Source organism: Schistocerca serialis, chromosome 2 (assembly GCF_023864345.2).
Source record: "Schistocerca serialis cubense isolate TAMUIC-IGC-003099 chromosome 2, iqSchSeri2.2, whole genome shotgun sequence".
Lineage (NCBI taxonomy): Eukaryota > Metazoa > Arthropoda > Insecta > Orthoptera > Acrididae > Schistocerca > Schistocerca serialis.
The window spans coordinates 691,672,303-691,816,481 of record NC_064639.1 but is presented as its reverse complement, the minus strand read 5'-3'; the positions used below and the strand labels follow the sequence as shown (position 1 = coordinate 691,816,481).

General features: G+C 40.1%; 1 protein-coding gene across 1 annotated transcript; it reads left to right on the top strand.

Moving 5' to 3' along the window:
* The first annotated feature begins 56,184 nt into the window (after positions 1-56,184).
* Positions 56,185-126,536, top strand: LOC126457823 (UDP-glucuronic acid decarboxylase 1). The gene is made up of 8 exons (XM_050094451.1): positions 56,185-56,315; positions 69,706-69,983; positions 78,874-79,159; positions 88,249-88,362; positions 88,780-88,967; positions 107,077-107,209; positions 124,496-124,629; positions 125,930-126,536. Exons 1-8 carry the CDS (start codon positions 56,255-56,257, stop codon positions 126,050-126,052), a joined length of 1,317 nt encoding a protein of 438 aa, XP_049950408.1. The 5' UTR covers positions 56,185-56,254; the 3' UTR covers positions 126,053-126,536.
* The last annotated feature ends 17,643 nt before the right edge of the window (positions 126,537-144,179 follow it).

Here is a 144,179-nt window from a genome sequence, read left to right as displayed (position 1 = left end):
TTGTCCCTCACACTGACAGAATAGCTGACGACTATGCGTTCTCTTTCGACTCATTCCTCACATTGCACTCATGTACGCAATCACTGTTTCGCTGCTAGCAACCCCCAGAAGTTGCTGTCCATCCACGAAAACTTTTTCCCCAACTCAAACAAGGCACATGACTCAATCATTATCTGCTAACCAATGCAGGGATGGGATGGAAAAGACACCATCCATGTACTCTAATAATAAACATGACACTCGATAGCATGATGAATTTTACTCTACGTTCATCGCCGGCTAATGATGTGACAGCATGTTTCCCCAATTTCAGAATCATAGCTAAACCATACCTTCTCTACTTTGCGAGTATCATTGCGAACATTGATAGATCACTCCTCAGTACACCCCTTCACTGTTAATTCCCTAACACATAAATCATCAAAGTATACCCGACAGCGCTCTACATATTTCTAAGACCTTGAGCATATACCGAGCGAGGTGGCGCAGTGGTTAGCACACTGGACTCGCATTCGGGAGGACGACGGTTCAATCCCGTCTCCGGCCATCCTGATTTAGGTTTTCCGTGGTTTCCCTAAATCGCTTCAGGCAAATGCCAGGATGGTTCCTTTGAAAGGGCACGGCCGATTTCCTTCCCCATCCTTCCCTCATTCCCTCACCCGAGCTTGCGCTCCGTCTCTCATGACCTCGTTGTCGACGGGACGTTAAACACTACTATCCTCCTCCTCCTTGAGCATAGTGCTTAATTTACGATCCGTCTCTCTGTGTATGGGAGTCACATAACATTCTCGATGTCTTAGGGTAAAATTAGAGAGTGAAAGACCCTCCTCACACTGTCATTGACCAACCTGCCATGCAGCACCGTTACCGAATTAATCTGCAACCGATCAGAAGAAGAAGGCCGCTACACTCCACGTCTCGTGAATGAATCGAGCTTTCCGAGTCCTAACCCATCCAAGTGCACCAGTTTTCTCGAGATGGGACCATGTCGAGGAGCTTAGCACTCCTTATCGATGTATATTAAAAGTGCCATAATAAAAGTGCCATCACATAATAATAGACAGTTAAGAAGAACAACAAAGTATTCATTTTTATACACGATGTAGTTCCAGATGGATGGAGTTCGACACATTTTTACCTAAATCATCCAAGCTGTCATCTCTAAAGTATTCTTCTAGAGTCTAGGATCGGTACCTGGAAGGTACTGGTAAGAGAGAGACCACAAACAAACACACTCATAAGGCTACAACGTTCTGCACTTAAAATGGGTCCATAATGTTAGATCGCCTACGTTTCCGGCCTATCAGTCATATAGAATTGTAGCGTTGTTAATATTCCAATGTGAGAAATATATTTCAAGCGCATGACGTACACCCTTCCTCCCGATTTCTCTACCGTAAATTATCTTATCGAACTGTAAAACCAAAAACGAACTACTTCCGTAAAACACTTGCTCTGCGTGATACGGGCACAATATAGATTCCCTGATATGTATAGTGTCCACTGTTCAGATCCGATCACGGTTCAGAAATTATGCTACGGCTGCATCAGGACTATTTAAAATGATTCTTAGTAGCGAGGTATACATCCTACAAGGAAACAGATAAACTCACAGCAGCAGCGTCCGGCATGTGAAAGTTACAAGTCATTCAGTCACTAACTAAGTAAACCGCACGTGTGTCGGGCAATTGTGTACACAGGGATTGCAGCGCCTCACAAGCTCCACTTAGTTATGACACTGAAGTCTCAATTTTACACCCAGGATAAGACAGAGAGGATCGCATATACACTCCTGGAAATGGAAAAAAGAACACATTGACACCGGTGTGTCAGACCCACCATACTTGCTCCGGACACTGCGAGAGGGCTGTACAAGCAATGATCACACGCACGGCACAGCGGACACACCAGGAACCGCGGTGTTGGCCGTCGAATGGCGCTAGCTGCGCAGCATTTGTGCACCGCCGCCGTCAGTGTCAGCCAGTTTGCCGTGGCATACGGAGCTCCATCGCAGTCTTTAACACTGGCAGCATGCCGCGACAGCGTGGACGTGAACCGTATGTGCAGTTGACGGACTTTGAGCGAGGGCGTATAGTGGGCATGCGGGAGGCCGGGTGGACGTACCGCCGAATTGCTCAACACGTGGGGCGTGAGGTCTCCACAGTACATCGATGTTGTCGCCAGTGGTCGGCGGAAGGTGCACGTGCCCGTCGACCTGGGACCGGACCGCAGCAACGCACGGATGCACGCCAAGACCGTAGGATCCTACGCAGTGCCGTAGGGGACCGCACCGCCACTTCCCAGCAAATTAGGGACACTGTTGCTCCTGGGGTATCGGCGAGGACCATTCGCAACCGTCTCCATGAAGCTGGGCTACGGTCCCGCACACCGTTAGGCCGTCTTCCGCTCACGCCCCAACATCGTGCAGCCCGCCTCCAGTGGTGTCGCGACAGGCGTGAATGGAGGGACGAATGGAGACGTGTCGTCTTCAGCGATGAGAGTCGCTTCTGCCTTGGTGCCAATGATGGTGGTATGCGTGTTTGGCGCCGTGCAGGTGAGCGCCACAATCAGGACTGCATACGACCGAGGCACACAGGGCCAACACCCGGCATCATGATGTGGGGAGCGATCTCCTACACTGGCCGTACACCACTGGTGATCGTCGAGGGGACACTGAATAGTGCACGGTACATCCAAACCGTCATCGAACCCATCGTTCTACCATTCCTAGACCGGCAAGGGAACTTGCTGTTCCAACAGGACAATGCACGTCCGCATGTATCCCGTGCCACCCAACGTGCTCTAGAAGGTGTAAGTCAACTACCCTGGCCAGCAAGATCTCCGGATCTGTCCCCCATTGAGCATGTTTGGGACTGGATGAAGCGTCGTCTCACGCGGTCTGCACGTCCAGCACGAACGCTGGTCCAACTGAGGCGCCAGGTGGAAATGGCATGGCAAGCCGTTCCACAGGACTACATCTAGCATCTCTACGATCGTCTCCATGGGAGAATAGCAGCCTGCATTGCTGCAAAAGGTGGATATACACTGTACTAGTGCCGACATTGTGCATGCTCTGTTGCCTGTGTCTATGTGCCTGTGGTTCTGTCAGTGTGATCATGTGATGTATCTGACCCCAGGAATGTGTCAATAAAGTTTCCCCTTCCTGGGACAATGAATTCACGGTGTTCTTATTTCAATTTCCAGGAGTGTATAAAAGTTCGTTTAGAGGAATGTGTCAAGTTAATCACACATGAGACGGAAGTCCTCAGATGACCGACCGGATTACCTTTAACGATCGCAAGTAGACAATGCTTTAAGCCACATACAGAACACGTGGCTGTATACGAGTAGAACGAAGGCTATGTCACACGACTGATGCATTCGGACAGAACACTGGAAAAAATTGACCTGCATCAACTTCTCCTTCTCTAGAATGAATCAGTCAACCATTAAATCATATCTCGTTACAGCTCTATCTCTGTCGATCACCCCGTCCATTCTCAGTTATCCTTCAAAGCAGATGCAAGTAATTTTAGACGTGAATCGTTCTCTGTCGTCATGAAAAGCATCAAATGCAGTAGTCAACTCGCGTGTATCACTGGTACTTCAATAGGCATACAGTATAATACTCCCTCGACTGAAAAATATTGGGCCGCGCGGGATTAGCCGAGCGGTCTAGGCGCTGCAGTCATGGACTGTGCGGCTGGTCCCGGCGGAGGTTCGGGTCCTCCCTCGGGCAAGGGTGTGTGTGTTTGTCCTTAGGATACTTTCGGTAAAGTAGTGTGTAAGCTTAGGGACTGATGACCTTAGCAGTTAAGTCCCATAAGATTTCACACACATTTGAACTTTTTTTTTTTTTAAATATTGACTACCTCCCTGATTCCATTGGTTTCGACGTCGACGTTTTCCCGGATTCCTCATGTTGCCGCATATTTGCTCCCATGTACAAACTATTATTCTGTCAATTTATATCTACTCCGTCGTCATTTTTCGCAATTATATCGAGTTCAGGTCAGATCTATCCATGCGATCACGACATAATAACCTCGTTCTGTGTTCTAAATTTGCCTCTAAATGTAGCACAGCCGCCAACACCTAGCCCAAATGCACTGATCGGGAGGTATAATATAGCACTGTACTTGACTGTATCCAGTCACCTCCACATTTGGAGAGCGTTTTACCCTTACTTTAGAAGCTCAGAAGTGATGTGGGATTTTGAGGTAATCAGTTCCTTGGTTCGTGAGCAGATGTCTAAAGCAGTGAAATAGCGATTAGTGTCAAGCTGAGTTTTTTTAGGTCTCTGTGGTTGGAGAGAATAACTCAGATGTGAGGGTTAAGAAGTAGACAGGGTGAGGATAGGGGAAATGAGGCTCTGGGTTGGGTTACTGATCTGTTTTTTATTGCTTCTTCACGTGTTTGCAATGAATATGCAGAAGAAAGCAGACATTAATTTATAAAAACATCGATGAGGCTTACTAGAATCTCCAATCAATTACCAGAACAAATGGCCACCCTAGTGTATAACTTTGTTAAGATTCATGTGTATGCAGTAACGTATGATACTACAGACCACATTCTATTGCTTTAATTGAACCCTTAGTTTCAAGTAATCGTCACTGTGTAAGTGAAATACAGTCATAGACACATGTAGACAAATGTACAATGGAAAACAATAACCCAAACGCAGAGGTACGTACAGGCAAGCTTTTTCAAGTCCTTCTTAGTGCACAAAGTTAACTGAGTGTGACGGCTCACTAACTTAGCATCTGGTGTAGGCTCACTCATCCGAGTCGGCTGTCGCTGGATCTATTCTGTTCGCTGAAACTGTCGAACTCTGCGGAACTCTCCCTTGCTTGGCGTTTGAGGGCTTTTAAATAAAGGGTTGAGGCTGTTTACTTATGGATGATGCTGACTACAACGCTCTTTAGCTCCAATTCATAATCAGTGAATGTGAACTAAATAGTTTCTCAATGCATATAATCTCTTAATGGACAGACAAAAGGGGCTTACACTGCGTGCCTCTACCTAAGTTACAAAGATTACAGCTAATATTCATCTTTACCTGGATAACTCTTGCTTTTTTTGGTAACCTTTCATTATTCAGTAATTACAAATGCCAACTGCAGCAGAACTAGTCCATTCCAGTAGATGTTGAAGTGCTGGCAGAACAAGCACAACTTTTCTTAAGTAATAACCTCTACATTAAAAAAGTTTTTATTGCAAAAGCACAATGTTCTTTTGACTAATGGTCTTACTGACTTCCACATACTATGTGCCACAGTGTGGATAAACAAGTGCGACTTCAAAAGTGAATAGGCAACACTTTTAACTGCACAACATAAACGTAAATTCCCCAAGAAGCTGTGTCCAATGCTCAAGTGTTATTTCAAATGAAGTAAAATAGAAATCTCCTCACCTGTAGAGAGATTTTTTTATCGACATGTTTTATTAGCAGATCATATTGGAGATATTGAGCCCTTGCATTGCCCGATCGGTTGTAGAGATACCTACAGTTTAATGTGAGATTCGAACCGTGGAGCAATTTGACAGTTTTTGCTTTTGAAAGTCACTGCCATGCACTTCAAGGTGGTTTGCAGAGTATAGATGTAGAAGTGATGTAGGTCTAAAGTCTTTGACCCCCTTAGTAAACATCAGCTGCTGCAAAATTATACAAATTTGGTACCTATTGTATGGCTGGCTGCATAGTTTTCTGATCGGTAACAAATGGTAGAAATATCTAAATGAAATAAAAGTTGCTATTTAGGATATAGGAACGTAAGTTATGCAGTCCTTTAAGCCTCTATGTTAAGTCCTCTGATACTGCTGATTTTTATGAGACTGTTATCACACCACTTATAAGTAGCAGAACAGTCATTATTCATATATAATACTAGTTTTTGTTTATTAAAGTACTAAATGAAACAGATTTACAACAGAAGGACTTTGTATAACCACTGATTTAGAGAATCAAAGAACAGTTAATGCTGATCAAAAATTTTGTTTGAAAGTTGTCCTTCCTATTTGCATTCTCCATGTTGTATATGGTACCTCTTTAGAAGTGACTTGAATTAATATTATGACTATTGTATTAGTTTATTACATGTCAGGTTTCAGTTGGCAGTAGGTACCATTTATTTGATTTTAATCAGTTGTAGTAGACATAAAAATTCCATAAATAATATTTAAGTTTTATTTGAACTAGTATGTGAACTGATGTAATTATGCTATAGTTTACACTTCTATACTAACAGCAACTGATAAAGAATAAATGAAGAAGCAGCACTTCCATGAAAGAAATCATTAATTATATTTTCATCAGTTGAAGCTCTTGAGTAGGTAATATTTTTAGCAGTTCTTTGTGAAATGAAATCTTTGTGACATTTCATAAAAGATTCGGCCCAATGTCTGCCAGTAAAATTATTTTCAAAAGCAGGTACTTTTCGCCCTGTCCTATCCAGATAGATTTTAGCAATGAAGCAAAGATCAAAACAGGTAATTGGAAATCCATATGTAGCCATGGAAACCGCATATACTGTTGTGACAGTTATTTTTAACTGTAATTAGGTCATACTTTAGTATTTAGTTTCTGTTTGTATGTTGTTATATAACCAAAGAGTATAGTTACACATGGTAGTACATATACCTGAAACTGAATCGTTTTTATCTGGTTTATATGAAAAATAATGAAAAAAGTATCCTAAAGTCACCCCCCTTATGGTACTGAGAACACGTTGGAGATGGTGACAATAATCCATCTACTTTTTTCCACCGCCTAAGGACCAAGAAGTGTACAGTAAATAATATAGAGCAAACTGTCCAAATTTTATTACATGTAACATGAAAGGACAACTAATGAACACCATAGAAGCGACGGAAATATATATATATATATATATATATATATATATATATATATATATATATACAAATACCCTTAAAAAATACTAAATAAGCAAATTGACTTTAAACACAAGTAATACAAACAGAACTTCTTTGAAATTATAGACTAGGCCAATGGACAGATGCATAAAAACAACCAGAGATTACATTATAACTTAGTGCCAAAGAGTAGAAATATCTCTGAAATAAGCATTGTATTATGTCCATGTTGTCAACATTTACCTGGGATTGTCGCATGATCTAAGGATGCAGCCATTTGTTTTTGCTTTCGTCAGAGCTCAAAACTTATAATATTACACATATTTCATGCGTTTTCAACACCTGTTTATTCGTAATTGCAATGTCAATATTGTTGTTTCTACAGGTGTGAAGAGAAAAACATGAAAAGAGGAAAACTTGAATACTTCCACTTACTGTTTTGTTCTGGTTGCATTTTAATATTTGTTTTAAATCTGTTGTATGTACAAACTGTGTGTCATTTCTTGTTAGTGATACACTAACAAGTGAATCTCAGAAAAGAAGTAGAAGTTACGCTTTTTCTGATAGCTCAAATCTTCTTAATTTGTCTCCAGTTTGTTTGTTCTAAACTAAAATATACCTCCTATGTGGTACTATCTAACATGAAGATACAGTTTTATGTTTTATTCAAAAGCAAAATGACCATGCAATGTTCCAACCTTACTCATATAGGGTGTTTTGCAAAATAGCTAAGAGAAACTGAATTTTTGTGTGTGTGTGTGTGTCTGTGTGTGTGTGTGTCTGTGTGTGTGTGTGTGTGTGTGTATGTTTGAATGAGAGAAGAGAGAGAGAGAGAGAGAGAGAGAGAAAGAGAGAGAGAGAGAGAAAGAGAGAGCATAAACTCTTTAGACTACAGAAAATTGAAAGCAAATAGGTACCGGTAGTTAAATATATGCTAAAATGAATGTCAAATAAAGATATATTAAGTATACGAAAGTTGGAAAATGTGGCATTTTGCACTTAGTGAAATTTAAGTATTTATCTTAAATATATTTTCTGATCAAGCCTGTTACAGAACAATTGCTTTGTTTATTTTTATCACACAACTGGCATCCTCACACCTAGGATATATATTCTGCTTTGTAGTAAGTCAGTTAGATATTAAGACACTAAATGTGAATCATAACAATGGGAAACAAAAATCAGGAAAAAAGCACACACACACACACACACACTCACACACACACAGTGTAACCAAAGTACAAAACCAGCTGCTTTTTTGAATTTTACTTTCAATTTACTGTCTTTACCCCTCCATTAACGAGCATAAAATACTGTTACACAAAGTGCCACCCTTGTATGTCATCCACTCCCTTGATGCTGTTAAATGGTTCAACACTGAAAAGCTGAAATAAATGTTACAGGAGCAACAGTATTATAAGTTCATGCAGTATGCTGTTGGTTAAGGGTATGGGGTGGGGGAAGGGGGGAGGGAGAGTAGTAGCGAGGGGACAACGCAGCATGTCACATGTATTGGTAATATATGGGATACATCTGACTTTGAATTCATTTAATCAGCGATCGGATTTTTAATTTACTTTTTACTTAGTCTGTAATGCAGTGGGAGCAAATGGGCTAAATATGTACGTCGAAATGTTACCAGTAAGGAAAACTGTGATCTAGCCTACAAGAACGAGGAAAGTAGCTCTACAAAAACTGGAGAAAAAAAAAAACGATGAAGAAGTGGTATAATCGTTAGTATGTAACAAATTTAATGTTTTTCGGACACATTCAAAAGCTCTGGCTTACCATCAAGTCGTTTTGCAATACTATCACGGCAAAAATAACGATTAAGTGTCGTATAATATTTAAAAATTGCCGTGGCTGACCCAGATGCCAAAAAATTGGTGCATCTCAGCTGCGACACTTGGTCAAAGAGGCTCTTCAGAGTTTCGGCTTCGGTTTCCTCCATTTCTCTCAAACCAGTTTGCTTCAGGCAGCAAAAAAAAAAAAAAAGTTTGTGACCTTTACGAAACATCTCTGCCAAATTCCCGGCACCTACGAAGACAATCTGTCTATGCTAGTGATGTAATGGCATTCTGAATGTACAGGGCGCTTTGTTGACAAACCTTCGGCGCCTGAGATCACATGATAAGGCTGGCAATGTATGTTGACAACAGAAAATCTGTTCTGCGCGTCCAAATGCTCACTACAGAGACATTTCTACTCTATGCTTAGTTCACAAGACTATACTGTAACCACCCAGCATCGCTGAAAAACCTGTCAACAACCAGACAGAAAGACATACGTCGAAAATTCAAAAGAACGTAAATAATAAGAAAAAAAATGTTCACTCCCATTTACAACTGAATACAAACGAATTCGTACAACAAAACACAACCTATGCCGAAATCCGTCTACGAAAATGGATTACAGTAACAGCAACCAGCAATATCATATGGACATGCAAAGATCAATACCTACATAACAGCAATGATAAACAGTGGTAGCCACACACCCCCAAGTCCCTCTCTCTCTACCCACCCCTCCTGACACCACCTCTATCACAAGCAGTCCACCTGCCAAAATAAAGCACTGACACAGTTAGTTTAGCCGGCACCATATAGAAGTATAGGTTTGTGTGGATTTGTGTACTTTACCTTGTCAAAGGATAACGCCAAAAGCTAGCAAATTTTCCTTCCTTTGTATGGTCTATCGACAACTCAATGCTTGTGCCTTTCGGTAAGTTGACTCCCTTAATCCTAAAATATTTATATTCTACAAGAACTCTCCTACAACATTCAAACCTCGTTTCATAGCACATTTCAGTTACACACAGACAAAACGCTACACAGCCTCTACTGAGTACTGATAGGTCTTGAGCAATTCCACAAGTAATGGAATGACAGTCAGTGAATTATTTTTGCAGTTTAAGGATAAAAAAGACCAAGGACCATTATAAAGGACAAACATTTAACTGTATTCTCTGCATATGCAAAGAATACAATTTTCTTAGAGTAAAATTTATGTATTCACATAATGAGGTTTGTGTAAAAACACAATGTAATGACATAATTCAGACATGCACATTGTTATCATTTATAATAGCCTACAACAATAATTCAGCTCATCCGTTTCCTATAAAAATTCACAGCATATCTTTTATGGATGAGAATAGATAGGGAGCGACATGGTATGGAATACCTAATGAAATAGCTAATGAAATTTAGTGATATCTCCAGTAACGGAATCACACTTTCACTTGAAAAATACCAGTACCATTCTGCATTGCTACTGTGTGGGAAAAATGATAGTTATTCTTATGATTTACTCTTTGCAGAGAAGAGAGATAAAAAAATTATATTGTGACATCTTTCACTCGTAATTTCTGCAGAATCGCCAGCACCAGATTGTATGTGTTTCCTGGCTTTGCAGATATTCCAGACTGCATACTTTGGAGTTCCAGTAATCATGCCCATGACAGTCTTGTTGGGTGATGTCTCAGAGAAGTGCCATGAATTCCAGAGCATTTTCTGAAAAATATTGTTATGTTGGCAAAGAGGAAACACTGCTTAAATTGACTGGCTGCACCATCACTATAGTAAACTTCTAACAACACAATATATAAAAATGCCTTTATCAGTTAGGCCTTATTCACTGTGACTTTCGAAGATAGCCAACATTCTGCTGTAGTAAATAGGAAGTCAGTAAAGGGTATATTGAGTTTATTTGTAATTTGGCATTTGAATTGTTTCCTACAAAAGTATTGAATTATGTTGTGAAAGAAGAAAGACTGTTCTTCAAAATAAATGACGACATTCTAAATGTAGTATGCATCCATTTACTCATTTCGTTGTAAATTTTGTAGTAAAGAGTATTGTTAGTTCACCTGTCAATAGTCACTCTTCAGACAGATTATGCATGTTTCTTCCCCCTGGAAATTATGTCCTTGGTTTATGGCACCTCCCTTCTTCTGTTACTAATTCCCTTGACAGCATAGACAGCATACAACTCTCTAATATTGTATGTAGCGCCTTCTGTCATCGTCCAGCGCCGTGACATGCGCGGGTGTTTGCAAATACAGTGCCGCGAAACCTTCCCGCTGGACGCCAGAACCGCAATACACAAGCGACATTGTTCTATGATTTACTCTTTGATTGTTGATTTCTGATACACGTCCTACTCCTTGACGAAAAGCGTGAATCCAAATGTTAGATACGGGATAATTTACCGTACTGAACTTTTCCCACGCTTTCGCAAGAGTTATTGATTGCAGTGTATTAGTGTCTGTTTCGCCCGCAGGGTTTCGTTAATAAATTGTTGCATCAAGCTGAGTCAAGTCTATTCTCCTTATTCAGACTACAAGCGCATGCAGATGTTAAACCGTCTATCGCGGTAATTCAAACCGGTACCGACAAGGTGGTGACCCCGACGTGATCTCCTGCGTGCACGCTGAATTTAGGAGAAGTCCTTGCAAGAAATTGAGATGGCGAATCCACCAGAGCCGACAAATACTTGTGTGGTGCGTCTAGCGCTGCGACTACCACCCTTCTGGCCGCACGATCCAGCCCTGTGGTTTGCGCAAGTTGAAGCAAATTTTTTCTATGCGGGTATCACGGTCGACGCCACGAAATTCGTGCTAGTGGTCAGCCAACTAGATCACCAGTACGCCACTGAGGTTCAAGACGTCTTTGTCCGCTTCGCAAGAAGAACGAATCCGGCAGGTGCTTAACCAAGAGGACATAGGCGACAAAAACCGCCACAGTATCTACGTCACCTGCGGAGTAAAGTAAACGCAGGTACAGTCCCGGACAGCTTACTGCGCTCGATCTGGAGCAGCCGGTTACCACCACCAGTGAAGGCAATCGTCGTGTCTTAGACTGACGCGTCTTTAGATGCAGTGGCCGAATTAGCCGATAAGATCCAAGAGGCAATGACACCATCAATAGTTAGCTCCGCCACGGCGGCGCGCGCCTGCACGGCGACAACTGTTTCACGCGCGGATTATGATGTTCTCACCAACAAAATGGACTTATTATCACGGCAAATCTGCGAGCTGTTACACTGGCGCGACACGGACAACAGGAGCCGTCATCGATTCCGTCGTCGCTCACGCACCCGATCATCGGCAGCCTCGCCTACAGGGACAGAACAAGCAGTCTGTTGGTACCATCGCAAGTTTGGCGAGCGCCTACCCAAACGGCAGCGGCGATCGGAACTGAGCGGCTCCTCCCGTGGCTGTCCGACCTCCACGCGCCTGTTTGTGAGTGACTGACATTCCACCTGGAAGTACTTAGTAGACACTGGTTCCGATTTGTCAATCTTTCCTCGAACCATGCTACCTCAGGAGCGACGGTCTACGCCCACTTGCTTCACAGCTGTTAATAACTCCCGGATTACGACTTAAGGCACGATGCGCTTGGAACTCGACCTCGGGTTGCAGCGCGCTTTCGCGTAGGACTTTACAGTCGCGGACGTCGCCGAACCTATAATCGGAACCGACTTCCTCGCCCACTACAACCTGCTGCCTGACATGAGGAACTCTCGCCTGGTCGACAACACCACCGGCGTAACAACTTCCGGATTCCATCGAGACGCCGCTGTCCATACTGAGAAGGTAATCCAGGTAGTGGATCTCGAGGAGCTGCTGTGAGGATTTCCAGCCCTGACGCGACCCTCCAGGGCACCTAAGGAGGTAAGACATGACACCGTCCATTATATTGAGACTACTGATGGACCCCATACCTCTTGTAGGCCGCGACGTTTAGCCTCAGATCGCCTCAAAATAGCAAAGGCAGAATTTGTATGTTGCGCGAAGGTGTAATCCGGTCTTCCAACAGCCCTTGGTCTTCACCATTACATCTGGTGCCAAAGAAGGAGGGTGCATGGAGACCGTGCGACGATTATAGAGCTCTGCACGCCCGGACAATACCCGATCGTTATCCCGTATCCTTGTTGCGCCATTACAATTACGCATTGAGTGGTTCAGTAGTGTTTACTGTGTTAGACTGTGCAAAGACCTAGACACAGGTACCTGTAGCCGAACGTGACATTCCAAAGACAGCCATCATCACTCCTTTTGGTTTATTCGAGAGCATGTTCACTACTTTTTGACTGAGGAATGCCGCACAGACATGCCAGCACTTCATAGATTCTGTGCTACAGCCGGCCATTGTGGCCGAGCGGTTCTAGGCGCTACAGTCTGGAACCGCGCGACCGCTACGGTCGCAGGTTCGAATCCTGCCTCGGGCATGGATGTGTGTGATGTCCTTAGGTTAGTTAGGTTTAAGTAGATCTAAGTTCTAGAGGACTGATGACCTCAGAAGTTAAGTCCCATAGTGCTCAGAGCCATTTGAACCATTTGAACCGTGCTACAGGGTTTACCTTTTGCGTTTGCGTACCTGGACCCCATTTTAATTTTTCGTCGTCGCCTGAGGAACATCGCCACTATCTAACCGAAGTATTCAAGCGATTGGAACTCTACAGAATCGTGCTCAGTACCTCAAAATGTGTCTTTGGCCAGCCTCAAGTAGACTTTCTCGGACATAGAATTTCTGCAGCAGGCTCGCTACCACTACCTGAGAAGGTGGAAGCCATTTCACGCATTTCGAGGCCCGCTACAGCCAAGGAACTAAGGTATTTCCTCGGGATGTTAAATTTTTTCCGCCCCCATTTGCTACACTCTGCTGAGCTACAGGAACCTGTAGTCGCAGCGTTAACTCGTCCGAAAGCCAAGGGTAACGCGCCCCTAACTTGGACTCACGAAATGACTGTCGCATTTTAAATTGGCCAAGAAAAGCATCGTCAACGCAGCCCTGCTGGAACATCCAGATCCTACCGTCACGTTAGCACTGGTAGTCGACGCGAGCCAGATCGCAATCGGCGCTGTATTGCGACAACAATGTAGTGACAGGTGGCAGCCACTCGCATTTTTTTCACGCAAGTTGACAACCTCACAAAGACTTTGGAGCCACTAACATATGCATTCCGTCAGAACAGCATGAACTGTTCCCCCAGACAACACAACCAGCTCTTGTTTATTTCTCAGTTTACCATTGATATACCTCATGTGTCTGGGATCGTTTGTCCAGAGTCAGCAGCCTCGCCAATACCATCGATTACGCCAACCTCGCTGCAGCACAGCAAGCTGTTGCGGAATTACAAGCGATTCTGTCAAATGGTGAATCAGCGCTGGACCTTCAGCTGCTATACATTCCTGGAAGCGACGGAAAGCTGTATCGTTACATGTCCACATCGAAGCCGAGACCCTTCCTACCTCTGGAATTTCGGAAGGACGTTTTCCATTCACTGCACAATTCATGTCGCCCAGGCATACGAGCTACGACACGCTTAGTAACAACGCGTTATGTGTGGACTGGAATGCAAACGGACTGCCGCGAATGGGCGAGATGCTGCTTGAAATGCCAGCGTAGCAAGATAAATCGTCACGTCCACTCACTGGTAAGAAGCTTTTCAATCATGACAGCACGAGTCACACATGTCCACCTTGACATTGTTGGCCCACTGTGATCATCCGATGGTCTCCGTTACGTACTTATGATGATTGATCGGTACACTCGATGGCCGGAAGCTGCACCAGTGGACAATGGTACGGCAGAAACTATCGCTTTCACCTTCATCACACACTGGGTATCATGTTTTGGTTGCCAACTACACATTACGACAGACAGGGGACGACAGTTCCAGTCCGATTTGTTTCGAGTATTCACAAAGTTTTGTGGTACACTTCACCACTGGACGGCGAGTTATCACCCTTCTAGCAATGGTTTAATAGAGCGATGGCACCATACTCCAAAAGCTGCCCTAATGTGTCATGGCACCGGATGGACCAAAACACTTCCTGTAGTATTACTTGGACTCCAAAGCACATTCAAGCGAGACCTGGGTGCTTCTTCAGCCGAATTTGTTTACGGTCAAGCATTACGCCTGCCAGGAGAATTCGTGGCTACCGACGCTCTGTCGATTCCTACGGGTGACCAGCCGGAATTTCTCCGAAAATTGCGACAACATGTGGCTCGCCTCCGTCCGCAGCAACATCACCGACACGGAACTTCTGTCACGTTTGTCCATCTTGACCTATCCTCTTGCACACACGTTATGTTACCAACGGAAGATATTAAAACCTCGCTCCAATCACCATATTCCGGCCTACACTGTATCGTAACCAGAGGAAGCAAGACCGTGGACATCTTGATCATTGGGAAATTGACTACAGTCTCCACTGACCGCGTGAAACCGGCGTACGTCCTTCTGGAAGCAACGACGCCTGACGTACCACAACTTCCGCCTCACTCAGCAATCACTCCGTCAACGTCGTCGCCGACACAGGACACAGACGCAGCCGGGGACCGCAGTTGACCCACCACCACGCACCTCAAGATACGGGCGACATGTAAGTTTTCCAGCACGCCCATGGGGGCTGATGTGGCGTCTTCTGTCATCGTTCAGCGCCGAGACATGAGCGGGTGTTTGCAAGTACAGTGCCGAAACTTTCTCGCTGGACGCCAGAGACGCTATACGCAAGCGACATTTGTTCTGTGATTTACTCTTTGATTGTTGATGTCTGTTCCACGTCCTACTCCTTAACGTAAAGCGTGAATCGAAGTGTTAGATACAGGATAATTTACCGCACTGAACTTTTCTTACGCCTTTACACGAGTTATTGATTGCAGCGTATTATTGTCTGTTCCGCCTGCAGGGTTACGTTAATAAGATGTTACATCAAGCTGAGTCAAGCCTACACTCCTTATTCAGCCTACAAGCACACGCAGATATTAAACCGTCGATCGCGGTAATTCAAACCAGTACCGACATTGTTTATAGCTAACATATAACTATAGTTGATGTACAACTTTGTAAGAGTCAGGGAATGATAGTCATTCAATTATAAAATTGTCATTTCGTTAGTCCTTTATGTCATTACATTACTGTGTGTGTGTCGTTCTGTTACAATTGTAAAATATAGTTAAAATGAATACTTTTTCCCTGCCATGAGCCTTCTACTTCATAAATCTGTATTTGCACGACTATTTTCAGCCTTCCAAATAATCGCACTGGAAACCTACTGAAAAACAAATGACAGAGGATAGCAATAAAAAGCAAATGACCCCAGCCCCCTTATTAATTAAATAAATTCAATGAAAGCTATTAAAATGGACTCTCTCAAGATTTTTGTATAGTTTTCCAGAGGTATTTTATTAATATATGCCTTTACAATTCTTTGTTGCATTACTTTAAGAAATTGAGTTTCAAAGAGTAATTAGAAGGAGCAATTTTAGGCAAGTTATAGAGCCATTCGTTCCAAGTCTTCTAAACATTAACTGGAACCTCAAATTAAAAACTTAGACAAGTTATAGAACCATTTGTTCCAACTCTTCTAAGCATAAACTGTAACTTCAAATTAAAAACTTTAATATTTCAGTTAATACAAATGGTAATCAGATATGTAATAATAAGACTTGTTCTTATTTTTAAGATACATGCCCATGTTGTCTTGGAATAGCCCTCTTCTAATTACACTGTTCGACAAGGGTTCTATTTCTGATGTTAAAATGTGTGCTTCTAAACCAGTTCACCATGGGAAATTCAAATATTTAAACAAAATATCGTTGTCAGGGATACTTTTTATGTAACATGTATATATATATATATATATATATATATATATATATATATATGTATATATATATATATATGTATATCCACAATTCATGGCAAACAGAGGGACGTTATAGAGAAATGCGGCCATATTGCCGCATCCAGTAGAGATGGAACGTGACAATTTCTTGTTCAATAGCAGGTGGGTAGAATCAAACATCATTGGGTTATCCCCCACCACACTTGTGTCATTAAGACCACCTGCAATAGCTCATTAAATCGAATGGCGACAGCCGGTCGCTGCCTCGGCAGTAAACCTTCACGCTTCCCAGATGCTGGTGCGTCAAGTTTACAACAGTTGTGTTAGCTGTAATTTGTGTCAATCCTAACGAGTAGGTGTTTTGGCTGACAAGTAACTGTCTCTGTCATATTTCCGAGCACAGTTGAACTTATAAGTTCCTGTCTGTAAACTGATTTAGCCTGTTTATGAAAGTAAATTAACTGCTCGTTTTTACTTATCAGCGTTTCTCTAGTTCTCTAGTATTCATGTGGTACAGGTGTATTACTGAAGAGGAATTTTTAAATTTTCAGAAATGTCATGTCTTCGTGGATGTCGATTTGAGCCAGAAAACTTCTGCTATATCTGGGGGAAGTTCACCTTTGTCAGAAATATGAAGAAAATATCAATAGTCATAAAGAAAGCATATAAACATTACTTTGGAGTAGAGGTAGGAGACCAAGATAAAGAATGGGCACCACATTTCTGTTGTGCTACATGTTACTGCAAACTAATTCGGTGGCGGAAAGGTAAAGAGAACATGGCGTTGTTCGTTTTGCCCTTGGTGTGGAGAGAGCCCAAGGACCATGTCACTGATTGTTATTTCTGTCTAACAAAAATTCAGGGTTTTACAAACAAAAATTCGAATAAGCACATTGTTTACCCAGATCGGCCTACAGGCCTTCAGCGAGAGCGCCAGTGCAGCATTCTGACAGCCTTTCAGTACCTTCAAGAGCTCCAGGTCAAATTCGGAGTGACAGTGAAGTAAGGGTGTTTTGCCCCATAACAGAAATAAAATACCCTCTGTTTCAGTAACTTACGCCAACTTGACCAAAGAGAATGACGAATTCTTACAAAGGATGCTCAGTTCATTGCAATACAATGAATACAAATGGAAAATATGAGCAGATTTCAAAGTAATTGCTATGGTACTGGGAATGCAACAAGGCTAACGAAGTATGCCTGTTTTCTTTGCGAGTGGGATAGTCGCGACAGAAATACTCACTACGTGGAAAAGAAATGGCCTAGGCGCGGATGGAAAGTGGACAAAAAGAATGCACAACGTGAAAGTCTGGTGGCTCCTAAAGATATACTATTTCCACTACTTCACATCAAACTTGGCCTAATGAAACGATTTGTAAAGGTCATGGATCTAACAGGCAGTGGGTTTTCATATCTAGCTAACAGATTCCCCCATCTTTCAGCTACAAAAACAAAGGAAGGTGTATTTGTGGACCCACAGATCAAGGAGCTGCAGAAAGATGCAAATTTTGAAGCACGTTTAAGTGACAAAGAAAAGACAGCATATGACTGTTTCAAGATGGAGTCAGAAAACTTCCTCGGGAGAAGAAGAGCTACTACCTACAAAGCAATGATGAATGACATGATCAAAGCATATCAAGTTTTGGGGTGCAATATGTCTTCGAACATACATATGATGGACTCTCATCTGGACTACTTCACAGAGAGTTGTAGTGACATATCAGATGAACATGGCGAAAGATTCCATAAATACATTTCTAGCAGAGAAAGGCGTTATGGAGGGAAATGAGTGCTTTCTATGTTAACAGATAATTGCTGGAATATCACTCGATTGAAGAAAGATTCACAATACAAGAGAAAAAATTGATGTGCATTACAATACAGTGGCTCATTTTTTTGTCAATTTTCTGTAATTTCTCATATCAAATAAATTATGCTAAGCGTATACACAAAGATTACTGTGTAATATGTTAGATCTCACCCACCATTAATGTGATGAACTTACAAGATCATAAAAACGTGAATTTGTTTACTTAATTTCACCTCATGTTTGCTGCACAATATCAGAAACAGAAATGAGAAATAAAATTGCGAATACTCATAAACTATCCCTGACAGAAAAAAAACTAAAAACAGTTTTGAATTCAGCACTCGAAATACAACTAGGCTCACAATGTATTTTATCAGAAAAAAAGTTTTTTTTATAGAACAGTGTTATTTGGCCAACAGACAAAGATGTCTAAAGAACACTTTTATGACATGACCATAGTAGTTCTATGACTGAAAAAACAACAAACATACACACATACACGCACAACCGCACACACACACATACACACACACACAAACACACACACACACACACACACACACACACAGCTATTCAAGGGTACATGACAAAATTTAAAATGAATGAATATGTTGTAAAAGCTGTATCACCCATTAATACACAGGAATTTTTTTTGTTCACAAGATTCTTCAGACTTCATACATAAATACTCTTCATAAAGGAGAAAAGGAAGTGAATGACTGAAACGAATATGACATTCACATAATTATTTAGTGAAAATTACATTAAAATATTCACTGGTCCTGTGACTGTTGTCATTTTTTGTATGAACCAGAATTATTCAATTATTAATTGCAGCTGTGAACATGGCACGTGAAAAAAACCTCTAACATATTAAACAAGTTTTCAACCTTAAAATTTTTGCTTCATGCGTCTTCTTTGGACACTAATGACTCAACATATCTAATTAGACTATCAAACTATGTTTGGATTTTACTTACATGTTCGTTAGGTACTTTATGCTAGGGAGTTATATATTTTCTCAACACAAAAAGGACACTCAGATCTGTCTTAACAATTAAAACCAATAATGTTTGCTTTTACATTGTCACATGTATGAATTAAACACAGCTCTAACTTTCGTTCACTCTCAGTATAGCAGCACTGTTTCTTGTTTATATGGGTAACACTTGAATAATATTTGAGTATGTCTCCAAAATTGTCGATAGCATTCTACTTTTCACACTGCCTTACAAGCTTCTTATCACTGCTTTTTCGAAACTGTCAGTTTCTGCATCACATAACCTTGTGCATGAAGGTCCATCTGTTATTAAATATCGTCGCAAGTTAAGGAAAATCGATGGCACTGCGTCTAATGTTGCCTTACATAACTTCTTACAGACGTCCATATTTCTCCATCAACTACAAATTATTCTTCTTTATGCATATTACAGGATCTTTCACTTTGAGAAGCCACTGAGAATTTTTCTAATCTACTTTTCCTTCTCTTCTTCATCACTGGGTAAAGAAAATGTGCTGATTGTTTCATTTTGTTATTTGTGATTACTTTTACATCCAGTCACACTGCAGTGTCTCGAAACTTTTAGTGTCTGAAAAAGAATGTTCAATAATGTACTTAAATTTTCTATAACTTATGGTATAACCTTGAAGCATAATCTGAGAGATTCTTAAAAATACTAATTGGTCATTAATAAAATTAAATAACTATTTTTACTAAATGTTAATAGATACATGCCATAAATAGAATTGCAACTTTATAGTCTTCACATTAGTAGTTGGAAACAACAACAACAAATAACACACTGGCCAGACTCAAGTGGAACAAGTTCACTTGCAGGATGAAGGCCACAAATGAGTGACATCGCTTGTGTCAGTTGACAAGTTACAGACTAATATCGCCAAATATTAATTTACCGTTTCCTAGTGAAATGAACACCGAATCGGACAGTCGCCAAATATTAATTTACCGTTTCCTAGCATTGTAATAGCCTGATACTGGTTATGATAGACAAAAAATATAATTATTCGTATTTGTTGGTAATGTAGCTTATAGAGACTTTAATTTATTGTTGTATCATTGAAACACTTTCTAGACAAACTGGAGAGATACGAGGAATGCTATATTGTCTCAATACGATGAAAGAGAAAATACAAATAGAAAATTCTACTGGTATGGAGCAGGCAATGAATAAATGTGGCTTTTCACATGCAACAAAAGTGACACCACTTGGCCACCACTTGAGTGGCATTACCACAGTTGCATGTCGCAACACCTAAATTTCTGTGCACCATTCGAATAAGGACAATTTTAGCAATGCCACAGATTTTAAAGTTGCAAAGCTTTGTGTTGCCACTTTCTTCCCTGCATCACCAATAACATCTTTTGACTGTCATCACGTGTCTGAAATACGAAGCACCATTGCAATATCTTGTTTTCTGTGTCAACAATTTTGATGTATGTGTTTTGTAGTGTTTAAAATATCTAAAACGTCTTTGGAAAAGGCAGTTGTACATTTCATAGAGGTGTATAAAGAGCAACCTTGTCCATGGAAACACAAAGATGAGTGCTACAAATACAGTATTTTGAGCATTGTTTGAAACTGTGAATCATATATGGGAACACATCTGTACTTGTGATTTATTTATTGCAAAAGCTGAAATAAGCATATATATGGGAACACATCTGTACTTGTGATTTATTTATTGCAAAAGCTGAAATAAGCATTCACAATGCCTATAACAGTGAATATGCCAAAGTGCTAAAACCTTATAAGAGTGGTGCACCTGCAGTTCCATGTGTCACCCAAAAAGATTGGTTTTTGGAAATTATGTAGCAAATATGCAATCATAAACAAAATGAATTATACTAAAAATACGTCAACTTCCTTTACGTCTTTAAAAAAATTCTTCTGCTTCATGTAATATACAAGTGAGATACTTCGTGAAAGTTAGTTGAAAATAATTTTATTAATGTACTTCATGAGGTAAGCACACAGCTAATGACAAAAAAATGATATGACGCAATATTTCATACTATATGTTGAGTACCAACAATATGATGTGTCTGTTTTTATCCGAAATGATATGTGTCTATATCAATGATGTGTAAATTAACAGGAATATAATACCTTTTTTCTACATAGAAGATTGATGGTAGCTAAGGTTTTGCCTTTGCAATTACCAGTACAAAATGATTCATATATGAGGTGAAAGTACATGATACTTTTATTATCTGATGCATGGATGTTATTTGTGTATGAATGAGGAGCTGCTATTGAGAACTCAATGAAAGATTTAGTTTCATATAGCTCACTTAATTCTACAAATGATGAAAATTAATGCAATGTTGTCAATATATTCAGAGTCTCCTACTGACAACATAATTGTATTTCAATGCCTGTTCAGCGAATCTGAGACAGGAAGTAACAAAGTTTCTGTTGGCAGTGTAACTGCTACTTAAATGTAGCTTTCAATAAAGGAACATGAAAGTCCAGTCACCAATTATATTACAATGCCTTTTAGTGCCCTTCCATAATTGTATATAAAATAGCTTTAATATTTCGTCTTATTTAGCATTACATAGTGCAGGAGTGAATATATATGCTTTCAAATTAACCTTTGGGGGTCAGTATCCAACACATCACACAATAATGTTGAAAATCTACTTTTGGGAACATGCTATGTATTGGAAAGATGACAGGCTTTATTGCCAGATGTCAAATTTCGAAGTGCCACTTGCAGTTTCATTTGATCTTGTACTGTATCTTAAATGTGAGTACTGAACCTTTTGACACAGTGCAATATCCAGTTCAACAAGTTCTCAGAATTTACTTTTGTTATTCGAAAGTGGCTGTTAAATGGCTTTTCATTTATGTCTGCTACTTCATTTATAAATTCGTTTGATGTCCTACATTATTCTGGTGCAAAACATACTTCTAAATCCAACACTGATGCTATGACTTCTTCTTACTGAATCTTGGCTTAATTATAATGCCATAACTGGATGATGATACCAATATCTGTCAGATAATCTCAGTTGCCCCAGTACTCAAATTGCGCAACTGTAATTTTGACAGGAGCATATGGAAATGGCAATGCACAGCACCACTGCCATATCAGCTTTCAGGTGATTTGCTGTGGCATCATTTTATTTGCATGTGAAAACCTGCCTTAATGCAGTTAATGCTGGTACAGAGCTCAAATCTACGAAGTGACAAATGTTTCTTCCTTAGAAGAAGATATCTTTTAGAAACAGTGATGTTTGTACCTAAGATAAAGAACTCCAGATGTGAAACAGTCCTCTATTTCTATCTTTGAATGGTGATTACTTTGAATGGAGTCATTAAGAAGGATAAAAGTGATCTTTTTCATCTTATTGTGGAGACATAAAATGTAAGGACAATGTGAGAAGTCGGTAAGTTACAGAATATAAAGATGTAGATGAAAAAGTGTAATTGAATTGAAGCATATTGGAAAAGGAGCTGGGAAATACCATCATAAAGTATAAAATGCTTTCCTCAGGTGAAAACGCTGAAATTTAGCTTACATTAGCTAAACATAAGACTGTTGAAAATATTGTTCAGGTCGGTATCTAGTGTTGATTGATGTTTATTAAGTTCATAATAACTAAACATTGTGATTGTTCAAGTATGTATGCCAATAACTGTCTATGAAAACCATGAAGTGAATCTAACTTAGAAAAAGAAATGGATAGCATGTAGACCCATGAACCAAAAGGGACAGTCAGTACCATAATGACAAGAACTGTCAGTAGTTTACTAGGAGAAAGAATGTTAAACAAAACTCTAGGACCACTGGACTCACGTAGCAGAAATCAAATAAAAATGATCTGATAGTGATGGATACTTGCCTCACAAAGTAATAACTATACATCTAGAAAACAATTTAACACTTTGGCCAATACAAGATTTGTTACATGGTAACCAAACAGGGATTCACAAATAGTATACATCAACTGAAAACAGCAGTACAGACAGGACTAAAATCTTTCGGTGGAATGTAGAGAAAGAAACAAAAACAGAATTTGCAGAAATCGAGAAATAATGAAAAGAAATTAAAGAAACTGTATTAAGTGTATTTAAGGAAATATACGTTATGGAGGCTCTAGAGAAACATTTGTGGAAGACTTGAAGAGGTTCTCTTGGATATGTACAACAAGTAGGTCAGCAAGATTAAAATGATACCAAGCAAATCATGAATAACCAAAATGAGTAAATTTAAGGAAGGATAAAGTAAATATTCAGTACTGATAAAGAACTTAGAAGTTTAAACAATTATGAAACAGAAGGGATATAATGATTTACTGGAAAGAAACCTTCGCCCTGCTATGGAGTGTGCACTGTTCTGAATCTTCCTAGAAGTGTAGAACTGTGTGCTGCACCAGGGATTAAGCTTTGAACCTTGCCTATTGCGGACAATGCTCTTACAAGCAGAGCTGCCTTGGTATGAAACCATACCCATCCTCACGACTTCAATGTTGTCAAACGTTTTCCGCCTTTCCAAATAGTATAAAAATGCTAAAAACATTGCTTGTGAATGGCGCAGTTCCAGTTTCGAGTCCCAGCCCAGCATACAATTTCAGTCTGCCATGAAGTATATAGATGAGGTTTTTGAGCAATAATGGACTTCAAAGACAAGGAATGTATGACTTGATGAACTATAAAACACAGGAATGAAGCAGTATTCTAGGAAGAAGTGTGTTCATTGGTGGTATAATAAATGAATAAGGCTAGCTAATCAGTAATGATTCACAGACTTTAAAACTCAGGGAGGAACCCGCACGTTTTTCACAAGAGGAATATACCTACTGAAAGTTATCAAAAATGGAAGAGAGAATAGACAAGGGCAAGAAAGGACCTAAAGTTTTAAACAGAAAAATGACTCAAATAATTGAAAAAAATGTGGTAGGCAAAAGTTTCAGGTGATGACAGTTCATTTGGTGAAGAAATTTTGAGACAATGTAGTAAACAGTATGACTTAATTTGGTATTAAATTAAGAAATGGAATTTGCCAAAATAATTCTTAGGTATAAAAGAGACTGAAGACAAATCAATTAAGTGTTTACAGTACTGTGTGTCTTATTTTATACACAGGAAAATTAATGCATGTTCAGCTCCCAGACACTTGGAAGAATGGAAGATAAGATGGAAAATGTTATGGAAGAAGATCATCAGAAACTAAAACGAGAAGGAGACAAGAAACACTACTGAATTGCTGTGAATTGTACTAGAAAGCTTATTGGTGACAGTGAATGGTTATGTTTTTGTTTATTTTCTGGCGATTGCATATAATTTGTGGAATTAGGAAAGCAAACTAGAGGAAACATAAAGATTGAAGACCACTTTACAACCCATACATGAATCCAAAAAAAGAAAAATGGAGCCACAAAAAGAATTAAAATTGAGAGAGATGTGGAAAAACATGATGCATGTCTCCTAAATTGTGCCCTGTGTGGAAAGAGTGCCTGGTGAAAGATAATTAGCAAAATTTTGAGATATGAAGATGGTAGGCCCATTTATTAACAAGACAAAATGTATAGATGTCATGGTAGTTAGAGAGTCACTGGAAATATTTTAGCAGTACCTGGTAGAGAATGTACTATGGTTGGGAAAGATTACAACATGGAAATTATTTTTGATAAGACAAAGATAATAAAGAAATCTCACAATAAAATGAACTTACAGACAAAAATAGGCTCCACTGATGAGGAGCAGGTTCAGATATCTTGGAAATTCTCATGCCAAAAAACTGTGATGATATTCATTGTCAAATTTTAATATACAAAAATGCAGTCACAAAAGATCTCTGCCTATTTGCAAGATTAATGCAGGACTGATGGAAATTTTTTAATATAAGTCTAGGATGTAGACTAGCAATTTGAAACCTAAGGAAAATTGGTACAAAATACAGGTGGATTTCCTTGGTAAGAGACATATATGTTTAGAGTGGGAAAACAAAAAAACGAGTAGCTGCTGAAATGAGATGGAGAAATGAAATCTGTTTCTCAGGAAATCTTCTAGGACTCATAAGGAAACATTCCCAAATGTCAATAAACGATCTTGATGAAACTTGGTGGGCATGTGGAAGGTGCAAAATAACACAACACATATTTCTTGTCTCCAGTTTCGCATTTAAGTGGTAAAACAAACCCCAAAAGCTGATTTGGCATTTTTGATCTGGAGGGAATAACTTCGAAACGATGATACATAAAAAATGTTTCTCAAGTAAAAGTTGATACATAACTAACATTCTTGAATACTGTATAGTCGAGTTTTATAATAAACTGACATGTTACAGAGTACCTAGCTACCATTAATTAATTTTGAAAAATAAAAACATAGATTAAAGGAGTGTTCAAGCTACAAACATCCATGTGTAATAAAGCTAGTTTCTGAAACACCATTTCTGGAAAATAAACTGCACACAATGTGCTGTCAGAGTATTTTCAACATACCTAATTAAAATATCGAGACATTTATTATTAGTCTAGTTATTAATTTCATTATTATTGTTTTATGTTTTAAATTGCTATTTTAGATTTTTTAGTTTACTGTTTCACATATGTATATTTTGTTTATTAAAAATAATATCTTATTATATTGGTACAAATCATTATTATAATGATAATGTGTAAATAAAAGCTAAAAACATAAAGTTTTTGTACACCTAGCCCATAAAATGAAAGATATTTCTACACATAATATACTCGACAAAGCACTTAGTATGAAACAAAATTCAGCAGGATTTCAAATTGTCGCAGATCACCTTCTAAATATCCTGATTTTTATCAGGCATATTTCAGTAAATTGGTAAGCCTTGGTGAAGAGACCGAGCAAGGTGGCGCAGTGGCTAGTATACTGGACTCACATTCGGGAGGACGATGGTTCAATCCCGCGTCCGGCCATCCTGATTTAAGTTTTCCGTGATTTCCCTAAATCACCTCAGGCAAATGCCGGGATGGTTCCTTTGAAAGGGCACGGCCGACTTCCTTCCCTGTCCTTCCCTAATCTGATGAGACCGATGAGCTAGCTGTCTGGTCTCCTCCCCCAAACAACCCAACCCCTTTGGCGAAGAGAATTGATCATATACTAGTGACTGCTTCTCAAGTGGAGATTGACACCATAATCACCCAACAGAACTATATCTGAAAATCTTCTCACAAAATTTTCCCAACATCGAAAGCCATATACATCTCATAACTATATAGGATTGGGGAGAAGAGAAGAAACGTTTGTGGCACAACTTGACTAGAAGAAGGGATCGGTTGGTAGGACATGTGTTAAGGCATCAAGGGATCACCAATTTAGTATTGGGGGCAGTGTGGAGGGTAAAAATCATAGAGGGAGACCAAGAGATGAATACACTAAGCAGATTCAGAAGGATGTAGGTTGCAGTACGTACTGGGAGATGAAGAAGCTTGCACAGGATAGATAGCATGGTGAGCTGCATCAAACCAGTCTCAGGACTGAAGACCACAACAACAACAACTGTAACTGTGCCATTGAACCCTTGGGGATCACTGGATGCACTAGTTCCTTGTCCTTGGGTCTGATGGTCAAAAGGGTTTTTGCACACTGACCACTGACCTTTCCATACTTTTGAAAGAAACTAATGGTGAGTTTGGACTGAGAATGCCTTTCTGAAGCCACAACTGCCCTTGTGACAGCATCAAAATCTGTTAAACAAACGTCTGAGCTGGTCAAAAGATATTGGAAAACTGTTTTGTTTCCCAGCGAGGGAGAAAAATTTGTATTATTGCTAGATTCATGGAGCTGTCATAACCACGTAGAGCATTATATCTGAGGACAAGGAGCTTGCTCACCTTGTGATCTCAAAGGGCTCAACAGCTCAGGTACAATCTTGAGATGTATGCAGCTTTTAATGTTGGAAAACTTCGTGAGAAAATTTTCAGATCTAGTTCTGTTGAATGATTATGATGTCAATCTCCACTTGAGAAACAACAGAATATAGCTATGGTCACTAGCACATAACCAACTCTCTTAGTCAATGCTTGCCAATGTACTGAAATATTCCTGAGATAAATCAGAATATTTAGAGAATCGCTTGTAACAAGTTGAAATACTGCTGCATTTTTAATTGATATTCTAAGTCATGTATTTTGTGTGAAGAAATTTCGTTCATTTTATGTGTACAATGTAAGAAAACATTATGTTTTAAAGATTTATTTACAGATTATTATTACTGTAATGATTTTGTTTCATACTAATGAGTTACTTGTTATTTGCAAATTAACAAACAAACAATTAACAAAACATTTTCAGTTAACAAAACATAAAATTTGGAACAGTGACCTAAAAAACAAAAAAGTGAAGCTAAAATGTAAAACAACTGTTTAAAACATAAAACAAATATAAGTATAATAAATAACTAGACTGATAATTAGGTATGTTGAAAACCCTCTGGAAGCACATTGTATACAGCTTATTTTCCAAAATTGGTATTTCAGAAACCAGCTTTATTAGAAATGGATGCATTTAGTTTAACAACTTCTTGATTGCATGTAGTAACAAAAATTCTCGTTTTTGAAAGCTCATTAATGATGGTGGGATATTTTGCAAAATTTCAAATTATTGCAAAACGCAATTATATAATTTTAAATAATGTTAATTAATGTCAACTTTCATATGAGAAACATTTTTTTATACGTCATCATTTGTAAGACATTCTAACCAATACAGTCATGCCAAATTACGTTTTGGGTGTGTTTTACTTCTTAAAAGTGAAAATGGGTAAAAAAAATTATGTATTGCATTATTTTGCTCCCTCCATGCACCCACAAAATTTCATCAAGATACTTTATTGGAAACTGGGAATGTTGCCCTGTCAGTTGTCTTCTAGATGAGGCGATTAAAGGTCAGATAGGAGGAAAAGAAACAATGGGAAGAACATGATCACAGCTGACTGAAAACTTGAAGGCCAACAAACTGTAAAATGAAGAAGCAGAAGATAGGAGAAAATAACAAATGAAAAACGATACCATAGTCGAAACCTGAGGAAGAATGAATGAATCCTCCTGACCATTGGCACACCAGCCACCATGTAGATCGCTGTTGATGACTGATAAGTACTGACACATTCCACAGCAAACATATTCTGAGTGCCAGAGAATGTGATGCATGTGTGAGTTAAGTACTCTGGCAGTTAACTAGATAAATAATGGATTAATTAATGAGAAAAAAGAGCAGAGTTAATCTACATTTAGACTCTACAACCCACTGAGAAGTGTATGGCAGAGGGTATTTCCTACTCTATCACTTATTAGGACTTCTTCACATTCAATTTGCTTAAGGAATGCAGGAGGAACGATTGTTTAAATGACACTCTGGGCAATGTAATAGTCAAATCTTGCTTTCACAATCCTCATGGGAGCAATGCATAGGGGACTCAAGTATGTTCATATATTCCTCACTTAAAACTGATTCTCGAAACTTGGTAAGTAGGCTGTCATGGGATAGGTTGCATCTGTCTTGAAATGTCTACAAGTTCAGGTTTTTCACTCTCTCCATGACACTCTTCCATGGGTCAAACAAGCCTTTAACCATATCTGTTTATTAATGACATTTGTATTTTAGCGTTATTAGAGCTAAAGTAAAAATAATTGCCATTACATGTAGTACTAATTTCTGAGATGTGTGTCCTTTCATAGCTAAAGTTAAGATTTCGACTATTTATGTCTATTTCTGATATCCGGTTGCACATATAGTGAGGTATTTAGCTATCCTTGCAAGTTGCTTTTACTTTGCCATTGGAAATCTTAATATGGTTTTTGCATTAACTGTAAACAACGTTGTAGCCACAAGGTTAAGTTAAACTGGGTTCACATACACTACTAAAATGATGCCACAGATAGTAGCTTAGTGCAGTGAAACCATAGATAACCGTTTGCACAGGGTGCCAAAAATTCTACACAGTGGCACTGTTACCAATATGGCATTAAACGAAATCATAAAGGCAGATATTAATGTTATAATTCGGGTTATGACATTAGAGCTATAACAACAGTTAAATAAAAGGAAAGTGAAACACAAGTTTTAGATCTGAAAATTGATTTCGTCCAGGGTAGCAAATACATTTATAAAATAAATAACACTCAGAGACAAAAATTCTATCTTTCATGGCAAACCAGCCAACAGTTGGCATGTAAATGTCATCTACAGATGCAGTGCACTTTCAAGATTTTCGAATTTTATTGTATTCGTTAGTGCAGGCATTACAAATACCCCTAATTTTTAGTTTTGGAGCTGCAACATAGCACTCTGTGACTGTTTCCTGCATACAAACCACTATAGTGTGTGGTCCCTCAAACCAAGATGTTGATACAACCCACTGTGACAGTATGAACAAGGTTCCATAATCAGCTTATTTATTAATTAGTCCAGAAATCTTACAAGGTTATGGGCTGCATCATTTATTTGTAAATATTGTGTCCACACAAATGGACGTACAAATGCGCCAATGCGCACGCGCCCCTCCCTGCATTTTGTTAACTTCAGTGTATGAAAATTTTTTGCCTCTCTGTGCCTTGTTGCCATCTAACATTGAGTTGTGTGCCATTATTTAAATAAACTCTGTACAAACAGACTTATTATCGAGCTTTGATTACTGTCCCTCGTTACAGGTTATGGGCCCAGGTATATAAGTCTGTTTTGAGGTAATAGCAGAGTTTTTCGATGAGAACAGCAAATTTTATGTTACCGACAGGGTGTTGGTGTGATGCATTGGAACAGTCCTCACATCAGAGCTTGAAATTGTCTGCAGGGGACAACTGGGCAGTGTGGAAATTCCAGAAGGAAGTGATATTCAGAGGAAAAGGCTTATTATGCATTGTCAATCACATAGATATTAAGAATCCAAAAAACAAAGGAATCCAGATTCGAGTTCCAGTCTGGCACAAATTTTCATTGTCATCATTCTGTACTATAGCTAATGGTTATCCATATTCGCAATTGCGAATACATTTGATGTATTAGTGCATTGAAAGACTCTGTGGTGAGAGTTCATGTACCTCAGCAAAAGTTTTTCTGCCTCCAGTTTGGTGATGACTCAGTGGTTACAGTTATGTTGAAAATAGAAGAAACTGACAGAAAATTGAAGCAAGTAGGTAAACCACTTTCAGAGAAAATGATAATAACCAAGGTGTTGATGTGATTGCAAGAGAGATATAAACATTCCTGTTCAGCATGGGAAGCCATCCCCTTTGAGAGCAAACACTTAACAAGTTAACTCCAAGATTGCTCATCGAGGAACAGAGAGGATGCAGTGCTATCAGTAAGAGATAGCTTTGGCCCTTGTAAGAAGCCAGCAAAAAACTACCTGTTATGCTTGGAGTAAAGAGGGTCTTTTGCAAAAGACTGTACAAATAAAGCGAAGACGGAAATGAGGAGCTGCAATTACTATAAGAAAAGAGGTTGTTTCAAGTCAGACTATGGATTTTTGAAGTCCAGGAAAGGCAAAAAGGCTCAAGAAGTCATTTCCTTTATCGTTTATGAGTCAAGAAGATGACCTAGAAGATTACTGGTTCGTTGACAATGGTGCTTGTGAGCAAATATGCAATAAGAGAGAATTTTCAAGAAACTGCACAGTGTGCAAATCTTAGTAAAACTACTCTGAGTGATGGTAAACTTTATGATGTGATTGGTCGTGGTACTGCGGAACTGAAGTGTGGAATGGGATTAAGTTTATCGGAACAGTGCTTATTAGTTTGCTTTTTGGGCCTGAACTGCAATTCAGTATGTTTTCGATAGGAACTGAGTTGGAGAAAGATATGTGTTCAGTGTCAGACAAGGAGCAATGTTAATTTCTGAACAGTAAAGGAGAAGTTCGTATGGTATCCAACGTGTCAGTAAAATGTTTCGTATGTTATTTTCTTTAAATACAACACAATCAGAACTATTGATGATTACTATGATGTGTGTAGTTAGTTAACAGTAATGACACTAGAGACTTTAATTGGTCAAGATCGATAGTGTGCTAGTTAATGAATTTTGGTCTGGTAAATTTGTCCAAAAGTGTTGGAAACTTGAGAGTTCGGCATAAAAAAACTGTGCCCTCTGAGCATTACAGATGTGAGAGTGTCATTGTCACCTAAAGAAGTGGTCTTCATTGACATCGTTGTCACTTGTGAAGAGTGTTGGGCGGATGAGGATCACTTGCCTTTCCCCATTAGTTAGTCAAGAGCTAATGTCCCGCTTGAATTGATCCATGCAGACTTCTGCAGATCTATGGAGACACCTTCGCCAGGAGAAGCGAAAAATATTTTATTTTTGAAGGGTGACTACACGGGTTATTGCAAAGTATTTTTTGTGAAACAAAAGGATAGTGATAAAGGTTTGGTCAAGAACTTTCTTGGAACACCTGAGAGAAAAACTGTTCCTAAATTTAAAGCTCTTAAGAGTGCTAATTGATTGGAGCTAATGAATACTGCATTAAGTATATATTTGAGCGAAAATGGTATAGCCCATCAAAGAAACACCATGTATACACCACAGCAAAATGGAAGAGCTCAAAGAGGATTGTGCAGCTGGGTTGAAGCTGATTGTTCAATGATTTCAGGAATGCACAAACATTTCTGGGCTGAAGAAATTACCATGGTGGCTTACATACTAAACCGAACTGGTTTTAAGACCTGTCAGAGATAAAACTCCTTTTGAGGGCTTTTATGGCAGAGTTACCCTTACAAGATTTGAAAATATTTGGGGCTCATGTGTCTGTCCTTGTACTAAAAGAAAAGAGATTGAAACTAGTCCCCAAAAATAATATACACTCCTGGAAATGGAAAAAAGAACACATTGACACCGGTGTGTCAGACCCACCATACTTGCTCCGGACACTGTGAGAGGGCTGTACAAGCAATGATCACACGCACGGCACAGCAGACACACCAGGAACCGCGGTGTTGGCCGTCGAATGGCGCTAGCTGAGCAGCATTTGTGCACCGCCGCCGTCAGTGTCAGCCAGTTTGCCGTGGCATACGGAGCTCCATCGCAGTCTTTAACACTGGTAGCATGCCGCGACAGCGTGGACGTGAACCGTATGTGCAGTTGACGGACTTTGAGCGAGGGCGTATAGTGGGCATGCGGGAGGCCGGGTGGACGTACCGCCGAATTGCTCAACACGTGGGGCGTGAGGTCTCCACAGTACATCGATGTTGTCGCCAGTGGTCGGCGGAAGTTGCACGTGCCCGTCGACCTGGGACCGGACTGCAGCGACGCACGGATGCACGCCAAGACCGTAGGATCCTATGTAGTGCCGTAGGGGACCGCACCGCCACTTCCCAGCAAATTAGGGACACTGTTGCTCCTGGGGTATCGGCGAGGACCATTCGCAACCGTCTCCATGAAGCTGGGCTACGGTCCCGCACACCGTTAGGCCGTCTTCCGCTCACGCCCCAACATCGTGCAGCCCGCCTCCAGTGGTGTCGCAACAGGCGTGAATGGAGGGACGAATGGAGACGTGTCGTCTTCAGCGATGAGAGTCGCTTCTGCCTTGGTGCCAATGATGGTCGTATGCGTGTTTGGCGCCGTGCAGGTGAGCGCCACAATCGGGACTGCATACGACTGAGGCACACAGGGCCAACACCCGGCATCATGGCGTGGGGAGCGATCTCCTACACTGGCCGTACACCACTGGTGATCGTCAAGGGGACACTGAATAGTGCACGGTACATCCAAACCGTCATCGAACCCATCGTTCTACCATTCCTAGACCGGCAAGGGAACTTGCTGTTCCAACAGGACAATGCACGTCCGCATGTATCCCGTGCCACCCAACGTGCTCTAGAAGGTGTAAGTCAACTACCCTGGCCAGCAAGATCTCCGGATCTGTCCCCCATTGAGCATGTTTGGGACTGGATGAAGCGTCGTCTCACGCGGTCTGCACGTCCAGCACGAACGCTGGTCCAACTGAGGCGCCAGGTGGAAATGGCATGGCAAGCTGTTCCACAGGACTACATCCAGCATCTCTACGATCGTCTCCATGGGAGAATAGCAGCCTGCATTGCTGCGAAAGGTGGATATACACTGTACTAGTGCCGACATTGTGCATGCTCTGTTGCCTGTGTCTATGTGCCTGTGGTTCTGTCAGTGTGATCATGTGATGTATCTGACCCCAGGAATGTGTCAATAAAGTTTCTCCTTCCTGGGACAATGAATTCACGGTGTTCTTATTTCAATTTCCAGGAGTGTAGGTTTATTTATGGATTATGTTAGTGATGTGAAGGGGAAGAGAATATTTATACTTTCCAAAGAAAACTGAGTTGCGTAGAGATATAGTTTGCTTGCTACTAGCACTATCTGAAAAGAAGGAGAAAACTGGCGTCCTTGTAATAGAATCAGATACTGTTTGCTATGTTGAAGAGAACATCAATAAAATTTCAGACTCAGTAGGGCGGAAAGGTGTAGAAATGAGAATTGAGGTTGTGGAAGAAAACAGAAGTCAGCTTAGTGAAGGGCAAGAAATAAATGGAGACAGAGGAAACAGAGAAGATTCTTTTGAGGACACAGAGAAAAATGTAGATGATTAGGATGAGGGGCCATTCAATCTGAGACACAGGAGGAATATTCAATCTTCAAATTACTTAGAGGATTATGAGTTGTGCCTGTTGATAACAGTGAATGATAATGACCCTCGTACTACACTGAAGCTGTGTCTTGAAGTGATGTGGGAAATAGGAAAGATACCATAACAAGAGCACTGCGAGGCCTGGAAGAGAATAATACGTGAGACTCTCTGCATAAGCCATATGATTGTAATGTTCTTGACACAAACGATATAAATAGCCCTAGAAAGTTAACCACCACTTCAAAGATTTCATGACAATATATCTTAAAATATAGAAACCTCAGACACAGAAGCTATGAATACTGAACTAGGAAATCTTATCGCAATGCACTCATCATTAAAGTTCTCACAGTTCCAATAAATACAAAAACAGAACTTGATATAGGTATATAAAAGACTTTTCTCCCCTGAGAATTGTAACCAGTTCGCTGTCACACTGACTAACCAATGCTGTACAGAAGTACTGTCACAGACAATTAAAAATTCTGAAATGTGCTTTCCAAAAGGTTAGTTAAAACCAACTCATCTATGCATAGACACACAAATTCAGGGATCACAGCTGGTATAAAATGATCCTTCCAAGACTATGAAAAGACTTAGCTCTGAAATGAAAGCTTTTACAGACCCTAATTTTTCTTTTAAATTTAAGAAACTACAAAAAGTAGGGTAATTAATACAGCAAAAGTATTTAATTATGATATACTAATAATGAAGAAAGACAATAAATCAAGAACAACAGGGAAATTGTGAAAAAAGAAATAGGAAATATCTATAAGCATCTGAAAATTGTACGTAAATCTAGTGATCACGTTAAAATAAAGTTACATAAATAACTTCTTTCTAAGTACACCTGAGAAGGCAAGTAAGAACTTTCCAAACAACAGAAAATAACACAGCACCAAAAGTAGTCAGCAGTATGAGAATCAGTCCCACTAATGAATATGAAATGTTGAAAGTAATTAATAGTCTGAAACCAAAAATGTCTGCAGGAATGGGTGAAGTGCTGGTGTCATTAATGTAAAATATGGTCTCACAAATTTTGAACCATTGGTAAATATCGTCAATTTATCGTTCAGTGAAGGTGTGTTCCCACAGAGCCTCAAATTTTCTTACATTAGACCACTATTCGAAAAAAGAGATGCATATAAGGTAGAAAACTATAGACCTATATCATTCCTTTAATATTTTTCAAAAATCTTTGAAAAACTGATGACAATCAGACTCATAAACTACCCTGACACCTTCAATTTTCTGATCTGTAATCGGCATGGTTTCTGTACAGGTCACAGCACAGAAACAGCTATACAGACCCGTCAGAAGAGCCTGTAGAAATTTATACAATAACAAAAGTGTGACAGGAATCAATCTAGATCTTCCCAAGACATTTGATGCAGTAGACCAACAAATTCTCCATTAGAAGCTGGAGGCAACAGACATCAGAGAATAGGGAGGAAGTTCTCGGAATGAGATTTTCACTCTGCAGCGGAGTGTGCGCTGATATGAAACTTCCTGGCAGATTCAAACTGTGAACTCTTATGTCTGTCCTCAATTGTTTTTTCGCGAGAATTTCGATCTTTGCATTATGATTTTCAATTGTTTTTACGCACTCTCGCTGAGTGGCAGTGAAGGGTTGAGCATCGCTCCTCTTACTAGTGCACCTTCAGCCATAGGCCCCCGCTTGTACAGGTAACAGACCAGGAGAACCCTCGGCTTTGCTTTTATAAAAGCATTGGCGGGATCTCAGCAGAGGTCTGCAGTAAGAAATTACGGCGGACAGCATATTTATGGCGACGCATGACTGCAGAATTGTCGTGTTTCTTCTTCGAATTGCGGGATGTCGAGCTCCAGTGGTGCCTTGGGGTCGAAGTGGTCTACCGCTGTCGACAAGAGACGCGCGTTGTTGTTGCCGCCGGGTCGCGTCTCCAGCCGTTTCGAGCTCTCCAGCTGCCGCAGAGCCAGGTTCTGCCCCCCTCCCCCCCCAAGGTTAGGGAAAATGTAGGCCAGGACCTGGAAGCCGGCCGCGGAACCGCAGAGAAAGTTTCCGCCGCCGCCGTCCAGGCCTCCACGTCCACCAGGAAAATAGGGCCAGCAATGCAGCCAGGCCATCTAACGGTGTCAATGATGGCTGTAACTGGCACCCCCTTGGCAGCAGCCCCCCCTTCCGCTCCGGACATGACAAATAACACGAGAAACGCGATCGTGCACAAAACGCCAACAACCTCATACATAGTCAGTACTTGCGATCCCACACCTCATCCCCTTGTCCTAAGTCCACTCCTGGCATGCAAGGAAGGACCGAAAGGAGAAGCACTCCAAGGGAAAGAAGCACTCCACCATCCAAGCCCCAACCACTCCCTCACCCTCTGAGGAACTTGTGCCTCCGACAGCACCTGTCATCGCCCTGGGAGGGCACCAGGAAACAACTGCCCTGGAAGGGATCCGCGTAACCGAGCAGGACTCGGATGGTTTCGTGTTGGCGAAGAAAACCTTTCGCCAGCCAAAGCTTCCAGTGGCTCGGGGAGTGGAATCCAGCCCGAACACGTTCCAGATGGTGGCTGATGAGCCAGAGACAACACATACCACAACACAAATACAAAAACATGTCACCCACCAACTCCCTCCGATTGTCGCAAAGTTTACTCAGAACTATGAGGAACTCTTTGAGATGCTAAAAACAGAAACTGGAGGAGGCAGTTTCCAGGCAAAACCTGCCAGTGGCGATAAAATCAAAATAACAGTATTCGCACTTGAAGACTACTCCACAGTCAAATCACTTTTTAGCAACAAAAACTTACCCCCTTACACATTCCCCACAACAAAAACACAAAACAAGAACATCGTGATCAGAGACCTCTTGAGACGACTGTCCCCCCAGGCGATCAAAATAGACTTGACTGCCCAGGGGTACGTCGTCAAGGCGGTCCAGCAGATGGGCAACATAGGAAGCAAATGGCCCCTATACCAGGTCACACTGCCAGAAATCCCTCAAAACAAACGGGAAATAATAATGATCCTGGCCGTGCCTGTGACCACTGAACCACTGCACCGCAAGAACAAGACAGTGCAGTGCTTCAGGTATCAGGGCCTGAATCACATTGCAGCACACTGCACCATGGCAGTAAGGTGCAGAAAATGCGCTGAGGCCCATGACACAAGGGCATGCACACTAGAACACATGGACCCACAAATAAGGTGCACACTGTTTGGCAAAAACCACACAGCAGGTTACCAAGGTTGTGAGGTCCACAAAAGACACTCACAAGAGGCAAAGGGCGCTAAGGCCACCCCCCATACACGCAAACAAAACACCATCAACCCATCCAGTCATACAAGAAAACAAAAAAAATGACAACACACACGGACAGGGTCTGGGTAAAACCAAGACTGGACACACCAAGGGCAACATACGCGAAATTGGTTTCTTCTTCAAGAAGCCATGTAAACATAGCCCCATCACCACAACATCAGACACAGTCACAAGAACAACACCGGGAAACACACAGCAACAACGACCAGGTCCACCATGGCAGAGAAAGCTCTAGAGAACCCCACACACAGCCCACACTCTCGGATCAGGTGTTAGGCATTATGGTCCAGACCATGAACCTCGTCATGGAAATGATGAAGGAATTCAGTGAGGCCCAGAGGCAGAACACACAGATCCTTGTTGCCCTTTAGGCAGCAGTCCAGCAGTCGCTCCCCTCTGTGACTTCCTCAGTAGTTTCAAAGCCCCATCATGGATAGACCAAACATCTAAGGCCTGATAATGTGCGTCTTTAACGCAGATGGCATTGTTAGTCAAGAGGTCGACTTCAGAGAACTCATGAAGGAGTTCTCCATCGACATATGCATGATGGGGAAAACCCACCTAAAACTGGGACAAAAGCGACAGTTCCCAACTACGTTAGCTACCATAAAGACTGGCTAACCCAAGGTGGAGGAGTCGCCATATACATAAAAAGAGGGATCCCCCACCACCAGGTATTCTTACCAGCTACCAACAAAATCGAAGCTGTGGCGGTGGAAGTAACCACCGCCATCGGACCCCTAACAGTTGTTGCAATTTACCGACCCCCACAGGGCCAGATAGATGAGGAGGACATTGCTGCTCTAGGGCAAATTGAAGGCAAACTCATAACAGGGGGCGACTTCAATGCCAAACATCCTGAATGGAATTCTAGAGTAAACTCCAGAGCAGGCGCCAACCTGCAACAACTAGCGCGCACCCACCACTTCGAAACATGGGGTCCAGTCGAGCCCACACATTTTCCAAAAAATGGAGGCAGCCCCGACGTGTTAGACATAGCTCTCACTAGGAGGATCACAGCGTTTGTGGCCGCAAGGACACTCAACAGAATGTCCTCCGACCACAACACAATGATTCTAGAGGTCGATGTGGGAGAATGGGTAGCACTCCCACAGTACCAGACGTTTTACAAACGTACAGACTGGGAGCGATACCGAGAAACTGTCCCCTCTGATAACGCTCGCGCTCCGCCACCTACTGCGGAAACAGTAGAACAAGCGCTGCAAGACTTAACAGGCACCATTTTGCAGGCAGCGTAAGAGGCCACTCCTCCACAAAGGGATGGCCCACCTCTGCAAATACAGCTCCCGGAACACATGCTAGCTCAAATTCGACATAAGAACAGAGTGGCAAAAGAGTGGAACATCACCAGAAATCAGGCCACCAGGAGGCTGCTCAATCGTCTACAAAGAGAACTGAAGGTAGCGCTCAATCAGCACAGAAACCAGCAATGGAAAAACCGCCTCACAGCTCTCAAAGTAGACGATCATACACTATGGCAAGCAACCAAACAGTACACAAAAAGACGCGCTAGGATGCCGCCACTGCACGGCGAGCGGGGTCTGGTCTACAGCCATGCTGAGAAGGCCAACGCCCTCGTCGACTCCTTCGAGAAGCAGTTTCAAGCAGCAGAACCCCAGGATGAAGAGCATGAAAAGGTAGTCAGTCGTCAACTGGCTGTCTTCCTCAATGCTGAGGAGGACCCAGGACCCAGAGGACGAACCCACACTTTTCGCCCCTGAGGACATGGCAAGAGTAATTAGGTCCCTCCCCACGAAAAAGGCGCCAGGACACGACAGTGTCACCAATCAGTTAGTCAAAAATCTCCTACCCATGGCGATCACACACCTCGCGAACGTCCTCAACGAGATTACTCGATCCCGCGAGTTCCCAGCTTGCTGGAAACATGTGGAAGTGGTCCTGATACACAAACCAGGGAAAGACTATTCCTGCAGCACTACAGGCCGATTAGCCTCTTGTCACCTCTCAGCAAGATCTATGAGCGCCTCCTGCTAAGACCCATACAGGAACATATTACCAGAGAGCAACTTCTGTCGGACTTCCTATTCAGATTCCGGCAGAACCACTCTGCCCCACAACGGGTCATGAGAGTAGTTGAAGCAGCCACAGAGGGTTTCAACCACAGAGGCTACTGTGGGATAGTGCTACTAGACATAGCCAAAGCCTTTGACTAAGTATGGCATAGAGGGCTACTCTACAAGTTGTACACACAAGGGTTTCCTGGGAGCATAGTTAAGCTAATCAAAAGCTATCTCACAAATAGAACTTTCTCCGTCAAAGTAGAAACTGCTACCTCCACCAAAAGGTGTATTCGTGCTGGGGTGCCACAGGGATCGGTCCTGGGGCCCATTTTGTACAGCCTGTACACTGCAGACACACCAGTGGCCCCCCTAGTGCACACTGCATAGTCTGCAGACGACACAGCCTTCTACACGAGAAATGCGAACAAGGACCTGGTCATCCATAGGCTACAAAGGGTTTTACTTAGATGACACAGAAACCTGGGCCCGTGGCCGGCGCATCACCATGAACTCTAAAAAGATGCAGGCTACGCTGATTACCCACAGGCTCGGGACTCGCGAACCTCCTTAAAGCCCCCCCTCTCCATCTTCACCTAAACGGAACCCAACTCCCCTGGCGCAGAACCGCCAAGTACCTTGGCGTAACCTTGGACTCTCGTCTTAAGCGGAAACCTCACATAGACGAGATCCACAGGAAGATCTGCGCCAGAATGTCCATCCTATACCCAATCCTGAACTCAACCATCTCCCTTCCCTGCCCAGTGGGAGTAAATGTGTACCAGGTCATTGATCCGGCCAGTAATGGAATATACGTGCCCCATCTGGGGATACGCGGCAAAGCAGCATCTGGACAAACTCCAGAGGCTGCAAAACCGCGCCCTCAGGAGGTCACTGCGCCTACCCCTTGGATTCCCCACTGATGATCTGCACGCCGCTGCCGAAATCCCACTCCTCAAAGAAAGATTCCAAGATTTGGCAAGGGCTTTCTACGAAAGCTCTTCCAGATCTGGAAATAACCTCATCTACTCTGTAGGTCGGTATGGCATGTCCCGTGACAAGAACAAACGCCCTATGATGGTCTTCGACGACTAAGTCGAAGAGAACATCCCTATATCCAAATCCTAATCCGCTTCCCACCCCCAAAATAACAATCATCTCGCCAACCTCATGCAAGTATCAGACACATACAGAACATTCATCACATTTCACAGACGCCAAAAAAACACAGATAAATTCACACATTCAAGTACACAGAGGAGTAAAAGCCGCAAGGTTACATACTCCCCCACACTCTTCCCCAAAGAGGGGAAAGTTTTAGATGAGAGCAGCAACGCATGAAGTGCAGCTTTCAGGTACAGCTTGTACATTAGAGAAGGAAGACAGAAGTGTAAAATAATGCAGAAAAGAATGTGGGTCCAAAAAATGTCATCACGAGGTACAGAAGGAGAAATTCTTTCACTGTACAAGGAGCTCGAGGAAGAGAAATCGGCATTTGTTCAAAATTTAGGAACTCGAAACACCAGTTGGTTCATCTCTTGAAAACCAAATTGTACCACAAATTACTATAAAGAACACAGTGTTATGAGCTGTCATCACATCCCTTGAAAAATTGGTTTCTTTAAGCTTATGTTTAGTTGCCAATCCAGTGGAAATTTTTGAGGTTGGTTGGTTTGAGGGATTATAGGGACCAGACTGCAACGAAATTTTTGAGCAATAGTTATATTTCCCACAATACCTTTCCCTACTAGATTTATAGTTTTTTATGTGTTGTATTTGGCTTTTAGTAGTACTGGGTTAGCTAGTGAAACCACATAAATGTTGACCACTGATGCTTGCGAAACTCACACACAATCCAGAGAGCTATTTAACAATAAATAAACCTGTCACAAACAAATATTTAAACAAATAACTCTAATACATTACTAGATGCGCACTTCACAAAAAAGCATTTTGCCACTGTTGCAGTTTCTGAAGGTTTCAGCCCATTTCTTTATGAAACATCATATATGCCTGACAACATACAAATAAATTCCGCTTGGTAGTCAATCTGATACTACCCACATTACCATATTCACTTCAAGTTGCAGCTATATTACAGACCATATCATTGTAAAATGTGAAATATGGTACAGGTGTTTATATAAATGAACTTTGTAAATACTGTAGAAGGTAAGTAATCTTGTACACTCATTTTGCACAATTCAGACTGCTGCCTCACTGATTCAATTAATCTTTCGTCATTTATTATAAAATTGTAAACTTTAACAAAATAAATAACAAAATGGAACAACCAACAACTGATGTCAACCACAACAGCCAAGACAAGACTAAATATGGAGATGTGCACATGGCTGTGTATCAGGTGGAAATGACTTCAGGGTCACTTGATTAACAACGAGTGGATGACGTCAACAACCAAAACTTTCTTTCCAAGTAACCTCGACGGTGCTGTGACGTGACATAATGGAATAGGAGGGGTGGCCAGTGTGGGTGCTGCCATATGAAATGCACTGCAGAATGTTTTGATGTGAATTGTGTGAATTGACCTTCATTGTCATCTGCCATTGAGCTATACGCTCACTTTATACAGACGGATTTTTTAACGCCAGTTCACACTGGCTGTCATGACACCTTTCCGTCACGAACTGTCACGTCATGTAACCGTCATGTCAAGGTCTATCACGTCATGCACGTCAAGTAAATTCAAGTCACATGATCTCAACTAACATGGCTCTCCTGAGATGTTTTTTCTTGGGCATTACGATCTTCGAAAGATGGTTTTCAACTGTGGTAGCTCGTGTACGTGGATGCTGGAGTCCACGTTTGTACAAAATTAACGTTTATTGGACTCCAGAGAATTACTTAACAATAAATAAGCCTGCCAAAAGCATACTTAAAGAAACACCTTTCATTGTCTAAATGTTTCAGACAGTTTCTTCATAACACGGTACAAATGCCTTACAACATACAAATGAATTCCACCTAGTAATCGTCTGATTTTACCCGCAGTACTCTTGTCATTTCAGGCTGGAGCCATATTACAATACATTTCATTGTAAGAAATACAGTTCAGGTATGTATAAAATTACACTTTACAAATGTAGTGGAGAGCAAGTAATTTAGTATGCTCATGTTGTAGAATTCAGATTGCTCCCTCACTGATTCAATTAATCTTTTTGCATTTCTTATAGATTTTAACAAAATAAATAATGAAACGAAACAATTTATAACAAATAAGGGATGAAAAACAACCACGGAAACCAAACGAAATGAAATACAGAGACCTGTGCATGGCCATGTATCCAGAGGAAATGAGCTTGGGGCCACATGATGAACAAACGAACAGATGACTTCAGTCGACGAAAGTTCCCTCCATAGAAACCTTGATGGTGCTGTGACGTGACATGACGTGACGAGATGGGACAGCCAGTGTGGATGTCGCGATTTAAAATGGAAAGCAGAATGTTGAGACAGGACACGACATACAAACAAACATACATATATTAATCCTTGTTCCATAGATCATGAATACGACAATTCGTAATGATGTGGAACATGGCACTTTATCATACGTTTTCTTTGCACAAAATAATTAATTAATTATTTTTTTACAGTTACTACTTCATATCTAAGAATTCATCTATTGAGTAGGAGTTGTCATTCAGTCATTCTTTTAATTTGCTTCTAAATGTTGGTTGTCTATCTGCCAAATTTTTAATACTTTTTGGTAAATGACCAAAGATTTTTGTGGCAGTATAATTCACCTCTTTCTGTGTCAAAGTGAGATTTAATCAAAATAGTGAAGATCATCCTTTCTTCTAATGTTGTCACTCTACAGTTTGCTGTTATTTTTGAATTTTGATGGATTATTAATGACAATTTTCATAAGAGAATATACTAGGTGCGACAATAAAGTAATGAGATTGATATGAAAAAAAAATTTGCTTACTGTTTTAGTCAAGTTTAGTGTGGTCTCCTTCAAAGTAGTTCCCTTCTGATTGCACACACTTTTTCTAGCGCTTCTGCCATTGATGGTAACATTTCTGGAGCTCATCTTCTGTAATATCCTCCAAGATGTTACGTTATATACGTAAAAAAATTATCAGCTGAATTTTTCTTTTGTTAGAGCATGATTCTTTCTCTCGGAGATATTATCTTTACTTATCACTTTTACATATGTGCATAAGAAAATAGGAAATGAGTTCTTGAAGGGCCAATGTTATTCATGTACCAACTTTAGATTTTGGACCTGATGACTAAAGTATAGTTGCCGTTAACTGAATTGAATGTAATTTTGTTAATTTCTGTTTATTGTTTGCAAAACAAGGCTCTAGAGACTTTCGATTATTGCTGTGGAGTGGCCAAGATAAAACTTACTGAACTCATGGAATCTGTATAATTTTAAATATGAACTTTAACGTAAATTAATTACCTGTTGCAATTTAGAAAGGTTCTTACAACGAAATCTTTCCCATTTACAGTTACTGTTATTACTTTGAAAAATAAATTAATACCTCAGGGCATAATGGCCGACCAGAGGCTGTATTGGAAGATCAGCTTCCCGCAGTCCAAATTACTGAAAAAATGCTTATTAAAAATAACTAGCTGCTTGACCATTTCAGGTGACAACTATTACAAAGAAATTCATTTTGTGATAACAATAAATAGTTTATTTTAGCAGAATACCGAATAACTTACATAAAATATGTGTAGCCCCTCAATGGCTGCCTTCCGTATTGTGAAACAAAACAGTGTGAGTCCCCTAAAGTACGTCCTTCCTCCTCAGCCATACAATCGCGTTTCTTAACGATCCTTTTTTTATTTTCATAGACAGGTTTTAAATAAAGACGCTACTTTTAAATTATCACTGCATATCAGTTGTTTCTAGAACAATAACTGTATCTTTTATACTAATTATGTACGTAAAATATTTAAGTATTTACAAATAATTTTTAGTTCACCCTTAACACTTCAGAATATTGTTCACTGTTTACAACCAATAAAAATGTCAATTTTTATGTGACATACCGTCACATGGGCCCCCTAGTGAGAGTGTACCTAATAAAGCCCACTGTTTATGTAGAGACTCACTACGGTTTTATATTTAGTTCAGTTTTGTGGACAGCCAAAAGTTTATGTTTGGCCCATCTATTTCAATTCACTGCTCAGTACTCTGTTCATTTCACAATTATGGATGTCATACATAATTCACAATTACAGGTGAGAATGTCTATCAGTCCCATCTGCCTTTCTTTTTTATTGTGAAGAGGAACAATCTGGTATCTTACAGACCCAAAGCACTTTGACTTACACTCCCCCATTCGGGTTACAGGCGTAAAGGAAAAAAACGGGCCAAAAAAACCCACCCGGAGGCTTCGGATTGTTGTTATTATGGTTAATTTTGATTTTACATTGAATGTGTAGCACCTGCACACAAATTAACAGACAAATATATACATATACATTTACATTACAAAAATTCATCATTAAAACATGAAATTACATAACGTACAACAGTCCTTTTTTCTTTTGTACAGATAGTTGTTTTAGTCGTTATGTTTTTGAGTAGTTATGTTTGTTACAATTTTGCATGGTGTATCAGTTTATCGTCGACTACAATATTTTAGGATCTGATTGAGGTAAACGTTGCCGACGGCGGTTTTTTGCTGGTCTGGCGGTGTGTCGCTGCTGACGTAGACCATAGCGACTGTGACCGCTTGTTGCAGCCGGCGCCGGTTCGTTGGCCCAAGCAGTGACGTAGGCGTGAACAACTGCCGGTCAGTGGGTGGGGCGCCGCACCCACTGCACGGACAGGACAACCGCCTATCGCTCACCGTGTCACGCAACATGTAAACATTTAACCGAGTATCAGTTCATCAGCATAATAAAATAAATATATCTGCTACAAATGTTGGAAGAAAATTCATTAGTTTCCCAAACACTCCACAGTCATTCGTGTTCACTGCGTATGGAATGCATTGTAAGAATGTATGAACGAATGAGTTCCAGATCTTTAAATAAGTTCTGGTTCGAACTCACACATTTTACACTGATTTAACATAACTGTAGTTTTAAGCTAAGTGTTCACTCGATCGCAGTACACACTGTCACTATGGTGAGTGTTCAGTTGAGTACATCGCGGTGACACTTTTTGCTTCATACCACTTGTCCTGCATTGCTTCCAGCGTGCTTCTGCCAGTCTGGAAACCACAGTTCGCTGTGCGCTACCTATAGCTATTCACACAGTCCACTGCTATGGCTCTGTTCATCAGAAGTCTCACTTCTTTGCAGAAACATTTATCCACACTGTGAATGTCTATCATGTTTCGCATCCAAATTGTTTTCTAAGAAAGGCACACCATTTAAGCTATTGATTTTTATTCTTTTGTTCGCCATACTTTCAGAACAGTCTTCCACTGTTAAACACAGTCACACATATTGTGTTCTTACACAGTTAACTGTTCACACTTTTATGTCGTTACAATTCGTAGTTCAGTTTATTTGTCTTTTCACTATTTGTCTTTTCCAATTTTAAATTGGAACATGGTTTATTGCATTTTACTAAAATTACATTATAAATATGCTTTCCATTTTACATGTTTTTATGTGGTACAATTACAGTTCCTTCTAGGTCCGTTTATCACTTAGTATTCAGTGACTGGCATAGTTGTCACCTCTTATTTAAAGTGTAGACCAGTTGGCCATACTGGACCCGTGAGTTCAGTAGGTTTTATGACATGTGTATTATTTATTCATTCAACACTGATTCAGAAACTTTTGTCATTGTTGCGTTTGGAGCTGCCTTGCTTGTGCAGAGGTGTACCTGCAAGTGCCTTCAAGCTGGAATCAGTGTGGAAGTTAAGAGATATTATTTTGTTTGAAATTTTTTATTACGCGAATTCTCGCGTTTGTACAGCGATTCGCTGTTAATGTGCGCGTCCGGCGACCATGCACAATGCTTCTTCCCTTTTATCCTGTACAGAGCGTCCTTACACAAATTCATTTGCTAATCTCTTTTCTGTCACAGCACTTAGTTAAGTGCAGTATTCCCCTTCTGTCACAACTCACTCTTACATACACTTAGCAACTACTCTATATCTAACAAGCACAAGAATAAAGCCAAATGAACATGAAAGAACTCTTACTAACTAGGCATACAACTTACATCTACCTTTACATACTACACATTTTAGACTTATACCCTTCAGTGTACCTGGATATAAATGGTTTTATATTTGCCACCACAGCATTCTCTGAATTTCTCTCCCCACGGTTTGTCTTTTCGACCACGGTATTGAATAGGAGGCACGGCAGAAAGTTTGGTGAGGTTTTACTTGCATGTCGAACTCATACTCTCTTATTATCCCCAGTTTTTCTGAAAACACTTGCACAAATTGGTTCAGCACTTGGCTCAAACCAGATTGCTGTGACAGGCTCAGGTACGAAGATTCGGCTACTTTTGATGCGATATGTTGCTTAACAATAGCATTTTCCCCTTCCCAACTGGGTTCGGGTTCGCTGCTGTCTTGATTTACGACACAGTTGTTGTGATTCAACGTGTCAGGATCCTGTAAAGTTACCCGGACGTTCTGGCAGTAGTTCACATACGCGTCCGGAGTCCTCATTAATGCCAGATCAATTTGTCGGTTTCGATACATTAAGGTCCATCTGGCTCAGGAGAGGTCAATTTTTGCCTTCAGTTCCCTAAGCGCGTCAAGGCCCACGATGCATTGTACTGTGAGATTTTTGAACACCAGGAATGAGCACAGTATGGCTTCGTTTTCCAGGGCAATCTCTGTCTGCACCTGATTCTACATTAGCTGCACCCTGCCCCGTAGGGCACCTACTATGCTACAATTTCTACTCTCAGGCTCGGTAACTTTTTCACACAATCCATGTACTTGAATAACTGCTCATCAATACAAGAAGCACTCGTCCCTGTATCCAATATTATTGTTACTTCGACCCCATTTATCTTTGCCACAAAGGCAGCCTGCACATGTTCTTTTTCTTGTTGGTCCGCAGGTCGTGGATCAACTGTCAGTTCATCTTTCATCTCGTATCTGTCATTGTAGAGGAGCAGATTCACCCCCACATTCTGTCTGCCCCCTCTTTCATCTTGCCTACCGTCTGGGAAGGGCCTACAGAGGTTGGCCAGAGTTTGATGGCCTGTCGCACCCTGCCGACACATCAGTTATTCGAACATTATCAGTCACAGTTGGTGATGTGCACTGTGGTGCATACACGTGTGACTGATTGTTCGGAGGCTGAAGTGGAGGCGCTGGCATCAGGATGACATTGATGTGATTAACAGGCACATGACCTGACGGCATGTTTTGATGTGCTTGCCAGTTTGCTGGCCCATCCCCTTGCCACTGCTCATTGTTAGTTCTCATATTTTTATTGCCGAAGTTGGAGTTTCCTCCCCCTTCGCCTCGTCTCTTTTGATTGTAGTTTTCTCCACCTTCTTTTGGTGAAGATGGGTTTGACTGGCCATGCTGGTACATACTGTATCCAGTGCTGTGCCAGTGACCATCCACAGTGGGCACACTATTCATAGTGCTTCCTTTCTTAGAGAAGTCTTCCCATTGCTAATATTCGTCACTCTTTGAACACCAGTTCTTCCGAGGGCTATTATTGGATTGGTTTTTTCCTTTACCGTTCGCTTGTCCATTGTTCGTACTCCCCTGACCTCCTTGACTGGCATCCTCATGTATTAAATCGAGGGAGTCTATGGTTGCCATAAACAACTCCATGTCAGGGACATGTACGAGCTTCTCTCTTATCGTTATAGGTAGTTTACCCTTCAAAATTCTTAGAACGTCCCTGGCAGGCATGGGTTCGTCCCAGTACCTCATTTTGTTTAGGTATCTTTCAAAATATTTTCTCAAGTTACCTGAACGGGGATTGAATGGTTCCGGGCTATACACTTGTTTGTGGAGACGCTGCTGAACAGACCTGGACCATCATCTGGCAAGAAATTTACTTTCGAATTCAGACAACGATGGACACTGCTCCTCGATTTCCATTGCCCACAGTGCCGCGTCGCCTGTGATGAAAGAGATCACAAACTGAACCTTTTGATGCTCAGTCTATGATGTCAGGAGTATATTCCGGAAACTTTTTATAAAGATTACCGGATGGACATTCTTTTTCTCATCATTAAATGCCTGGAACTGCCTGTGTCTTAATAGTGATTCCTCGTGCTTTACTTGCGCTACAGTTGGTACCACTACCTCTTCGTTCGCGGCGACAACGCCTGAACAATTGACTGGCGAGTACAGTTGCACTTTCTCGCAGTCAGCTTTTTCCACTTGGCATACATTTATCAGCACATTTCTGTACTGTGCTTTGCTACTAGGTGTCGCGAGGGTCGATGACTGCTCCCTCTAAACGAGCTACCGCCTGTGTTATGCAGTCATCGACTCGCTGCTCGACAGAAATGGAAATTTCGTCAACTGCATGGACGACATTTTTCACTTGTTCTCCAACACGCACTGAGCTTTATCTAATTGACCTACACGTTCGTCTAATTGCGTGACCCTTTGTGGAATGTCTTTGTTCTGGTCTACCAACTCAGCCACTTGCTGGTCTCCTGTGACAAATATGATACTACCGCCTTGTCACATTGTTCAGACATTTCATTTAATTTTGCCAGGGACTGAGCGTCACACTCCTGTTCCTTGCGTTCGCGTTCGTTGCGTTCTTGTCTTTGCTTTTCCTCTCGTTCGAGACGTTCTTCCGCTAAAATGTCCTTAACTTGGGTAATTAATGCCTGCTCCCGTTGCTTGTCTCTCATGTCTAATTGTGCCATCAGCAGCGTTAGAAAATCGGTCGTTCGTACAGGTACTTGTACAACACTTGCTGTCGACGCAGTAGCATCCTCCTTCACTGTGCCAGTAATTCATTGGATTTCTTTGCTCAGTTGAGCTTGATCCTGATCAGTGCCTAATATTTTGTCCGTTTCAGGTTGCTCAGCTTCCGGTTTTGGAAGTTGAGAACCTGTCATTGTGGATGGGTTCCTCACTGGAAACTCTTGTATATTTTTGTCTGTGTCATAGCCTGACAGATCTTCCCCCTCTAACCGTTTGTCCTTGCGTCTCTTCACCATTTCGACTAGTATTAATCCTGACTGGTAAGACACCAGTACACACAAAACCTATTTTCCCCCAAAAATGACACACACACAAAATATACTAACTACACAAAGCACATACAAAACACTGAAATCAAGTAAAGCAAAGAAGCTACCTACCACTAGTCCTACTGAAACTAACAGTTACACTTTCGCACTCGTAATATTTCCGTTGCACTGTGAAAAATTTAACTTCTGCTAAAACATTATTTGGACATGATGACTAAAATATAGTTGCCGTTAACTGAACTGAATGTAATTTTGTTGATTTCTGTTTATTGATTGCAAAGCAAGGCTCGAGAGACTTTCGATTGTTGCCGTGGAGTGGCCAAGATAAAACTTACTGAACTCATGGAATCTGTATAATTTTAAATATGAACTTTAACGTAAATTAATTATCTGTTGCAATTTAGAGAGGTTCTTACAACGAAATCTCTCGCATTTCCAGTTACTATTAACACTTTGAAAAATAAATTAATACTTCAGAGCGTAATGGTCGACCAGAGGCTGCATCGGAAGATGAGCTTCCCACAGCACAAATTACTGAAAAAATGCTTATTAAAAATAATTAGCCGCTGCGACCATTTGAGGTGACAACTATTACAAAGAAATTCATTTTATGATAACAGTAATTAGTTTATTTTAGCAAATACCGAATAACTTACATAAAATATGTGTAGCCGCTCAATGGCTGCCTTCCGTATCGCGAAACAAAGCAGTGTGAGTCCCATAAAATACGTCCTTCCTCCTCAGCCATACAATCGCGTCTCTTAACGATCCTTTTCTATTTTCATAGACAAATTTTAAATAAAGATGCTACTTTTAAATTATCACTGCATATCAGTTGTTTCTAGAACATTAACTGTACCTTTTTACTAATTATGTATGTAAAATATTTAAGTATTTACAAATAATTTTTAGTTCACCCTTAACACTTCACGATATTGTTCACTGTTTACAACCGATAAAAATGTCAATATTTATGTGATGTACCGTCACAAAGACGCTCCTCACAGCTTTTTGGACATGTCGTGTTGTTTGAAAATGGTGTCCCTTGAGCGCCGTTTTGATTCTTGGAAATAGAAAAAAGTCGCACAGAGCGATATCTGGTGAATAAGGTGGCTTTGGTAGTACAGAAATTTGTTATGCAGATAAAAATTGCTGAACTGTCAGAGCAGTATGGGATGACACATTATCGTGATGCAGAATCCAATTATCAGCAATGTTGGCACAGACTTGAAGACTTCTTTTACGAAATCTTTCTAAAATTTCTTTTTAGTAATATCGGTTAACCGTTTGTCCAGGAGGCACCCAATCTTTATGAACAATTCCCTTGGGATCAAAGAAGCACAAAGGCATGCATTTCACTTTTGACTTTGACATGCGAGCTTTTTTTGGTCTGGGTAACCCCTTTGAGCACCATTTCGAACTTTCGCGTTTTGTCTCTGGATCGTACTAAAAAAAACCAGCTTTCATCACCAGTGATAACATGGCTCAACAATTCTGGATTGATTTCCCTTTTCTCTAACAGATCATCTGCCACATTTTTCCGTATTTCTCGCTGTTGAGGTGTGAGATTATGGGGACCATTTTTGCACAAATCTTTCTCATAAAAAGATCTTCAGTTATTATTAGACAAACCATTTCTGGATTGATGTTCAGTTCTTCTGCAATCATTTTCATGGATAATCTTCGATCAGATCGTACGAGTTCACGCACCCTGGCCGAGTTGACATCTGTCCGTGAGGTTGATGGTCGTCCACTGGGGTCTTCATCTTCAACATTCGTTCTGCCTTCACTAAACATTTTATGCCAACGAAAAACTTGGGCTCTTGACACAACCTCCTCTCGAAAAGACTTCTGAAGCTTACTGTAAATTTGTCGTCGCGTTTTCACCCAATTTAATGCAAAAAGAAATGGCATACCGTTGCGCAATATTATGCGTTTCCATTTCTGTGACGAGAGACACAAACACGTGTTAACTTATTACAGCACAACTCACGACTGAGCAGTTGCATCAATGTGCCACTTGGACTAGAAGCAGCTTGTAGACCTAGGTCAAAGACATTGTGCCTACGCAAGCCTGCAGCATTGCCACATCTTGCAAAGAAAATCAGTCTCATTACTTTAATGTCGCATCTCATCTACATCTACATACATACTCCGCAATCCACCATACGGTGCGTGGCGGAGGGTACCTCGTACCACAACTAGCATCTTCTCTCCCTATTCCACTCCCAAACAGAACGAGGGAAAAATGACTGCCTATATGCCTCTGTACGAGCCCTAATCTCTCTTATCGTATCCTTGTGGTCTTTCCGTAAAATATAAGTTGGCGGCAGTAAAATTGTACTGCAGTCAACCTCAAATGCTGGTTCTCTAAATTTCCTCAGTAGCGATTCACGAAAAGAACGCCTCCTTTCCTCTAGAGCCTCCCACCTGAGTTCCTGAAGCATTTCCGTAACACTCGCGTGATGATCAAACCTACCAGTAACAAATCTAGCAGCCCGCCTCTGAATTGCTTCTACGTCCTAACTCAATCCGACCTGATAGGGATCCCAAACGCTCGAGCAGTACTCAAGAATGGGTCGTATTAGTGTTTTATAAGCGGTCTCCTTTACAGATGAACCACATCTTCCCAAAATTCTACCAATGAACTGAAGATGACTATCCGTCTTCCCCACAACTGCCATTACATGCTTGTCCCACTTCATATCACTCTGCAATGCTACCCCCAAATATTTAATTGACGTGACTGTGTCAAGCACTACACTACTAATGGAGTATTCAAACATTACAGGACTCTTTTTCCTATTCATCTGAATTAATTTACATTTATCTATATTTAGAGTTAGCTGCCATTCTTTACACCAATCACAAATCCTGTCCAAGTCATCTTGTATCCTCCTACAGTCACTCAACGGCGACACCTTCCCATATACCACAGCATCATCAGCAAACAGCCACACATTGCTATCCATCCTATCCAAAAGATCATTTATGTAGATAGGAAACAACAGCGGACCTACCACACTTCCCTGGGGCACGCCAGATGATACCCTCACCTCCAATGAACACTCACCATTGAGGACAACATACTGGGTTCTATTACTTAAGAAGTCTTCGAGCCACTCACATATTTGGGAACCAACCCCATATGCTCTTACCTTTGTTAGGAGTCTGCAGCGGGGCACCGAGTCAAACGCTTCCTAGAAGTCAAGGAATATGGCATCCATCTGATACTCTTCATCCATGGTTCGCAAGATATCATGTGAAAAAAGGGCGAGTTGCGTTTTGCAGGAGCAATGCTTTCTACAGCCGTGCTGATGTATAGACAGCAACTTCTCTGTCTCAAGGAAATTCATTATATTCGAACTGAGAATATGTTCGAGAATCCTGCAACAAACCGATCTTAAGGATATTGGTCTGTAATTTTGAGGATCCATCCTTCTACCCTTCTCATATACAGGCGTCACCTGTGCTTTTCTCCAGTCGCTTGGGACTTTACGTTGGGCAAGAGATTCGCTATAAATGCAAGCTAAATAAGGAGTCAATGCAGTAGAGTACTCTGTGTAAAACCGAATTGGAATCCCATCAAGACTTTGTATGTATTTAGAAGGTACTGTGAATATCCCGAGTTCCTCAAATAAATGTCTGCAAGGTGATCATGGGTGGGCTCCAGCTATTATTCTAATTACATACTTTTGTCCAAAGAATACTTTCTCTCTTAGTGATGAATTGTCCCAAAATATGATGCTATATGAAAGCAGTAAGTGAAAATAGGCATAGTAGGCTAATTTACTGGTATGTTTATCACTAAAATTAGCAATAACCCTAATACCATAAGTAACTGAACATAACCATATCAGCAGATCATTGATGTGTTTCTTACAATTCAATTTCTCATTAATGCACACACCCAGAAATTTTGAGTATTCTGCCTTAGCAACAGACTTCTGTTTGTAGTCTATATTTATCAATGGTGTTATGCCATTTACATCTACATCTACATTTTCACCCATACTCCGCAAGCCACTTGACGGTGTGTGGCGGAGGGTACCTTGAGTTTACTGTACAGAATTATATATACTGTGTTTTCTCAAAATTTAGTGAGAGCCCATTTGCAGAGAAACACTTAATAATTTTGTGAAAGACATTATTTACAATTTCCTCATCTGATTCTTGCTTCTTGAGTGTGATTACTATACTTGTATCATCAGCAAAAAGAGGTAGCTTTGGATCTTCATGAATATAGAGTGGCAAGTCGTTAATAAATATTAGGAACAATAAGGGACCCAAGAGTGAACCCTGTGGGACACCATTCTTGACAACTCCCCAGTTAGAGGACTCTGTTGATATTTGCAGACTATCTGTACTGTTAATTTCAACTTTCTTCAATATTCCAGTTAAGTATGAGTTAAACAATTTGTGCACTGTCCCACTCATACCACAATACTTAAGCTTTTCTAGAAGGATTTCATGATTCACACAATCAAAAGCCTTTGAGAGATCACAGAATATCTCAATGAGTGATGTTCAATTATTCAATGCATTTAATATTTGATCAGTGAAAGCATATGAAGCATTTTCTGTTGAAAAGCCTTTCGGAAAACCAAACTGACATTTTGTTAGTACTTCATTTTTACAAATATGTGATGCTACTCTTGAATACATTACTGTTTCAAGAATTTTGGATAAAGCTGTCAGAAGTGAGATTGGGCAGTAGTCATTAGCATCAGACCTATCCCCTTTTTTATGCAATGGTTTAACAGTAGGATATTTCAGTTTATCTGGAAAAATGCACTGTTTCAGTGAGCTACTACATATGCGGCTGAGAATCCTACTTATTTGTTGGTAACAGGCTTTTAGTACTCTGTTGGAAATGCCATCAATTCCATGTGAGTTTTTACTTTTGAGTGAATTTATTATTTTCCTAATTTCTGTATGAGAGGTAGGTTGAACTGCCATTTTATCAAATTACAAAGGTACTACCTCTTCCATATACTGCCTTGCATTTTCTAATGAATAGCTGGACCCTATTTTCTCTACAACACTGAAAAATTGATTATTAAAAAGGTTTTCTACTTTTGTCTTCTTGTTAACAAAATATTCATTGTGTTTGTTAGAGATACAGTCTTCTTGTGCTCTCAGTTGCCCTGTTTCCCTTTTAACAATATTCGAAGTTGTTTAGTTAGCCATGGCTTTTTACATGGTTTCTTACAATTATATTTCACTATTTGATGGGGAAACTGTTTTCAAATATACTCACAAAGGTCTCATGAAATAGGTTAAATTTTAAATTAGCAACACGTTCCCTGTACACCTCATCCCAGTCTAACTGTTGCAAGCTTTTCCTAAAATTTTGAATTGTTAAATCGTTAGCTAAACGTACTATTTTGGAGGACTGTTTTGCATTACAGTATGGAGCTATGTCATATACAGTAACTAGCTGTGTATCATGATCATACAGACCATTTTTATCAGGAAAAGTTTTCATTTCATTAAATTTACCATGGTCTATGAAAACATTATCTATCAGTGTGCTGCTTTCCTGTACCACCCAAGTAGGAAAATCAATAACTCATGTCAAACTGGAGGAACCAAGTAATACTAAAGGTCAAGTTTTCTATTAGACTCTTTCAGAAAATCTACATTGAAATCCCCACAAACAATAATTTGCTTTCTTCTGCCTGATAGATAGCAAAACAAAGCATCCAAGTTTTTCGAAAATAGTGGAAAATTTCCCAATGGGGCCTATACTCGCTATATTTATAAAAGTGCCATTATTTAGTTTCAGCTCACATGCACATGCTTCTATATGTTGCTCTATGCAAAAGTTTTAGTTTCCAAATTTTTCACACTATGGCAGATTTTGACATATAAGGCAACTCCTCCTCTCTCCATAGTTGCTCTACTTACATGTGCTGAAAGCTTATATCCACATACATTTACCATTTCCATACCTGTGACTATATGATGTTCAGACAGGCATAGTAAATATTCCACCCTCAGTTTCTAAATATTCTAAACAAACAAGAAGCTCATCTACTTTGTTTTTTAATCCCCTGATATTTTGATGCAATATACTAACATTATTTTTCATTTTAATGTTACGAAAATCTCGTGATATTTTAACTTCTCCAGTACCTGCTTGTCTGAAGTTCTCATTAAATTTAATTTCAATCAATGTAGGATTATTGGACTCTGATCTTAGCCAAAAAAAGTACTCCCATGAGTTTCAGTGCCCCTCCCCCCCCCCCTTCCCTTAAAGATTTCGCTATCATCCCAGCCAGTTTACCCTTTCCTTGACGTGACGTGACGGCCAGCGTGAATTGGCCTTTATCGAGCTTCATTTACTGCCCCTGATTACAGGAAATTTAACAGTAATATCAGGTTGTCGTTCATATAGTTCTAGAAACTACGCAAGTGTCCCTGCCGTCCATTGTTTTATCTTTTTTCTCAGTAGGAAAACGAAAACTCACTGAAATCGAACCGAGTAGATTCTAGAAAAACTCTGATAGAATGCTTGTGTTTCGAAATACAGCCATCTGGGAGCAGTCGAATGATGCTTTTCATAGCTGGCGAAAAGACTAGTGACTTTACAAAGTATAGCTGAGCTGAAATTTTCCATGGCATAACATAAGGGTCTTCAATTGGGTGTTAACACTTTCAACTGCGGTGCCAGTTCCGTATACCACTAGCTGCAGCATCACTTTAGTTGCGTGTGTGAACCTGGCTCTGTCGATTATTATACAACTTTCGATATACGCGACATAGAATTTTGCAGTGTAGTCTGCTCTTCCAGTGCAGTTGTCACTGGTCACAATGGTGAACATTGTTTGAAATGAACATTATTAATAGAAATGTGAAAAAATTATTGCTTTGTGTAATTGTGCTTGTTATACGTAAGTTGGAGATTGTAATTATCACTATGTGTAAATAACTTCCATTCAGGTGACTACAAGTGTTGCCTGCTGCTTCGTAGATTTGTTGGAAAGTGAAAGTTGTATTTTGGAGATAAGATCAAAACAAATTTTCTAATTCAATCAACAATGCTTTTGACCCAGTTTCGAACGAGAAAGGCTTTCAATGTATCGTCCATATTATTGGTTTAACATGCGCGTGTTTAACCGCGGCTGTTTGTAAATTGTTTCCAATATTTTGAAATTTGAGATGCTTCATTACTTTTACCCGTGTTTCGATTCTCTGTACCACTGCTGGCTTTTGTGTGATACTGTGGTAATTAATTCAGAAAGAAAAGTATGTTATTTGCTTGCCTTAATCTGCAATATAAATAGTTGGTTGAACACAACTGCTGTAAGTTTTCGATACTGGGATAACGTATTTAGACAGTTAATTGACAAGTTGCATATTGTCATGGGGCGTTGAATAGTAGAGACTAAATCAGAATAGAGTACATCGTCCTGTTGTTTGTTAGGATAAGGTTGTGCTTTTGATGTGGATTAAAGGCGACAAAAGCCCTTTATTTCTTGGTACATATTCCGACGTTATGCATTTCTTTAAACGCAGTTGCTTGTGTACGTAATGTGACTGCCAATAAGCTTTGTGTATAGAGTCGGAACAACATATACAGGTTTATACCTATTGGGTCATTCCATGCCAAGTGGTCTAAACCTTCCCACCATCATGTCTCCAATTTTCTTCAAATTTTATCTGTAGCACTAGTCAAGTGCTAAATTAAGTTTCTCAAGATTTCAAGCCTCTAGCTGCAATACTTGCTGATCTACACCCCCTTGTCTGAAGGGTAGTAAGTTCGCATGCGCGCGACATCAGACAAAATGCCATTTTTGGGGTCTCATAAAATTGAAACCAATTCATAAGAATGGTTAGTAAGATGAGACCCTGTACAGTTTTTTGTGCTGATTCAAACGAAATTAATTATAAGATTACTGATGCAAAATCCGGTCAAACAAGTCGACTCAAAGTGTACCCCTAATTCTGTCGTGACTTAATGCGACAAATTTTGACCAATATTCAGACTGCAATAATTTCCTTGCAGATAAAGATATGGACTTGAACTTTTTACCAAGTCTTATCTTTGTGCTGGACATAATACAGCTGGATTTCCAACTACCCAGGCTTTATAGTCGCCTTGCAAAATCTCTTCAAATTTGGCAGTGTCAGCGCAAATGGCTTTATTTACCAAAGTTCAAAGCCCATTACTACAAAATAGTCAGCCTGGATTTAATTGTGAATAGTATCATCTGAAAGAGAAACTCTTGCTCTACAAGATGGATATATTTTTCTTTTGCAACGCTTCCATTAAGTGCTTATTTACTCAGGTCAAAGTATCTTATATTTTGTGTGCGCAGTGCCCTGCGTTGGTCCATGATGGCTGAGCCATTACTGGTTATCACAATAAAACCAGCATCCCCATCGCCATAGGGGCCACGCCCGATAGCCATGCAGTAACAGCCACGGGTGGGTATCTTTACTGCAGGTTCCCAAGCCTGATTACAGGGTGTCTTTACCACAGGATCCCAAGCCTGATTGTGGGTTTCTTTATGCAGGTTCCCAAGCCTGTCTTCCTCAGTTACTTCATCATTCTGGAAGCATCGTTGATTTGCAAGAGAATGCTTTCAGGAAAACTGTATTGCCGACCAGATGATGTCACTGATGGAGCTGGAATAACACCAATGATAAGTTGTTCTGGAATCCAGCAAGTATCACGTCTTAAGGGCCAATAAAATGAACTTGCAGGACCATGAGGATGCATAAAGCTTATGAAAGCATCTTTCTGTTCGACTGAGATTTCAACGATGTTTCCAATCCACCATTTCTTTTCATAAATGCAAGCAACATACTGCCCAGGCTGAAGATCCATGACTTGAACTACTACTTCAGCAGCACTAATTTTGGCCAAAAAAGATGTCGCATCATTAGAAACTCTACTGACCTTAATTGTCGTCATATCAATGGGCAAAAAATGGTGGTTTTCTCTTGTGCCAGCTAGAGTGTGCCCTTGCAGGAATCTTTCTTCTTGAGAAGCTTTTTCTTCTTCAACTTCCTCTTTGCTGATGAAAAAGAATTTGATTCCATTGATATTATCATTGCAGAAGTTGAAAAGATCTTTGGGTGTTAGAATCTGGTTTTCATATGGACGTTGCAAACTTGCTCTTGCTGCCAACCGTTTTGTTGTGCCTCCAATGCCATCACAAGGCGACTTTCCATGGCTTGTTCCAAAGAAATTCCATTCTGCTGTTATTTCAAAATCTTCTTTGTGATAGCATAAGTTGAGAAAATTCTTGAAATTCTTATATTGTGCAGCTGAACCATCACTGAAGTAGTGGATGTGGCTTATTTTGGAAAATTGCATCTTCAGGTAATTGATTACTTTTCCAATGTAAACATGGACAGTAATCGTATCGTGTCGAAGGCAGTCACTAATAACACAAAGATTCACACATTGCACCTCTTCGTTTTCACAGTAGTAGACTACAAATGGATGAACTGTTGCTTGACTGTTTTCCCAGTGAAAGCCTTGCACTGCATCTTGAACAATAAATGAATAGTTTTCAGCAAAATCCATTAGTATTATGAATTCGCCTTCTTTCAAATCAGTTTTGAGAGCTTTCAGGTGCTGGCTTTGATGCTTGGCAATGTAGTGATGACAAGACAGGTTCCAAATTTTTGCTGCAATATCTTCAACATACTCTTCTGTTGAAAGCTGCTTTGTTTCTAAAGTATCCCTGTCGGTATGAATCCATTGTTTGTACTCAATCAGTTCTTCAGGGTCATTATCTTCAAAATATGTTGCAATAACTGCTTCTACACCTTCTGGACCAGGGCAGTTTTCACAACGATGAAGCATACAATCCTTGTTTTCCAAGCTGCAAACAGCTTTGCTAAGAATTTCCTTGTAGTCTTCATTGATTGATGCACCAGTGAGCATAAGCTTGACATTTTGGTGTATTGTACAGACACAAACTGAGTGCATTCCAGCAGAGCCAACTGTAACACACCATTTTGGTCTAAGCTCGCAAAACTTTGAGAAGCCAATTTCTGGTCCATTTTGCTTCTGATAAGACACGTACATTTCCTTCAAATTGCAAAGCAACAACCGCTTTTGCTTGTACACCTTTGTTCCTGAAATTCTCACAGGCACACAGTCTTTCTTCCCTGGACAAAGTCTGCTGAATTCGTCATCTTGAAAAAAGTCATGTACTTTCTGGACAACTTCATCTGAAAGCTTCCTTCCTTGCCGATTTGCTGGAAAAGCTAGAACACCTTGCTCATTCTTCAGTTTTCTCGCTTGCTTTACCATTCTTTCTGATACATTAAATGCTGTTGTCGTATCTTTAATTGTCCAGCTTCTTGGAACCAAGGTCAATATTTGAACTTTTGTCCTACGATTTGACACTTTACATTTTTCTTTCAACTCTTCTATAAGATTATCAAGATCTGCACAATTATTGCATGGGCGACTTTTACTTGAACTTGGCTGTTCATCGTAATTGATTCCTACAGCAGCAGCAATTTGATTCCCAATTAAACTTTGTGCATCCAAGATCTTTCTTTTTGCATAGCTTTGCTTATCTCTTTTACTTAGTTGTCTTCTTTTCAATGGTGAAGCACCAATAAATGATAAACTTTTGTTGATGGCTGGTTCAGTTTCATCCGTTGTGAAATCTTGTTCAGATTGGGTTGATAGTGATGATGAATCTTCTAGCTTTTGGTTCAGTGCCGACATGCAGCGAGGGCAAAGCTTCTGACCAGGTTTTATATCAATCACTTCTTTTTTCTTTAACAGGCAAAGTTTGGCAGCTGTTTCATTATCAAGCAGTCTAAGTCCAGCTTTTACATTGTGATTCCTCTTCTTGAATGGATTGCAACATTTCTTTTGCATCGCTTGATATTCATGTAGGAAGAGGGCTTCATGGTGGAAGCAAATGATGGAATTTTCGTCAAGTTTGGCTTCTGAACGCGAAACAAGCAATTTCTGGTCACATTCTGTGAAATCACTAAACGCTTTGAATCCAGTCTTCTTAGCATAGAAGATAACATGGCACTTCGATGCAGCAGCATCTTTTCCAATTGAACAGGGGGCCAACGATTCTTCTTCTTCATTAACTTCTGACATCTCTCACTGGCCAATCACTGAATAAAACACGAATGAAATATCCAATTATATCAGTAATTCTAAGCGACTATTAAGATTCAAATTCCTAGAAATGAAGAAAAATTAGTGCATCGCGCATACAAAATATAACAACTTTGATGTGAGTTAATGAGTACTTAATGGTCGCGTTGCAAAAAAAACAAATGTCAGTCTTGTAGAGCAAGAGTTTCTCTTTTAGGTGATACTATTCACAAGCAGATTCAGGCCAACTATTTTTTAGTAATTGGCTTGAAACTTTGGTAAATTTTACCGTTTGTGCTGACACTGCCTAATTTGAAGAGATACTGCAGGGCGACCATATGGCCTGGATCATTGCAAATCCGGCTGCATTATGTCTAGCACAAGCATGAAGCTTGGCCAAAAGTTCAAGTCCATATCTTCAACTGCAAGGAAATCATTGCAGTCTTAATATTGGTCAAAATTTGTCGCGTTGTGTCACGACAAATTTTGAAGTATACTTTGAGTCGAGTTATTTGACCGGGGTTTGCATGAGTAATGTTATACATAATTTCGTTGGAATCAGCAAAAAAAACTGTACAGGGTCGCATCTTACTAACCATTCTTATGAATTAGTTTCGATTTTATTAGACTCCAAATATGACATTTTTTTTATGTTGCATGCACACGGACTAAGTACACTTCAGACAAGGGGGTCTAGATCAGCAGCTATTGCAGCTAGAGGCCTGAAATCTTGGGAAACTTACTTCAACACTTGACTAAAGCTACAGTTAAAATTTGACGAAAATTGGAGACCATGATGGTGGGAACTTTTTTCAGTTTTAGACCACTTGGTGTGGAATGACCCTATTATCGGTCATCAAACTATCACTTTCGGGATTTTTAATGCGTGGGGGGACAACATACACTCTCAGTAAACGATTAAATAAAAATGTGAAGCCTTTGGCTCATATTGTGAGATAGTGATATAGGCAAGAAGCAGAAAATTTTTTACCAGTATCACTCCTCTCAGTTTTTTCTAAAGTAATTGAGAGATTAAGCAATAAATTGCCAAACAGTGAAATGACCATTACCTTCTGAATAGTGATCACAATGGCTTTCAAACAAGTAGTAGTGGAGTGGCTTTCTCCTGTACAGTAACAGCATCGTTTTTAATATCTGTTATGGATGTTGAATTTTGACTAGGTGGGTTGAATTCTTCAGCCTGTTTTAATGGGTAGTTCAGTTGGAGCATGTGAAATTTTATATCAGTGAAGCAATTTTGAAGTGTACTATTCAGCCACAATTAAGAGCCAAATATTTGTTGTGTAATCAGCCTGTTTGACTGTGCCATTTGTAGATCTATTGAACACTAATCCATTACAGCTCACTGAAATTGGCTCAATATAAGAGGAATTCTTCAAACCCACTATCTCCTCTGCAGTAGGCCTACATTGTATTTATTACAAGATGTATTGTAATTTTTTGTTTGGATGTTGTTAATGACACTGAAGTAAAGTGATAGCTTCATCTATATCTATATCCAAAACTACTGTTAGGAGTTTTAGGTTAAAAGCAGTGTATATATTTTTTTGTCCATGCAAAATCTAGCTTTCATTTTAATGTGAATGTATGTTATTAGCATATATTGATACTTTTGTAGTGGTGCGGCATATTTGCATACTGAAGAACTTACCTTGGTACATCCGATGTCAGTGTTGTTGATGTGAGGTGAAAGCTGCTAAGAGAAATTACACTAGGACAGATATGTTTGGTCCGATCACAAACAATAGAGGCAAAGAATAATTTCAAATATTACTTCTATACAAAAATAGTCATTTAGTGAAAACTAATACTAAAGAAATTAGCTAAGGGTTGAGAAAAAGACCAAATGCAATTGTCTGGGGCAAAGGTACTGGAAAATATTGCTAAATCATCTTTTGTACTGAGGTAGTCATTGTTGGTCTTGGAAACATCTGATGAGCAAGGCAAACCAGGTGGCTGTATTTGAACACAAATATATCATCTTTGAATGAGTGAATTAGCCCATACTATGACCATGATTCACTGTGTTCTTAAAATATTGACCCAGTTTAGATCAATACAAATAGCACTGTGTTTCCTGGTGGAGTTAAGATTGCTGTTTTAAAGACTGAAAAACACTTTCAGTATCTGTGGCAAAATTTTATTTAATTTTTAGCACTAACCTTTGTGTGTTTAATAAATTCACTTTAATGCAACAAATTGTTAGTCAGACCGATGTGATGTGTTTAAATTGCATGGTGATAAAAGGGTTTGCCAGAGTAGTGGCCAGCATTTGTCAGGATCCTACACACAGTTGCCTTCAAGTGATCACTGTTGGGGGAAGTTCAGACATCAACTGCCCAAATGATTTAGCCAGTGTGTGAATGGAGGAGCCAGCAGGTTAGTTCCCACTGAAATTTAATCACAAGAAGCGCCTATAGGCTGTTCCACTAGGTTATACTGACCTTTGGCAGCACAAAACAGTGGTGTGACAGTGTGCAGATAAATCCAGTAAGTATTAATTTTCCTCTGAATATGTTAATACTGTATGTAATGCAGAAATTTGTAATGAATATAATTAGGCTAACGCGAAATCCACACGTGAAAAAAGCTATGTAAATCACTGCATTACACGTCTGTATAGGCAACTGATTTTTAGTTATCTTGTACGGTAGTTGTAGCATTCTTATGGGCCACTTCTGCATCACAGCTGCTGTTTGTTCTGTAGTTTAAAACTGTAGTTCTCCTTTCACATCCTGGCTGCAGTATTCCGTGTAATCTGTGACTTTGGACGGGTCGACAGAAGCGTCCGATCCCACGCGTCGGCTTTGACCCGTGATGTACGGGTGTTGTCGTGTGTGATGTGATGGCGAGGAGTTTGGTTTATGAGTGTGGCGTGTTTGTAGATGTCGTTGTGTTGTGGTTTGTTGTGCTCTCTGGTGGTATGTTCAGGGTTTTCGTTTGTGTGGTGTAATGGGCTCAGTTTGCTTTTGCTCATTATCCAGAATTGTTCGAGTGTCGGCTATGTTTGTAGTGGAATTCGTTCCAGTGAGTTAACGATTTTTTGTGAAGGTTAATTTAGTGTTGTTCGCTGTACATCGTGTGGTAATTTTAGTAAAATTAATCTGTTGTTGTTTTTGTTTAGGAATGGATATGACGGATAAAATTAACAGTGCGCAGGTCAAGGGAAGTGTTCGATCCCAATGTGTGGCTGTGTATGTTGATATTGGTATCGGGAGATGTTTTTGAGATACATAAGCCAAGGGAAGTGTTTGATCCTAATTTATGGGATCGGGAGCTGCTGTTGAGCTGTATAGGTCAAGGGAAGTGTCCGATTCCAGATTATATTGTGTTTAGTGGTATTTGGGGAGTTTTGTGATGTCGGATTTTTTCGTGATTTTGCATGGGGGTGGTTGTCTAAATTTGTTTATATTTAGTTCGCCCCCACCTAAAAACACCCCATTTCTCGCGCTTGTCCCGTTAGTGCCATTAGACTTTTTGTGGAAAGTGTGTGTGTTTGTCGATGTATTTTCGCCCTCATAATGTGTACGTACCGACTTTATATGCGCCATATTGGAATCGTGGTTTATGGTCGTTTCCGCCATATTTGTGACGTCATGGGTCAAAGCAGACGGGCGGGATCGGACGCTTCCGTATTTCCCTTCGGACTTACGTTTGGTCATTATGAAGACCATTACAACCTGTACCATTGAAGATATGCAGTTTCAGTACCTGCTCAGAAAACTGAAAGGACAGCTTAAACCAAGCAGTGTGGTAGTCATGGTATTGCTCTCATACATGTTAGCAGAACTTGGAGTAAATGGTGAAATCCCAATACCTTCTTAGCTGCTTTCGTTGCAGGTTGAGAAAATATTACTGCCTGACTGATGACTCACTCATATTAGACCATCCTACAAAAACGGATGTGTTATGTAGGTCATTTTTGTTAAGGGGAGCCGGAGGTGCCTATGCTGCCCATGTTAAAATCACTAAGTTTGAGGAACATTTATGAATAAACTACCAAATAGAAAAATTTGAATTTTTTTTTACATATAGAGTGGTTTAGTATTGCAGTTATGACAGAGGGATTTTGGAGTATCTTTTCTAGTTTTCTTCCAATTATTTTTTTTATTAATGACCCAATTTTTTTTACAAATAATTACTTTATAATTAAACTGAAATGAAACTACTGAACATATTGCCAAATGGCTGTGTTACAATGTAAGTTTGACCACTAGGAGTGCTGTATAAAAATTTCATCTCTCTAGCTGGAGTGGATTTTGAGAAAATGTTCCTTATATTCGAAAAATTCTAATTTACGGGAAATGGCTATCAAAGTTTCTCAATACATTCCTGCACTATAGGATGGATTATCAGGGTCTTCTTCTTCATCCTCCAAAAGCTTCCTCTTCTGTCTTCTTTTCTGGCCTGTTGTTCCATCATACTTCATATGCCTTTCTCTTCTTTCTGCTCCTCTTATCCTTTCTCTGTCAATATTTCTTAGTGCTCGTACAGTGTTCACGCCAGCTGTAAATCCTAATGCCTTCAGAACTTCACACTGTTCCCTTGGTTGTAGGTTGCTATTGCATCATAAATGCCAAAGTGCAGTGTTTTTATGCTTACAAACACTCTTTTAGGAATCACTTTCCAAATCAAATTGTTTACGCTCTCATTAGGATTCTGCTTCTTTCCGTGTAGACATTTGTGTAACAATTCTGGCTGTGCTAAGTCATGAAAAATTGGTTTTATTGCATTTATCACACCTGCTGGCAAACCATGTTTGTGATCATAGTCCTTTTTTGCATTATATTTGCACCAGGAATCTTTTGGGCACAGGCTGTGTTGAGGGTATTCATTGGAAGAGGCAGTATGAAGGAAAAATGCCCACACTGCTTTTGGCATGTCACTAACATTACTAGTATTTTGCCTTATAGCATACCCATAGTATCTCTGTAGACGTTCAATCACCTCTCCCTCCTATTGTCTTTCCATTACTGAGCTTACTTGAACCCAAAGTTTGTTTGACCCTTCGAAGCTGTGCACCCATACGCTTTTGCACATGCCCAATGCATTTCAACTTTTCAACTACAAATTCATTTCCATATGGTTTCAGTTCCTCTATAGTCTTGAAACCTTTGGAGTCACCATCCCCAAGGTAGTATTTGTACCTAACGTTGTATCTGGGAACTGAACGTTCAAAAATTTGTTTCACTCCATCTACTTCCATTGCTCCACTTGATCCACTAAAATTTGCCTCACAGGTTCCACTGTGCTCTCCTTTAATTTTATTTTTGCACCTACAATGTTATGATAATATTGCAACATCTATCACTTTTGCAGTATCACCACAAGTAACAGTTACAATGCCATTCAGGGATTTATGACCCCTCTTTCGCCAGGAACCATCTAATGCCACTGCCAAATCCCTAAAACCACCGTTCTTTTCTACATATTCCTCCACTGCTTCCTTCATGGTTTTCAAAGCCACATCTTCAACAGAGGATCCTACCAGTTCACAGTAGTACCCAAATTTGCTTGGAGGCGATGGCAAGTTCATAATACCACAAAACAGTTTACCAGCAGCAGACCCTTTTCCAATGGATCGAAGACCATACACAAGTCGAACATTCACATCAAACACTCCAGATCGTCCATTTTCACCAAAGAGACTGGCATGTGAATTGTAGAAAGTCACTTGATACTTGCAACATGCACAGATTATCTTTATCTCACAAGCTAAACCAAAGTGCTTTGTTATATCTAGTCCCACTCCTGCACTTGAACACATTTTGCAGAACACTTTCTTTCAGCACAGAAGATAATAATCCAATATTCAGTACTTCGTTAATATCGTCACTGTCACTAACATATTCACGAAATCTGTCACTTCCATCAGTCAGCTTCTTGCTAGAAGATGTCACAGGGCTATGACTGGCCATGTGTTGCTTAGCAGAACAACACACTGTTTCAGTAATTGTAGTATCGCAACTTGGTATTAGTATTAATTTTCTTTTCCCTACGTTCTTCCTCCTCTTATATAAACGGTTACTAAAACGTCGCATCGTAACCAGAACAATGCTTTACACAAGAAGTATAATACTACCAACAACAGGCGCAACACTGAACTAATTCGAAACACTAAAAACAGCAAAGAGACGATGTTCCGCGCTCTTAGTGCTTCATTTGTCACAGAAAACAATGTAGCCAACCCTTGCACACTCGCTGTATGCGTAACATAAGGCGCTGTATGTGTAACAGGCCAAGAAAATCTCAAGCAGTTCGCCAGGAAGTCATGAGAGGGCGTTAGATGCATTCAGCGGCCGCCCATTTCCTCTGCAGGCATGGGGGAAAATGGTAATAACTCCACTTCTAGGGCGAGTAGAACAATAATTCAAAGTTTGCATTAAAGAGGAATGTTCCAATTAATTTTCGGTATAAAAAAAAATTGTAATATTTTGGATTTGACCACCTCTGGCTCCCCTTAAGTGTCTTCTCTAAACATGAGATGGCCTACAGTACTGCTCCAAGACATAATACAATTGGACATCACTTTAGAAGGATCTTCCTGGGACATATATCCCAAGTTCTTATTTATTTTGTTGAAGTACTCTTTGGATGAATTCAGCAAGGAAATTATCTTTGCAATTCAATTAGCAGCAAATTATCCCAAGTAATGAGACATTCCAGTGATCTTAAAATATTTTTCATGCGGTTTCACAATAATTGCTACACTTAATTTCCAGTTGATAGGGAGGCCAGAGGTATAGGTGAAGAAATCTAATGTCAGAATTCTTTTGAACAATTTGTGTGTTGTTTTTAATTCACCTGAATGAAACCTTTGGGACACAATTTAAAATTTTGCAAATTTCGTGAAAGTAAGTTTTGTTAACACTGCCTGGCTGGTGAGGAGAGGAGTTCTTCTGACCACCAGATTAACCTACAGTGTCCCAATAAATCCCAAACCTCTCCAAAGTTTCTCAGTGGATAGTGGAATGTGATTCTTGCAGATGATGGTCCAGATGCTGTAGGGAGTCCTTTAATGAATGAGGCTTTCAGGCTCTCCCTGCTCCTTTCCTTATCAACACCTGTGTAACACTATTTCTAAACTGTGTCGTATACAGTAGACATTTACATCCAGGAGATCATAGCTGTACATCACATTTCACAGGTGGATGTGAGTGAAGGAAATTTATCTGATTTATGTTGCAGCAGTTGTAAAGGACATGCCAGCCAGCATTGGAAAATGGAGTTTCCATGTACAGGGTTATTACAAATGATTGAAGCGATTTCACAGCTCTACAATAACTTTATTATTTGAGATATTTTCACAATGCTTTGCACACACATACAAAAACTCAAAGTTTTTTTTGGCATTCACAAATGTTCGATATGTGCCCCTTTAGTGATTCGGCAGACATCAAGCCGATAATCAAGTTCCTCCCACACTCGGCGCAGCATGTCCCCATCAATGAGTTCGAAAGCATCGTTGATGCGAGCTCGCAGTTCCGGCACGTTTATTGGTAGAGGAGGTTTAAACACTGAATCTTTCACATAACCCCACAGAAAGAAATCGCATGGGGTTAAGTCGGGAGAGCGTGGAGGCCATGACATGAATTGCTGATCATGATCTCCACCACGACCGATCCATCGGTTTTCCAATCTCCTGTTTAAGAAATGCCGAACATCATGATGGAAGTGCGCTGGAGCACCATCCTGTTGAAAGATGAAGTCGGCGCTGTCGATCTCCAGTTGTGGCATGAGTCAATTTTCCAGCATGTCCAGATACACGTGTCCTGTAACGTTTTTTTCGCAGAAGAAAAAGGGGCCGTAAACTTTAAACCGTGAGATTGCACAAAACACGTTAACTTTTGGTGAATTGCGAATTTGCTGCATGAATGCGTGAAGATTCTCTACCGCCCAGATTCGCACATTGTGTCTGTTCACTTCACCATTAAGAAAAAATGTTGCTTCATCACTGAAAACAAGTTTCGCACGGAACGCATCCTCTTCCATGAACTGTTGCAACCACGCCGAAAATTCAAAGCGTTTGACTTTGTCATCGGGTGTCAGGGCTTGTAGCAATTGAAAACGGTAAGGCTTCTGCTCTAGCCTTTTCCGTAAGATTTTCCAAACCGTCGGCTGTGGTATGTTTAGCTCCCTGCTTGCTTTATTCGTCGACTTCCGCGGGCTACGCGTGAAAGTTGCCCGCATGCTTTCAACCGTTTCTTCGCTCACTGCAGGCCGACCCGTTGATTTCCCCTTACAGAGGCATCCAGAAGCTTTAAACTGTGCATACCATCGCCGAATGGAGTTAGCAGTTGGTGGATCTTTGTTGAACTTCGTCCTGAAGTGTCGTTGCACTGTTATGACTGACTGATGTGAGTGCATTTCAAGTACGACATACGCTTTCTCGGCTCCTGTCGCCATTTTGTCTCACTGCGCTCTCGAGCGCTCTGGCGGCAGAAACCTGAAGTGCGGCTTCAGCCGAACAAAACTTTATGAGTTTTTCTACGTATCTGTAGTGTGTCGTGACCATATGTCAATGAATGGAGCTACAGTGAATTTATGAAATCACTTCAATCATTTGTAATAGCCCTGTACTTGTTGCCATCACAGTACTCCTGCATGTTAGGTTAGGTTCCATATCTGTTGGTACAATTAACAAGAGAGAACAACTAAATGGCGAACACACATTGGACTATCTATATAATAACAATAATTACAATGGGTGTATCTAAATATGACACTGTGTATGGTCTATCTAGTAAAGCGTTTATAATTGGCTGTCTGCAAAACCATTTTGTGAAATAAAAGAATTTTATGATACGCTGAATTTAGGCTTTGGTTCTTATGATTTTAAGTTTGTGATTTGTCTTGAAAATTTTGTTGATACAGTGAGGAATGCAGTGGTGTTAATTGTCAAGGGCAAACAGCCATTTTCCATTGTTTTGTCTCCTCATCTCCCTGCCCTTGTTTTATGTTAAGCTTAAATCATTAAAATATGTTTTAAATCAACTTCCCTCCCTCCCTCTCTCTCTCTCTCTCTCTCTCTCTCTCTCTCTCTCTCTCTCTTCTCTCTCTCTCTGTGTGTGTGTGTGTGTGTGTGTGTGTGTGTGTGTGTGTGTGTGTCCACAATACTTTTAGCTTTATGGCAAAGCTCAATAAGTTTCTGAAATTATTTCTTTCTTTTACAGTTTTGTGTTTCTATAAAAATTGGGTACACAGTGAAGAACTATACACATATGAGCACGCATACTCCAGATTGCACAGCGCTGATAGCAAATATGTTACGCATCTGTCACCAGTGGATGTCGGTGGTTCCCATGAACAGTATCATGCCACCAAAAATATTCTTGAAGCCCAGCAGAGAATCAAGGAATTGGAAGCTCAGATTAAGAAGCTAGAAGCAAGGATTCCACAGAGATATCCAGATGTTACTTTCTTGAACTATAAACTGAGAAAAAGAATTCTTGTTAGTACTTATTCTTTTTGCTGCATAAATGAAAGTATTGTTACTTACTGTGTGTGTGTGTGTGTGTGTGTGTGTGTGTGTGTGTGTGTGTGTGTGTGTGTGTGTGTGTGTGCGCGTGTGCGTGCGTGTGTGTGTGGTTTTTGCAGTGAGGTAGTCAAAGCACGTACAACCCGTCAATATGACAATAGAGTGCAGAACAGACAAATGACATGGTGTCACTGTGTTTGGTCAGTCAGGTCATGGATGTTCAATGCTTGGTGCACTCCCTCTAGTAGGTCATACAGGCACTAAGGTTTCCAGGTATTATCATGTTCAGGGTATATAATAAATGTCTTGATTCCTGTCATGGACAGTAAAATGTTGATGGTGAGGTTACAGTTACTATGGTGGATTGTAAAACCAGAGACATGGTCTGAAGCAAATGTCTCACATGTGTATCTGTATTCACCATACATTTTGGGACACAAAGATTTATGTGGGGGGCTGGAACACTGACGTTAGACATGCAGAACCTGAAAAGAGGTTATTTTGTCTGACAAGTCATGGTACACGTAGATAGATACACTTTGGTTGGTTGCGTGCCTGGGGTGGGGGGGTAGGTTAATTGCTCAAAAAGCACATTACACAGTTCATCCTGTGTTCCAACAGTGTACTGTTCAGGGAAGAGTTGAGGGTAATATCTACTGGAGATGAGGTTAGGGGTTTATTATAAATATATATCTAACTAGTGAAAGACATGGATATCTACTATATGATTATGTGCCTTCACCACCCTGTGTGTGTCAGCAGCATGGTACAAGTCTTTTAGTCAGACGCTACTTCAGCAACTAATATGTTCCTAGCGTACCCATAGTAATCCTACTGTAAGGGGTCCTCTAGTTTTAATGTATGATCTAAACAGCGTGTCATTCGTGGCAGATCTTCGCATCATTGAGAGGTGATGGTTACATTAAAGACGGACTGAAATATTCTGTTGTTGGCCAGGATTTGGTCCTTCAACCTTTGGATTTCCAAGCACATGCTACTAGATTACCAGGCTTGGTGACCCTTTAGTTCAGGCCTGACCAAGATTTGCCCTCATGCTTCACGGGTGCAGCAGTGTTGCTCAGTGCTCTGGCTTCCCCGGCCACTTTGCTGTTCCTAGCTGGGATGTAAATGGGATATCTATATGCTGATGGCTACACAAGGGAGAAACTGAGGAATATGTCTTTGTGACACAGTGTTATTATTTCTAAAATGCGAATATTGCAGCTTACTTTTGTAAGGGTTTTATCAGTAATATCAATGTTCAACCTTTTAAACTCTTCCAAAGCAATAATTTTATTACTTGAGTTAGTGTGTTAAATAGTATATGGTGAGCAGAACTACAAAAAACTTTACGTACAGGCATTTATCATTGAGCTGTTTTGTTTAAACAGTAGAAAATCCAGGATGGAATAATGAAAAGGGTAGATTGCTACTTACCATATAGAAGATAGGGTGACATGCAGACACACAGCAGATTGCTTCTCCCATCAGGTGCAATTGTTGTACACAGTCCGGACTCGGTGGTCAGAGACAATTTTTTTTTTTCTTTTTTTTCCTGCATGTATGTTTTTTTTCTTTTCTAGATTAGAAGGTCTCTTGCCGAAAAGCTCAAATACATGGCAGTTGTGTTGTCTATAAATTTGTACAATTTCATTTTTAGAATATTTTTAAATATCTGTAACTTTGATTTGTGATGCAGACAAACATAGTGGACTTACAATGATCAAAATTTTTTAAACCTTCAAGTTGGCAGGACTTAGTAAGCTTCATAACAGAAAAAAAAAGTTTGCACATGTGTTGAACCAAACATTGGAATAACTTCAGCAGTTTGTCTGTGCAGTCAAGGATATTGTGAAAGCATTTTAATAAAAAATCTTTAAATTCGTGTCTTGGACAAACTGTTCATTGAGTTGGGTACTAGACTGTATATTTTGTCAGCCTAAGCTGGAAATTAGGTGCGTTAGCAACCATAACTGAAAATAGTCTGACAGGTAATTTGATATCAGTCTTTAGTCATGCAAAGTCTTAGAACCTCTGTGAGAACTCAAGACAGTCGCATCCGGTCTACAAATGACTGCCTCGAGTTTTGGTGAAATGTTCCATGTCATGAACTTGAAGTCCACTTTTCTATAAGATTAATTTTTGTTTGATTACTCACTCTTGTCTGCCATACCTTACCAAATTATACCCCCCTTGTGTTAAACCATTAAATAATTTTTTTCCCCTAGTTGTCACCTTCAGTTCAGTCAGCATTCACTTTTGTTCATCAGAAGACAAGTGCGTCATATTGTCTTTGTGGCTGGTACTGTGATGACATTCGAATCACTGTATACTATGTGATCAAAAGCATCCGCCACCTGGCTGAAAATGACGTATAAGTTCATGGAGCCCTCCATATGTAACCCTGGAATTCAGTATGGTGTTGGCCCACCCTTAGCCTTGATTATAGCTTCCACTCTTGCAGGCATATGTTCAGTCAGGTGCTGGAAGATCTCTTGGGGAATGACAGCCCATTCTTCAGGGAGTGTTGCACTGAGGAGAGGTCAGTGAGGCCTGGCACGAAGTCGGCATTCCAAAACATCCCAAAGGTGTTCTAGCCTATAGGATTCAGGTCAGGACTCTGTGCAGGCCAGCCCATTACAGAGATGTTATTGTCGTGTAACCACTCCACCACAGGCATTACATTATGAACAGGTGCTTGATCGTGTTGAAAGATGCAGTCGCCATCCTCGAATTGCTCTTCAATAGTGGGAAGCAAGAAGGTGCTTAAAACATCAATGTAGGCCTGTGCTGTGATACTTCCATGCAAAACAACAAGGGGTGCGAGCTCCCTCCATGAAAAACACAACCACACCATAACACCACTGCCTCCGAATTTTACTATTGGCAGTACACACGCTGGCAGAGGATGTTCATCGGGAATTCGCCATACCCACACACTGCCATTGGATTGCCGCATTGTGTACCGTGATTCGTCATTCCACACAATGTTTTTCCTCTGTTCAACTGTCCAATGTTTACACTCCTTACACCAAGTGAGGCATCATTTGGCATTTACCGGCATGATGTGTGGCTTATGAGCAGCCGCTCGAACATGAGGTCTAAGTTTTCTTGCCTCCCGTCTAACTGTCATAGTACTTGCATTGGATCCCGATGCAGTTTGGTATTCCCGTGTCATGGTCTGGATAGATGTCTGCCTATTACACATTACGACCCTCTTCAACTGTCGGTGGTCTCTTGTCAGTCAACAGACAAGGTTGTCCTGTACATTGTGGTAATCTCGTGTACAGACGGATGATACTAGTGACACCCAATCACCTCATCACATTCAAAGTCCGTGAGTTCCGCGGGGCGCCCCATTCTACTCTCACGATGTCTAATGATTACTGAGTTGCTGGTATGGAGTACCTGGCAGTAGGTGGCAACACAGTGCACCTAATATGAAAAACGTATGTTTTTGGTGTTGTCCTGATACTTTTCAGCACATAGTGTATTTCCAGCTCAAATACTGTGATGGCATATTAAGAACTTTGTGTGACACTAAACTTGGAGAGGTTGAAAAAAGTCAGCCAACTAGTTGCAAATAAAGGCTTATTGGAACCCATTACCGACATTTCAATAATGATATAATTATCTTCTTCAGAAGATGTAATGAACACTAAACATGACATTACTGGTTACAAAAAGGGGTATTTTAAACAAAACACAAGTAACAACTGTAGACAATAAATTTTAAGGTAATCATAGTCACTCGTTCCATCATATGCTGATAAAGTACATTGAATAAAGCCAAATGGCTCTTGTTGTACGAGACATGTTTTTCTTTTAATGTTTTTGAGTCTAATTTGAATCTGGAATCTTGTGGTTGTTCTACTTCCTCTACTGTCTGTAACTTCTTTGTTGCTAATTTGAAGTTTCTCCATTTTAACAACAAGGTTTCAATAAAATTTTAGTTCATTTTGCCCCCCTCCTCCTCTTTTTAACAGTATTCATTACTTTTGTTAGAACATTTCTACTAAATGCACTGGGAAATGTCATTGCTGTGTTACTTTGTTTCAGAATGTTTTTATATGCGCTTTTTATATGTTTAATTTTGTTATTGCTTTAGATTAACATTGGTCCTATATGAGGCACAATTTTCTTTTCTATTTCAATGTACATAAGTTACGCAATACATTTGAGGCACATGCATTTAGTGCCCTCTGTACGTAGCTTTCCTTAATGTTAAAACCTGTACATTTGGGCATCTGACCTTTGGTGTTTGCGGCATACAACCTTATGCGAATGGACAACTGCATTTGGCATTTAATCTTCAAACCTGAGATGCTGTGTTCCCACACTCTTAAGCTATGGCTTGTGATATTTTGTTCTTAAGATGAATGTCTTGTACAACAAGCCATTTGGCTTTATTTAGTGTAGGGCATCAGCATTTGATGTAACAAGTGAGTGAGCATATCTTTAAATTTTTTGTCTGCATTTGTTTCTTCTTTGTTTCGTTTAAAATAATTTTGTAACCCCTAATGTAATTTTTAGGGTTCAATACACCTTCTGAGGAACATAATTCCATAACTACCAAAATCCATATGAATAAACCTTTATTTGCCACTGGTTGGCTGACCCCCCTCCTCCCCCTGTCCCCCTGCCAAACCTATCCAATATGTAAGTACCTCATGCTTTCTGTGTAGTTAAGTAGCAAATATCATGCAACAGTTTTGCCTTGGTTATCTCAAATTATGAACCTATTTAACCCTTTGACTGCTACAGACGTGCTCTCTACTGAGTGCGACTTTGTTGTTGCTGTTTAGTATACCTGAGAGGTGGTCTTTGGGCCGCTATGAAATACATACGATTAGATTTTAAGAAAATTACATGGTGAAAAAAAAATTGAATTTTGCACATTACTCGATGAAAGATGGACTTTCTTTTTATTTGTCATAGTTATTTGCTGCATCAAATTGAGTAAAGCATTGTGTGAGATTTTAAAGAATTTGCAGGGGTAAAAATGCATTTCGTAAACTTTGCATATGGTTGATTTTTATCTCGTACATTGCTATGTATGAAATGTAGACAAGATATTGTAATTGAGAGCAGGACAACATCTTATTTTGTTCTCGAGTGACTGGTTTTTTATATCCAGAGGACGGTTGCGTGCAGTGTGCCCAATCCAGTCGCTGTGTATTGAGAATTGCATGATCATAAATAGCTCAAGATAGCAAAATGAAGGAAGGTTTTTTTTCCAAACGATTCCCACAAGCTGTATGTTTGACAAATTATTGAAACTTATTTAATCACCGAGATATGGAAGTAACTCATCTACAGTAGGGAGAGGGTGAGTGGAATGGGACGCTAAACACATTGAAAGTGCTTGAGGAAAATCCAGGGGCTATGTTTAAACATGTGCTTGGCACCTAGGGTGCGTTAGAGCCTGACAGGTTAACTCGTCCACAGCAGTTAGAGTTAATTACATTTAGAATTTTCTCCTTAATTGTAATAAGAGTTGGAAATGAGGCATGCAAGGGCAGTTTGTGACACTTTGCCCATTTTAATACTTTTCTTGTTAAATAAACAATGGAAAATACAGGATGGAGTAATGGCAATGTTATGAAAATGATAGGTTGCTACTCACCATATTGAGGAGATGTTAAGCAAAGGCAGGCATAACAAAAACACTGCTAAACAAATAAGCTCTCAGCCAAAAGGCCTTCTTTTGAATTAGACACCATGCACACACACATTCACATAAACACAACTTGCACGCACATGATCACTGTGTCTGGCTGCGAGCAACAGCGCATGCTGGGAGAAGCAGCCGGAATGGTAGGGGGTAAGGAGGAGACTGGGGCAGGGAAGGGGAGGGATCGCAGGTTAGGGGTGGGTGATGCTAAAGTGCTGCTTGTGGGAGCATATAGGGTTGAGGTGGGGAGAGGGTAGGACAACTAGGTGTGGTTGGGAGGTTAGATGAAGGGCAGGGCTGGAGGGAGTAGGGGAGGAGAGAAGTAAAAAGACTGTGGACACATTGGTAGGATAGAAGGCTGTGTAGTGTTGGAGTGGGAATAGAAAAGGGGATAGGTGGGTGTGGACCGTGACTAATGAAGGGTGAGGCCGGGAGGGTTATGCAAATGTAGGACATATTGCAGGGAGAATTCCCATCAGTTCAGTTCAGAAGAGGAGTTGTTGGTAGGAAGGATCCAGATCTCACAGGCTGTGAATCAAAGAAAGTTATGTTGGGAAAGGTGCTCAGCAACTGGGTGGTCCAGTTGCTTCATGGCCATAGTTTGTCAGGGGCCATTCATGTGGACAGCCAGGTTGTTGGTTGTCATGCCCATGTAGAATGGAACACATTAGGTGCAGCTTAGCTTGTAGAGCACATGACTGGTTTCACAGGTAGCCCTGCCTTTTATGGGATAGGTGATGCTTGGGCCAAGACTGGAGTAGGTTATGGTGGCAGGATGTATGGGACTGGGTCTTGCACCTAGGTCTATTAAAGTGATATGAGCCATGAGTCAAGGGTTTGGGAGCAGGGGTTGAGTAGGGATGGATTAGGATATTGTGTAGATTTGCTGGGTGTTGGAATACCACTGTGGGAGGGGTAGGAAGGATAGTGGGTGGGAAATTACTCATTTTAGAGCTTGACAAGCGGTATTAAAAACCCTGTTGGAGGATGTGATTCAGTTGCTCCAGTCCTGTGTGGTACTGAGTCACAATGCAAATCTTCCTCTATGGCTGCATGGTGGTACTTTGGAGGTGGTGGGTGGCTGGAGAGATGGGCCATGGGAGCTCTGTTTGTATACAAGGTTTGAAGGCTAATTACGGTCTGTGAAGGCCTTGGTGAGTTCCTTGGTATATCTTGAGAAGGACTGCTCATCAGTACAGATGTGACGGGAACAGGTGGCTTGGCTGTAGGGAAGAGAATTTTTGGTATGGAATAGGTAACAGCTGTCTAAGTGGAGGTATGGCTGTTGGTTGGTTGGTCTCATGTGTATCGGAGGTACTGATGTAGCCATCTTTGAGGTAGAGGTCAACATCGGGAAAGGTGTCTTGTTGGGTTGAGGAGGGCTGGTTGAAACAAGTGGGGGAGAAAGTGTTGGAGGTTCTGGAGGAATGTGGTTAGGGTGTCCTCACTGTTGATCCAGATCTTGAAGATGTCATCAGTAAATCTGAACGAGGTGAGGGGCTTGGGATACTGGGTGTTCAGGAAGGCCTATGAATAGATTGACATAGGGCGGTGCCATGTGGATACCCATTTCCGTACCCTGAATTTACTTGTAGGTGATGCCTCACCGACTACAAACATAACCTCCCACTGTGGTATTCCATCATCCACTGAACCTATACAATATTGTCACCCATCTGTACTCAACACCTGCTCCCAACCCCCTTGCTTCAAGGCTGATTTACCTTGTAATAGATCTGGATACAAGACCTGTTCCGTACATCCTCCCACCACCACCACCACCACCACCACCACCACAGTCCTGTCATAAGCATCGTCTATTGCATCAAAGGCAGGGCTACTTGTGAAACCAGTCATGTGATCTACTGGTTATGCTGCAACTAGTGTGCTGTGTTCTATGTGGGCATGATAACCAACAAGCCGTCTGTCCTCATGAATGGCCATCGACAAACTAGGGTCCAAGAAACAGTTGAACCACACAGTTGCTGAGCACGCTGCCCAACATGAATGTCCTTCATTGACTGGTTCACAGCCTGTGCAATCTGGATCCTTCCTACCAATGCCAGAAATCCTGAATTGTACAGGTAGGATCGCTCCCTGCAATATATCCTATGCCCTCTTAACCCTCCTGGCCTCAACCTCTGTTAGTCACTGTGCTTACCCACCTGTCCCCTTCCCATCTGTTTCCACTCTAGCACTACACAGCCTCCCATTCCACCAACGCACCCACAACTTTTTTACTCCCCTCCCTCACCCTTCAGTCACACTCTTATTTTTAAAGTAAGGTAAAAATAAATCTATTGTATGTTTCATTGTCTCTAAGATAAGCAGGTTGCTGTTATCCATCATTCGTTACTGCATAGCACTTTGGTTTACATCTCAGTGGAATTGCCATACATCTTGTATCCCACTGTCCGTGCAGCCTCGAGACTGCACCTAGCTTCCCTACTCTTTCCCCACCAAATCACGGTATGCTACCACAATCAGCACTTTACTGTGCCCCACTCTATCCTGCTATCCCTGTCCTTCCCTGCCCCAGCCCCCTCCTTACCCCCACCACTCAGACTGCTTCTCCCATCAGGCACTGTTGCTCTCAGTCTTGCCTTGGCAGCCAGAGACAGTGGTCAGGGTGTGTGTGTGTGTGTGTGTGTGTGTGTGTGTGTGTGTGTGTGTGTGTGTGTGTGTGTGTGTGTGTGTGTGTGTTGTCTAATTCGAAAGAAGCTTAATTGTTTAGCTGTCTTTTTGTTGTGGCTGTGTGCACCCAAAATCTCGATTTTCTTGTTATGTAAATGGCTGATTTTGTGCGAGTCTAGCTTTGCAGAGAAAGAAACGTCTGGGAACATAGAATTGTGGATTAGTAGTTGTGATGAGTGTATTTATGTCATAGATCAAAAATTATGCACTGTTAATAAATTAATGTTATCACCATTAAATGCAAACATTTGTGATAATACTCTATGCTGTAGCTGAACTGAAAGTGTGTAATTTGAGTGGCCACTACAGCTAAAATACAGCTCTGGTCTGGTGCACTAATTTGTCACAAATGCTCTCATGACGGTACACTACATTTGAAATGAAAAGTGTTGTTCATAAAGGAATTAAGTGTGATAAGATTACTTGTAATGTTACTTTGGCAACAGACAAGTTGCCACAATTATTGATAATCAGTATCAAAATATTTTTCTTCAGATTACAGGTGGAGCTGGATTTGTTGGGTCACATTTGGTAGATGAACTTATGATGACTGGTCATGAAGTTATTGTGGTTGATAATTTTTTCACTGGACGCAAGCGCAATGTTGAACACTGGATAGGTCATGAGAACTTCGAGTTAATACACCATGATATTGTAAATCCTTTATTCATTGAAGTTGATGAAATTTATCATCTAGCAAGTCCTGCATCGCCACCACATTACATGTATAATCCAGTGAAAACAATAAAGACAAATACAGTGGGCACAATCAATATGCTGGGCAAGTATTCCAATTCACCTCTGTTTTGAATAGGAATCATCAGAAGCTCAATTCTACTTTTTGTGTGTTCTTATTTTATACAGTTCTATTTGTTTCTAGGATAATATTACTCGCTAATCATTAACCCTTTCCACTTCAACACAGTTTCTAGTATATCTCACATGCTCCATTCTTGAATCTGATTGTACTGGGCATCAATCGTCCTACGTAGTACTGCCATCTCGGGAAACCTGTGTGGAGGGAGGTTACAATTAATAAATTAAAGTTAGTAGGTGTGAAATGACTAGTTCTTCAAATACAGTCCTTTCTGAGGAGGAGATTGTAGATCTTTTAGAGTAAGTTAAAATGAGTAAGGCAGTGGTTCTGATGATGATAGTGATTCATTTGTAAACAATTAGAGTGGAATGACTGTGGAAACAGTTCAGCTGGAAGAGTGTTAAAAAATGTCACACAGTGAAACATTTTGCATTGTATTGCTTATGTAAACATATTTGAATTAACATGCACTTTTTGTGTTAATGTATACCCTAATTGATGGTCATTAGCATCATTGTTTCCACAAAGAGACTTGTACTCATGGCGAAGATTTAAATAAGAGGGCACAGAGATGCCCCGTGTCTACATTATGGAGTGCAAAGGGGCTAAACATACATTTTCTGCTATGTTTGGGAACAATTTCGCAGTTCCAGTTGTAATTTTCACATTTGGAGTAGTGAAACATCATTAGTACTGCATCTTCTACCGATGAGGTTGACTTACATCCAATAGGTTATTTCAACAGCACTCTTGTACAAATTGCTGGAGAGTAACTCTATTAAGAGTAGCTTCACTGTTAACTGAAACTGACTGTTGAATAAACCCTTGGCAATGTTGTTACCATTCCTTATCTGATGTAAATAAAAAACACATTCCTTTGTGATAGTATACCTTTATAGAAGCACTTGGACCATAACTGCACAGTGAGCAAGTCCTTGGCTGTGGAGAACCACATTCAAGAAAAACTTTCCATTGTCACAGAGTTTGCACCCTTCCTGCCTCTTTAAGAACTATTTATAGCATTGACCTTATGTCTTCTACTTTTTGAATGAAGCTAATTGGTGTTTTCTAACTATCTACTATTATTGTTACATTGTTAACCATTTCATATGACTGGGTAGATGAATCAGTTTCTCATACTGAAGCAGTACTAACCTTTTAATACTTGTTTTTAGTAGATTCCAATCCAGGTAGAATTCTCATAGATGTTTATTTATACTCCACTGGTTATAGTTCTTAATGATTGGTTGTGGACATTTTCTAACATTTAATGAATGATTCAAACTTAAATCACTACCTGGTACAAATGTAGAATATAAAAAGAATGGGAGGTACTCATTTATCTTTAATGGACAGAATATTGATATCATAAAGACATGACATCTTCAGAGGAACCCTGACTACTATTGGTACCCTGAGAAAATGTTGCTTGTGTTATTAATTTGATAATCATTTTCAACCTGGTGCACAGATCTTCAGGTCCAAAATTATTGCTGCAAAGCATAGTATGTTCAACAGTGTGTAACAGAAGATTAACATTAAATGTAAGTGCAACAAATTTAAATAAATGGAGTAATAGTAATGAAGATTCTCAAATACATGTGAATCTGTCATTAGTAGCTCCTTCGCAAGGGGCAAGTGAATACTGATTTCCTGAGACCTAGTTCTGTCGTCATCAACTAGATTCTCATGTAGCTCTTTTCACGTGCCTGCACGTGCACTTAAACGGATACCTTCATAGCCATATTGGTGAAAAAGTGCTTAGGTTCACAGTTGTCTTTCAAGTCAGTCAGTTGCTTTTACATCTTCTGATGGAATTCTCGTGTATCTGGTATTTCAGAGTATAATAATAATGGAATCTGGTTAGTATATCTTCCATGGATTGTAGAAGATTTGAGGAAAAACTATCTAAGTGTGTCATCATATGCAGTTTCTTGAAGATTCAGAAAGTGACAGAGTGCACTTTGACTCGAGTTATTGCTGTTGAAGTGGCAGTTTGGCCATGAATGAAGATATTTTTGCTTTAGACTTAAAGAAATTCATTTTGTCTTCCTGCAGCCTTGTCCTGACCTTGTTGGATTTGTCAGTTATATCTGCAAGACGGGCAATGTCAAGACATTGTAGTTTGAATGCTTAGGTCACTTGACCAAAGAAACTCAACTCTTGCATCAAAAGGATGGGGAGGGGGGGGGGCACTTTTATCTTGATAACTGCCTCATATCAATGTGTTGGAGAAGACATTTGAATTCTTTGTCAATTCCTTGACAGAGCTAAAAGGCCATCTCGCCAATTCTTTTCGGAACTGTCATTGTTCAAAGGAACTTATTTCATCCAGCCACATGCATCAGACTCCAGCGCTATACCGATAGTTTATTTAGTTACAGGGTATACAAGTGTTCTCCAAAAAAAATATACAATTCCCCACATTTTGTTATAATAATAATTATTTTTATAAAGCAAGGAGACCTTTGTGTGTGCAGAGAGTAGGTTTTCTGAATACCTTGCTTGCCGAAAAGCACTTTCAGAAGATGATCGCTTAGAATGTGGTAGTTCCATAGCTTCATTTCACAATGGATCTCCACGAATGATGCACAGTGCTGGATAAAGGGATGAGTCAGTGTTCCAAGTAATCAAGTGAATATTTTTAGAAGTGAAAATGTGCTTCCAAAACGCATTGGTTATGCTGCTAAACAAATGCCATAGGTTTTCACCATGCTCAACTGATTCTAGGCACAATGTACCACAACATGTGTGCAGTGCCAGTAGTCTCAATATTGAGGCTTCTCTGTTGGTATATAATCAGTTTGGGAGATTTCATTGTTGGAGCTTTGCCCAAGTCTGAGTTCAACATTACAGCAGCTGTGGATGTTTGAATATTAATCTAAGCTAGTAATAATAATCATGTAAAACTGTTGTTTTGTCTGTCTGAACATTCTTCTCCAAAACTACTAAACAGATTTTCAGGAGGTTTTCGCAGGCAGCTCGTGTATAGCTTGGGGCATTGTATGGGTTTAGTTCATCAAAATTGGATCACAGGAAAAAAGATGTCATCATTGAAAGTTTTATGTGTAGTATTTCCATAAATGTGCAAGTAATCCTGTCTGTCAAGTTTTCACAACTAACCCATTGAACCAGTTTTAGTGTAATTTTGTATGAAGATAGCTTGAACAATGATGAAGAACATAGGCTACTTTAGAAAGTCCGTAGTAGAAAGTACTTACTGATTTGAAGAATATTATGCAGATTAGGGAAAAATATTTAGTCCTTTACTTTTGATCTTTATCAAATTTGTGTAATGTTTTTATTGGTTGATAAATGACACATAATAAGATTCAACATAATGAATACAATGCTTATGTAATCATCACTGTGTTTAAGCTATACAACCACACTATTTGTTGCATGATTTACATATTATGTAATGTATAGCTTCTTCAATAGCATGATGCATAGATGTGTGCTCCTGCTCTTGCCCCTCTGTACTCACTGCTCAGCAGTGTCACTGCGCATGCCAATGCATTGTGTGTTGGGACAGAATGGGAGGGGGAAGATCTGGATGCACATTATGAACTAGGCTTACACAAACAGGTAGGTGTGAGAGCAGCTTATGTTATTGCATGTGCAGTAACTTGTGTACTTACCATTGCTCATCATAGCAAAGCTACTGATTTGCGAGCGCAGCTGCAGCTAACATCTATTTCTTACATAATTGTACTAAAAAAAGTTTTTATGTTTAAGTGTCTTTTTAAGTTGTTCTGGTCTCATTTTTAAACCAAATGTGAATCGAAATATAATTTTAATAAATATATTTGGCCACCTCTTTAGCCGAATTGATAGCCACTGCATTTGATGCGGAAAGACCCAGGCTCAATTCCTAATACCATCTAAGACCTTTTATTGAAGTAGAGGTCTGGAATGGTGTGGACTCAGCTTCATGAGGCCAAATGAGGAGTTTCTTGAATAAAGAACCACTGACACCATCAGTATTCAGCTACTGGCAATTTCTGCTTTAGGGATTAAACATGCTGATCATGTGTCCCACACTCATGTAGTACTCCTACTGCCTTGAAGGTGTGTCTTTGCCAGTCAGTACAGGCATACTTTTTTAAAAATTATATTGGATTCAGCTGTCAGATATTATCGTACCTATGTTTAAAAAGTTAAATTCATGGAAATTTTTATCTTGACTAAAACATCAGTTAAAAGAAAACACTGGCAGTTCATCCCCCAATATTCCTTTAGTGCCCCCTGTACAACCCCCCCCCCCCCCCCCACCTCTCCACACCCTACCCAAATATCCCATCTCTCTCCTGTGGTGTCAGCAGCTTGTGGTGTAGTGGCTAGCATTGCTGCCTCTGGATCAAGTGGTCCTGGGTTTGATTCCCGGCTGAATTGGGGATTTTCTCTGCCCGGAGACGAGGTGTTTGTGCTGTCTTCATCATTTCATCATCATAATTGTGACAGTGGCTAGATTGGACTGTGAAAAAATTGGGACTTTGTACGGACACTGATGACAGTGCAGTTAAGTGCCTCGCAAACCTGTCATCATCTCTCCTGTGGCAGTAATAACAAGTTGGAGAACAACTATTGTAAAGCACCTTCATAGTTGGGTATCGGTGGACAACTTCCACTTCTATTAAAAGTCCTTTCTGGTAGAGTGGTTTCTTGCAAATTTATCTAAGTAAAAATTGTTCTACAGTATAGCATATTCCATTTCGCTTATCGGTAAATGGTGTAGCTAACACAGTAAAAACCATTGTAAAAATGATCATTTTTTTCTTCAGGACTGTATTTCTTGTTCATTTTCAAACCTCACTGTGACAACTCATCATTAGAAATTGACCACCCGTAGCTGGTTGTAGGGATAGGCTGTGAACATAGATTTACTCTCATACAAGTGTTTGAATACTCACTCACTTTCAACTTAAAGACTCTATTCTTAACTTGATAAAACAGTCATCTCTCATTGCATGGTATTAGCTGATAAAGCCACTTGGCAGCCACACTAGAAAACTTAATATTACTAGTTGTAGGAGGTCACAAATCCCTTGAAGTGCTTCAGCCAGAGGGCTGAGGATCAGTTAAATAAATTAATGTCTACTACTCTTATATATATATATATATATATATATATATATATATATATATATATATATATATATATATATATATATATTCATTTGCTCCTGACTTGATAGTGGGTGTAGCTTCTGTGAATCAACTTTTATAATTTGAAAATAGTGAATAGACCCAACTGTCAGCCCATTAAGACTTGCAGCTGGAGCTCATAAGGCAAGCCCCATTCTGCGATGAAGGAAGGTGGTGCAGTGGTATAGGCACTGGATATTGCTTTTGGGAGCAGTGGGTTTTAAGTTTTTCTCTGGCCATCCACATGTAGCTTTCTGTCCCCCCCCCCCCCCCCCCCCTACCCCCCGCCCCCCTTCTCCCCTCCTTCCACCCTCCCTCCCCCTCCTCCTTCCCTTTCTTCATAACAGATTAAGGAAGATATTGGGAGGGTTCTCTGTGTAGGACATGGCCTAAATTATTATTATTTTTCCCAATCTGTGCTAGCATTTGGTCACTGACTTATTTGTTGATAATGTGGTAAACTTAAGCTTCCTTCTTTTCTAAGAATGTAAGGGAAGCCACTCACAGTGCTTTGTCCCCCTTTAAAACATTCAGCCAAAGAATCTTATGCCATTGGGGGATCCCAGCCAGATGACTCATGATTGGAAAAAAAATTGTAAAAATGAAAGTTCTCCAATAGTATTATAGCAACCATTCACCTTGGTTGATAAAGAGGCATAAGAAACATTTTTAATTACCATATGAGTATGACCTGTGTTTCTTAAAGCACTTACAGTACCTATATTTTATTAAAGTCAACAAGTGGAACACGTCTTTAAGGGGAGCCGGAGGTGGTCAAATCCAAAAATTTACATTTTTTTTTTTTTTTTTGCCCCCTACCGAAAATTAATTGGAACATTCCTCTTTAATGTAAACTTTGAATTATTGTTCTACTCGCCCTGGAAGTGGAGTTATTACCATTTTCCCCCACGCCTGCAGAGGAAATGGGCGGCCGCTGAATGCATCTAACACCCTCTCGTGACTTCCTGGCGAACTGCTTGGGATTTTCTCGGCCTGTTACGCATACAGCGCCTTATGTTGCGCATACAGCGAGTGTGCAAGGGTTGGCTACATTGTTTTCTGTAACAAATGAAGCACTAAGAGGCTTAAACAAACTTCGGGTTCAAGTAAGCTCAGTGATGGAAAGACAATAGGAGGGAGAGGCAGGCTTACTGATGAGGTGATTGAACGTCTACAGAGATACTATGGGTATGCTATAAGGCAAAATACTAGTAATGTTAGTGACATGCAAAAAGCAGTGTGGGCATTGTTCCTTCATACTGCCTCTTCCAATGAATACCCTCAACACAGCCTGTGCCCAAAAGATTCCTGGTGCAAATATAATGCAAAAAAGGACTATGATCACAAACATGGTTTGCCAGCAGGTGTGATAAATGCAATAAAATCAATTTTTCATGACTTAGCACAGCCAGAATTGTTACACAAATGTCTACACGGAAAGACGCAGAATCCTAATGAGAGCGTAAACAATTTGATTTGGAAAGTGATTCCTGAAAGGGTGTTTGTAAGCATAAAAACACTGCACTTTGGCATTTATGATGCAATAGCAACCTACAACCAAGGGAACAGTGTGAAGTTCTGAAGGCATTAGGATTTACAGCTGGCGTGAACACTGTACGAGCACTAAGAAATATTGACAGAGAAAGGATAAGAGGAGCAGAAAGAAGAGAAAGGCATATGAAGTATGATGGAACAACAGGCCAGAAAAGAAGACAGAAGAGGAAGCTTTTGGAGGATGAAGAAGAAGACCCTGATAATCCATCCTATAGTGCAGGAATGTATTGAGAAACTTTGATAGCCATTTCCCGTAAATTAGAATTTTTCGGATATAAGGAACATATTCTCAAAATCCACTCAAGCTAGAGAGATGAAATTTTTATACAGCACTCCTAGTGGTGAAACTTCCATTGTAACACAGCCATTTGGCAATATGTTCAGTAGTTTCATTTCAGTTTAATTATAAAGCAATTATGTGTAAAAAAAATTTGGGTCATTAAAAAAAAAAAAAATGGAAGAAAACTAGAAAAGATACTCCAAAATCCCTCTGTCATAACTGCAATACTAAACCACTCTATATGTAAAAAAAAATTCAAATTTTTCTATTTGGTAGTTTATTCATAAATGTTCCTCAAACTTAGTGATTTTAACATGGGCAGTATAGGCACCTCCGGCTCCCCTTAAGCTGATCATACAAGCTGTTTCTCAAGAAGTGGACAATTAAGGGTGTCTACCAGTGTATTTACCATTGCAGTTCACACAAATATGTCCAGGAAATGGAACTTAAATAGTAAGTCCATTTTCTGTAACATCCTGAGGATAAAGAGTTGAGTGCAATACTCATTGCTCTCAATTGTATAAAATTTAGCCATAAAAAGGATAACAGTGCTCGTCATGTTATCGATAGAATATACACAACAGAAAGGCTTGTCATTCACAATTTTTGCAAAAGCGAAGTTCACTAGTATCATTATGGTGGGTACCTGATTGAGTTAGATTTGTAGCAGTAAGATAACAGATGTGGCAGCCAGATAGACTTGAGGAGAATTAAGTGGCATTATGCTACATCTCCAAATGTGCACTGATGTTATTGGTACGGAGTAAAGTTATGGCTGTGTGGAGGGAAAAGAGACAAAAAGTGTAACTGAACAAGCCTTGGAAGATCTGATTGATCTTTGTCAGGGTGTACCTTTGTTCAATGCACTTTGATGGAAAGAAGTAATTCTAGCTCACTTGTAGCACATGGTGTCCTACTGCATCATGAATGGCCTGCATGAAGTGATCACTATTGCAGTGCACTGTAATTTAAGTATGTGCTGATTTGATGGATATTTTGTATTTTAACAAATGACAGTAATAATGTGAGGTGCATGTTAATGTTTTGTGACCCAATGAATCTTGTTCAGATAATTTAATGAACATGTTTCCTGGCTGTTTTATGATCTTCAGTGAAATACTGCAATATTTTTCATTAGTTGGCTTTATATTATGATTTTTTTAGTTGAGCTATATTAATTGAATTGAGAGGGCTGTAATGATCATAATGTTGATTACCCGAACACCAATATGACAGCATTAAAGTAAAAGTGCAGAGAGCAACTAGATGAACCTCTCCTCTGTACTAACATTGTCATGAGGAGTAATGTGGAGGGACATCCAACTCAGTCATATAGTACAGCTAAGAAGGAAGGATTTAATGTCCCATCGTAATTGAGGTCAATAGAGATGAATCACAAGGTTGTAATGTTTCAAGGATGGGGATGGAAATCAGCTGTGCATTTTCAAAGGAACCATCTCAGCATTTGCCTGGAACAATTTACAGAAATTGTGGAAAACCTAAATCTTGATGGCCGGATGAAGATTTTAACTGGCGTGTCCTGAATTTGAGTCCGCTGTGCTAACCACTACACAGCTTTGCTCAGTGCAGCTAAGAGAAGAAATGGAAATGGCATCTTTTGTATTATGTTGAAAATTTTGAAAGGTTTAGATTGGTGTAGAAAGTTGATTAACATACCAGTATTTCAAGTTCTTAAAATTACCTTAAAAATTAAAATGATGAAAACAATAAGTATTTATGCCATATAAATGTCAGTTATCACAAAAATACAAAACTGGAAATAAGGCTGTGCACTAATCTCACGTTGGTTGTTAATGCACTAAAGTGTTATTTGACTGCAGTAGTTTGCTGGTGTCAGCCTACTGAGTTCCTCATTGAAGGTGAGTGAAGAAAGAAAGAGAGTGCGTAGTGTTACATGAAGTTGTGTGGAATCAATGAAATATTAATGCTAAATTTTATATTAGTAGTCAGTTAGCCTTAAAAATATCTGTTGCCAGTGAAATTAAAAAGATTTTTTTACTGCTTTATGATTAACATTTAATTGGTTGCAATAATTTAATTTTGTTTACAGGGCTGGCAAAAAGAGTTGGTGCTAGAGTTTTGATTGCCAGTACATCGGAAGTGTATGGCGACCCGGAAGTGCATCCCCAACCAGAAACTTACTGGGGCCATGTCAACCCTATAGGTGAGAACGAAACAGAAAGAAATAATTATATTCCTTATAATGAACATGTAATACATCGGTTCACACACACACACACACACACACACACACACACACACAGACACACACACACACACACACACACACACACACACACACACACAATTTCCACAGTTGCAGTGTGTTGTATGACAGGTTAGAAGCATGTGCTCAACAGAGTAGATGAAGAATAATGTTGAACATAAAAAAATTTCAGCATTCTGCTATAATTGTCGAGTTTTGAAGCATAATTTGAAGCTGAATAAATATAAGATGCATAAAATCGAAAATTTCTTTTCTTAGACAAATTTTTGAAGAAATGATAAATTGCTGAAGAAATATGATTTCTAAACTCTATTAAATCTTCATAGCTTAGTATGTATTACATTAATTGTTTAGGTCCCAGGGCGTGTTATGATGAAGGGAAAAGGGTTGCTGAAACACTTAGCTATGCCTATGCAAAACAGGAGAAAGTTGATGTTAGAGTTGCAAGAATATTTAACACATATGGACCAAGAATGCATATGAATGATGGAAGAGTGGTATCGAACTTCATTCTTCAAGCCCTTAACAATGAAACCATCACAGTGAGTTTCTACATCCTTTTGACATTATAGTATTTAAGTAAAATAAAATGATGAAGGTTAGAAACCTGTTTTATTCTGAAGGTTACCAATGTGAGACTGATTCAGTACTTGGATACTGCTTCTAAAAATAAAAGATGGTTAAGTTGCTACAGTTGTCTCAAATGTAATAGACTACAATTGACATTAATGGTTGCTTACATTTGAATGTGTGTGTAAATTGTGTTTGGGTGGACGAAAAAGGATTTGTAAGTCCTTGATATTGTAGTGGCCTTTTTGTTGTCCTGGCATTTGCTAGTTGAATTGTATTTGGTTTTGTGGTGATGGAGTCTCTCTCTCACCCTCTCCCCCCCCCCCCCCCCCTCCCCACTCCCCCACCCCGCACATATAAAGCAATATAGTGACAACAGTGTGTAGAAATACTATGGCGCAAGAATACAGTTCAGGAAGCTGACCATCGTTTTCTTCTGTTTTTTAATTATTCTCTGTATATAGGTTACCTTTTATTTCCCAATGTATCCTTACTTGTATACAGAATTAGTTCAGGTTTAGAGTTATTGCTGATCTTGGCATCATGGCTGTGTCTATATTTGAAGAAGTTTGACAGCATGACACAAGGTAGCTGAAATTTCGTATTGTTAACATCAACACATTTGCTTAGTTTTCTTGTGCACTCATTATTTATAAAACACTTCTGATAAGGGAGAATTAGCATTTGTACTGCCCATAAGTTCACCTATAGTCCATTCATGAAGAGGTGAATGAGGGCTCCCTAGTTCTGGATCAGCAGAAGCCTGTCAACTTTGGCGTGCTCATGTTTTGTGGGCTGCTGCCATCCTTAGTGATCAAATACAGAACCTTGCATATGCAATCATTTCAAAGTGATTGTTATGTAATTTTCATTATTTTTTAATTGCCACAATGTAAGTTTAGTACTAGTTGTTTTTAGTTTCGAATTGTCTATGTGAACTGTTAGTGACAAGCACTGTTGTTCAATATGCAACCATCAATTTAGATTTGACGAATCCTGTAAGCTTCTGTAATGCTCCTGTCTCACTTTTAACTTTCATAAACGCACCGTATTTTACAGACTATAAGGCACACTTTAACTTTTAAGCAGTTTTTTTTTAAAAGTAACATATTTACCATCAGATTGCAAAGCCAGACTAAAAAAAATTTGTAATTTATAAAACCGAACTTATCTTTAAAAATCACTGAAAATCGTCAACTGGGCTGCTTCTTACTCCTCCTCCTCCTCCTCCTCCTCCTCCTCCTCCTCCTCTTTGCCATCATCAGTGTCCTCTTCATATATAAGATGGTCTTCACTGCCATCGAGAGCATTACTTATGCCACACTTCATGAAAGATTTAACAATAACAAAATGTATACGCTCCGGGAAATCTGGGAGAAACCCGGGAAAAAACCCGGGAATTTTTTTAAGCAGGAGAAAACCAGGAAAAACCTGGGAATCTTTTTATAATTCCAGGTATTTGTCATTGTTTTAGTGTTCAGTAAAATTTTGTAATTTTTACTGGTAAGAACCAATAGTGTAACAAACAATTTTACTGTATCCTGCTGCTGCAGAATAATACTTCAGCAATGAAACATAAACGAGAGAAAAAAAAATAAAAAAATAAAACTCAAGTTGCAAAGTTAATGCGCCATTTACAACAACAAAACACAGTGCATGCCGAAAACAAAATGTGTCAAAGACATGAAAAATGTTCACATTTAAAGACAATGAAAAATTTTAAAACAGATACCTGTTTCCGATGAATGTGACAGTGTAACTGTTTACATTAAGTTTGTTTGAGCAGTTGCCAGCAGGCTCATGCGCATGCACAGTTAAGTTGCGTATGAGCAATACCTTCTCCCGCTTCTGGCTACTTGAACTGTGGCTGCCGCAGTAGCAAGGAGCAGTTATGCTACCCAGAAAAATTTTTCTGTGACACTCAAGCTGCCAGATTCGTGCATGCACAGAGCAGTCTGGGTTGTAATGGGGTGGGGGATAGTTACCCGTGTTTAGGTTTGGTGATTTTGCTGCTTCCTTTTCGTTTACAGTTTACACATCAAATGAAAACAAAATGAATTTCTGTGGCCGGAAGCTATCAAGTGAATTAAAACACATTCTTATAATTACGGAAGGCTAAAATACGTTACTGGTTTAAGTTTTCTGATTTTATTTTATTTCCACATTTTTGGCAGTAAAACATTAGTCAGCTTGTTGTCAATGAAGTTGCTTTTGTGGTTTGCTAAATAAATGTGGTTTTTATTAATCTTTTCCGCAGATGCAGTCAGTTTTAAGATACGAAGTGTTTGTTCCACACTATTGGCTAGCTTCAACTTTTCACAGAATTTCACGTGACAATTTTTATCTTCTGGCATGTATGGTATAATAAAGAATCAAACATGAGACCCTACAGTACTGCTACTCCAAGAAAATTTGCATCCCGAAAAGTTTACATAAAAGCTTATCATCAGATAGGGGCCTACTTTGTTGTGAATCTACACATATGAATGTATCCTCTAAGCTGAATTATGCATTTTAGTATGGTTTACGGAACTCCCATGCTCTTGAAGTATCCTCTGATGCCCTATTTCTTTTATGACGTTCCTCAGTGTGACAGCTTTCGCAATTGCCATCAATAGTATTGCGTCCACAGTACGACGGCCCGTGCAGTGCTCCTTGTTTGTGGACGATTTCTCCATTTTCTGTGCATCTTCCTCCGTCACAGCTGCTACACGCCAATTACAGCTGACACTCGTGCGATTGGAGGAATGGTCTAAGACCACGGGCTTTAAATTCTCTTTGGAGAAGACCGTTTGTGTAGATTTTAACCGTTCCCGTTCTCTTTTTAATCTCCCTGTTTTAAAACTAGGAGACACTGTTCTCCCCTTTATGGAAAAAGTGAAATATCTCGGGCTTATTTTTGATTAGAAGCTCACATGGTTGCCACACTTAAAGGATCTAAAGGTCTGCTGTTTCAAGGCTTTAAACGTCCTTAAATGCGTCAGTCATAGATTCTGGGGCGCTGACAGGGCACGTCTGCTCCAACTTTATAAGGCCTTTGTGCGACCTCAACTGGAATACGGATGTCAAGCTTATGGCTCTGCAAGACCTTCCTACCTCAAAATGTTGGATGTGATTCACCATGAGGGTATTAGGCTTTCAACGGGGGCTTATCGCACGAGTCCAGTTGCTAGTCTGTGTGTCGAGGCGGGAGAGCCTCCGCTGTCCATTCGGCGTCTTCTCCTCGTGGTACGGCACGCGTACAGGACCAAGTCCACTCCTCTTTCATTGGCATCCGACACTTTTTCCCAGCCGGCACTGGCACGTCTCTTCCGCCACCGTCCGGCGGCAACAAAGCCGTTTGGCATCCGTGCAAAGGAGAGTCTCGAGTCAGTACACCTGGAGGGCATGAAGGTCCTCCACCAGGGATGGAGTAGGGGATCTCCCTGGCGACTACAAAGGCCAAGATTACTTCTTGATCTGGCTGCTTACAGGAAGTATTGTACCCCGGACCACCTTTTTAAAATTAAACTTACTGAGATTTTAGAACGCCATTCCAATTTTATTACTGTTTACACGGATGATTCTAAACAGGGGGATTTTATGGGCTGCTCTGCTGTGTTTCCCGATACTGTCCATCGGATAGGGCTCCCAGAGCAGTTCTCAGTTTACTATGCAGAACTGTTTGCCATTCTGCAAGCATTAGAGCATATGCGCCGACATCGTGGCACGAAATTCATCATCTGCTCCGATTCCCAAAGTGCTCTACACGCTCTTGAACAAATGTACCCAGCAGATCGGATGGTGCAAGAGGTGCAGGACGCACTCCTGCTCTTGCAACAGCAGGGTAAGGATGTGATTTTCTGCTGGGTTCCAGGGCACATAGGAATTCCTGGAAATGAACTTGCAGATGCGGCTGCCAAGGAGGCTTGCTCCATCCCACCTCCTGCTCGCTGTTCCGTCCCCCTGCAGGCCATTACGCCTTTCGTGACTCGGAAGGTCATGCGTTGGTGGGAGGCTCAGTGGCTGGACGTGAGGGATAATAAGTTGCGAGTGGTGAAGGATTCTGTCCGACCATGGCTCACCTCCTTCCGACAACGACGCGCTGAGGAAGTAGCCCTTACACGGCTTAGAATAGGACATTGTCCTTTGACACATGGTTTTCTGTTCCGTCGTGAGGAGCCACCAACGTGTCAGACATGTGGGACACAGTTGTCGCTACGGCATATTTTAACTGAGTGTGTTTTATATGCGGGTTTGAGGGAAGATTTCAGTTTCCCACCGGACCTACCCTCTCTTTTAACTAATAATGAGGCGAGTGTCGCTAGAGTTTTACGTTTTTGTGTGATGTCTGGCCTTCTTCCCAAAATATTGGGATTGAAGTCTTAATGTGCTGTCCAGTGGTTTGGTCACCCATTATTTGTAAGTGGTCACTTAGCCACCATTACTTATTTTTCCCTGTTTGTACTGCTATTTTATTTTTAGTTTTATCTCCCTGTTTTGATGTGCTGTGTCCATTCTTGCAATTTGAACACTACCAATTCTCTCAAGATTCGGCTCTGACTTGAACTTTTGGGAACGGGCGCTGATAACCTCGCTGTTGTGCGCCCTAAAACACTAATCATCATCATCATCATCATCATCATCATCATCATCATCATCATCATCATCTTTTATGACGTCATGTAAGATCTCTTAATGCTATATGTGTACGAATGTACTGGCTTCCAGTGGCCTACATGCAGTAATGCCTGTTTTCTGGCGCTCTGTGGCAGCTGCTGAAACGAATCCATGTTTAAGAGGTCACGGGAAAAATATTTCGAATATTTCTTTAAAAAGCGTCATTTTCAAAGGAAATTTCCTTTTACACAAGGTGAATTATGTTACCTGTGAGAAAGTGCAGTGAATTTCTTAAATCACAGAGCATTTGACTCTAATGTAAAACTTACACTTTGAGTACCAGCTACTTTGAATAATTTCAAGCCCAGGAGACCAGACATTAATGTCATTGTTTAAAATTTTACTGACGCATTTGTGTGATGTATCTCAAAGTGTAACGCATGCTAAAAAGACCAGTATTATATGTGAAAGCTTAGCTTTTCTTGTAGCTACACTAAGTACATTAACTTTTCCTACTTACGTGTTCACGCTGCGTAACAGTGATGTTGCTATTGGCTGACTGCATGACGTGTCCTATGCTCTGAATATCTGCTGTCATTGGCTCGCAAGATCACGCGACATGAGCTATGATTGGCTTACCAAAGTGCATTGCAATCTCTATTTCAGTGCTTCAGAAACTATAAAGTGCTGTGTTTGTTGGAATTTGAATTTATACTTTCGTAATACGAAAATGTTTAGCGTATTGTAATATGAAAATATGCAGCGTACTTGTTGCTGCACAACAAAGGTCTTTCCAAAATGCCCCCCCCTTTCCCCTCATGCCGAGTTTCATTTTCTAAAGTGCCGGGTAGTTCTACGCTGGTGTATAAAACCTTTGTTGTTCAAAGGATTGATATTTTTACAGCTCCAAGGTAAAGTACACTGTCGCTTATTGTGGAAAAAATGTATTTTCACATTGGAAGAAGTAAATTTTCACATCGCAAAAAGTGTGTTTTTAACTGGGAGATCTGGGGAAAATTCAGGAATTTTTTTTTTCTTGTCCACATATACACCCTGAGTAATGTCCTCTCTCACTCTAGACCATGACTTCTATCCAATGACACACTTGTTCGATTATAGGTCGTTTTAAAGCTCCCTTCATCGTGAATTGATGTTGGGTTTCGTCCACCATCCATTTGTTCCACTTCTCTCTAATATACACATTAAGTGATTTATTTATCAAGACATCAGGAGATTGCAGTTTTGAAGTAAGTCCTTCCATAACAGCAGCAAGCTCCATATTTCCCTGTCTCAATTTCTCTTTCACAGAATTTTTCAAATGACTACTATACAGATCTAGCACGAGAACAGAAATCTTCTTCAATAAAGCACCTTTCCTTCCTCCCACACTCCTTTAATCCATAATTTCATAGCAGCCTCATCCATCCAACCCTTGTCATATATGTGAACAACAACACCTGGCGGTATTTCAGAAGGTTTTGGCATTGTTTTGCACTTGAAAATGATAATTGGATTAAGTTAAGTACCGTCAACACAGTATGAAAGGACAACAGTGTAGTGCATTTTTTGACGATTTTAGCACCTTTCACAGCAACAGTTCTGTTACTTGACACACAAAATGTCAGAGCAATTTTTTCCATATTCACTATTTGGCTTAGTTCCACACTGATTTTCTTTCGATGTTGAATAATAAAGCCATTTTCTTGTTATACTGTTGTGGTATTTTCTGAGATATTTTGGTTTTTGTTCACAGGGTAAGTCCATGACGCTTCATAAACCCGTAGCACCAACCAACTCCACTGTTAAAGTTTGTGTATTTGAATCATTTTATATTGATTCCAGTGCCATTCTGATGGTGTCCTTGAACCTCTTTCAATACATCACCTTCTAGTTCTTGCCATTTTGAATTCAGTCCTCTATTTGCACATTTAGTCTTCCTCATTTTTTCAGTCCTTCATCAGCCTACCGATTGTGAATGATGATTTTGTGGAGTGCCAAAGTGCCACTCAGCAGCTCCATGTTGTTCTGCATATACTGCTGCTTTCAATATATAGCCCACATCATATGAAGACCTTTTGATTTTGTTCCATTATATAACTAGCTACTAACAAAAATATTGTACTGTTACCGACAACAAATCACTTTCAGTTCAAGTTCACTGCACCATAGACTGCAATGACACATCATAGGCTAGACAGTGTGCTGGGTTTGTAATGGCTGGGTGGGGGGCGATAGTGTTAGCAAGCTTGTGAATCCCCACAACTCATGTTCGTCACATTGGTACACCACTGCTGTCAGTTGAGTCGTTTTGCCAGATAGAGATAGATTTCCCGCCACTTCAAATATATAGCTATTTTTAAGGTTGGCGGGGGTTATAAATCAAACACTAGACATTTTTATATTAATTTTGATTATAAAATCACCTGAATTTTGGAGGCAGTTTTTTGAGGAAAAAAGTGAATATTGTCGTCTATAAAATACGATAACAGTTGACAGTTGGTATGGCAGCCAGTAGGTGGCACTGTCAGGGCCACTTGGAAAGATGCTGGAGTCTGCTTCCCCCACTCCCCGTACCCTCCTTCACGATTCATTCATTTCTGTGTGGTATTACTTTACATTTTAGTCTGGTACCTGTTTGTAGTGCAGATGTAATTCCCAAATTTTTACACATCTAAAGTGTGCATAAACACTCTCCTCATTGACATCAGGTGTGTGTGACTTTTTTTCATTTCATAGTGCATCAAAAATCCATGTGCTATTAGTTGGTACATCACAAAAACTTAAGTGTAGTATTAATAGTAATTCATTCCACTGAGTGATCACAGCATAAAGCCTTCAAGTGACAGAAAAGTGAAAAACAAAGAGTATGAGAGACAGCAGAATAAAACATGAAACTCAATGAAATTATTTGTCAGTATTTTTAAGAATTGTGATAAAAATAGTTTTTAGCATAATTTGTCAGTGATGAATTCAGACAATGTTGTCTGTGAAATTATAAATTTACAGAATTCATATTTGAGTGGAAGTAATTGTGAAATTACACTTTCTTGGTATTGCTGCAAGAATACACTTAAAGTTTGCTCAGTCTTGCAGCCCTTTACTCATTCAGCGCAGTTACACAGCCTTCTCTAAACTTTTTTCTTTGCACATTTAATTATTTACTGTGTTGGAAGATAGATGCCCGTTTAAGTTACTGTGCGAATACAGTTAAACATTTTTTCACAGAATATTTATTTTTTATTACTTTATAAGTGTTAATGGGCCTAGGAGGCCCTTTATAGGTACTACAGTACTTGAAATTTCACTCATTTTATACTAATAAATGTGCTCTCACATAATGTCTGGCAGTGCAGGGAGGGGGGGTATTATTGGTTGAGTTAATCAGGGCTGGTTCAAGAACATTTTTCCTCTCAAGTGAATCTACTTTGCTCCCTCCTCCTTCACTTTCACCTATGTTAGTTTTTGCTGCTTGTTGTGTACATCCTTTATACAAATGTTACACTTGAGTGCCCTTGCCCTTGGTGCCCTGAGAGGCCACTACAAATTGTGATGCATCATGTAGGTAAATCTTACAGTCGTGGTATATGTCTCAGCTTGCCACCCCAAGTGGCATCTTGTGTCACTTGAGCCTTAAATAGGTCCTGGAATTAAAAAATGGCTTATTTTAGTACGTGAAGCAGTTGCCATTGATTCCACAGAGTGGTAACAGTATGTAGTATTGTGGCTGTAATAGACACAGTAAAGTGTAAACACTGTAAAAACTATGGATAAACAAAAGAGTAATTGATCTTTTGTTTTTAGTTATTTAGTATTGTTATTGAATCTCACACTAAAAGATATGTGTGCATTTATAATGGTTTCTTTTTGTGGTGCTAAATAAATAATTATTTTTATTAGGTCCCTTAAATGTTGACCCCATTGTGACTGTGAGTGCACAAGAATCTCTCCAATCATTATTCCAATGTTACTGTAATAATTTGAATGCCTTTTTTCGTGGCAGACTCACCATATAACAACACTTGTATGGAAATACCCTGTGTGGTGAAAAAATACTAAGATGGATTTTGTAAGTGGAGTCCCGGTTTATTACTGCACGTATTAGCAATGGGGTAACTAAGTATCATTACATTTCGGGATAGTTTGATAGTGAGTTGCTGAGCTAATTGCAGATTTCATGTCCAAACTGTTACTGATTTTTCGAGAAACAGGCTTAAAAACACCTTGTATCACAGAAATCGGGAATCAGAATCACACAAAGTTAAAAATTACTAATCAAAGTAGAACTAAGACACAAAAATTCGTCAACTTTGCGGCAAGACATGCATGCTGTTGCTGAAATGCGAGTAACCAATGATATTTTATGAGCTATATTTTTTCAACAACTACCAACCGCTGCATGTTCTGTCCCCTCCAGACCCAAGGTTGCGTTTTGTGTATTTTTGAAAATAGGAACTCCCAGCGTGTGAAAACCAGTCATTAATACATTAGAAAAATGAAAATAAATTTATTTTCAGAAGTTTCTAGAAATTTGGCAACTACACAGTTGTGCATGTTGGCCCTAAACCAAAACTTTTTTGTGATACACGCAATCCAAGTCTGTCATATTTTCACTCATTTCTTTGTGAGATAAAAGCAAAACAGTTGGCATCTTTTGATAAACACAGGTACACATCAAAACTATCACATATTTTTTTCTTCTAGGCTGTTTGCAACAGGTTTTGTGGCAACTTCTTGCAGCAGAATATTTATCAAATTTTAGTGACCTCTTATTCGTGCATGGTGAACACGATGGTTTATATCTTTTGCTTTCAGCTATAATAAGTGGCCGTCTCCTTCGGTTTCATCATGATCATCAATTCCTGTAACGCTTTCCATTCATGTTATGACAAGGTATTCCCTCATGGCACGCCAATTAATTTCTTGATTTCCTGTGAACTTCTTGCAGGTTGTAATTCTGTTTTAGCCATGTAGTAAATGTCTGTATAGGTTGCTGCTTTTTGGAACAATTGTTTATTGAAGGAATTTAGGAAATAAGATGCTGGATTTGTAACTTTGACAACATACTGAAACAAATGAAATGAAACTTTTCTTGAACAATATTGTACAAAATTTCTGATTTAATATAAAGCATGAATAGTAAGGTTTACTGCTGGCTCTGATCTTTAGAAGATGGTGTCACCTGAGAAAAGTGTCGTCGAATAGGTTTTTCACCATTTGCCTAGTGCAGTTACAGTCAGAAACATGTATGTTTGGTTCCTTTGCTGTCACGTATGTTGTTTATGTTCCCCAGGTTTTCAGTTTAGTGTTGGTGGATGTCATCTTCATTGTACTGTGAAGTGAATGTTTCTTTAAAATCTTCACCTGTGAAGATGACCCAGATGAACTCCTCCAGGAATTTGAAGCATTTGTCTTTGCATTTAGGAGTCAAGTAGATTCAAGGATATCACCATCATTGCTTAAATCATCTATATCTTGTGGATTTAGCAAAGCAGCGATGACAGTATCACTCACAAGTGTTGAAATAGGACCAATAATTTAATTTTTTTGTTTGATTAATAATAACATCACAAGACCATATGAAATCAACTGGCTTTCAGACATGATAGATACAGACATTGAAACACTTGTGAATATCAGCACTCTGTCAACAAGCTAATGTCTTAAAAAATCTGACATTAGGCCCGACATGCACAATTGTGCGTTTGCTAATGTTTCAGTGTGTATCTTTATTAATTTTCAAATAACACAACAACTTACGAGGAATTAAAGTAGAATTATGCTGAAAATATTGTAAACTGAACTTACTGTATAACAATAGAGACAAACAGTTAAATATGTGCTACCCTTTTTATGCAAATCTAGAGTTACATGATTTATCTGTTTGAATGCTGCGCACTTAATTCCGCCATTGTGCCCCCCACAGGTTCAGACGTGTTTCATGCAGAATCATTGTATCCACAGAGCTGGTTTGATTGATAGAGCCAGTGTCGTCCAAACAAAGCAGGACTGATTCATTTGCATCAAACAAGGGAAGAAAATCATTATCTTTGGAATTTAATCTTCATATTATCAAAGGCTTCAATGCAAAAATTAAAATTGCCAAAGAAGTTTGGTCTACCGGAATAAACAGTGAAAACAATTGTAAAAGGTAAAGAAAAAATTCTGGAAGCTGTGAGAATTGCTCAGTCTTTGAACTTGGGTATTATTCGTAAACTTCATGGTATTATCGCTCAAATGGAAATTGTCCTGTTGATTAGAATGTGGTGTGCTCTAAAACTAAGCTGATATTTGAGAAACTGAAAGAAGAAACTGGGGAGGCAGCCAAAGATGAGGTGTTCGAAGCTAGTAATGGTTGTTTTAGCTGATTCAGAAGTCTTCTTAATTGGCATGTTGTTGTTGTTGTTGTGATCTTCAGTCCTGAGACTTGTTTGCTGCAGCTCTCCATGCTACTCTATCCTGTGCAGGCTTCTTCATCTCCCAGTACCTACTGCAGCCTTCATCCTTCTGAATCTGATTAGTGTATTCATCTCTTGGTCTCCCTCTGATTTTTATCCTCCACGCTGCCGTTCAATGCTGAATGTGAGATCCCTTGATGCCTCAGACAATGTCCTACCAACTGGTCCTTTCTTCTTGTCAAGTTGTGCCACAAACTCCTTTTCTCCCCAATTCTATTTAATACCTCCTCATTAGTTATGTGATCTACCCATCTAATCTTCAGCATTCTTCTGTAGCACCACATTTCGAAAGCTTCTATTTTCTTCTTGTCCAAGCTATTTATTATCCATGTTTCACTTCCATACATGGCTACACTACATACAAATACTTTCAGAAATGACTTCCTGACACTTAAATCAATACTCGATGTTAACAAATTTCTCTTCTTCAGAAACCCTTTCCTTGCCACTGCCAGTCTACATTTTATATCCTCTCTACTTCGACCATCATCAGTTATTTTGCTCCCCAAATAGCAAAACTCATTTACTACTTTAAGTGTCTCATTTCCTAATCTAATTCCCTCAGCATCACCCAACTTAATTCGATTACATTCCATTATCCTTGTTTTGCTTTTGTTGATTTTCATCTTATATCCTCCTTTCAAGACACTGTCCATTCCGTTCAACTGCTCTTCCAAGTCCTTTGCTGTCTCTGACAGAATTACAATGTCATCAGCGAACCTCAAAGTTTTTATTTCTTCTCCATGGATTTTAATACCTACTTCAAACTTTTCTTTTGTTTCCTTTACTGTGTGCTCAATATACAGATTGAATAGCATCGGGGAGAGGCTACAACCCTGTCTCACTCCCTTCCCAACCACTGCTTCCCTTTCATGTCCCTCATCTCTTATAACTGGCATCTGGTTTCTGTACAAATTGTAAATAGCCTTTCGCTCCCTGTATTTTACCCCTGCCACCTTCAGAATTTGAAAGATAGTATTCCAGTCAACATTGTCAAAAGCTTTCTCTAAGTCTACAAATGCTAGAAACGTAGGTTTGCCTTTCCTTAATCTTTCTTCTAAGATAAGACGTAGGATCCGTATTGCCTCACGTGTTCCAACATTTCTACGGAATCCAAAATGATCTTCCCCGAGGTCGGCTTCTACCAGTTTTTCCATTCGTCTGTAAAGAATTCGTATTAGTATTTTGCAGCTGTGACTTATTAAACTGATAGTTTGGTAATTTTCACATCTGTCAACACCTGCTTTCTTTGGGATTGGAATTATTATATTCTTCTTGAAGTCTGAGGGAATTTCGCCTGTCTGATACATCTTGCTCACCAGGTGGTAGAGTTTTGTCAGGACTGGCTCTCCCAAGGCTGTCAGTAGTTCTAATGGAATGTTGTCTACTCCTAGGGCCTTGTTTCGACTTAGGTCTTTCAGTGCTCTGTCAAACTCTTCACGCAGTATCCTATCTCCCATTTCATCTTCATCTACCTCCTCTTCCATTTCCATAATATTGTCCTCAAGGACATCACCCCTGTATAGACCCTCTATATACTCTTTCCACCTTTCTGCTTTCCCTTCTTTGCTTAGAACTGGGTTTCCATCTGAGCTCTTGATATTCATACAAGTGGTTTTCTTTTCTCCAAATGTCTCTTTAATTTTCCTTTAGGCAGTATCTATCTTAACCCTAGTGAGATAAGCCTCTACATCCTTACATTTGTCCTCTAGCCATGCCTGCTTAACCATTTTGCACTTCCTGTCGATCTCATTTTTGAGACATTTGTATTCCTTTTTGCCTGCTTCACTTACTGCATTTTTGTATTTTCTCCTTTCATCAATTACATTCATTATCTCTTCTGTTACCCAAGGATTTCTACTAGCTCTCGTCTTTTTACCTACTTGATCCTCTGCTACCTTCACTATTTCATCCCTCAAAGCTACCTATTCCTCTTCTACTGTATTTCTTTCCCCCATTCCTGTCAATTGTTCCCTTATGCTCTCCCTGAAACTCTGTACAACCTCTGGTTTAGTCAGTTTATCCATGTCCCATCTCCTTAAATTCCCACCGTTTTGCAGTTTCTTCAGTTTTAACCTACAGTTCGTAACCAATACATTGTGGTCAGAGTCCACATCTGCCCCTGGAAATGTCTTAAAATTTAAAATCTGGTTCCTAAATCTCTGTCTTACCATTATATAATCTATCTGAAACCTTTTAGTATCTCCAGGGTTCTTTCATGTATACAACCTTCTTTCATGATTCTTGAACCAAGTGTTAGCTATGATTAAGTTATGCTCTGTGCAAAATTCTACCAGGCGACCTCCTCTTTCATTTCTTAGCCCTAATCCATATTCACCTCCTATGTTTCCTTTTCTTCCTTTTCCTACTGTTGAATTCCAGTAACTCATGATTATTAAATTTTTTTCTCCCTTCACTACCTGAATAATTTCTCTTATCCCATCATACATTTCATCAATTTCTTCATCATCTGCAGAGCTAGTTGGCATCTATACTTGTGCTACTGTAGTAGGCATGGGTGTCGTGTCTATCTTGGCCACAATAATACGTTCACTATGCTGTTTGTAGTAGCTTACTCGCACTCCTATTTTTTATTAATTATTAAACCTACTCCTGCGTTACCCCTATTTGATTTTGTATTTATAACCCTGTATTCATCTGACCAAAGGTGTAACTTTAACCTATCCATTTCCCTTTTTAAATTTTCTAACCTACCTGCCCGATTAAGGGATCTGACATTCCACGCTCCGATCCGTAGAATGCCAGTTTTCTTTCTCCTGATAACGACGTTCTCTTGAGTAGCCCCCGCCCGGAGATCCGAATGGGGGACTATTTTACCTCCAGAATATTTTACCCAAGAGGGACGCCTTAATTGGCATAGCATTGCAGAAAGGAGCATGGATAGGCGGCAGGCACTGATAAGGAGACAGTGTTGCTCTATCCAGAGAAACTCAATTCAGTGATAGAAGAGGGTGGCTGTACCAGCCACACCATATTCTGCGTGAATGAAAATGGTCTGTTCTGGAAGAAGATGCCTAAAAGAACTTTTATTGAATGGGAAGAGCAAAGCTTTTCAGGTTTTAAAGCCACTGAAGCTCAGTTGACAGTGATGTTTGGCGTGAATGCAGTTGGTGATTATAAATTAAAATCTTTCTTAGTTCATTGCTTAGAAAATCCAAAGGCTTTAAAAAGTAAATCTATAACTGGGTTGCACATGATTTGGAAAATTGAATGCTGAGGCTCTGGTGACAGCCTCACTTTTTGAGGACTGGTTTGGTCATTTGGTCATCGCTTGATTCTTGAAGTTAAGTGGTATTGCCAATTGAAACAAATCCCGTTTAAAGTGATGCTACTAATCGACGAACACTCCTGGTCATCATCCTTTTACTGTAATTGAGAAACTTATATTTTTGCCACAGAGTACAACCAGCTTTCTTGAGTCAATGGACCAGGGAGTCATTAAAACATTGAAAGCTTACTACATAACATGATTGTTTGCACACGTACATGTAGCTGCGAGACAAAACAACAAGCTATCTCTTAAAAGACTTTTGGAAGTAATTCAGTGTTTTAGATGCCATGAGAATTATTGCACAATCTTCGAATGAAATTTTACAAAAACCTTAAAATTGCATCTGGAGAAAACTGTGTTCATTCTTTTCTTTCCTTTTTTGCCACTGAAACCCAGAAGGAATCAATACCAGATCCTGATCAAATTGAAAATGTGATTGAAGAGGTGGTTGATTTTGGCAGGCAGTTAAATTTAGATATGGGTGGTGATAACATTCAAGAACTGCTAGATTCATACAATCAGGAGCTGACAATTGAAAAATGATCATTTCTGCTACAAAACAGGGAATAAAAGACTAATTAACATGCTACAGGAAACTTTGCATGAAAAGGAAAAAAAATTGATTCATCAGATGACATTGAGAGATTTTATGCAGCCTTCTACATTTCAGTAACTTCAGTTTCCATAGATATTATTCCATTTGCGAGAAGGGACACCTGAATCATTTGCATTTTTCTCCATATCTATCACTGACATACAGCATGTGACATTGAGTTACTGCCAGCATATTCGTCTGTCAAACACTTTTGTTATCTTCTGGAAGGCAGAGAACTCACAAAATTCACAGACCACAAACCATTAACATTTGCCTTTGTGCCCAAAATAGCAACACCCAAGTAGGCGGTTCACAACAAGTATTCAGTATCTTCCTGGATGAGAGAATATTCCTGCTGATATATGTTCCAGAGTTTTGAACATAATGTTGCCAGCCAGCATTTTATATGATGATATTGCAAAGGAGAAAGAAGTGACCCAGAACAGGCGAAAGTGAAGAATGGGAACTCCTCTTCCTTAGCGTTTGTAGCAATATTGTTACCTCATGCATCACAGCTACTTGTGATAAGTTAACAGGTAAACTGGGGCCGTATGTTCCTCCATGCAACCACCAAAATGTCATCCATGTACTACATAACTTGGGTTTCATTGAAACAAGATGTAAACATGTGGCCAAAAGCATGTGTTCATTGTCAGTGAGCAAACATTTCAAACATACAACCAGTGCTTGCTTAACTGTCAGTGAGGGTATCAGTCACATCTAACATATACACATAGATGTAGTGGGACTATTGCCTTGCTCTCAGTGTTTCACCTATCTGTTAACAATGTCAGGTTTACACATTGGCCAGAAGCAGTTCCACTGAAGGACATCTATGCAGAAAGTGTTTGCACTACACTTTTATTATCATGGATCGCTTTCTTGGGAGTCCCAAAAATTGTCAGCACCAACAAAGGAAGGCAGTTTGAGTGTCAATTGTTCACTCGCCTCACAAGACCCTAGATATACACAACATCAAAACCACTGCTTACCGTAAGTGTCAAACCGCAAAAATTGAAACGGAAACTCGAGGTAGGAATATCAATAATGTAGGAAAAGATTGATTACCACTTATCATAAAGAAGACACGTGAAGTTGCAGACAGGCACAATTAGGACACTCGCATAGAGCTTTTGGCCACAACCTTTGTCAGTAGAAGATAGACGTGTGTGGCCCCCCCACACACACACACACCCACACACCCTCCACACACCTCATGCACTCGTGACCACCAACTCCAGCATCTTGGGCTGGAATGCATCATCATGTGGGATGCAAGCAACAATCTGGAGGACCGGGGATGGGCAAGGAATAGTAGTGTATGGGTCTGGTGTCTGGTGGAATGTCCAGGGACTAAACTGCCAACAGGTGCAGTGTCATTAGGTTGTGGGGCAGAGAGGTGGAAAAAGGTAAAAAAAAAAGGAGAGGAGTGGGGAAATACGGGAGGATGCATTGGCAGAGGGCTGGAAATAGTGTGGGAGATTAGAATGGGGAGTAGATGGTAGGACATAGGGGGTGGAAACTGTTTGGTGGAGGATGTGGGGACAGTACATTACTGTAGGTGGGACCTATTGTCCACATATCCACCACTCAAAAGTTTCCATCACCTTTGTCCCATCATCTCCTCCTCATTCTCATCTCCCACCCTGTTTGTTTGCAGCCCACTGCCAATGAATCCGCTCATCTTTCCCCATGCCTCTCAATTTTTCCCCACACCCCTGCCCCACAAACGCCTGCCACTGCGCCTATTGGCAGTCAAGTCCCTGCACACTCCACCAGACAGTGTTCGTCTCTCCTCCCTCCAGTATACTATTATCCCTTCCCCTTCCCTCACCCCCTCCAGATTGCTGCTTGCATCTCACATGATGATGTATTCCGGCCCGAGATGCTGGGGTTTGCGGTCGTGTGCGCATGAGGTGTGTGTGTGTGTGTGTGTGTGTGTGTGTGTGTGTGTGTGTGTGTGTGTGTTTTACTGTGGGCAAAAGCTGTATGTGAGGATCTTTTAAGTGTGCCTGTGTGCAAATTAACGTGTCTACTTCACGGTAAGTAGCAATCTGTCTTTTTCCTACGTTGTTAAAAGTTGAACAGTGGCGTCATAACATCAACAACATTAAGAGCACAACTTTCAGGTGACCGTGTTGCTGACTTACCAACAATTTTAGTGGATATCTTGTACCTATATGATTCCAGAACATAACACCACTGCTGTAGAAATGAAATAGCTTGACAACTAGACTTCCAGTTGATTCCTGTGATCCTACGCGAGTGTAGTGTGACATTCCACTTTAATTTTCAACTTGAAACAGAACATGGCATTGTTTAAATCAATAAATGTTTGACACCATGCTATCCCTTCTGTTTTAATCCGTCTTCAGTTGTACATGCAAGGCATGATGCACAGAGAGAACCTCTATTTGTGATGAACATGCCGAGAAATTCCAGATGGCGTAGCTGTCTCAGCGTTGTTTTTTCTGGGTGCTGTTTAAAGGAAAATGTAAATGGCTCATGGTCTTAAGTAATCGACACAATGAAATGGAAACTTGTAAAAAAATGTGTATATACGTTGAAATAATTGGTCTTTTGTTTGTAGTTGTTAAGCATTTCCATTGCAACTGATATGAAAAAGTGTGTGTGCATTCGTAGGAGTTTCCTTTCTGTGGTGATAAATAAAGGATTATTTTTACTAGATCCCACAATATAAAACAACAGGTAGGTGAAAAAACAAGAACATGACAGACAGCAGTACAAAAATGCATATGTTTTGACCTTCTGTAAAGAAATTTGTTGTGTTGAAAGCACAACAGTCATTTATGTTGAAAGCAGTAGACATTAAACAGGAGTCAATAAGTAAGCTGAATACTTAATGAAATGCAAGTTAGATTAAAAGCTATGTAAGTTTACATGAAAATAACATATTTAGATGAGTAAATAAACGTATTATAAATGCTGGTTAAATTGACGAATAAATGTTGAACTAGAGGTAGGTCTATGACATTGTGAGGGAGGGTTGGCCAGCCAAGGCAAGCAAGCCCTCTGTTACACGTTAGCATTATGAATGTTGTTAAAAAATATTTCTTACTTAAACAATGTTTATTCCATTGTCTTACAGTTGTTATTTTTCTTATTAATTTATTTTACAGGTGTATGGCCATGGTAAACAGACAAGATCTTTCCAATATGTATCAGATCTTGTGAATGGTCTGATATCGTTAATGGCATCAAATTTCACATTACCAGTAAATTTAGGAAACCCCACTGAGCATACTATTGAAGGTATTCTTCCAAAATCAATAACTACATAATAATTTCACCAGTAATTAATTTACTTTGAAGACATTAATATGAAATGTGGAAGCATCTGGGGTATGGAGTTCTTTTTAAATTTGATGGTACAGCTTCAGGTATTTGTATGTGGGTCACACTCTGCTTCTATCAACAGGGTGTATACGGCCCGGGACATCCGGGAAAAACCCGGGAATTTTTTCATCCGGGAAAAACCCGGGAATTTTTTAGAATTCCGGAATTTTTCATTGTTTTAGATTTCAGTTAGTTTTGTAGGTTTGATGTGTAAGATCAGATACGCTGACAAAGAACTTTAGTCCACTACTGCTGAATAATACTGCAGCAATGAAACATAAATCAGGGAATAACACCAAAATAAAAGTTTAGTTGGATAGAAAATGGGTAATTTACACAATGCACAGACCAGTTTGCTGACACTGAAAGGTGTCAAAGGCTTTAGGTCGAAGATTATGCAGTACGTCCGTAACAACTAACGTGCATTCGATGTGCGTGACGACACAATTGTTTAAATTTCTAACAGATCACCAGAAAATATTACGAATAGTGGCTTGAGATGCGTTCCTTTCAAAGTACATTTCCATGCAAGATGATTTATGTTACGTGTGAGAATATGCAGTGAATTTCTTAAATCACAGGGCGTTATAACTCTCATTCAAAACGTAACACTTTGAGGATCAGCCATTTGAAAAATGTCGGGCCCAGAAGATAGGTCATTTATGCCACTATTTAAAATTTTACCGGCACATTTGTATTTGATATGACTTAACATGTAACACACGCTAAAAAAAAGACTGAGCTTCATGTTAGTTTTCATATTTAATGTTGTTCTTTCATAGATAAAAAATTATGCAATCGATGCCAAAAAGTGTAATTGACCTTCAAAAAAATGTGCATAATGTGTTACTGAGCAATGTCACAAGTCTCTTCATGCCAGAATACTTCGACTTTTCTACGCAACTGATAATCATTTTGGCACGATTTTAATTGCCAAATTAGAGCCTGTTAGTAGGCCTACGGACTTCCTACCATTGTAGGACTAATAACAGTGGATGCCAATAGACGATACAATTCTCGTTCGTACATACATATCTGCTTATGAGTTAACCGGTGTAGAAACGCACTTAGCTGAGTTGAGCGAGCTCGGCGTAACTTCGTAACGTACGCGCCGCGGCCCGTCTTTCTCGTAGGCCTCGTGCTCTGAATAACTGCCATCATTCGCTAGCGAGGTCACGTGACATGAGCTATGACTGGCTGACAAAAGTGCATCGCTCAACACAATCTCTATTTTAGAGTTTCGGAAGCTACTGTGCTGTAATTTGTGGAATTTGTGTAAATACTTTCGCAATACGAAAATAATTGTCTCGCATCAAACAACTTTCCAAACACATTGTTTTTCCAGGATTCGTTTCCTGAAGTGAAGTGGTGGGACGTCCTCCGTTGGTATAAGACCTTTACGATTCAAAGGACTGATACGTTTTATAGCTCCGAGGAAAAGTATACTGTTACTTAACCCGGATGTATTTTCACCCGCTTTATACGCAATTTCATCCGGGAGAAATTGTGTTTTTAACAGGGAAAAATCCGGGAATTTTTTTTTCTTGTCCACGTAGACACCCTGATCAAGAAGAAAAATTTAATGCCACACTTAATATCAGGTGGGGCAAATAAAAGTGGTCCAGAGAATGGAATTCCAGGGTACAAAGAAAGACAGCAGAGAAAAGGAAATACAGTACTAATCTGACTATAGCAGATGTTGAAAGTGATCACCATTCATTTCTTGGCACTTTTGGGCCCGGATCAGCAAGTTGCTGAAGATGGATCAAAGCTGGACTACTGGAATTCCTGCAACCTCATTCAAAATACTCTGCTGCAGTTCTTGAAGACTTTGAGGGTTATTACGGTACACCTTGGACTTGAGGGCTCCCCACACAAAGTAATCACACACTGACAAATCAGGTGACCTGGGTGATCAGCTATGGCCTGACCAGACTAACCTCAGCTAACAACTGTCAGGCATGAAGGTTGTGTAAATTAGTCAAAGACTTCGCCAGATGTATGGGCAGTTGCTCCATCCTGTTTGAAGTAACCGGGTGTGGTTATATAAATTAGTCAAAGACTTCGCCAGATGTATGGGCAGTTGCTCCATCCTGTTTGAAGTAACCGGGTGTGGTTATATGCATACATTCACGTACAGTCGTATCCACTTGTCTGGGCCATTTTTATTGGCTCCACCCTGTATTAGTGAGGTAATGATTTTGCTAGTAAGTACTTGCCAACTCACTGCTGTGGCTGGTTCATTGTTTGAGCTGTTTTCCTAAGGATAATTGTGCAGTTGTAAATATAAAACAGTATTTGTTGGAGAGCAGTGTAATGAATGCAGTTTATGTAAATATCTCTTTCACTGAGAGCTCGGTAATAGTGAGCCTGGGGATTATTATGGAGCACTATAAATGTCATTACAAATTTAATTCAGTTAACTTACAATTTTTAAGGAATTTGTTCATCATTACATTGCAGTGTTGTTTGTATGGCTAAGAATAAGTAGTAATATTGTGAAAAGGATGTTGCTACTCACCATATAATGGAGGTCCTGAGTCACAGATAGGCACAACAAAAATACTGTCACAAAATAAACTTTCAGCCAACAAGGCCTTTGTCAAAAAACAGACAAAACTTATGCGCGCGTGCGCGTCGTCTCTGGCTTCAGCTGCTAGAGACTGTGTGCGTGTGCGCGTGCGTGTGCGGGGGGGCGCGGGCGCGCGTGCACTCACTCGCATGCATGTGTTTTGTTTATTTTTGACAAAGGCCTTGTTGGCAGAAAGCTTATTTTGTGACAGTCTCATTGTTGTAGCTATCTACAACTCAGCATCTCCAGTATATGGTGAGTAGCAACTATCCTTTTCGTAATATTTTTACCTTCCATCCTGGATTTTCCTTTGTTTAAGAATAAGTAGTAAGTGATAGCAATATCATTTCACGTCACTATTATTTTCCTTGGTGGCGTATTGGTTTGTGACTGTAACCTGCAGTTGACTACTCTCCAGGACTGTAAAAGTAACTGAATAGCATCAGTTTTTTTATGTCACTACTTTGTTTAGTAACATTTACATAATTCCATGTTCGGCATTTTACAGTGTTTTGTAGTATCTTACAGACATTTATAGTGTCTTTTCATCGACTCATGCATGTGTGTACTTCTTTTATGTTTTTTTTTTTTTGTTGGTCACTTTTGGTCACTTTCTTCTGAAGAAGTGCATGAAAGTATTAAACCTAGTGTACATGCAAGCCCAACTTTTCTGTGTTCTTGAGTTTCTGTTAATGGTAAGAAAGTTTGAAATAATTCCCCCCCCCCCCCCTCCCCCCCCCCCTCTCTCTCTCTCTCTCTCTCTCTCTCTCTCTCTCTCTCTCTCTCTCTCTGTGTGTCTGTCTCTGCGTGTGTGTGTGTGTGTGTGTGTGTGCATGTGCAAATGTTGAAAAAGTGTTGTGAACAACTGTGAAACGTGTCGTTCCAGGCTGTCACGGATGTAGACGGTCATCATATTCGGCAGCGTTTGTAACCTGGAATGTAAATGTGATACTCATTTAACAAAAGCTACCCTCTCATGTGGAAATTAAAATGAGTTTCTTTAAATGTTTTATTCATTATTGCTCTTCCACATGTTGTTACAAATGTTTCTTTTAAGTTACTTTGTCATGTGATCACATGTTCCTCATGGGGTCCCTCTCCGTTAGCAAAAATGAAATATAATCACCCTGTAAGCTATGTCTTAATTTTTGAAAGTCATTGTCTTTTTATGACAAAAAATAACTTATATTTATGCTTACACTAAACGAGGCTTCTAAGTTATACAATAATTATACCCAGATCAGAATAACAGTGTGATTGACAGCGAAGCACAGTTGCGTGTAGAAGGGGGATCTGCTGTACTTTATTGTCGTGGCACCAATTACTGTCAGTTTAATATGATTTATTTAGTTTGTTAGACATTTTATACTGGATTAATTTTTCTTCATCTGTATGTCATCACATCATTCTAAAGCAGATTTAAAGCTGGAAACGATTTTCTCCAGCTTTCTAATATGTGTATAGCAACTGCATTTCTCATTTGCAACCAACTTGGTAAACCGTTAATTTCTCTTAACCAAATAAAATATTGATTTGGGTTCTGAATCAAATAATGGTTTTTGAAGGACAATATTTTTGCCTTTGAATGTTACTTTTACTTAAAAAGCAGCATAAATGTACATATGCGATGTCCATCCACATATGAGAACTTTTATTCCAAACCTTTTCAAATACAACAAGCGTTTGTAAGTTGACAGAATTTAATGTTATTTCCTCCTGTGTTTCACAAAACTGTCAATTTTTAAGCAGAGCATTAGATTGTTGTAGTGTCCGGTTCAGAGTTTCTTGCATATCCCTTGCGCTAGCATCCCAAGCCAAATGTCACATGGGTATTCAAGCAAAGTCGTTTGTATATCGTGCGCTTCGGAGTGTTGGGAAATCTTGAGCACATTGAATACAAGTATTGTCTGATATGCCCTACTCTTCAGAATTATTTAGAAGTAAATTTGTGCGAAACCTCAATAGTCAGCCTCATCTGTAAATGTAAGACGATCCCTAAATTAATCGATTAAACAATGTAGAAACATTGACCTCAGCAGCAGTAGTTTAATATGTCAATGTAAGATGACCCGATCATTGACCTCAGCAGCAATAGTTTAATATGTGAATGTAAGACGACCCGATATTTTTCAAATGACGAATTTGAGAAAAAAACTTTGTCTTCTAATCGGTTAAAGACGGTATGCCCACCTGCTATGAATTATTCCTTCATTCTTTAAGAGATCTCTTAGTTCCTGGTTGACATATTCCTTCCTACTGCCTGTGCACAAGACACAAATTTTAGAACTATAACTATAGTTTTTTTTCCACTAGTTACTTAAAATTTCTAATAATGTCCAATACTTGTTACGTAGTACATACAAAAATATCTTCCTCATGTAATCAGTCAGGGAATACATGCCATCTCCAGTTGATCTTGTTTCTATCTGAGCACCCAAGTCAGAATATATTAATTCAAGGATACCTTTCACTGTCGAGTCAGAATGTTGGAAAGGTAACCTTGTGTATTTATCTTCCAAGCATATAACACGTGAGAATCAATAGTTTCCGTATAAATAATCCAATTTGCCGTACCTTTCTGCAGAAGCTTTGATTCTGTCAGGTCTTAAATGTCCTATCTTTGTGCCACAAGTTCATGTCATTTAATAGTGATATGGATGTGGCTTCAACCAAATAATTATCTGGTTGGTCCACTTTGTACATGTGTAAAGTCACTTTGTACATGTGTAAAGTGTTTCTATTGAAGGTAGCTTCTTTTGATTATTATAAATCCTACAGCCTTGTTTATCAAAAGTGACGGAATGTCACTTTTACAGTATCTTACTTGCAGAAAGTAAATTCATACTTAACAGTGTTGTGAAAAGAACATCTTTTACTTTCTCTTTTTTGCCCCCCCACCCCCCTCTCTTTTCTACCAGCTTGGGCACCAATGTGTTTGTCACAAATTCCTTCAGCGGGTAAATCCTTATTATTTGCCACAACCATCTGTGGTGAATTCATTTTACACAGAAGTTTAGATGTTTGCTGAAGCACCAGAGTCAATGTACCAGTCTTTATTTATAGCTCTACCTGTTGTATAGTTGGCACGAGGAAAGCTGCATTGTCAGTTTGGCTGACAACAAATAACCAGCAGCGATGTTATGGATAGCTGCAATAGCAGTAGTCCAAGCCTCCTCACTGTGGTCATTTTCATTGTGTATTACAAACCATTTCATGGAAAATTTATTATGTGTACCTAATAAGTGTGACATACACATTACAGAATGAAATGTTTATTCAATCATTCTCAGGCATAATGATATGAAGCGAAATCATTGATACAAACTGTCACTTTGCAGAATGGATTCTAAAATAAATTACAGCTTAAAACAACAGATTACACCTTCTGTTGTCTCTTATTTTACTAACAGATCAATGCAAAAACAAATGTAAAGTAGCCACAGCAGGATGAAGAGCATTTTATACTACTTTAAATTGTAGTCAGAATATGAGATAAATAAAAGAAAATTTCTGTTACAGAACAGATTATTCTCTGAACTATTACTTACTGCATTCCATTCACATACTTTTATCCTCACAAGGAGAGGCCTCAGCGGTGTGATCAACTTCTAGAAACTATATAAACCCATTTGTCATTTCAATTTTCATCTTTCTTATTTTGTGCATAGTGCTCTAGGTTTTTAGGTTATATTTTAAATGTATGTAAGATCAAAGGTGGGAATTTAAGGAGATGGGACCTGGATAAACTGACTAAACCAGAGGTTGTACAGAGTTTCAGGGAGGGCATAAGGGAACAATTGACAGGAATGGGGGAAAGGAATACAGTAGAAGAAGAATGGGTAGCTCTGAGGGATGAAGTAGTGAAGGTAGCAGAGGATCAAGTGGGTAAAAAGACGAGGGCTAGTAGAAATTCTTGGGTAACAGAAGAAATATTGAATTTAATTCATGAAAGGAGAAAATATAAAAATACAGTAAATGAAGTAGGCAAAAAGGAACACAAATGTCTCGAAAATGAGATCGACAGGAACTGCAAAATGGCTATGCAGGCATGGCTAGAGGACAAATGTAAGGATATAGAGACTTACCTCATTAGGGGTAAGATAGAAACTGCCTAAAGGAAAATTAAAGAGACCTTTGGAGAAAAGAGAACCACTTGTATGAATATCAAGGGCTCAGATGGAAACCCAGTTCTAAGCAAAGAAGGGAAAGCAGAAAGGTGGAAGGAGTATATAGAGGGTCTATACAGGGGTGATGTACTTGAGGACAATATTATGGAAACGGAAGGGAATGTAGATGAAGATGAAATGGGAGATAGGATACTGCGTGAAGAGTTTGACAGAGCACTGAAAGACCTGAGTCGAAACAAGGCCCCGGGAGTAGACAACATTCCATTGGAACTACCGACGGCCTTGGGAGAGCCAGTCCTGACAAAACTCTACCATCCGATGAACAAGATGTGAGAGACAGGCGAAATTCCCTCAGACTTCAAGAAGAATATAATAATTCCAATCCCAAAGAAAGCAGGTGTTGACAGATGTGAAAATTACCAAACTATCATTTTAATAACTCATAACTGCAAAATACTAACGCGAATTCTTTACAGACGAATGGAAAAACTGGTAGAAGCCGACCTCGGGGAAGATAAGTTTGGATTCTGTAGAGATATTGGAACACTTGAGACAATACTGACCCTACGACTTATCTTAGAAGAAAGATTAAGGAAAGGGAAACCTACGTTCCTAGTATTTGGCATTTGTAGACTTAGAGAAAGCTTTTGACAATGTTGACTGGAATACTCTCTTTCACATTCTGAAGGTGGCAGGGGTAAAATACAGGGCGCGAAAGGCTATTTACAATTTGTACAGAAACCAGATGCCAGTTATATGAGTCGAGGGGCACGAAAGGGAAGCAGTGGTTGGGAAGGGAGTGAGACAAGGTTGTAGCCTCTCCCCAATGTTATTCAATCTGTATATTGAGCAAGCAGTAAAGGAAACAAAAGAAAAGTTCCGAGTAGGTATTAAAATCCATGGAGAAAAATAAAAACTTTAAGGTTCGCCGATGACATTGTAATTCTGTCAGAGACAGCAAAGGACTTGGAAGAGCAGTTGAACGGAATGGTCAGTGTCTTGAAAGGAGGATATAAGATGAAAATCAACAAAAGCAAAACAAGGATAATGGAATGTAGTCGAATTAAATTGTGTGATGCTGATGGAATTAGATTAGGAAATGAGTCACTTAAAGTAGTAAAGGAGTTTTGCTATTTGGGGAGCAAAATAACTGATGATGGTCGAAGTAGAGAGGACATAAAATGTAGACTGGCAATGGCAAGGAAAGGGTTTCTGATGAAGAGAAATTTGTTAACATCAAGTATTGATTTAAGTGTCAGGAAGTCATTTCTGAAAGTATTTGTATGTAGTGTAGCCATGTATGGAAGTGAAACATGGACGATAAATAGTTTGGACAAGAAGAAAATAGAAGCTTTCGAAATGTGGTGCTACAGAAGAATGCTGAAGATTAGATGGGTAGATCACATAACTAATGAGGAGGTATTGAATAGAATTGGGGAGAAAAGGAGTTTGTGGCACAACTTGACAAGAAGAAGGGACCAGTTGGTAGGACATTGTCTGAGGCATCAAGGGATCTCACATTCAGCATTGAACGGCAGCGTGGAGGATAAAAATCATAGAGGGAGACCAAGAGATGAATACACTAAGCAGATTCAGAAGGATGTAGGTTGCAGTAAGTACTGGGAGATGAAGAAGCTTGCACAGGATAGAGTAGCATGGAGAGCTGTATCAATCAGTCTCAGGACTGAAGGCAACAACAACAACAACAACAACAACAACAACAACGTGATTACTGTGCAGATAAATTGCACATCTGGTAACAAAAATACATTTTCACACAATTGCACAAATATAAATAGATTATTCATCTTTCCTTTTTTAACTGATAAATGGGAATTTTCAAATAATTGAGTATTGTTATGGATAAATAGAATTAAATTTATATTCACAAAAAATATGATTGGAAAAAAATGATTTAAAGAAAGAACAAAAAAAATGAAAAAGTTTATACGATGATTAAAGTGATGTGACAGAGGAAAAGAAAGAAAAAATTACATTTGAACCAATTTATGGAATAAAAATAATGATCACAGTAAATTCAATAAAAAAAATTCAGTGCCTACCTTACGAGATTCTAACCTACAACGTCCTGCATGTGAAGCTGTTATCCTGTCCATTATACCATGCAGTCGGACTGTATAATGCCAATTTTTTTAACTCTGTTGAGTGTTACACATAATTCCGCATTTTCTTTTGTTTCGTCAATTACTCAAAAATGCTGGTCCATCAGAGTGAATGGCCACAGTGTGTAATAACTGGGATCTTAACCTACATCACTATATAGGTAATTTCAAAAAGTCGATCGCACCATCTCCTTGTCAGATGTTTCATCATCACTGCCTTTGGAACTAGAGTCGCTGGATGGGGGTGCCAGATTGATGATTAAAGAATCCATTATTTTGTCTCTTAACACCCTCTTTCCGATAAACTACTACTAGCGGTTTATCAGAGTGATGTACATAAGCTTCCCAATCAGCTATGGTGATTTTGTGTATTGTTTCATGGTTCAGCCTTTTTTGCTACACGTCCCCACACCAATTTTATGTAATTACAATGACATGGGAAGCACCAGTTATGGGTAGTGTGCGTTCATACTTAATTATTGTTTGACATAACGGTGGAAGTTCTTGAGTTAGTTCTCTGTTCATCTGTTGTCAGGTGATAATTTGCTGTTGTAATCAGTAAAACAAACAGTTACCGCATGTACATCTACATGATTACTCTGACATTCACAATTAAGTGCATGGCAGAGGGTTCATTGAACCACCTTCAAGCTACTTATCTAATGTTCCACTCCCGATCAGCGTGCAGGAAATACAAACACTTCAATCTTTCCATGCGAACTCTGATTTCTCGTATTTTACTGTGATGATAATTTCTCCCTATGTAGGTGGGTGCCAGCAAAATACACTGCCAGGAAAAAAAAAAAAGTAGATCTAGAGAGAGGACATTGATTTCAATACGATGATGGCATATACCACCTGTGGGACAGTAGATGTACTGATCATGCTGTCAGTGTTATCCTCCAATAGATAGTGTAATGGCGCTATCTGTGTCTACCCTTTAATAGGGAATGCCCACAGCCAGAAAGCTCAGTGTGGTGCAAACATGTGAAGCAAGCAGAGATGCACTCGTGCTTTCTACAGCCAACTGAGTGAGTTTGATAGGGATCAAGTGGCAGGGAGGTCCTTTTGGAGAATTGCCAAAGAAGTTGGGCTTGCTGCATCAGTTGTGCAACAATACTGGTATCAATGGTCACATGAACATTCTCACACATGTAGATGAGTTGCTGGATGTTCATAGAGCATGAACGCTTGCCAGGATTGCTGATTGTAAGAGCAGCAGTGGCTAATTGTACAGCTGGTACAGCAACACAAACAAGAGGGCTTGTGAGCCCAGATGTGTCAACACGAACTGTTGTGAACTAGTTATTATCAGTGTGAACTACGGGCGCACACACCTTGAGCCCATCTTCCACTCACACCACATCATCAGTGTGCTTGGCTTGACTGGTGCTGTCAGAGGATCACTTGGAGGATGGAATGGCATGTCATGGTCTTCAGCAATGAAAACATTTTCTGCTTGTATGCAGATGATGGTTGCTTGCGCGTATGACGTAGACCTGGTGAGTGCTGTCTCGTAGTGTGCATTTGTCAAATACACAATGGGTCCACGCCAGGCCTTATGGTGTGGATTGAGATAAGCTACAGCTCTCATTCACGTTTGGTGTGTGTGGAGGGGACACTAACCAGTGCTTGGTATGTGCAGAATGTCGTTAGACCCGTTCTGTTGCTGTTCTTGCATCAGGAAGGTAATGTGTTGTTCCAACAGGATAATGCTTTCCCACACACTTCCTGTGGAGCTCAGTGTGTGCTGAGAAAGGGGCAGCAACTTCCCTGGCCGGCACAATCTCCAATCTCTGACTCAAATAGAACTGTGACCTTTCTGACAGGAAATCATGAATTTTATTAGAAGACACATGTGAGGGATGGTGCCAAAAGCCTTATGGAAATCTAAAAATATGGAATCAATTTCACATCCTCTGTTGACAGCACTCATTAGTTTGGGAGAATAAAGAGTTAGTTGTGTTTCACAAGGACAGTATTCTCTGAATCTGTATTGGCTGTTATCTTTTAATTAAGTCATAATGTCTGAGGACAGTATACGTTCTAAAATCCTACTGCAGATTGACATTAGTGATATGGGTCTTCAATTCAACAGATTACTCCTGTTTTCTTTCTTCGGTGTTGGTGTGACTTGTGCAACTTTCCAGTCTTTTAGGTGTGGATTTTTTGACAAGCTCGGAGCTGTTGTATCAGCATCCAGTGAAAGGAACGTGACTGTATACAAACTGGACCAAAGACATTGCCTTGATTTAAGCTGCTTCACTACGCTAAGGGTATCTGCTTCTGAGTTTCATATGTTGACAGTTGTTCTTAGTTTGAATTATGAAATATCTGCTTCGTCTTCTTTGTTGAAGGAATTTCAGAAAGCTATGTTTAGTAACTCTGCTATAGTGGCACTGTTTCACTAACATCATTTTGAAAGCTATTTAACAGCATCTTGGACTAAGTTTCGAGCTTCTGTAAAACTTTGCCAATCTTGATGTTTTGCATTCTTTTAAATTAGGCATGCTTTTCTTGTTGCTTCGGCAACAGTGTTCTGATTTCTGTTGTGTACTGTGGGGGATCAGTACCATCTCTCATTAATCTGTTTGGTATATATCTCTCAACTGCCGTTGATACAATTTTTTAAAATTTAAACCACATCTGGTCTATGCTTACATAGTCGAATTGGAAGAGTGAAGATTGTCTCTTAACAAGATATCTGCTTTTTGAAATAGCTGTATTTTACATTTATTTTTGGTGGATATAGATGTTATGATTTTCACCCTTGCTACAACCACCTTGTTGTCATGAATCCCTATATCCACCATGAGGTTCCTTATATGCTCAGGACTGTTTGTTGCGAAGAGCTCAATTACATTTGTGCAACCATTTACACTTTTGGTGCCCTCCAGAGCCTATTGTTCAAATTAATTTTCTGAGAATGCATTAAGTATGATTTTGATCAATGTTTTATGCCTACCCCCAACTTTAAATAATATTTTCGCCAACATATCGAGGGCACATTGAAGTCACCACCAACTATACTAATATGAGTGAGGTACCTATGTGAAATGACACTTAAGTTTTCTTTGAACAGTTCAGCAACTGTATCATCTGAGTCAGGGTGTCAGTGAAAGGAACCAGTTGTTAATAATGTATACCGGTTGTCGAGTATATCCTTTATCCAGACTAACTCACAGGAACCATCTACTTCAATTTCACTACAAGGTAAACTACTTCTGACAGCAATAAACATTCCACTACCAACTGTGTTAAATCTGCCCTTTCTGTATGTGGTTAGGTCCCTACATCGATTCTAGCTTCAGCACTTTCCATTAGTGCTTGGAGCTCTGGTTCTGTTGCAACACAGCTACGACAGTTTACAGCTACAATACTGATTGTTGCTAGATCTAGCTGTCTGTGTGTGCACTGCAGCCTTTTAGACTGATGCCCTATCTGTAGTTTCATGACACCCTTTAACCTAACAACCACCTAGCACCCGTCCACACAGCCCCTGCTGCCCGTGTAACTGCTTCTTGTGTACAGTGGACCCCTGACCTATTAAGCAGAATCTGGAGACCTACCACCCTACGGCACAAGTCGAGGAATCTGCATCCTTCAAGGCAGCAGAACTGTCTGGGCCTCTGATTTAGACCCTTGCATGGGCACTGTACCAAAGGACCTCAGTCAGGTCTGTTGATGATGCCACAGTTGATGAGCTCCTCTTTCATCTCACAAGCCAGATTGAGAGTCTTTACAACTTCAGATAGCTGCCCGAAACCAATCTAAAGTGATACACATCGTTAGTACCGATGTGACCCACCACCTGCAGTTGGCTGCTCTCAGTGCTTGTCACGGCATCCGGAAGCAGCCTTTTCACATCAGAAATGACTCCTCCCACTATGTATACAGAGTGCAGTCTAGATTCTTCTCCCCCTTCGCAGCCATATCCCTTAAAGGGCCCCATTACTTACCTAATGTTGTCACTCCCAATTACCAGTAATCCCACCCTCTGTGTGAATGCCCAGGCCTTGAGGGCCGAGAGGCTTCCTCTGGAACAAGGCAAGCAACTGCATGAGGCTCAGGGACTTTGTCAGCCACAGATAGCACCTGAAACCTGTTTGTCTGTTGAGCCGGTGAGGCCTTTTGATTGGCAACCTGGAAAGTTTGTAGCTGCCTGCCACACCTTTGAATGACCTCTCACTCAACCATGGGTGGGGGGCCATCCTTAGTGCGGGCAGTACCATGGGTGGCCACAATAGTGGAGCGATTAGGGGGACACTTGGGGCATGCTGGACATTTGTCACATCCTCACATCTGGTCCCCCATAGTGGTTTTCATTGGCAACAGCCTTAGGCTGTGGGACCAAAGTAATGACTGCCTGCAGGTGTGAGCAAAGGGTCACCATTTCAGCTCGCTCCTCCACACAGCGATCAAAGTCCCTATCCATACAAAAGACAGCAAAACTGTACATAAACAGTTATTACAATACTGGACTGCATAGTAAGCACACAAACCTGCAAGAAATTTAAGAACTAAACTAGTAAGTACACATATAACTGTGAATTAAGTTGCTCCTGTTTGAAGCTTGTAAAAATATATAGCAAATGAACACTGTGCAAATGAACACTGTGTTCAGTTTATCAGCAGCAGGAATGCAAGGTGTTCTCACCTGGATGCAAATAAGGCGACAGTTGATTCTGAAACTATTCTTAAAATGTTTCTCTATTCATTTCAGAATGAGAATCGGAGTTGGTTTTCGATTTTGATTGGAACTTCAACTTACTTGGAGGCACAAATATGGTAGCAGCAGAACCAGTGCAAAGCCACCTTGTCCGTCTGTTAGTCAAATAAAACTTCTAGTGTGGTTTCGATTACCCAAGTCTCGCCCAAGTAATATGCAGTTGATGTTCCTTTTGATCTGACTTCATGCATTGTTCTTAGAAACATCATCCTAGCAGCAATAACATCACTATGCAGCATTAACAGTTTCTGTCAGTCATTACATATTGCGATCCCATGTTCTTCAGTATTCTATGTATTGACCTTGTACTTCCTTCAAACTCAGTAGCTTCACACACAGCAGTGAGCAATTTCACTGCCATGGGGAACTTGCACCTTTCATAAAATTTGAAAACTTTTTGACTTAAAATATCTTATTGAAGTTGTAGATTTTTATTACCTGCTTTGGCATTGTATGTTTCTTTCCTGGGCCGAAATACCACATTTCCAGTTGCCTGCCGAGTCGTCTTGGTCTTTCGACAATTTGCCTGGCACTTCGTAAACCAATATTGCCACATGCTGCTGCAGTGTGACCCTGCACCTCGGCAACCTTGAAAACTGGATTGCCTGAATCTGTTTCACATTTGAAGAATGAGCACACTTTAAAAATAAGGCTGCTTACCTGTTTGTGAAACACTTGGAACTTACTTGGGTTTCAGCCACCTGGGCAAAGCTCACAGAACATACAGCAATACCACAGAAATCAGTCAGTTGAAGGTTTGCATATGTAAAACAAGATAGAATGCTCAAATATGATAGTGGCTGAGCACTGATTGGCTAGCTGTGCAGCTGTCAACCGCACATCCCTGCCCCATAGGCCATCAACACTTGTTGCAGACGATGAGAGAAGAATATCTTGTAATTTGAAGTCCCTTCGAATGACTTGCTACTTGCCTTGGTTATGCTGCGACAATTTCTTTCAATATGATGATACTTATTACAGTTATGGCAGTTCAGTCCCTTGGAGGAATTGTGTACAAAGTTTCTATTATCTTTCTCATTTACTTGAAGAGCTGTGTGTCTGTTCGTTGAGGGGCAATGCTATTCGTCTTCCTCTTCCAGCAACAATTTAGTTTTAATAGTGTCTCCAGTTTTTGATATATTGGAATTCGTTAGGCTCATGATTATTGGTTTGTAGTCATCATGCAGTTCAGCCAATAAAATGCGCACTACCCACTCATCTTTCACTTTAAAATTCAAAGCATTTAACTTAGAAGTGGGAATTGCTTTGTATGCATATTCTTCTGCTGGCGTAATGTTCTCCATCTATATTGGGAGGAGTGTAGTCAACTAACAGATTCTTCTCTGAAATCTGAAGTATTTGTATACTTGTTTTAATTTGTCCCTTGCTTCATTTGTAGATGTATATTGCATGTGTATGTAAATTTCTGGGGCAACTGACAATATTATTTTTGCTCTAGCATCTTGCACATTTGAATTGTCCTTTATTTCACCCAGACACAGGTGGGACCCTGTCCACTCGTCTAAATATGGCGCCTAAGGAGCTGTTTCCTCCGATAGCCAGACAACATTCAAGCAAATCTTATTTATAGAGTTTATTAAAATAGGTTGAATTGACAGTACTTAACTTTTATATACTGTGACTTACCACAAGCAATTGGCGACATGCAAATATTCAATGTCCTTCGATATATACAATTTCCATGCAAGCAATTAATATAGATCACAAGTCACACCTTGTCTTCTAGTGCGGCCGAGTCTAGCTGGGGTGGTGCTTATATTCTCTTCATATAGGTGCCACTCCTGTCGTGGTGTTGTCTTAGCGTTCTGTTGGCTGATGTCATGTCACAGCCTTCTCTGCTGTACTGTTCAGGCCGACATGCCGCTGCTTGATTTTATGCGGAAACAACACATCCCATAGCTTTTTGTGCTGAAGATATATTTTCATAACAAACTGCCACATATTCTAGTTTTATCATCCTTTCAGTTTTTCTTTCAGAGGTAATGAAATTAATGCCATAATTTCGGCTTCAGTTGGATCACTGAACTTACTTCCTCTTTTTCTTTTTCTTCTTCTTTTCTTTTCCTTTCTTTTTTAGCAAAATGTGTTTACGGGTTGCACTGGGTACCATAGAACACACACATGAATGAGAATAGATGCGGCAGGTCGACATGTACATACTATTTCTTTGTTGTGTCTGTCATCGGTCTTTCCATGTAATTTGTTAATAACAATACCTTTCCATCGATATTAGCAACTCTGATGCTCTATGTTGACTGCTTCAGTCTTTCAATGCTCTTAGCAGCTTTCTAGTCATCAAACTGACTAATAAACTTATCCTGTGAGGCCTTAACTTTACAAGACTGCTGGAAACAGTTGCACCATAACTGATTGGGTTGATATCACCATCACCTCTTCCAAAGAAATACATTATCGTAGCAGGTTCTTATTGAATAGGACTATCGGGCATTAATTGCATAACTGTGACAAATGAATCCGTTTGTAATTGCAGGCAGTAACATATTTTTCGCAGTGCATCATACAGTTGTTGTTGTCCGATGCTCAGACAACCAGCGATATTAGCACATGAACTAATCAGTCATGAGCACAACTGTGTAATCCATATCTCTGAGCTAGTGTTATGTCAGTGTCAAAAATTATGGCGCCTTTTCACGTATGAAACTGTAGATCACTTAAAGAGCATGTGATAACTTTTCAGAATTGATCGCGGATGTTAATACTGGCCCCAATACCCAAACTCACTTCCCTGAAAATCATGTCTCAAAGGTAATCCGTTTCCCTTTTTCTTAATTGCACCTCAATTAATGAATAAGGCTTTTGTTCAATAACATGATCTGGATGAGATTTAACATGATGAGCATATAGCAAAAACACTCTTGTAACAAATCAGTTATCAACACAGGTTTTATATTTCCATTGATAACATCTCCTGTTCAGTTTCTATTCATTCATCATAATATGTTTGTATCGTCAACGTAATAACAGAAACTATGGTTGCTCACACATATGAGTGCAACTTAATGCTGTGAAGACAACCAGGCAACAACTGATACATGAGTTAAGATCATTCAAAACTTTCTCTCTTTTTTTCCTTTGTGCAGTACATTATAATACAGTACGATACCTGTCCCAACGACGATGTTCAGCTTGGCACAGCCTTTGGTTTCGCATGCATGGTGACCAGCTTTCAGTGTCACCGTACCTTGTTATAGCAAGTCTGCCACATTGCTCCAGCATCCTTGAACCCATGTAACAGAGGGAAACAACAACACACAGCGCACACACTGTTATAAAATTACACGTATCAAGTATGCTGTGACCCAATATAGCTTAACTTTTTCCTTTGATATGACTATTAGGTGCTTTGTATATCATAGTTCTTACCATGAACCACCCATTGAACTGCATCATTGAAATAAGGTAGTGCTGGCCAAGACGGCGTTATATTCTAGCACGGATATTGGCACACTACATACATGAAAAACGGCAGCAAAGAACCTATATAACAGCAGAAGCATATAGTTTCATTTCTAACAAAAATAGATAAATTGATACTTAAATTTGTTCATAAGCATGCTCTTTATCAGAAACTGGCTGTTAATGACACACACAATTTTGCTGTGATTTCAGAGTTTGCAGTTATGATAAAAGACCTGGTTGGAGGTCCAAGTCACATAAAACAGGTTGCAGCAGTGGAGGATGATCCACAGAGAAGAAAACCTGACATATCAAGAGCACGACAATATCTTTCATGGGAACCCAAAGTGAGTTTTAAAGAGATGAATGTGAAATGTTTCTCTGTTGGTTTCTGTTCAGAAAAACTGAATGATACTGCAGGTGTGGTAGGTTTTTCAATCTGTGTTGCTACAGTATTAAGTTGTAATGGAAATGGTACGTAATACGAAATAGAACTGATAAAAAAGGTTAACTTCAGTTGATGGTAAAGTGTCATTCCAATGACAGAAATGAAAAGAAGTCGTCCTCATTTGAATTAGAATAGGCATCAAACAGAGCAACTAGGAGTAAATTATAGTTGCAGCCTCTCAAACATAATTTAGCACAATAAGTTCTGTAATGGCATTACTTCCTCAATATTGCCTTCAAAATCAGCATACACCTCCCAGTATTATTGTAGCAAAACAAATACATTTATTTTTTATGTATCTTGATAGTGTGAAAGGTCTTTGCACTACTGCACACTATCGCCTAGACAATTGCAAGGTATCAGATCACAAAATTGCAGAATGAAGATTTCTGTGAGTTTCAGTCATTATGATTTTCAAAACTTCTCAGTATTCTTATTTTTTTACACAGCTATGTTTGGTAACAAGAAGAGGGGTTTTCTTCTGTAAACGTCACTACAATTGTTAATGATATTTATTGTATACCACTCTTGGTAGACAAGACTTCAACAAATGGTTTTGTGTAGTGAGACTTCAATATCATTTGCTTTAGCCTTTATTTTAAGAGCTCATTAGGAATGTGTGGTGGAAGTTTAACACTATTGTGTTTACACAAATTTTGATCCACTTTGGCACGATTATGCAAACCACTATTATGTCTTACATTAATTTTGGGTCTCGATAACAAATCTATTCAGAATTAAGAGAAAGACAAATGGACATTGAAGGAGAAGAAAATGTTTTAATTTTTACTGTTGTGCACCTAACCTCAGTCTGATTTATGTTCAGCATAGTTGGGACAATCTGAATGCTATTCCTCTTATCACATACTGAGTTGACATAATTGATACAGTGTTCATTTGTTAAGCCAGTGATATTTATTGCATTTTGAACTATAGGACTTAATTGAGGCTACTCTTGCATAGAAGGGGAATTTGTCATGACCGAAATTAAAATTGAGTGTGTCGTTTCAATCCTACCCCTTTTTGCAGGATTTTATTCTGTATTCAGTATGTTGGACGTATGTCGAAAATATTTCCTCTAAGAAATTTTCAGTTTTCCAAAGAATGACTGAAAAAAACATAAGAGACAATATAGAAACCATTTGTTTTATGTTTCAGTGTCATGTAATGTTCTAATAACAGAACTTTGACTTTTACAGGTGCCTTTGGAGGTAGGACTTCGTAAGACAATTGAGTACTTTAGGAAAGAATTGCAGAGAGCAAGCCATTCTGAACGCAACATGTTTGCGCCTGAGAAAAGAATGCGAATTCCTCATGTATAATGATTCAGACGTCATGGTGTCATCTTAAAGTCTTTCCTCAAGTTAGAGATTTCTTTTAAATAATGTGCCTTTCCTCTTTGACAATGTTACATAGAGAGATACTTGATATATTTTTATAAAATATTGTTGCTGTTCTATGACACTTTTTTCTGCAGATTTAAGTTATAGTACCAACACAATGTGTATTGTGTAGTTCAGTTTCAAAGTTGCAGAACTTCTGGAAGACTTCTGTGTCTTTATTTACAGAGTGTGATGGAGTCCTTCCTTTTTTTTTTGGTTTCACAGGTTTTTTATGTAGCCATAGTGTCTTTTTAATCCTTTAGGTAACTGTGATACAAGAAGTGTTGCATTGTGATCTCAAAGTTTTTAAATAATTTATGTGTAATATATGTAAATGTGTGGTATATTGTTGTTACATGTTATGTACATAAAGTTTGTTACTTGTACAGAATTAATATATCATTGGTGCTGGCACTGCGACCATCACATAACAATAACTGTTTGTTATTGGCGCCTTTATGTTGTATAATTCCTGTTTTACTTTGTGTGTTTTGAGATGTATTACTGAGGATAGTGATCTTGCAAAACAAAAAGGGTCCATAGGTCTATCTGATTCATACGTTAACTGCACCCTGTATTCTGTTCCATGCGTGCAGAAAATGAAGTGTTTGTGGTGGAATAGGGTTAATGGTACACAAAAAATTAACAGTGATTCAGAATTGAAGAGATACTGTGAATAATTGCATGGAGCCCCATTCTGAGTAATCATTTTATAGTTCTGCAATGTCAATTATAACATAATGGTCGATGTAGACATTAATGGGAGGCAAAGCTTCTTGTGCATTGGTTTGGATGAAAGCACTTGAAAGTTGAACTTGCAAGAAACAAGGGTAAACAGTATCACATTGTGAGGAAGTGTCACTTGTTCAGTCATCATATTTCGCTGCCAGTTGCCATAAAAGTATGAGCATGGTTGATTGTATCATTTAAAATGTATGAAATAAGTCTGAAATATGCCTGCTCGTGTCTGTATATGTGTGGACGGATATGTGTGTGTGTGTGTGTGTGTGTGTGTGTGTGTGTGTGTGTGTGTGTGTGTGTGTGTGTGTGGGCGCGCGTGCGCGCGAGTGTATATCTGTCCTTTTTTCCCCCTAAGGTAAGTCTTTCCGCTCCCGGGATTGGAATGACTCCTTACCCTCTCCTTTAAAACCCACATCCTTTCATCTTTCCCTCTCCTTCCCTCTTTCCTGACGAAGCAACCGTGGGTTGCGAAAGCTTGAAATTTTGTGTGTGTGTTTGTGTGTGTTTTTTTTTTATTGTGCATGTCTACCAGCGCTTTCACGTTTGGTAAGTCATGGAATCTTTGTTTTTTATTTATATTTCCCATGTAGAATGTTTATTTCTATTTTATATATATATATATATATATATATGATGTGACTTACCAAATGAAAGTGCTGGCAGGTCGACCTGCCAGCACTTTCATTTGGTAAGTCACATCATCTTTGTTTTTAGACATATTTTTCCTACGTGGAATGTTTCCCTTTATTATAACTATATATATATATATATATATATATATATATATATATATATATATATATATATATATATATATATATATATATATATATATATATATAATAGAAGGAAACATTCCACGTGGGAAAAATTATATATAAAAACAAAGATGAGGTGACTTACCGAACAAAAGCGCTGGCAGGTCGATAGACACACAAACATACACACAAAATTCAAGCTTTCGCAACAAACTGTTGCCTCATCAGGAAAGAGGGAAGGAGAGGGGAAGACGAAAGGAAGTGGGTTTTAAGGGAGAGGGTAAGGAGTCATTCCAATCCCGGGAGCGGAAAGACTTACCTTAGGGGGAAAAAAGGACAGGTATACACTCGCACACACGCACATATCCATCCACACATACAGACACAAGCAGACATATTTAAAGACAAAGAGTTTGGGCAGAGATGTCAGTCGAGGCAGAAGTGTAGAGGCAAAGAAGTTGTTGAAAAGACAGGTGAGGTATGAGTGGCGGCAACTTGAAATTAGCGGAGATTGAGGCCTGGCGGATGACGAGAAGAGAGGATATACTGAAGGGCAAGTTCCCATCTCCGGAGTTCGGATAGGTTGGTGTTGGTGGGAAGTACCCAGATAACCCGGACGGTGTAACACTGTGCCAAGGTGTGCTGGCTGTGCACCAAGGCATGTTTAGCCACAGGGTGATCCTCATTACCAACAAACACTGTCTGCCTGTGTCCATTCATGCGAATGGACAGTTTGTTGCTGGTCATTCCCACATAGAATGCATCACAGTGTAGGCAGGTCAGTTGGTAAATCACGTGGGTGCTTTCACACGTGGCTCTGCCTTTGATCGTGTACACCTTACGGGTTACAGGACTGGAGTAGGTGGTGGTGGGAGGGTGCATGGGACAGGTTTTGCATCGGGGGCGGTTACAAGGATAGGAACCAGAGGGTAGGGAAGGTGGTTTGGGGATTTCATAGGGATGAACTAACAGGTTACGAAGGTTAGGTGGGCGGCGGAAAGACACTCTTGGCGGAGTGGGGAGGATTTCATGAAGGATGGATCTCATTTCAGGGCAGGATTTGAGGAAGTCGTATCCCTGCTGGAGAGCCACATTCAGAGTCTGGTCCAGTCCGGGAAAGTATCCTGTCACAAGTGAGGCACTTTTGTGGTTCTTCTGTGGGGGATTCTGGGTTTGAGGGGATGAGGAAATGGCTCTGGTTATTTGCTTCTGTACCAGGTCGGGAGGGTAGTTGCGGGATGCGAAAGCTGTTGTCAGGTTGTTGGTGTAATGATTCAGGGATTCCGGACTGGAGCAGATTCGTTTGCCACGAAGACCTAGGCTGTAGGGAAGGGACCGTTTGATGTGGAATTGGTGGCAGCTGTCATAATGGAGGTACTGTTGCTTGTTGGTGGGTTTGATGTGGACGGACGTGTGAAGTTGGCCATTGGACAGATGGAGGTCAACGTCAAGGAAAAGTGGCATGGGATATGGAGTAGGACCAGGTGAATCTGATGGAACCAAAGGAGTTGAGGTTGGAGAGGAAATTCTGGAGTTCTTCTTCACTCTGAGTCCAGATCATGAAGATGTCATCAATAAATCTGTACCAAACTTTGGGTTGGCAGACTTGGGTAACCAAGAAGGCTTCCTCTAAGCGACCCATGAATAGGTTGGCGTACGAGGGGGCCATCCTGGTACCCATGGCTGTTCCCTTTAATTGTTGGTATGTCTGGCCTTCAAAAGTGAAGAAGTTGTGGGTCAGGATGAAGCTGGCTAAGGTAATGAGGAAAGAGGTTTTAGGTAGGGTGGCAGGTGATCGGCGTGAAAGGAAATGCTCCATCGCAGCGAGGCCCTGGACGTGCGGAATATTTGTGTATAAGGACGTGGCATCAATGGTTACAAGGATGGTTTCCGGGGGTAACAGATTGGGTAAGGATTCCAGGCGTTCAAGGAAGTGGTTGGTGTCTTTGATGAAGGATGGGAGACTGCATGTAATGGGTTGAAGGTGTTGATCTACGTAGGCAGAGATACGTTCTGTGGGGGCTTGGTAACCAGCTACAATGGGGCGGCCGGGATGATATAGGTTTGTGGATTTTAGGAAGAAGGTAGAAGGCAGGGGTGCGGGGTGTCGGTGGGGTCAGGAGGTTGATGGAGTCAGGTGAAAGGTTTTGCAGGGGGCCTAAGGTTCTGAGGATTCCTTGAAGCTCCGCCTGGGCATCGGGGATGGGGTTACCTTGGCAAACTTTGTATGTGGTGTTGTCTGAAAGCTGACGCAGTCCCTCAGCCACATACTCCCGACGATCAAGTACCACGGTCGTGGAACCCTTGTCTGCCGGAAGAATGACAATGGATCGGTCAGCCTTCAGATCACGGATAGCCTGGGCTTCAGCAGTGGTGATGTTGGGTGTAGGATTAAGGTTTTTTAAGAAGGATTGAGATGCAAGGCTGGAAGTCAGAAATTCCTGGAAGGTTTGGAGAGGGTGATTTTGAGGAAGAGGAGGTGGGTCCCGCTGTGATGGAGGATGGAACTGTTCCAGGCAGGGTTCAATTTGGATGGTGTCTTGGGGAGTCGGATCATTAGGAGTAGGATTAGGATCATTTTTCCTCGTGGCAAAGTGATACTTCCAGCAGAGAGTACGAGTGTAGGACAGTAAATCTTTGACGAGGGCTGTCTGGTTGAATCTGGGAGTGGGGCTGAAGGTGAGGCCTTTGGATAGGACAGAGGTTTCGGATTGGGAGAGAGGTTTGGAGGAAAGGTTAACTACTGAATTAGGGTGTTGTGGTTCCAGATTGTGTTGATCGGAATTTTGAGGTTTTGGAGGGAGTGGAGCTGGAAGTGGGAGATTGAGTAGATGGGAGAGACTGGGTTTGTGTGCAATGAGAGGAGGTTGAGGTTTGCTGGAAAGGTTGTGAAGGGTGAGTGAGTAGCCTTTCCGGAGGTGGGAAACCAGGAGATTGGATAGTTTTTTGAGGTGGAGGGTGGCATGCTGTTCTAATTTACGGTTGGCCTGTAGGAGGATGCTCTGAACAGCCGGTGTGGATGTGGGAGAGGAAAGATTAAGGACTTTTATTAAGGATAGGAGTTGACGTGTAGGTGAAGGATTAGGTGGGTGAGGGCAATGGATTGTTCAGTTTGGAACTGGTATAGGGACTTATGGAAGGAAGGGTTGCAGCCAGAGATGGGAACTTTAAGTGTGAGGCCTTTGGGGGTGATGCCAAATGTCAGACAAGCCTGAGAAAATAGAATATGGGAGCGTAATCTGGCTAGGGCGAAGGCATGTTTGCGGAGGGAATGTAAATAAAACTTAAAGGGGTCGTTGTGGGGGTGTTGTGAGGGTGACATGGTATTAGAAGGTGGAAAGTGTAACATGAGGTGAAATGAAAATGAAAATAAAAATATATGGGGAGAGATAAAGGTGAACCGGAAAGTAACTGGAGATCTGGAATGAAAAAAGGCGAAAAGGTGTTGGTTACAGCTGGGCTATGTTGGACTTGGTTTGATAGACAACGATGTGCATAAAGGTTAGGTGGTTGTGTTGCCGCCAAAACACGTTACAGGACGGAGAAATTCGGGAAAATTTCGAAAAAACTGCATGTAGTATATTAAAAGGAGTGGTATTGTGGTGGCAGATTATGAAAATGAGGCTAACAATTGTCTGACGAAGAAATAATGACGTTAAAACCTTTGGGAAGCGGCTAAAAATTATAAGTGATGTGGGAAAAACGGAAATGGAAATAAAGCGAAAGTTATTAGAACTGGCCGAAATGGTTGTTTAAAAGGTGAAAGGAGCTGTTTGTGAACTAGAAACGGTGGATATTATAGCGGCGGTAGTGCTGAAAGCGGCAAAAAAAAATTTGTTTGGTTATGGTTTGGAAGTGGGTAACGTATTATTTAGTATATATAGGCGGGATAAAATAGTATAGCAGATTACGGTAAAAAGGAGAAGGTGAATACAAAGTGAAACTACTGACAAAAACAGAAAGAGGAAAATAAGACGACAGAAAAGATTTCGAAATGCAACAGTGACAACAACAAACGTAATTGTTGGATTCAAATTAATGATATCAATATAATAGAGTGAAACATTCCACGTGGGAAAAATTATAAATAAAAACAAAGATGAGGTGACTTACCGAACGAAAGTGCTGGCAGGTCGTTAGACACACAAACAAACACAAACATACACACAAAATTCAAGCTTTCGCAACAAACTGTTGCCTCATCAGGAAAGAGGGGAAGACGAAAGGAAGTGGGTTTTAAGGGAGAGGGTAAGGAGTCATTCCAATCCCGGGAGTGGAAAGACTTACCTTAGGGGGAAAAAGGACAGGTATACACTCGCACTCACGCACATATCCATCCACACATACAGACACAAGCAGACATATTTAAAAGACAAAGAGTTTGGGCAGAGATGTCAGTCGAGGCAGAAGTGTAGAGGCAAAGAAGTTGTTGAAAGACAGGTGAGGTATGAGTGGCGGCAACTTGAAATTAGCGGAGATTGAGGCCTGGCAGATGACGAGAAGAGAGGATATACTGAAGGGCAAGTTCCCATCTCCGGAGTTCGGATAGGTTGGTGTTGGTGGGAAGTATCCAGATAACCCGGACGGTGTAACACTGTGCCAAGATGTGCTGGCCGTGCACCAAGGCATGTTTAGCCACGGGGTGATCCTCATTACCAACAAACACTGTCTGCCTGTGTCCATTCATGCGAATGGACAGTTTGTTGCTGGTCATTCCCACAAAGAATGCATCACAGTGTAGGCAGGTCAGTTGGTAAATCACGTGGGTGCTTTCACGTGTGGCTCTGCCTTTGATCGTGTACACCTTCCAGGTTACAGGACTGGAGTAGGTGGTGGTAGGAGGGTGCATGGGACAGGTTTTACACCGGGGGCGGTTACAAGGATAGGAGCCAGAGGGTAGGGAAGGTGGTTTGGGGATTTCATAGGGATGAACTAACAGGTTACGAAGGTTAGGTGGACGGCGGAAAGACACTCTTGGTGGAGTGGGGAGGATTTCATGAAGGATGGATCTCATTTCAGGGCAGGATTTGAGGAAGTCGTATCCCTGTTGGAGAGCCACATTCAGAGTCTGGTCCAGTCCCGGAAAGTATCCTGTCACAAGTGAGGCACTTTTGTGGTTCTTCTGTGGGGGATTCTGGGTTTGAGGGGATGAGGAAGTGGCTCTGGTTATTTGCTTCTGTACTAGGTCGGGAGGGTAGTTGCGGGATGCGAAAGCTGTTGTCAGGTTGTTGGTGTAATGGTTCAGGGATTCCGGACTGGAGCAGATTCGTTTGCCACGAAGACCTAGGCTGTAGGGAAGGGACCGTTTGTTGTGGAATGGGTGGCAGCTGTCATAATGGAGGTACTGTTGCTTGTTGGTGGGTTTGATGTGGACGGACGTGTGAAGCTGGCCATTGGACAGATGGAGGTCAACGTCAAGGAAAGTGGCATGGGATATGGAGTAGGACCAGGTGAATCTGATGGAACCAAAGGAGTTGAGGTTGGAGAGGAAATTCTGGAGTTCTTCTTCGCTGTGAGTCCAGATCATGAAGATGTCATCAACAAATCTGTACCAAACTTTGGGTTGGCAGGCCTGGGTGACCAAGAAGGCTTCCTCTAAGCGACCCATGAATAGGTTGGCGTTCGAGGGGGCCATCCTGGTACTCATGGCTGTTCCCTTTAGTTGTTGGTATGTCTGGCCTTCAAAAGTGAAGAAGTTGTGGGTCAGGATGAAGCTGGCTAAGGTAAAATATATATATATATATATATATATATATATATATATATATATATATATATATATATATATATATATATATATATATATATTTTTTTTTTTTTTTTTTTTTTTTTGTGTGTGTGTGTGTGTGTGTGTGTGTGTGTGTGTGTGTGTGTGTGTGTGTGCGAGTGTATACCCGTCCTTTTTTCCCCCGAAGGTAAGTCTTTTCGCACCCGGGATTGGAATGACTCCTTACCCTCTCCCTTAAAACCCACTTCCTTTCGTCTTTCCCTCTCCTTCCCTCTTTCCTGATGAGGCAACGGTTTGTTGCGAAAGCTTGAATTTTGTGTGTATGTTTGTGTTTGTTTGTGTGTCTGTCGACCTGCCAGCACTTTCATTTGGTAAGTCACATCATCTTTGTTTTTTTTATATATATATATATATATATATATATATATATATATATATATATATATATAATTGAAGCGATTTCACAGCTCTACAATAACTTTATTATTTGAGATATTTTCACAATGCTTTGCACACACATACAAAAACTCAAAAAGTTTATTTAGGCATTTACAGATGTTCGATATGTGCCCCTTTAGTTATTCGGCAGACATCAAGCCGATAATCAAGTTCCTCCTACACTCGGCGCAGCATGTCCCCATCTATGAATTCGAAAGCATCGTTGATGCGAGCTCGCAGTTCTGGCACGTTTCTTGGTAGAGGAGGTTTAAACCCTGAAACTTTCACATAACCCCACAGAAAGAAATCGCATGGTGTTAAGTCGGGAGAGCGTGGAGGCCATGACATGAATTGCTGATCATGATCTCCACCACGACCGATCCATCGGTTTTCCAATCTGCTGCTTAATAAATGCCGAACATCATGATGGAAGTGCGGCGGAGCACCATCCAGTTGAAAGATGAAGTCGGCGCTGTCGGTCTCCAGTTGTGGCATGAGTCAATTTTCCAGCATGTCCAGATACACGTGTCCTGTAATGTTTTTTTTGCAGAAGAAAAAGGGGCCGTAAACTTTAAACCGTGAGATTGCACAAAACACGTTAACTTTTGGTGAATTGCGAATTTGCTGCACGAATGCATGAGGATTCTCTACCGCCCAGATTCGCACATTGTGTATGTTCACTTCACCATTAAGAAAAAATGTTGCTTCATCACTGAAAACAAGTTTCGCACTGAACGCATCCTCTTCCATGAGCCGTTGCAACCGCGCCGAAAATTCAAAGTGTTTGACTTTGTCATCGGGTGTCAGGGCTTGTAGCAATTGTAAACGGTAAGGCTTCTGCTTTAGCCTTTTCCGTAAATTTTCCAAACCGTCGGTTGTGGTACGTTTAGCTCCCTGCTTGCTTTATTCGTCGACTTCTGCGGGCTACGCGTGAAACTTGCCCGCACGCGTTCAACCGTTTCTTCGCTCACTGCAGGCCGACCCGTTGATTTCCCCTTACAGAGGCATCCAGAAGCTTTAAACTGCGCATACCATCGCCGAATGGAGTTAGCAGTTGGTGGATCTTTGTTGAACTTCGTCCTGAAGTGTCGTTGCACTGTTATGACTGACTGATGTGAGTGGATTTCAAGCACGACGTACGCTTTCTCAGCTCCTGTTGCCATTTTGTCTCACTGCGCTTTTGAGCGCTCTGGCGGCAGAAACCTGAAGTGCGGCTTCAGCCGAACAAAACTTTATGAGTTTTGCTACGTATCTGTAGTGTGTCGTGAACATATGTCAATGAATGGAGCATATATATATCAGTTGGTTTTACTGAGGAATTCATCAATGGAGTAGAAAGAGTTGACCACCAATAAATCCTTTAGACTTCTCTTAAAGTGAATTTCATTGGTTGTTAAGCTTTTTATGGCTGCTGGCAAGTTACTGAAAATGTGTGTTCCTGAATAATGCACACCTTTTTGTACAAGACTAAGTGACTTTAAATCCTTGTGAAGATTATTCTTATTTCTGGTATTGATTCCATGAATTGAGCTGTTGGTTTGAAAAAGTGATATATTTTTAATGACAAATTTCATTAAGGAATAAATATATTGGGAAGCAGTAGTTAGTATCCCTAGTTCCCTAAACAGGCTTCTGCAGGATGTTCTCGAGTTCACACCACATATAACTCTTACTGCACATTTTTGTGCCCGGAAAACTTTAGCTTGGCTTGATGAATTACCCCAAAAAATAATCCCATATGACATTATGTAATGAAAGTAAGCATAGTATGCCAGCTTTTTTCATTTTTATATCCCCTACGTCTGACCAAATTCGCATTGCAAACAGAGATTTGTTAAGATGCTTCAGCAGTTCTGTGGTTTGCTCCTCCCAGTTGAATTTATTATCTAGCTGTAATCCCAAGAATCTTTGCCAGGTCACACTCTATACTGTACCCAGGATCTCTGTCAATACTGTTACCTGCCCCACCCACTATAACCACGGTGTCTTCCTTAGTGAAATCTTTGCAAAGTGATCCTAAATCCTCTTGTCACCTGCTCCAGACCAGCACTAGGTTTAAAAAAAATTGGTGACCTGGTATTCTGATCCTAGTTCAGTTTAAAGCTTTGTTCATCTTTAGTGGGCCATTAAAACAACATAATGTGCAAGTAGTAAGGTGCACTACACTGGCATTTCCGAGAAAATTGCAAGAGAAGTTTTACCTGTCTATTATGTAGCGGATGTATTTGCACAAAGATAACTGTCATGAGAAGTCATTGTGGTCCAGCAGTTAGCATTCGTTCGGTGCATGCAGATCGCAGATGAGGCGGCGGTTCCAATCCCACTATGGACACCTATTAGTGTTTTTTTTTTTTTTTTTTTTTCCAATCACTCGTCACATTATTTAATTTATATGACATTTGAGAGGTAATATAATAAAAAAAGTGCATTTTCATGAAGTTGTAGAGTGTTATTTGACTATTTACTATTTTTAATTAAATTTTCAAGGACAAGGGACAGGCAAAGTCAAACCTTGATAAATAATGATGCAAGTGACATTATTCGCAATCAGTATTATAGTAAGTCACAATGTGCCAGGCCACAAGAGTAATGTGCAGTTATTTGTCGGATTTGACATCATATGTTGCACGGTGGTATTTGTCATACAGACATGGGAAACATAAATTGAAACTTCATACAAATACACGTGTTTTTTCGACTCTATTATCTCTCAATTATAATATAAATTAAATAATATGAGCAGTGATGAAAAAAATAGACCAGTAATTAAGTTTTAGCGGGAGTGGAACCATCGCAACATGCATTTTCGTCTTACGAAGCTCGAATGCTAATATTGAGAACTTGTCCATTGTCGGATGATCTGTTATCAGTTTATCTCTAAATAAGTAACATAACATTCTTCTTCACTTTCTGAGTGGCTAAAATCATGTCAAACTCAGGATTACTATATCCATCTATTTTTGGAAGCACTGCCTAAACAATAATACTGGACAGAGGATGAAAGCACACATTTTGTTGAAACTTCCTGGCAGATTAAAACTGTGTGTGCGACCGAGACACGAACTCAGGACCTTTGCCTTTCGTGGGCAAGTGCTCTACCATCTGAGCTACCGAAGCACAACTCACGCCCGGTCCTCACAGCTTCACTTCTGCCAGTATCTCGTGTCCTACCTTCCAAAGTTTACAGAAGCTCTCCTGCGAAACTTGCTGAACTAGCACTCCTGAAAGAAAGGATATTGCGGAGACATGGCTTAGCCACTGCCTGGGGGATGTTTCCAGAATGAGATTTTCACTCTGCAGCGGAGTGTGCGCTGGCAGTTTAAAACTGTAAAGTTTGGAAGGTAGGAGACGAGATACTGGCAGAAGTGAAGCTGTGAGGACCGGGAATGAGTCGTGCTTCGGTAGCTCAGATGGTAGAGCACTTGCCCGCGAAAGGCAGAGGTCCCGAGTTCGAGTCTCGGTCGGGCACACAGTTTTAATCTGCCAGGAAGTTTCATATCAGCGCACACTCCGCTGCAGAGTGAAAATCGCATTCTGGAAACATCCCCCAGGCTGTGGCTTAGCCATGTCTCCACAATATCCTTTCTTTCAGGAGTGCTAGTTTCGCAGGAGAGCTTCTGTAAAGTTTGGAAGGTAGGAGACAAGATACTGGCAGAAATGAAGCTGTGAGGACCGGGCGTGAGTCGTGCTTCGGTAGCTCAGATGTTAGAGCACTTGCCTGCGAAAGGCAAAGGTCCCGAGTTCGAGTCTCGGTCAGTGCACACAGTTTTAATCTGCCAGGAAGTTTCATATCAGCGCACACTCCGCTGCAGAGTGAAAATCTCATTCTGGACCCATTTTGTTGTCGAGTATCCAAAGCTACTCGCAGTGAAGGTGATATTTAGTCGCAACCATTTCAACAATATGTGAAACTATTGGCATTGAAATGGAATAAGTGAGGTTTTACTGTTTTCAAAGGTCTGTTTTTAGGTTGGCTGAGTATACCTGGTATTTTAAGTTGCTGTCGCAGTGGAAAACTGTGTTTATGCTTTTTCATTCCTCCTGTAGCATGTGCATGGGATGGTGAAACACTAACACACATGAATAAAATGGCAAAGTGTCCCTCTGGGACACACGCAAACCACCACCCACCCCCCACCCCTACCGCTGGCCTTCCATCTGCTCCACCAGTTCAACAATGCCTTTGGCTGCCCCCCACCCCCTTCGTGCACTTCTGTTGGATGCTTTAAAAATGTCCCTGTACAGAGACAATTCACTGATTCCTAACTGCTGACAGTATGGGCAACCTGCACACTCCTATGCACGTGCCATTGGAGGGTGCAAAAATGGTTGGATGAGAAAACATAAACATCTTGTATATAACATTCAAATTTTGTTGAATGGTTTTCAGTGGTCTCAGGTGGTTCCGACCAGTATATTTGAGCACAAAAAGTGTTGTCCCGCTACACTTCAAATGGGTGAGATTGCACTCAGTGGTGTTGCAGTCCTACAGTGTCCTTACAGAAGGACTGAAACATCTGTGTGGTGTGTCAGCAGTATCTGAAATAGTCAAAAATGTCATCCTCTTGCACATCGTGCTGCGAACTTTCATTTTCAATCACAGTATGCATGAAAATTAACAGTCTCATTCACATTCTTTATAACACGACCTGATCCTTTTTGTGTTGATTCTGAGCAGCAGTGTGCCCGAAATGTTTTCCACAACACAAATGTGTGATTTCAGTGCTAGGCGTCATGGTTCTTAGCTCCACTGCAGAGGCATTGAGAGAGAGGATGAGATGTCAGTAAAGGCGTCCTCCATGGGACATGAAAATTTATGTAGATGAGGTGCTGATAACATCATAGTGTGGAATTCCACATTCCACTAAATTGAGAAGTGTGAAATGGAGAATCTGCCTTGTCCGATTTTTGTCTTGCAGAGGGGAACACGGCCAGTGAAATGAGGCATTGTTTTTGTCACAATCATAACTTAGGGAGGTACCATATTGTTTGAAGTTAAACTTAAAAAAACAACTGTTTCAAAGCACCAGCACTTTGACGATCTCTTGCAATGTAATTACGTCTGCATACATACTCTGCGAGTCTCTACGTGGTGTGTGATGTACCTCATACCACTACTAGTAATTTCCTGCCGTGTTCTCCTCACAAACAAAAGGAGTGAGTTTTTCAGTAACGTACTGCAAAAAGAACGTTGTCTCAGTGCAGGGATTCCCCTTTGCTTTACAAAGCATCTCCATAATATTCTCGTGTTGATAGAACCTACTAGTAACAAATCTAGTTGTCCACCTCTGAATTGTTTCGATGTCTTCCTTTAATCTGACAGTGTAGGGATCCCAAGCATTCATACAATCCTTCTGAATAGACCTATAGTGTTCCTATATGTCCTCTCCTGACAGGTGATCCATGCTTTCCTAAAATTCTCCCAATTAATCGAAGTTGACCATTCCCCTTCCCTACTACAGTCCTTAGGTGCTCATTCCATTTCATATGGCTTTACAGTGTTAATCCTAGATATAAAATCACATGACTTTGTCAGGCAGCACACTACAAATGCTGTATTCTAACATTACAGGTTTTTTTCCCTATTTATCTGTGTTAACTGACTTTCTATAATCAGAGTTTGCTACGATTCATCACAACGATTAAAAATTTTGTCTCGGTCATCTTGTACCCTCCTACAGTCACTCAATGACAACTTTCCATGCATCCAGCATCATCAGCAAATAGCCACAGATTGTGTTCACTGTGCCCATCAGATCATTTATGTATCACACTTACCTGGAGCACTCCTGAAGATACCCCTGTTTCTGATGAATACTCGCCATTGAGCACTTACTTAAAAAGTCTTGAGACACTTGTAGATCTGGGAGCTTATTCGGTGTGCTAATACCTCTGTTTAACAGCCTGCAGTGGGGCACCACATTGAATGCTTTCTGTAGTTTAAGGAATATGGAATCTGCCTGTTGTCCTTCATCCATGGTTCACAGGGTATCGTGTGAAAACAGCAAGCTGAATTTCGCATGAAGGATGTTTTTTATGATTTCGCTGACCTGCAGACAAAAACTTTTCTGTATCAAGGAAATTTATTATATTTGAACTGAGAATATGTTCAAGAAATCTGCAGCAAACCTATGTTAAGGATGTTGGTCTGTAATTTTGCAGGTCTGTTCTTTTACCATTCTTATATATAGTAGTCACTTGCACTTTCTTTCAGTCGCTTGCGACTTTGGGCGAAAGGTTTGTAATAAATGGAAGCTGAGTAAGGAGCCAGTGCTGTAGAGTATTCACTGCAAACTGAGTTGGGCAACTTACTTGTTTCAAGTGACCGGATCGAAACCTTTATGTATTGTGTACCATGTAACGTGAGATGCTACTGCCACATAAAGCTGTAGCGTGGTTCGTAGCATAGTATGTAAACGAAAGAAAAAGGTATTAGGTTCAAGTCTAGCTACTTCCTAATTTTTTTTTTCACCTTTTGTTTTTTAAAAGATTCTGGGTCTTTGTTATTAATTTAATAGAAGTATCGTCTTCAATAATCGATTTATTTCCTGCAATTCTTGTTGAATAGAACGACGACTGGCATGTTTCCCCAGTGATCAGAAATCTTAACATGACAGCCCGTTTGTTTCAGAAAGTGAATACAAGTTGTACGCTGGAAGTTTTTACTATTGTGAAGCTTTGCGTAAAATGCGTATACCGATCTCATGGTTTTATGGACTGCCTCACGTTTCTGTCTTGCTGGTAAATACCGTCTCCAGTGATGATGAGTAGCTTTGAAACAAACTCTTCTTCCATTCAGATGAAATTATGAAATGACTCTTGATCTTGAAACGTACATAATGAAGTATTTTACTTCAGAGTAACATTAATCAATTCTGCATAGAGAATATGGATATTAAACAAGCAAAAACTGATATTATACACTAACCTTTGACTCTGTTCAGTTTAAAACTAAAAATGTGATTGAGATTCAGTTGAGTTAATGCATGACTCCTATTAGTATGTCTCTCAGATCGTTCTACAACATACAGTGTTTCTCTACCAGTAATTCGTCGTCCAAGCCATTGAGGACTCCAGAATCTCCTCTGGGATTTTATCTGCCCTTTTTCAATGATTGCTAACAGGGATAACACAGCTATTTACAATCAGTTTTGGCAAACAAACTGTGTAATTTGCATGCCAGATGTAGCCGTGAACTGCCACTGGAGAGCACTGCAGTCACAAATGATGTGGAGCACATTCCATGAGATTTACCAGGTCATTTCAGAGCACACAGCAAACACAGTGGATACCACATATGGCGTGCTTTGTGATAAGAAACACGCCATGTGAGGATGGCTTAAGGGTAGTGTTATAATCTCCTCAAGTGGTGACACCCTGGTGTTTGAAATGTTGCAGAGCCTGAGGTTGACATCACAGGGCATGAAGCTTTTGCACCACTACAGAGGAAAGATGTTGGTACCTTTGAGCCAAATTTTGAACTTCTGTGTCTCAGTAGGAAAAAAATGACACGTCAAAAAAGTGACCCTTTAATTTTGTTGTGCAGTGTAGATGTATGTATTAATTACTAGCAGCACTCTTTTGCACTTCCACTCACCTGATTTAGGATCTGTTGTGACTTCTCTTCAGCTCCTGTATGTATTACCTTCGCTTTCTCAAAATTTGTAAGTTATCTCTCGAGGATGATTTTTGAATTTGTGTAAGAGTTAAACAATACATTTAAATGTGTGTGCTTGTAGCTGTGCTCCAGTTGTTCATCAGTTAAGTAGACACTTGCATCATTAGATCGAAGTTGGGGTGACAGAGTGAAGGTTCAGAATTCAGTTGTGGTAACGGGAACTAGTAAATTCATTCACCTGTTTCATAGGTGCCATCGTGAGAGAGAACTTCCTGGTATATGAAACTGAACAGTGTATACATTAAGAACTTAAAGCAGCTGCTAGAAACTTTATTAACCATTGTACAACCTTTATTAATTATATGTGCTTACTCATGCTAAGCTTAACACACATTAAGGGGAAATACACTGTTTAGGAAAGAGAGAACAATGCTACTTTCACGGTTATATTAAATAGTTTTAATTTATCTCCTGTTGACAGTTGAGTATCTCCATAATCTCATTGCTATTTACCATTAAATAACCATACTATCTTTGAAGGATTATGTTACAGTGAACATTGCTAGGTGAAAGAAATATTCAGATATTAAAACAATATAATAAAATATATTATTTGGTTAAAATCAACAACCAAAATCGCAATAACATTTGCTTATTGACTGTTTTCAGCTTATGTTAATGCCATCCTCAGAATTTTTGGGCCCCCATGCCTGATGCTGACAGCTTCTCAGTTTTTCATGACACATCATGATCGTACACTGTGAACAATCATGGTATCACCTGAAAAACCAAGGAGTCATCAGCACCAGCTACAGGGGGCCCAAAAATTCTGAGGATGGCTTTAAAATAAGCTGAAACTGGTCAGTAAACAAATGTTATTGCAGTCTCAACTGTTGATTTTAACCGATGTATAGCACCAGATCACTGCACTCCACAGACAACGTTTTCTAAATTTATGAAGTGCATTATTAGTTTTGAAGAATCTAGGGGTTCCTAATTTCTTAGATTCTCTGGAGCTTGTTGCAGATATTTGCATCAGTATGCATAACCTCACTTAAAAAACATATACAAGGAGGCAACATCTACATGGAAATAATTTTTGTCTTTTGTATTGAGGTTCTGGAAATTACAATTGCTTTGCACCTGATGTTTGTGAGCTACGAATGCCAGTAAAGGAATAAATATGGTATGTCCCTTTCCTTTTCGTATGTGACGTTACAGTGTTGTGCAAAGTTTTACATGTGCCCATGGTCTAAATCCATATGTTCCCGGGTAACGTTAACTAGTTGGGGATGTGGGTTGCAGTAGTTTCAGATAAGTCCTTCATTCTGCTGAACTTGCAAAACATTTTAATAAGGATCCAGCCTTGTTTAGCTGTAATACAATGCCTCAACTGACCAATCTCTTTCACTTGCACTAAACTGCAACACTGGCTTACAATAATTGGAAGAAACATCTTGAAGCCCACTGACTGAAATTTCCTTATTCATTACTGTAAGCATTCTGCACTCACTAATACTGCAACTTACTGGCGTGAGAGGTTGTGTCGAATGGAATGGGAAAGTGAAAGGTGGAGGGAGCGATGCAAGAATCCATCCTAGGGGCTGGTGAGTAGTGGTGTGCCAATCTCTTGGCAACAACTGAGCAGTTGTGTTAAATAGGTGAGAGATCTGGATAACATGGTGTCCTGGGAAACAGCGAAACATCCTCCATATCTACTTAGGTCAGGGCAGTACGAGCAACAGATGGTCTTGTGCTACGTCGTTGAAAGATAACATCAAAGGCCTCGAAGATAGAGTGCAGCCGCTAGGCCCTAACATGTCAGAAGTGGAATGGCCATTGTCCAAATGAGCAACTGTGTACCAGTTGATTTTGTTGTGTGCACATTGATACCACTCTCACCAAATGCTGGGTCTGTGCGACACTGATGAATAAAATCACATTTGTTCTCCTCAGAGCATACATCCACACAGATAAGTAAATCATGATGCTGTACGTAGAACTGAGGCTTGTCTGAAAAGATGACATGGTGGCACTCCTGTGTCCAGTATTGTCATTCGGTGCACCATTGTCAGCACATGTTTGTCTGGTGTTATATCAAGGCAGCTGCAACAGTGGGCACAGTGCTGTCAACTCTCAGCACAAATGGATACTTGTCTTGCTACGGACAAGCCCATTTCCATACACAAGTTACGTGACATGGCTGTAAAATCCTACATGGCAGAGTGATAATTATGTCTGCCCTTTTGGATGCTAGTTGTGTGGTGCTACAGAGATCCTCCTGAACCCATCAGTTCCATACTCTCATGATAGTCACGGTATCCTGACTAGCAAGTGCAGCAGTATCAAAGAACAATAAACCGCAGTCTCAGTAGGCTATAGTCACGTTGCATTCAAATTTTGTCATGTACTGATAAACATTTCTTCTTCTCATACAAGGCCTAATGCAATCTTCTCACAAACAACTAAATATTATTTATGATTGTAGATGGTATACCTCTTCTCTGCACAGTTGTGCTAAAGTGCTTTTCATTTTCAGATACAAGCACATGATACACTTCATGTCAGTGTTACATTTGTTGCAATCATAATGGCCATCAGTGTATTTGCACAGTACGATCCTGGCAGGAAGTGTATGAGAAAACCCTAGTAAGTTCTTGTCAAGTTTAAAATCCATCAATAGATTTAACCTCATAACTGCTTACAGTTGTATACATGATACAACTGTTGCAAAATGTGGTTTATTAGATGTGTGTGAAAAGAATAGCTGAGTAATTTTGTTGT

Coding starts and splice junctions, on each gene's coding strand:
- LOC126457823 (XM_050094451.1), top strand. CDS start 56,255: ATGAACATTATTAATAGAAATGTGAAAAAATTATTGCTTTGTGTAATT. Junction 69,984..78,873: donor AACTGAGAAAAAGAATTCTT/GTTAGTACTTAT, acceptor ATTTTTCTTCAG/ATTACAGGTGGAGCTGGATT. Junction 107,210..124,495: donor CACTGAGCATACTATTGAAG/GTATTCTTCCAA, acceptor CTGTGATTTCAG/AGTTTGCAGTTATGATAAAA.